The sequence below is a fragment of the Crotalus tigris genome, unplaced genomic scaffold, assembly GCF_016545835.1.
Source record: "Crotalus tigris isolate CLP2741 ecotype Arizona unplaced genomic scaffold, ASM1654583v1 scf7180000023830.6690815, whole genome shotgun sequence".
Classification (NCBI taxonomy): Eukaryota; Metazoa; Chordata; class Lepidosauria; order Squamata; family Viperidae; genus Crotalus; species Crotalus tigris.
The window spans coordinates 1,158,885-1,288,848 of NW_024100214.1; the positions used below are offsets into that span (position 1 = coordinate 1,158,885).

At 40.8% G+C, this 129,964-nt stretch overlaps 4 protein-coding genes across 10 annotated transcripts; 2 read left to right on the plus strand and 2 right to left on the minus strand.

Annotated features, from left to right (window-relative positions):
* Window positions 1-14,423: 14,423 nt before the first annotated feature.
* MBD2 (methyl-CpG binding domain protein 2) lies at window positions 14,424-65,551 on the minus strand. Its single transcript, XM_039322016.1, has 7 exons — window positions 64,742-65,551; window positions 42,783-42,942; window positions 41,682-41,819; window positions 26,924-27,014; window positions 26,108-26,285; window positions 16,374-16,518; window positions 14,424-15,384 (listed from the first exon to the last, which is right to left on the minus strand). Exons 1-6 carry the CDS (start codon window positions 64,855-64,857, stop codon window positions 16,389-16,391), a joined length of 813 nt encoding a protein of 270 aa, XP_039177950.1. The 5' UTR covers window positions 64,858-65,551; the 3' UTR covers window positions 14,424-15,384; window positions 16,374-16,388.
* Window positions 65,552-68,137: 2,586 nt separating this feature from the next.
* POLI (DNA polymerase iota) lies at window positions 68,138-91,037 on the plus strand. 5 transcript variants are annotated; one of them, XM_039321907.1, is made up of 10 exons: window positions 68,138-68,415; window positions 69,578-69,660; window positions 71,963-72,127; window positions 80,915-81,067; window positions 82,153-82,389; window positions 85,795-85,973; window positions 86,736-86,827; window positions 87,661-87,794; window positions 88,805-88,995; window positions 90,086-91,037. In XM_039321907.1, exons 1-10 carry the CDS (start codon window positions 68,231-68,233, stop codon window positions 90,755-90,757), a joined length of 2,091 nt encoding a protein of 696 aa, XP_039177841.1. In that variant the 5' UTR covers window positions 68,138-68,230; the 3' UTR covers window positions 90,758-91,037. The 5 variants fall into 5 exon arrangements, with proteins under 5 accessions (XP_039177841.1, XP_039177842.1, XP_039177846.1 ...); XM_039321908.1 differs by having other exon boundaries at window positions 68,138-68,339; window positions 69,578-69,703; XM_039321912.1 differs by having other exon boundaries at window positions 68,324-68,339.
* Window positions 91,038-91,852: 815 nt separating this feature from the next.
* STARD6 (StAR related lipid transfer domain containing 6) lies at window positions 91,853-102,621 on the minus strand. The gene is made up of 7 exons (XM_039321914.1): window positions 102,594-102,621; window positions 100,098-100,187; window positions 99,411-99,460; window positions 96,799-96,925; window positions 94,610-94,727; window positions 93,426-93,519; window positions 91,853-92,959 (listed from the first exon to the last, which is right to left on the minus strand). The coding sequence occupies exons 2-7, from the start codon at window positions 100,185-100,187 to the stop codon at window positions 92,803-92,805; spliced, it is 636 nt and encodes a 211-aa protein (XP_039177848.1). The 5' UTR covers window positions 102,594-102,621; the 3' UTR covers window positions 91,853-92,802.
* CUNH18orf54 (chromosome unknown C18orf54 homolog) lies at window positions 102,326-121,428 on the plus strand. Of its 3 annotated transcripts, XR_005554041.1 has the most exons (9): window positions 102,329-102,878; window positions 104,939-105,270; window positions 106,419-107,138; window positions 107,688-107,835; window positions 113,576-113,681; window positions 114,964-115,095; window positions 118,877-118,947; window positions 120,224-120,406; window positions 120,953-121,428. XR_005554041.1 is itself a non-coding variant. In XM_039321913.1 (8 exons), the coding sequence occupies exons 2-8, from the start codon at window positions 104,988-104,990 to the stop codon at window positions 120,306-120,308; spliced, it is 1,545 nt and encodes a 514-aa protein (XP_039177847.1). In that variant the 5' UTR covers window positions 102,329-102,878; window positions 104,939-104,987; the 3' UTR covers window positions 120,309-121,428. The 3 variants fall into 3 exon arrangements, 1 of the variants encoding a protein (XP_039177847.1); XR_005554042.1 differs by lacking the exons at window positions 120,224-120,406; window positions 120,953-121,428 and adding an exon at window positions 114,783-114,840 and having other exon boundaries at window positions 102,326-102,878; window positions 118,877-119,123; XM_039321913.1 differs by having other exon boundaries at window positions 120,224-121,428.
* Window positions 121,429-129,964: the final 8,536 nt, after the last annotated feature.

Sequence of the window (129,964 nt, forward strand, 5' to 3'; positions counted from 1 at the left end):
GCTCCTTAAAGAAAGGTAGTACAGAAATGAAAAAAATGAACAAGCATGAGCTGTCCAGTTTGATTTAAAAAGTTAAAGATGTCTCTGAGCACCATGTCTAGGAACAATATGCACTTTCACAAATTAAGTAAAATAAAACATGTGGGTATGGCTCAAAATAATATTTAGATCCCAGCCACTGATTCACCCTAAACTGAAATGTATGGTTTTTCACTTCTTAAGCTCCACTCTTCTTTCAAGTTAAAGCATAGGACAATGAAGTATTGATTCATTTTTTAGATCCACTGTAGAATCTATGTGACCCAGCCTCAAGCAGGATAATTTTAAAGAATTCTATGAATCTTATTCCTTGGCAAAAAAAAAAAAAAGTTATGGTATCATATGGACTTAAAGTATCTATGTTTGATTAGTTGGGGCTGATTATGATTATTTGCCATCCAGTTATTTTTGACGTCTAAAGATTATATAGATAGGAGCCATAGTGGCGCAGTGGTTAGAATGCAGTATTGCAGGCTGACGCTGCCCACTGTCAGGAGTTCGATCCTGACCAGCTCAAGGCTGAGTCAGCCTTTCATCCTTCCGAGGTCAGTAAAATGAGGACCCAGATTGTTGGGGGAAACATGCTGACTCTGTAAACTGTTTAGAGAGGGATGTAAAGCACTATGGAATAGTATATAAGTCTATATGCTATTACTATTGCTAGATAGATCTGCTCCATATGTTCCAAACCTGTCCTTTCAAATCTCGCAATGGTACACTAATGGCCACTGTAACTGAATCCATCCATCTTTTTTGCTGGTCATCCTGTTCTCTTTCCTTCCATCTTCTTTCCTTGGTGGGAATTAGATGCCATTTAATTCCAAGGGACTTCTTGAAATGGCCAAAAGTTGGCAGTAAATCACAGACACCATCAGTTTAATTTAGCTGCTAAATTAGAACTTAGCAGAAGTGTCAGAAACATAGCTCAGCTTAAATGAGAGCCTTTATTTCAAACAAGAATGAAAGCCAGCAATTGTTTACCACCAAACTGAGATTGCAGTCTCCCCCTTATATCCATGATGGTTTCAACCTGTTCCTTGGAGACTTTCTGCAGCAGTCACAGGTGGTAACCATAAGTAAAGAAGATCCAGGAATGAAATTATTTTGTCATGAGGTAAAAAAAAATCTGATCAATTTTCTTGCTCAGGGGTCTTCAAACTTGGCCCTTTTATGACGTGTGGACTTCAACTCCCAGAATTCCTCAGCCAGGCATGTTGGCTGAGGAATTCTGGGAGTTGAAGTCCACACGTCATAAAAGGGCCAAGTTTGAAGGCCCCTGTTCTTGCTGGTAGTGTATGTAACAGTAAAGTTTTTGCTCTAAGGTAATATTATTTTCTCAATTTATCTAAGTGTGGATAAAGGGTGATAGCCATACTTCTTATACTTATTTTCTAATGTGTGGGATCCTGCCCATAGCAAAAGCCATTTTCTTCTTAAACCAAAATTCACCCAAAGAGAAACATTTCCTCTGTGCATGCTTCAACTGTGTACGCATTGCTAAAAACCTTCTGGAAAAGTCCTTTCATGCTTAAATTGCATCATCTTGTAAATGTATAACCTTCTTTCATTCTTTATACCAAGGTGATAAAATAAGTCTTCTGTAGAAGATGACTTCATTGAAATAATTCTACAAGATAATACTTATGAATTAAAAGTATACAGTAAAAGGAGCGGGTGCTTCATGGTCTGGTTAATAAAAATGGGCTGAATTCAATTCATTTAAAGCTTAGTCTTATACTGGGCACCTAGATTCAAGAGGTATATTTTCAATAGGCCATAATATCATTTTCATTGCTGACATTCTCAAAGTATATATGAGTTTGGATTTGCATTGTAATGTATTTATCAATCTCTTTATATGAAATTCGACAAGATAACAGCAGAAAAATCACTATTGATTTAGACAACTGAATATAAAATAGTGAATTTGGGAACAATGATTTATTTCTATGTTTACTTAGACAAAATCAGCAATTGTATCTCTACAGTAATAAATAAATGGGGGCAACCATCAGCACCTGCAAGGATGCCCAACTCAGTTTTGAAACATATGGACCTTAGAAAGCCATATAAGAAAGAACATCCTTAAAAATAAAAGTTAACTACCACTTTTTGGACTCAAACAGTCCTCCTTTGATCAGATCTATCACTGCAGTACAACTCAGGTGCAAATCTGTCCTCTTTCTATCTGAAATCAGTGCTTTTCCTTTAGGTCTCATTCCAGAGGGGAGGATGCAGTTACAGAAAGGAATCCATAAAATATGAGATATTAGACTTTAACATTTGTCAGAAGGCTGACTGGCAAAGCAATTCATAAATACATTTTCCCCCTGATATCTCATATAAAAATATAGGAAGACACTTGCTTCATTATCCCGATATTAAAGAAAAGCCATTTCATATATTCTCTTGATAAAAATGTGGAAAGGCACAAACACACACACACACACACACACACACACACATCCCTGATGAGTTCTGAGGAAAAATATGGCATTACTCATGAAATGTTTTCCTTTCTTTCATTTCAAGAACAGAGGTAAGAGGTAGAACAATCTTTTGTTCTTTAAGAGGTAGAACAAGCTGAAAAGTGAGCCCATCTTAGATTTCTTGTCCAAGTTTTTTTATTTTATTTACTCAGTGTTCCAAATTAAAAGCTAGCAACCACCAGAAGAAAGATTGAGTTCTTTGGCATAGTCTAAATGCAGCAACCCAAAGATCTGCATGGATTGGAAGAATAATTATTCTATGAAGAGAAGAGATAAATAAGAAGAGTATTTGACTGGGTTATATTCACCTATTGTATGCCAGATCCAGTTCAGTCTTTAACAAAAAATGTTGAGAATTGCTATTTAGTTCATACATTGGGCTAAATCATCAGGAGATTTATTTGGCTTTGGCTAAGCATGTATAGACAGAGCAAACTGTGATTTATTCAACAAATCAATACTTTGGAAGTTGGGTTCAAAATCCAGAAGAATCTTGACAAACGTGAACATTGGCCCCTTCCAATAAAATGCAATTAAATAGTGAAGAAAGTAAGGTTTTACCCTTGGGGAACAAAAACAAATGCACAGATATAGAAGAGGTGGCATCTGGCTCAACAGCAGAAACTGTGGGAGGATCTAGGAGTCCTTGTGGGCAATCACTTAAATATGAGCTAGCAGTCAGCTGCCAAAAAAAGCCAGTGCAGATCTAGGCTGCATCAACAGAGGGATAGTATCAAGATCATGTGAGTGTTAATACCACTTTATACTACACTGGTAAGACCACATCTAGAATATTGTGTGTCCAGTTTTCATCAGTATGATACAGTAAAGATGTTGAGACTCTAGAAAGTATGAAAAGAAGAGCAACAAAGATGATTAGGGGACTGGAGGCTAAAGCTTTTGATGAATAGTTGCAGGAATTCATTATGTCTAGTCCAGTGGTTCTCAACCTTTTTAATGCCACAATCCCCAATCAGTCGTAAGTCGAGGAATACTCAACCGGTCATAAGTCGAGGACTACTCAACTGGTGCAGCACCGTTTGCAGAATGGCACTTTTCGTGGGCTCAGCAGGGCAGAGACAGCCTGGACAATTCCTATTGGCTTTTGAAAGCCAATAGAATAGACTCTCTTGAATAGAGTCTAATTCTATTGGCTTTCAAAAGCCAATAGAATAAAAGGGAGTAGCACAGCTAAGGAAAAGGGAGGAAAAATGGCAGATTGCGTTGTTTGGCAACCCCCGTGAAATGGTCGTTCGACCCCAAATGGGGTCCCGACCCACGGGTTGAGAACCACTGGTCGAGTCTAATGAAAAGAACTGGGGTAACATGATAGCAGTCTTCTAATATTTGAGGGGCTGTCACAGAGTGGAGGGGGTCAACCTCTTCTCCAAAACAGCTGAGGGCAAGAAATAACAATTGGAAGGTTATCACAGTGAGATCCAACCTAGAATTGAGAAATTCCTGTCAACAATTAATCAGTGGAACAGCTTGCTTCCAAAAGTTATCTTGAGAAATATTTGAGAGATTGTTTCATGATTTTGTGAACCATCAAATCAGATATACAGTCATTTCTGAAGTGATATCGACATATAATACAAAATAGAGGCAGAGCAATCAAAGTTCATCAATCATGTGTCATTTTTATTAGACCTTTAGAATATAAGTAATCAGAATTTTATACTATTGGTCCATGGACTTGAATCATAATTGTATGTTCCATTTTATTTCCATTTAGCCATAATAATGAAAAAGTTAAGATGATTAGTAAGATATATTTATCATTGCTGTCTTGTCTCTCTCGTTGTTTGTATTTTTAACAAGCTACATTAAGAGGTCAAACATCTTTAGCCCTGATCTTGGGGGAAAATGTGTTTTCACCAAATCTGAAAGTGGGGGTCATAATCGTGTTCAGTTTACCTGCACATGAAAGAGACTGTTATTTATCCTGTATAGATTTCACAGAACGATTCCAAGTTCAAGAGGCACAGTAATTAAAATAAAGACTTTCACTTAGATAATGAACTACTTAGTTAAACAAATTTCAGGGGGAAAATTTGCCTCCCTAAATCTAGTCACTTTTCCAATGCCCTACTTCTTCTAGCTCCCAATTTTTCTTCTGGAGCCCAATTTATTCAGGAAGATATGGTTGGTTAAATTGCGGTCATTTATTCATTTACAGCAGGGGTGTCAAACTCAATTTCATTGAGGGCCGCATCAGCATTGCGGTTGCCCTCAGGGGGCTGGATGGGTTTGGCCAGGATGAGTGTGGCCTACTGGGTGAGTGTGGATGGAATGGGTGTGGCCTACTGGTTGGGTGTGGCCAGCTCTACATCGTTCGCATCAAGGGTGCCTGTGGGGGCCTGGGCAGGAATGGGATATCTGAAGGTCTCTGGCAGAAGGGGGTGGGACCAGGGCAAGTGCCAAGGCATGGTCCACTGGAGGAGCCTCACTGTTCCTCTCAGGCCATGCGGGGTGTGGGGGGGGCTTATGGAGCTAAGATGGCCACCACAAAATTGTACATTGGCTCCTGGCTGGTTGAGCCAGGGCCAAGGCAGAGGGGGCCATTCCCTCACTGTTTCAGGATGGCTTTGCGGGCCACATGAAACCACTTTGTGGGCCGCATCCAGCCCCCAGGCCTTGTGTTTGACATGTCTGATTTACAGTATGTATATTCGTGGATGGGGAGATGTTATAAACAAGGAGTGGAAGATAGCTGTGGTGATAGATGTAGCAGTGCCAAGTGAGAGCAACATCAAGAAGAAGTATGAGAAGCTGGAGAAGTACCAAAGCTTGAAGGAGGAGCTAAAGAGGATGTGAAAAGTCAAGGCCAAAGTGGTCCCAATGGTTGTAGGAGAATTTGGGGCTGTGACTCCCAAGCTGGGAAAGTGACTCCAACAGATCCCAGGAACAACATCAGAGCTCTTGTCCAGAAGATCAGAGTGCTAGGAATATGTTCAAACTCCCAGCCTCTGGTAAAAGATCCAAGATTGAAACAGAAACAGACTACCCCTGGGGAGGAGGAGGAAATTTTACATGCACACAAACCGTACATACATTTACCCCTACATACATTTTCCTGGATGCCACAGCTGTTTGGACATAATGATATTGCTCTAAACCTGAATGTGGAAGCCCTTGTCTCCCAACTTTCAACCATGATGGCCCAGCATACTTACAATGTTCTAAGGTAAACAAAGTGGCCTACATACAATCTTCTAAGTGGTGCAGATATGGTGAGGTTATGTGAAGCCTTCCATATGAAGGGCCCATGGAAAAGAGAAGAGGGATGGTCAAAAAAGCCAAAATAGTAATCGTAAATATACAATCTAACTCTCGTGTCCTTTACATGTGATGTGTGTCGATAAAGAGTTGGGCTTTGTTCATACAGTCACAGCCTTAGTCTTGATATTTTTTTTTTACTCCTTTTCCTCCAAACAGATGCCCTTGTCTGCAACATGCAGATAATTCCTGACAAGCTAAGGAAAGTATAAAGTAAGTGTAGGCTGTAAACAAAAACTACAGGTAGCCCAGGATGTTGAAAACTGGCATGAGACCAGTATCAAGACGTGGGTGACGGTGCGGCAGCGGTGCGGCAAGCAGATCCCCACCTGCCCCTGAATGTCAGGCCCATGGGGCTCGACAACCAGGTTACTTGTGGGCTCATCTTTCCCAGTTACATCTACCCATCTCTTCCTGCCTCTTACCTGACTGTTGTCTAGTCTATGGCTCTTCCTTCTGTCTCCCAAGGTCATTTCCACATGCCATTAATCTGTGTCTGGTTGGGCTTGTTTGTTTGGTTTGGCTGGGTTTAATTTCACCCACTGAGATTAGTTCTCTTGTGCAATACAAGCAGTTAGCTGTGCATAATTGGCTAGCTAGCATTGTCATGTAATCATATTTAGTGTACAATGCCTGATTGGCTATGCTCAGGAAATACCATTGATTGGCTGGGATCGTATAGGGAGAAAATGAAATGGTGTAATGGATATTGCAAATGCAGCCCAGTGGCAAATCAGCAATTATCAACAGTTTGAAGCATCCCTGATAATGCTATTAAAAGTTCCTATCTTATTTTTCAAATAATTGCATTTGAAGAGAAAAACTGCCTGATGTCCATTCACTTTAGCAGTAGTGTACCTTTTCTAAAAAATGGAGAATCTTGGATTCAAATAAAATTGGAGTGAGACATAAGAAAACATTTGCAGGTGTCTTTTGAGGTATGGAAGCTACAAATTAATATGTGTCATGTAAGCTGTCCAAGCAGGGGAAAAAAATACAAGCATCATTTTTGGATGCCCATGTCTAAAATTGCTTTATTGGAAATTAGAGCAAATTTTGATTCCAAATGTTTGAAACTGATATCAAAACAAGGTATGTGTGAAAACCTTGTGAAGGGCATCCATTGATGGCTTGCTCTCATTTAGATAGATGTAGGAAATGCTAACCATATTATCCATGTCATATTTTAAAGGGATGTTTTTAAAAACCATTTACAGAAAAAGTGTAAAATGATTTTATAACAAGGAATTTGGAGGAAATGTTGTTATATTTTTATTAGGAAAAAAAGAAGTAATTCCTAATAGAAATGTTGAATGACCTTGAATTTCAAACCTTGTCTGTCAATAGTAGTAACTGTGAGAGGGACCTCGGAGTCCTAGTAGACAATCACTTAAATATGAGCCAGCAGTGTGCGGCAGCTGCCAAAAAGGCCAACACAGTGCTAGGCTGCATTAACAGAGGGATAGAATCAAGATCACGTGAAGTATTAATACCACTTTACAATGCCTTGGTAAGGCCACACTTGGAATACTGCATCCAGTTTTGGTCACCACGATGTAAAAAAGATGTTGAGACTCTAGAAAGAGTACAGAGAAGAGCAACAAAGATGATTAGGGGACTGGAGGCTAAAACATATAAGGAACGGTTGCGAGAATTGGGTATGTCTAGTTTAACGAAGAGAAGGACAAGGGGGGACATGATAGCAGTATTCCAATATCTCAGGGGCTGCCATAAAGAAGAGGGAATTAAGCTATTTTCCAAAGCACCTGAAGGCAGGACAAGAAGCAACGGGTGGAAACTAATCAAGGAGAGAAGCAACCTAGAACTAAGGAGAAACTTCCTGACAGTGAGAACAATTAATCAGTGGAACAGCCTGCCTCCAGAAGCAGTAAATGCTCCAACACTGGAAGTTTTTAAGAAGAGACTGGACAGCCATTTGTCCGAAATGGTGTAGGGTTTCCTGCCCGAGCAGGGGGTTGGACTAGATGACCTCCAAGGTCCCTTCCAACTTTACTACTATTACTATTACTATTACTAATTAAGTTACAGTGACCTCCAGAGGCATCCCCAGGATTTCAGACTTAAAATATTACAGCATCCAATTTACAAAATGTGTTCACCCCATCCTTTCTGGTTTCATTGGCAAGATAATTTTAAAGTAAGCCTAGATTCAACCATGGGAGCAGATCTATTGGATCCTGCTACATTAGACATTCTTAAAGAATTTGTTGCTTGTGCTTAAGAGTTGGTTCAGGTTGAATCATCTTGGCAAGATTGTTGAATCAGCAAGTGTGACAATAACACAATAACAGAGTTGGAATGGACCTTGGAGGTTTTCTTGTCCAACTCCCTACTCAAGCAGGAAATCCTATACCACTTCAGACAAATGGTTGTCCAATCTTTTCTTTAAAATCTCCAGTGTTGGAGCATTCACAACTTTTTCAGGCAACTTTTCCACTGATTAATTGTTCTAACTCTCAGGAAATTTCTCCTTAGTTCTAGGTTGCTTCTCTCCTTGATTAGTTTCCATTTATTGCTTCAGCATGGTAGTACATATTATTCTCAGTACATGTTGCTTTCTCCATCTAACTCCAGTTCTTTTACCCTGAGCAGAAAACAGTCCCTGAATGCTGATTTCCTACAACAAATATAATTGCTACATTTAAGTCAGGTATGCTGGATATATCTCGCAGATACAGTTTTTAGAGATCAGGTAGCTAAAACTATAAAGAACTCACATCTATTTGTGTACAAGCCAGATATATGTTTATTGATCTGGAAGTGATTTTCCAGAAATAGACCGAACATTGCAAGGATGGATAAAAACTAAAACTGTTTTTATTAAACATACTTGGAACTAACACTGGTCCCAAATTATTTAATAAATTTCTTTTTTGTTGTGTGAATTTTTTTATTATGGAGGGTAACTGGGAATTTGGACTGTATGGAGCTTCAGAATGTGCTGTCTTGGGGTCAATAAGCAATGTTAGAAGGGGGAATTGTCCCAGTTGGTATAAAATCCAAATTTACTACCTAAATCATCTTTGGGTAGAATGAACTGTTGCTTGACTCATCAGGAAATTGGCATGAAAACAAGGTTCCTGTGAAAACTTTGTAAAGGGCTTCCAAAAGTGGTCCATTCTCAATGAGTAGATAGATGTAAGAAATGCTAACCATATTTTCTACTTCATCATTTTAAAGGAATGTTTTTAAAAACATTTATAGAATATAAAGTCCCTATAAAGTTTTCTCAGAGAGGACAGCAGAAAGGTTTGGTCTGGTAAATTATGATAAGACTTCCAATTTCAAATTTAAAAAGAAGGGGAGATAAATAAATGATCCATTAAAAAAAGAAAATTTCCTAGTAGCAATAAATATCCAGGAGTTACTCTACAAAGTCCAAATGTGGACCACTTTATACAGTTCCTTCTTAATGGGCAATTATCTTTCTTTTCCACAGATACATTGTAGCATGCCCATAACTGCAGGCACTACTGCTTTTTGGACCAGTTGTAGTTTCCAGATCATCTTCAAGGGCAGCCCCAATTGCACTAGTCCAATCAAAACCCAAGGCATGAAGGACCAAGTGGAGCAGTCTCATTCAGGATAGGTACACTTGACACACAGATGAATTTGTTCAAAGGCCCTCCTGCCCACAGGACTATCTACTTTTCCAGCAAAAGCTGAGAATTCAACAGGACCCTCAAACTGGGCATCAGTTTTGTCTGGGGGAGTACAGCTCCATTCAAAACGAAAGATAAACAATCTTTGGATATGGTGAGCCCCCGATCCACAAATGTTTGGTCTTGCTAGTCTGTTCTTCCTCATTCAGATTCCCATTCAGTCACTGAAATAACCTTGGTGGCATTCTTAGGTAACTAAGTCAGACCATGCCTCAATCAAGTCCACAGGACCTACATAGTCTAGTGTCAGCCCAGAGAAGATCCAATAAACTTTATCTGAGAGAAGGTCCTGCAGATGTTCCTCAAGTCCTCTATATCTAGGAGGGACCAGGTCATCTAAATAAGGCTGACAATTGGCTGTCAGTGTCCATGAATATGGTAAAAGCAGGAAAGATGTTTGTTTTGCTGCTCTTATCATTAATAGTTATACATATGCTCCATGAAATTCACTCTTTTGAATTCAGTTGATATTTTTGACAAGAATGGGGGGGGGTGTTTGGCGCTCTCTGAGCTTGTTTTCTCACGGACATTTCATTAGCCAAACTAGGTAACATCATCACTTAATATAGATGATGTTACCTAGTTTGGGTAATGAAATGTCTGCAAGAAAACAGCCAAGCTTCAAGGACCCCTCATTTCAACCATGAACTACAAATGGTCTCCTTTATTGGCATGACAAGAATAGGTTGCTCACTTTTCTCTAACGTAGTGTGATGGATAAATAAGGATTTGGATGACAATTGAGAATAAGGTTAGATAGACAAAAGCAGTAACAGTATTCTATTTAGGACCTAGTTTAGATGTGTTTTCATTATAATCAAGGATCTTCCAGGAGTGTAATGTTTGCATGTCCATCTTCATATCTACCCAAAACCTGGAAAGACAGATCACAATCAAACTACCAAAATTTTGTTATTTTACAATGTAGGTTTGGAGGGGGGAGGGGCAAGGCTACAAATGGACTCCTGAAGATCATGGGATGCCCAGCTTGCTTTACTGAATAAATCAGAATTGGTTGCATTCACAGAATACACTAAATGACAAGCCATGGTTTATTCTGGTCTGTAAAGTTTTCAAGTTTTCAAAACTTGCCAAGCTACTTACAAGTTAATTGCCATGGGAACTCAGCTATCAAGACGATGGTAAAAAGCTGAATTCCATCACCAACAGATATTCAGCATATTATTTAAGAAAATATTCTGAATTTTTCCTCTTCTCTGATTCTGTTGCATAATTTAATTGAATTTTCATTTCCTGCGAAAATATAAGACTCCTTTTCTTCAAGAATAGGAGATAATTCAAAGTTGGGGTTTTTTAAATTGAATCAGAATTGTCATTCACACGTAATTAATTTGGGCCATAATTTTTTTTTGAAAATACTGCTGTACTGTTAAGGCATAGTAAATACAACTGCCATCCAGAATGCAGAATTTGTCACACTGATTTAATTTTCATGTGGTAACAAACTCTACGTGAAGGATTGTAATGTTTGCAATTGCCTTGCCCTTTGATTCAGTCCCATCTCACCAAGAGACTTCTTGCAGCTTTTATTAAAACAAATATATCTTATAGCACTTTTACAAAGAAACTGCAGAACAGATTTGTTTGTTGATGCTGGAATTTTCTGTTGGATAGAAAAGATTCTCCAAGATATCCATATATATATCTTGGACAAATCTTACTGCAGATAAATTCTCCTAGCATCAACATGCACAGTGATAGAACTGGTCTGACAGAACAAACATGACAAGGCCAACCTACTAACAATGTGTGGAGACACCCCCCTTGTGTGTTTAAAGCACACCATACTCCCCCACATCGTGCCTAAGCATTTTCACATTGCATTTGTCCTTACACAGAATGTGGAACATAGAACATAGAATCACAAGGCTGGAAGGGACCTCGGAGATCTTCTCTGTGACAGCATCTCAAGTAATGGAAGACAGCTATCATATCACCCCTAAACCTTCTCTTTGCTAGACTAGACATACCTAGCTCCCTCAAACGTTCATCATACAATGTAGCCTCCAGACTTTCTAGGGCAGGGGTCTTCAAACTTGGCCCTTTTATGACTTGTGGACTTCAACTCCCAGAATTCCTCAGCCAGCATGCCTGGCTGAGGAATTCTGGGAGTTAAAGTCCACAAGTCATAAAAGGGCCAAGTTTGAAGACCCTTGTTCTAGGGTTTCAACATCCTTTTTCTATTGTGGTGATGAGAACTGTATGCAATATTCCATATGTGGCCTTACCAAGGTGGGATCATGACATTTATGTATGGCACAAAAATAAAGCTCGGTCATAAACCTAATAACAAGACGATGACTTTATAACATTGGTACAGCTAAGGGTGAAATAAGGCTCCTTAGGATCCACTTAGCCCAACGAGAGGCAGAAGTAGGAAAGATCATAGACAGAACTCGATTAAGTGTTCAGTTTAGACAGTCAAGATAGAAACTGAGTAAATAAAAAATAAGTTGTTCAGTGCACATTATTATAAAGCCATTAAAATTCATTTACATGAGTGTCTTAGAGGCCAAATTTATGAAAAATAATCATGCCCTGCGTGTAGCTTCTCTGTAACCAGGCTCTGAAAATCTCATCAGGTTCCAAGTCTACTAGATGAATGGTTTTTGCTGGACACTGTTCCCAAATCAGCTTTTCCACACAATTTAGCTACCAACAAGCCTGATAATTGGTAGAGATTCCCCAAGCAGACATTATTTGCTAAGGGAGAATGGTACAAACTAGCAACGGAAGACAAGCAGCACTGCAGGGAGTTGAGCATCTCTACCCTCAAAGCAGGAGTAGGAAAGTGTTCTGTCACTTTTACAGCCATTCAGCTGAAAGCATTCTGTCTCACTTCTCTAGTAATGTGCAATTCCTTAAAAAAAAAAAAATCTGTATCTTCAAATCTGTATTTAAATATATATTTGCTAATTTTTCTCCCAATAGGCAATTCTCCATTTTTTTATATACATCTTCAAATGCAGATTATTTTTTTCTTTAAAGCCAAGAAATGGGAAACTTAATAACTGTGCTTTGATCTTACAGAAAACCTAGGGTGAATTCAGGCCCTCTTTGTGTTTGTAAAAGGTTGGCTTTCTCAAACATTCTCACTTCAACAACTAGATTAGCCTTCTCCAATCTGAGATCTCCATTAGTTCTCAGAATTTTCAGCCAATATAGTCAACTTTGTCTAATTTGCAATTAATTAGCTCTCCCCAAGCACTAAATGATGTTGCTGTTTGCAATAAGTTTGTAAGATGGTGGGAAATTCTAATCAAAACAGACATAAAACACAGAGTAATAGTATTGGAAGGGAAGACCTTGGAAGTCTTCTATTCCAACCCTCTGCTCAAGAAGGAAATCCTATACCATTCTGGACAAATATCCAGTGTTGGAGCAACAAGAATTTCTGGAGGGGAGCCGTTCCACTGGTTAATTGTTCTCACTGTCAGGAAATTTCTTCTGAGTTCTAGGTTGCTTCTCTCTTTAATGATCTTCCACCTGCTACTTCTTGTTCTACCCTCAGGTGCTTTGGATAATAGGTCGATCCCCTCTTGTCTATGTTAGCCCCTCAATACTGGAAGATTACTAACATATCACTCCAAGTCCTTCTCTTTGTTAGACTAGACCAGGTAGACCAGGGGTAGGCAACCTTGGCTCTTTTATGACTCGTAATTCTGAGAGTTGAAGTCCACAAGTCATAAAAGAGCCAAGGTTGCCTACCCCTGGACTAGACATACCTATTTTCCTTAATCATTTATCATATGGCTTAATCTCTGGTCCCCTAATCATCATTGTTACTCATTTCTGCACCCTTTTTAGGGTCTCAACTTTTTTTTTGTATCATAGTGACCAGAACTGGACACAGCATGCAGCTTTTCTAAAGTTGTCTGGCTAACATGAGAAGATAAAGTTAAAGTGCATTGCATCTTGAGGAGAAAAAATTCCTCATCCCATTTTATCTGCAACTCTTCCATATCTGCATTTGAACAATGTCCTTGGCCATGTCTGAAGAAACAGGCTCATTTAGGAGTCCAAAGGCATGTTCAGGAGAATCTAGCTTTGTTTTCCACCAGGAATCTACTGACACTCAATGTTATCCATCAGAAGCAAATCCTTAACTTTATCTCATCATAGGAATGGACCTCAAAAGGTTATCTTGCAGTGAAATAGAAACATTACTATTCATTTTCATTATACTCAACATGGTGCCTCTATGAATGTTAAAATTCATGGTCAAGTTGGTTGAGAATTTGAGGAGTTATTGGTTTAAACAGCTGGAGGATGCCAGGCTGGAGATGGATATTCAGTCTTATCTAGACATTTCATTCCCTTTGATTGATTAAATTTATATGCCTTCCATCTCAATAATACAATGATTCTAAGTGACTTATGATATAATAAAAGTTTAAAAGTGCTAAAAAAAATAATTACAATTAGAATAACAAGTTTAAAAAATAAATTAAAAACCAAGATGATGGGCAGCCTGGGTTGAGAATTTTCTCTATCCTGTCAGCCACCCCCAATATAGCAGTTGGAGCCCCAGACCAAGGAGCAGAGCCAGGATTTTAGGCTCTAGAAGGCCAGGAGTATGAGTGTGGATCACACCTCTGATGGGAGAATATTCCAGAAGGTGAGGTCCACAACAGAAAAGGCTCTTCTCTTGGACCCTGCCAGTTGAAATTCTTTAGCTGACAGGATCCAGCGTTTACCTTGTGATATAGACAATTTCCTGTTGTTATTATTGCATGTGATCTGTTCAATGGCTGTATTAAAGAATATCTATCAAATCTATCATCTGTCTAATTACTATCATCTTTTAACTGAAAATGAAATATATAATTTTTCATCCTTGATGAATAAACACCACTGAACTGCAAGACTATCCTACGTCACTTACTGTCATACAAGTAATAATTATCATTCATTTTTTGTGCATCCATGTCTTATTTATTTGGGAAAACCATTTCATTGAAAAAGTACTTTCCATTTTTTGTATTAAGCTCATCCTCACAACAGCCCTGTGAGGTAGGTCATGATTTCCCCATTTTACAAAAAGGAGGATGGAGGCTCCAAATCAGATATAGGAAAACTGCACTCTCATTGAAGTGCTTCCGTAATTGTGTCAGAGTGCAAATAAATTTCCCAATAAACTTAACAAAGGCTGTAGCAGCTTCGACATTCTGTGTTCACTACTCTCACTGAACAATATTATCTCTGCCTAATGCTCAGTAATTGAGATAAGGCCTTGCCTTAAATTATAGTACATTATTCTAAAAATTGTAATAAAAGTATTTATTTCTCTTTAGAGAATGATGATGGGTCAATTTATAGATTTTTTTTCCATTCAGTTCCAGTATAAAAAAATCTTTTATATAATATATGTACAAGAAACCATGACACAATTTTTCTTTGTTTTTTTTTAAATTGGGAAACAATCTGTTTTCCTGATCTATTTTTGCAAAAAACACACACATAAAAAAGAATAAATGCTAATTATTTAGTGCTTACCAGATAGTTGCTACAGGATTGCAACTTGGTACTGAAAGCTCAGCTTCAGTCTTCAGGAATTGTTTGACATCGCCAAACAAATAAAATAAAAATGAGACTTTTGAAGTCGTAAGACACAAAATAAAGAGTAGGGTTTTTTTTCTTTTTTTCTTTTCCTTTTTTCTTTCTTTTCTTAACAAGATATGTACATCAAAAATAGGATAATAAAATAATAATAATAAGAGCCAAAAAAGGGCATTGGTTTTTAATGCTATTAGAAAGCTATATAAATGTGCAGAGGTCCTCTTCTTCTATCACAAAAGACCAACGGAAAACATAAAAGCGCTTCCAATTTCCAGAAATTTTCATCTGGGAGTCTCTTTCTCTTTTTAAAGTACCTGTAAAAAATGGAGAGGAAAGAGAATGAATGAATGATGTTTTAAATGATATATAATTGTTCTTTCAAGTCAAAAGCTATAGCCCAGCATATCCCAGAAAGCCTAACACAAGCTTCCATATACTCCAAAATCTAAAGATGGCTGTAATAATAGTTTAACTGAACTTGCCAAGAGCCTCAATTTTCTACAGAAAATCCACTTCTCATCCTTCTTCTCTTCTTGTTCAGCTGAAAATTAGTCCAACGGAACTCAGTGGATGCGCAAAGAAAGATTGAGCTGTCACTGGCTTAAGTTCCTGTTATTTCTTACAGAAATTGGAAGGAGGCAGGAAAAAAATTGGAAGGGGGTCCCATCTGCCTCTTGTCTGGTGCAAGAAATGAGGTGCTGCCTGCAGATAAATAAGTGAATGAGCAGATAGACTGCGCTGGGGAAGAGCTCAAAGGGAATTCTTCAGAATTGGTAGCCATTGTTACGGACAACAGTGTCTGTAAATACTGGAGGCTTTGGACTAAATAGGAGCTTAGTCAAAGGAATCTGTCTGAGTCCGTCATACATCATAATGTTATTTTTTTCCCCATCCTCTTGAGGCACTACAATAAAGCATTCCCTAAGATCTGTCTCATTTTTAAACTGTTATACAGAGTACAGTTTTAAAAAAATAACTGTTTCTGTCTAGGGTTCCTTTTCAAATGCATTGTTTGCTAAGCATTATGAGGAGGGATTTTTCTAACTCAGAATTTTGCAGTGCCTCAGAAATATGGTTTAATTCCTTGTCCTTCCCCACTATGTGAAATTCAAAATTTGTTGTATGCTACCCAAGAGTCACTTGTTTGTGAGGTGGGTGGCCATATGAGAAATGGAGATCAGAGAGGGAGGAAGGAAGGAAGGAAGGAAGGGAGGGATACATGAAGGAGAGGTATGTATGTGTGTGTGAGAGAGAGAGAGAGAGATCATTTTACTACACTTTTTTCCACAAGCTTGGACTATACCTGATTATTTAATTCTTATGCCTCTTCTCCATTGTCCATTTCAACTTCATCCACATCTGCTGGGTCCATAGTCCGGGACAAGATGTCTGCCATCAATGCCTCCTCCAGTTTTTTCCGTACCTGTTGCACTCGTTCCTCTTGCTTCCTGTTGAATACAGTAATGCAAGAATCTGTAAAGGAAGGGCTTTTGGTTCAAGCTGCACATGGAATGCAAAAATGGTCAGCCAGCCAGCCTCAATATGCTGCTGTGGAAGTACTATGTGCTAAAACACACATCTTTCTTACTTGTCAAATCACACTTAAAGCAATGCTTTACATCACTCTCTGCAGAAACGTTCAGGTAACAGAGAACACTCAACATCAAACAAAATGCCTCTGGTTGCAGCAGCAGTGCGAAAACTACTCCCATGTTTATTTGAAACTAAAATCTACTCTTCCTATCAAAGCAGTTAGAAAGAGCGGAAAAAGAGCAAGAAATGTTGAGTGCAATAGATGCTCTAGCCCAGGGGTCTTCAAACATGGCCCTTTTATGACTTGTGGACTTCAACTCCCAGAGTTCCTTAGCCAGGCATGCTGGCTGAGGAATTCTGGGAGTTGAAGTCCACAACTCATAAAAGGGCCAAGTTTGAAGACCCTTGCTCTAGCCTCATCTTTTCAAGGACCATTTTTTTCTCCTCTTCGCCAGGAAAAAAGACATCATCCTGTAATTGTTTTTCTAGAAGTTAAAAAGCCCATTTGCAATCAGCTGGTATGTTTAAGTTCTGAGAATTCCCAATGCACCCATTTAAGTCTCCACCTTCTACATAGCCTCTGCAACCTTGGGAAGATTTAGCACAGCTGAAGAAAACCACTTTGGAGCTGTGCTACAGGTTTTTTAATAGTAATTTTATTAAAGTTTACAATTGCAAAGATAAAAAACTAATAGAAGCTAAGAAAAATATAAAAGAATAGAATGAGAGAAAGTTAAAAAGTACAAAAAGAAAAAAACATACATACTAAAAAAATGATTATAAACAACGTCCACCCTCATCATAACAAATACAAACAATTGCAATAGCTTATTGTCTTTTCTAATACTACAACAAAAATACGCTTCATCCAAGAAAGGGAGAAAGAAGGTAGAGAAGAAGGAATGTGGATACAGTGAAAGGGGAAATGGGTGAGCAACACCAAAAGTCATGTGTATGTATTTATTTCATTTTATCAAAAGTATCTTATATATGAATGTAAAAAGAATGTATGTTAACATCTGATAAATATCATGGTATATGTATGGGGGAGAGTTTGGAAAAATAAAAAATTATTTTAAAAAAATACACTTCATCCAATGTCTCATCTCATATTTAAACAGATTCTTAAAATCCCACCCTTTAATTCTAATCAAGAAGAATCTATTAACTGTGATTAATATATTTAAGTAGTACAGGTTGCCCTGTATTATATATATTATATATATATATGTAGGTCTTTGGTTATTCGGGTTTTCTCCCACGTAAAATTGGAAGTGTCTTGGCGACGTTTCGACGAAGTCCCATTCATCATCTTCAGGCTGGTGTTTTCAGCTTCGTGCTTCGAGGAGCAATGTGTGGTCTTAGCTGTTTCTTCCTTTTAACCGCCAGTGGGGGTATGAACTGATTGGGTGGGAGCTTGGCTGTGTTCTGATTGGGTGGAGGTGTGTTCTGATTGGTTAGGGGTTTGGCTGTGCTCTGATTGGCTGGGGGGCTGGCTGTGCTCTGATTGGCTGGGGGGTTGGCTGTGCTCTGATTGGCTGGGGGAGTGTTCTGTTTGGGTGGGGGCTTTGTTGTGCTCAGGTTAGTCTGAGTTTCAGGGGGGTTTAAGATGGTTGGCTGCCTTGCTATTTTTTGGCTTCGTGGTCATGCCTCATCTTCATGGTGGGTGTCAGTTTGCTTCATGTATGGATTGGAGGGGTTTAAAGTGGCTAATGATGCAGCTGTGGTCTGGCTTCTGGTTTGTGGTCGTGCCTCATCATCGGTGTGGCTTTGGGTTTGCTTTTTGCATGGATGTGTGGTGGTGATATCCTGTGTGGTTTTTGTGAGTGTGAGTCTGGTGTCATTCTTTGTGTTAGGGAGTCGTTTGTCAATAAGGGTGGGTTTCCAAATGGCTGGTAGGCAGGAGGTATCATCTCGTTTGTTCATGCTGTGTGGGCATTTTTCTATCTCGATGGCTTCTCTGATTATTCTGTTATTAAAATGTTCAGTTTTGGCGATAGTTCTGGTATTTTTAAAGTTAATTGACTTTAAAAGAGTCTAATTCTATTGGCTTTCAAAAGCCAATAGGAATTGTCCAGGCTGTCTCTGCCCTGCTGAGCCCGCCAAAAGTCCCATTCTGCAAACGGTGCTGCACCAGTTGAGTAGTCCTCGACTTACGATCGGTTGAATAGTCCTCGACTTATGACTGGTTGGGGGTCGCGGCATTAAAAAGGTTGAGAACCACTGGACTAGAAGAAGGGAAGGGAAGGGAATTCACTTTTGGAATATATGACAGTCTCACTTAATGATGGCAACCATGACTGCAAGAACTTTGATCACTAAGCACATGGTCACATGATTTCTCAACTTCCAACCATGTTACTTAATGACAGGGTTTCCAATCCCAATTAGAATCATTAACCAAGGGCAACCTGTACTACTTAAAAGGAGCAAAAAAAAAAACCTCTTGGTTTTATTTATAAATTAAAGTTTTGGAGATTAAACTTTAGAGTGGACATCTACGAAAAGAAAGGCATGGAAAGAATCGGATTTAGATGAATCCACACATCTAAATGTTAGTTAATTTAATTCTTTGATGGATGCAAACCATTTCTTTTGTACATTTTTTCATTGGACCAGCTACATACATCGTGACTAATATAACCAAAGCCTTCCCCTTTACACCACTCCTTTAGCCACATATTGAATTCTGCTATACGCTGGCCTTTTCCACTTTGCTCCTTATACACTGGTAAAACCTCTGAAAAAGTAAGCTTATTACTAAGATTTATTTTTCTTGGCTTATTACAAAAACAACAACTTGGATTATTTGTATGCCAAGACTGTAAGTGTAGTTGGTAAAACAAATAAACAAAAAAAATGATTAATAAATATAAGTGCTATACATTGCTGTTTACAGAACTTTTATTTTTATCTTTCCATATGGCATATCACACAGAGGCATATTTTAGTAGTGTTGGGGGGGGCAGAAAGTGTCAAAGCTGATGAATGAGATTTATTTTTAAGCAACATTCAGGCAATGCAAAAATATTTCTATAAAGGACAAAGCTGAGGATCTGGATAAAAAGCTATTCGATGCATGATGTAATTGTCAGGACTGCCATGCTGCTGCAGCGAGGCTTTGCTACATGCCAGTCTGCCATCAAAAATGGGGGGGGGATAAAAGAGGGCTAGCTTCAGGGTAATCAAACCCATTCCTCCTGCCATCCCATGAGAGCCGCCAGCAGTTGCAAAATCATATCATGCAATGCAACACCATCTTGCCCACCAAGCCAGAGACTGTGACCAAAACAATTTGTTTGAAAGTAATTGGACAGCAAAAGATAACTAAAGGGGGAGGGAGGAGAAACAGAAAACTGAACCAGAAGTTTTGGGCGTGAATCTTTAGATTTGGCTTTGCTACGCTGTAACCCATTTGCTCAGTAAGGGATGTTCTTTGTAGCCATGGCCTCAAGAATCTTACTTTGCTAGCTAGCCAAGTTGGGATGGCTGACAATGGGCTGTCTAACTTTGGAGTAAGGGTGTGTTAGAAGTCAGAAGAGGAAGCTAAAGAGAGAAAATGAATGACCACTCCTGACCACCCTCTGAAATGTATAGCCCAAGATTAAAGTTAGTAAATGCAGACAATGCACAGCATAGACAATGCACAACTCTGGATCCAGGCTCCTTTAAGTGATGTTGCTCATTCTCTGCTACCTCTGATCTTAGAGGACCAAACCATAAGCAAACACACAGGATTCCCACCGAGTATGGTCCATTAGAGTCTTTCTGCAGCTGAACATCCAGCAGCATCTTCAGACCAGGAGAACATTGTCTTTTTCCACAGATGCATGGTTAGCTTGATTTCACTTCTCAATCCATCTCTCAATTTTCCTTCCCCATTCATTTCTTCCCTCCAATCTTTTTCCTTGTGCTAAATTTCTCTGGAAAACATCACCAGTCTTTAAGCAACTAGAATGTCAAAGTTCTTTTCAAGGTTCTGCCTTCTAGTGCACAGGTGACAAACTCGATCGCATCACGTGCTGTATCATGACACATCAAGAAGTTTTTTGCCTTTGCGGAGCCGGGGTGGGCATGGCCTGTGCGTGACTCATCCGGCACTCTAGCTGCCAGTTTGACACCCCTGTTCTGATGTAATTGTTAGCTCTTTTTGTGGAAAGGCAGGGATCAGATAAATGGTTATAAGTATCACTAGGCAAACATAGGATAGACCCCGTGTGAGGGGAAGGAGGAAATATCAAATTATTCACAGACACCCCTTTGACCTCCTATGAACAGCGCTTTGAAATATCAGTCTGTTCAACTATTAAATCAAAGTATACCTCCAACTAACCAGATAAGCCATTTTGGCAGTACAGATTTGTCCTTTGAGGTCCAAAGTCTGCAATATCAGCTTAATTGAAGATGCTGAGGCAATCCTTTCCCTTACTGAGGTTATCTCCATTACTTCTGGGCTGGTTTTCTTTTCTGAGGGAATAACTCAACCTCCAAGGTCCCTTCCCTGTTATTCTTTCTTTCTCCTTTTTCTTTCTCTTCTCCTTTTCTGATTCTTCTCCCTCCCATCTTTCTCATTCGCTTCCTTTTCCTTCTCCCAGAAGTTCTTCTGCTGTTGTTTCTTTCTAGATGAAACCCATTTTTTTTCCCATGTCCAAGAGACATTTCAAATAACAAAGGGGTTTTTTTTCTGAAGAGTCCAACAGTTCTGGCTTCAGATTTTGAGAGCTGTGGCAAAATGTGTTTTATAGAAGCACAATGCCCCCATTTAGGCCATTAAATCCCTTTGTTCAAGAATCTAAATTAAAACATCTCTAACAAATGCCGGACAATGCCAGAAAAGGAGAGCCCATCATTTTTCTAGGTTTTAATGTCAGCCCACTTTTTACTATTAAAATATTTTTTTCTGACAGACAACCAGAATTCGCCTCTCTGTAACTCAAAACCCTTGTTTTGTATTCAGCTTTTCAGGATCTTGATTGCTGTTTCTGTGATATCCTTTCAACTGTCTCTTTTCAAGGTTAACCAGTTTGTTCAATCTCTATTCACTCCACTTGTGTTTTCCTATGCTGATAATCCTAGGTTGCATTAACAGGGGGACAGAATCAAGATCACGTGATGTGTTAATACTGCTTTATAAAGCCTTAGTGGCCTTTGAACTATGGTGCTGGAGAAGACTCCTGCAAGTCCCTTGGACTGCAAGGCATCCAAACCGGTCAGTCCTAGAAGAGATCAACCCCGACTGCTCTTTAGAAGGCCAGATCCTGAAGTTGAAACTCAAATACTTTGGCCACCTAATGAGAAGGAAGGACTCACTGGAGAAGGGCCTAATGCTGGGAAAGATTGAGGGCAATAGAAGAAGGGGACGACAGAGAATGAGATGGCTGGATGGAGTCACTGAAGAAGTAGGTGTGAACTTAAATGGACTCCAGAAGATGGTAGAGGACAGGAAGACCTGGAGGAACGTTGTCCATGGGGTCGCGATGGGTCGGACACGATTTCGCAATTAACAACAACAACAAAAACCTTAGTAAGACCACACTTACAATATGCATCCAGTTTTGGTCACCGTATTATAAGAAAGATGTAGAGACTCTGGAAAGAGTGCAGAAAAGAGCAACAAAGATGATTAGGGAGCTGGAGGCTAAAACATATGAAGAACAATTTCAGGAATTGGATTTGTCTGGTCTAGTGAAAAGGACTAGGAATGACATGATAGCAGTGTTCCAATATCTAAGGGGCTACAATAAAGGGGGGATCAACTATTCTCCAAAGCACCTGAAGGCAGGACAAGAACCAATTGATGGAAACTAATCAAGGAGAGAAATAACCTAGAACTAAGGAGAAATTCCCTAACACTGAGAGCAATCAGCTAGTGGAACGGCCTTCAGAAGTTGTGGTGCTCCATCACTGGAGGCTTTTAAGAAGTGACTGAAGAGTCACTTGTATGGAATGGTATAGGATCTCCTGCTTGAGCAGGGGGTTGGACTATGTCCAATGTCCCTTCCAACTCTGTTATTCTGTTATTCCTTGTGCCTTTCTTTACACCCATTTCAGTTTGCCTGAATTAATTTTAAAATGTGACATCCAGAACTTAAAGACAGGGTCAGCAGTGCAGAGGATGGAGATGAAAGGACTATCAATCCAAAGGAACCATATCAGTTTCCTCTGAGTAAGAACAGAGTGGCAGATCTTTTGAGGAAGCATCAAAGGAGGATCCCCACAACAGACATCAGGTTACTTTTCTCTTATAGATTTTATAAGAGTCAGGAATACAACTGTTTAAAAAAAAACCTAGACAGCAGCCATCTTCCACTCAACAAATTACTGTCATGTGAAAAAGCATCATTACAAGTTAAATAAGAGTCCTGCGCCTGAAGCAAATGATTTGTCCATTAAGGTGTTCAGCTTGATTTCCAGTCCTAATTTGCAGAAGCAGAACTGTGTGGGGGAAAAAAGATCCCCCTCTATGCAAATGAATCAACTATTCATGCCGGTATACTTTAAAAAAATGAATATGGTATGGGGGGGGGGCTGGAAATGAGAAGCAGATACGGACTTTCTAAAACAGACAAGTCTTAATAACTAAAAAGGTGGATGAAACAGTATTTTTACTATGGTTTTAGAGTGCCCTCTGCTGGCGAATGCAGGATATGTGAAATGCTTTTTTAAAGAGCTTTTAGAGACTTTATTTTATGAGTCGATAGTCTTCTGCTGGAGGCAAAAATAACAATGGGGGGAAACCCATGCTGTGTTAACTATTACACTTATATTACATTGCTCAGGATATGGTGAAGCTCACACATGCTTAGCCCAAAGTAAGGGGAAATAAAAAGAAGCAGAGAGGGGATGGGATATTGGAGATCATGTAGCTGCGCCCTTTATCTTGAGTTCAAACATTTCCAAAACTGCTCAATATTTAACAAGTTTTTTGTAGCTATCTTACTGAGATTCATTTAACCCAGTGAGGTTCCAATGCTGGCTGGGGAATTCTGGGAGTTGAAGTCCATACCTCTGATTTGACCCACCCAACTTTAATTTGCAAAAATAAATCAGCCAGTTGTTACCAGCTTTGGAAAAATAGCAGCCCATGACTACTAATTCCAGTGTCAGTTGTGTAACTTCACATTGCAGTTGTGGTGCAATGCAGGGCTTCTGATCATTTTTTCCAGGGAGGGAAAAATCACCAAAAATGTATTTTAAAGTCTGAAAGGCTTATTATGATTATTATACTATCACTATGATTATTATACTATCACTATGATTATTTCACAGTGGTCTGAAAAACTGAAACTACCACCTCCAATACAGAAACGAAACCTGGTGTTTCTCTCCTACAACTTGATATCACAAGTACAAAGATAAGAAGAAGACCAAATCTGGAATGTCTCAGCAGCTTAACACTTAATGATAACTTGGTGTGGATTTGAATCATCAACTACTGCAGAGCATCAGTTTTGGCTGAAAAGCAGAGGTCCCTGGAGGAGGAACAAATTAAAAGCTAAAAAAAATTGTGAAGCCAGAAAACCTACTAACAAACTAAGAGAAGTTCATTGTTCCCAGTTGTTCCATTCTTTTGACAGTGTCTCTCCGTAGAACAGTGGTTCTCAACCTGTGGGTCGGGACCCCATTTGGGGTCGAACGACCATTTCACGGGGGTCGCCAAACAACACAATCCGCTATTTTTCCCCCCTTTTTCTTAGCTGTGCTACTCCCTTTTATTCTATTGGCTTTTGAAAGCCAATAGAATAGACTCTCTTGAATAGAGTCTAATTCTATTGGCTTTCAAAAGCCAATAGGAATTGTCCAGGCTGTCTCTGCCCTGCTGAGCCCGCCAAAAGTCCCATTCTGCAAACGGTGCTGCACCAGTTGAGTAGTCGTCGACTTACGACTGGTTGAGTAGTCCTCGACTTACGACCGGTTGGGGGTCGCGGCATTAAAAAGGTTGAGAACCACTGCCATAGAAGATAGAACGAAATGGATGGAAGGGACCTTAGAGGTCTTCTAGCCCAACCCCTGCTCAAGGCAGGAGACCTTATACCATCTCAATCAAATGGCTGTCCAGTCTCTTCTTGAAAACCACCAGTGATGGAGCACCCACAACCTGTTCCATTAATTGTTCTCATTGTCAGAAAATTTCTCCTTACTTCTAAGTTGGATCTCTCCTTAACAAGCTTCCACCCATTAATTTTTGTCCTGCCCTCTGATGCTTTGGAGAATAAGTCAATGCCCTCTTCTCTGTGGCAGCCCCTCAAGGACTGGAAAACAGTTATCATGTGCTTGATCCCCTTCAAATGTTGATAATCTCCAACTCTAACAACAGAAATAAAGTGACACAAGAAAAATATATATGGAATTGCTAGCAAATTCAAGGCCCTGGCATACCTTTAGTTCTCTCTGAGGATTCATGTGTCTGGCTAGGTTCTGTTTCCATAAGATATGCAAACCACAGTTCTGATTGGGTCAATTTTGAGGGTGAATACGGCTGTCTGTTTACTTCCAAAATAATGTTTACCAGAAGTTGACTCTTTCCATATCAGATTGTAATTAATTTTAATAAAACGTCTGAGTGAAAATTTCTATCCTTTTCTTTCTTTGCTATGTATTAAACTCAAAATGTCAAACACTTGGGGGAAGGGGGGTGTTGTATTACTCACTTTTTTTTCCTAATAAGCACTGTGGTTGTTTATCCAAACCCAGCATCTCATAGTTTGGAAACCTCAAAGGCTAGTATTTAAACATGCACTTAAGAGTAATTTCAACACTGAGATTAATAACTATCCAAAGCCTGAGTATCGGTATTTTGAAAATAGAGAAAAACGGAGCTATATAACCTAACCAAATCATAAGCACATTTTTTGCAGCACTTACTATGAGATCAGCAGGAAATCAATCACATATAGCGGTAATAAAAGATGATCTGAATCTTAAAAGCTGGAGGTAAATGGAGCATTTAAAAAGAAAAATGCAAGCATAATCAAGTTGGACTTAGTGGTGCAAGATTGGGAATATGCCCTCTCATAACTCCTACAGCATGCTCAGTTGATTTACTTCTTTATTTATGAGCCATACAAGTGAATGTTGTGTCAGCAAAAGCTGGGAGGGAGGGAGGGAGGGAGGGAGGAAGGGAGGAAGGAAGGAAGGAAGGAAGGAAGGAAGGAAGGAAGGAAGGAAGGAAGTAAGGAAGGAAGGAAGGAAGGAAGGAAGGAAGGAAGGAAGGAAGGAAGGAAGGAAGGGCTTTCTTATTTTGTTAAAAATAGATACCCACAGAAAACAGAGAGCACATTTCTCTGACACTACAAAGGCACCATCCAGACATATTGTGATGCAATTCTCAAGATTTTTGGTGAAGACATCTGGAGGGACACGGATTAGAAAGAACTCGAGAAATGGGCTAACTGGGATGAAACTTGGATTATGAAGTCCACAAGTCTTAAGTTGCCAAGGTTGACTCTGCAGGTCTCCAAACAGCCCAGCATGTTGCAGGAACCCAGTCTGTGAAGTACTCACCTAATATCTTCATCCGTAACGATGAAGGCTTTGCAGAGGGGCTGGGATGTGTTTAACCACACAGCGGGGTTTTTTTCCACGGCAGCAGACAGTTGTCCTGTGATGGGAGCAGAACTTGTGTGCAATGCGCTGGCCACAGCCGACAAGAGGGTGTCATCGTTGTTCCCTGGGCCCACTCCTAGACAGGGAATGCAAAGTTGGCTCATTAAAACTCAGCATATTCAGAGGGATGGATTTGCTATCAAAAATGCCAAATAAGATCTCTGTCCCCAAGACAAAACTTAGCAAATCCTGGATTTACAAGCATAATGACACCCAAAATGCCTGTTGCTAAGTGAGTTTTGCCACATTTTGCGACCTTTCTTGTCACAGTTGTTAAGTGAATCACTGCAAGTGTTAAGTTAGTAACAGGGTTGATAAGTGAATCTGGCCTCCCCGTTGACTTTGCTTACCAGAAAGTCACAAAAGGGGATCACGTGACCCTGGAACCCCACAACTGTCATAAATATGAATCCGTTGCCAAGCGTCTGGATTTTGATCATGTGACCACGGGGATGCTGCAATGGTCGTAAGTGTGGAAAATGGTCGTAAGTGCCATTGTAACTTCGAATGGTCACTAAATGAACTGTCATAAATTGAGGACTACCTGTAGTCTGTCAGCATAGTGTTTTTCAAACCTGGCAACTTTTAAGATGTGTGGACTTCAACTCCCAGCATTCCCCAACCAGGATGTGGGAACAGACTTCCTGCACTTTGGTTCATGGATTACCCCTAAATCCATCCATTCAGAGGGCTCCATTAAAACCTCAAAGTTACCTTGAAGGCCTTTGGGAAGCTCCATGGATTTTATGATTTGCTCACTGACATCTGAGGCACTTAAGCCTTGAAGCCTCTTCTCCCAGAAAAGCTAAAAAAGATTTTAAAAAAAACACACATGATTAATGGACACAGTAATTATGTTACTATTTGTGCACATAACCATACAGGTAGCCCTTGATGTACATCCGGGGTCTTCAAACAAGTCATAAAAGGGCCAAGTTTGAAGATCCCAAATGTACAACTACAATAGGAACTAGAAAATCTGTGAAGGGTTGTGATTGATAAGTGAAGCATCATGTGACCACACCTCTTCGCATGATGCTTTTTGCCACAGACGTTAAGCAAATTGGCAGTGGACGTTAAGCGAAACATCACATGACCATGACTTGTAACTTTCCCTGCCGCTTCCCCATTGGCTTTGTCAGAAGCCGGCGGGGACAAATCACAAATAGCAATCATCTGATCGTGGGGATCACACTCCTATTTATTTATCTGAATTGATTCACATCAAACTGATTTTCATCTCACGGCTCTTCTGCAGCCATTACAAGAAGAGACAAAAGCCCCTCTTTCGAAGACACCAAAGTCTACATTCTGGACAGAGTGGACCACTGGTTTGAAAGAGGGGTCAAAGAGACCATCTATGTCAAAACTGAACAGCCCTCTCTCAATAGAGGGGGAAGAGATATGGCATCATCTATCTCCAGTCTACAACACAGTCCTTTCAACAGTTCCAAGAAGTCTCCACATCTATTTGCACTACTCAGGTGACTCTGAGGACACAGATAAACCTCCAAGTGGCCTCAATGACTCTCTAAAACAGTGGTTCTCAACCTTTTTAATGCCGCGACCCCCAACCGGTCGTAACTCGAGGACTACTCAACCGGTCGTAAGTCAACTGGTGCAGCACCGTTTGCAGAATGGGTTTTTTGGCGGGCTCAGCAGGTCAGAGACAGCCTGGACAATTCCTATTGGCTTTTGAAAGCCAATAGAATTAGACTCTATTCAAGAGAGTCTATTCTATTGGCTTTCAAAAGCCAATAGAATAAAAGGGAGTAGCACAGCTAAGGAAAGGGGGGGGGGGGAAATGGCAGACTGCGTTGTTTGGCGACCCCCATGAAATGGTCATTCGACCCCAAATGGGGTCCCAACTCACAGGTTGAGAACCACTGCTCTAAAAGAATGCAAATGACCAGCTGTCTGCAAGGAGTATAAATCCTTCCATTCCCTACCACTCCAGTCAGAATTGAAGAAGTTTCTTGGGTGAGAAGCGAAACGTCTTCAAAGAAAAACAAGGAAGTCCATTTGCCTCGTGAAAAAGCACCTTCGGGACATTAGCACAAGGAGCTACTTTTGTTTATTTTATACACAGAGGTAGCCCTCTGAGAGCAGTTGAGAGCAGAATTCCTAATGCTAAGCAAAGCCATTGTTAAGCAAGTCGTGTCCAATTTTATGACCTTTTTTTGTCATAGTTGTTAAACAAACCACTGCAGTTGTTGAGTGAATTCTGACAGACATTAAGCGAATCTGGCTTCCTTATTAATTTCGCTTCTCAGAAGCCATCTGGAAAGAACAAAAAACTGCTGCAACCATCATAAGTACCTGCCAGTTGCCAAGCTCCCCAATTCTGATCATGTGACCGTAGGGATGCTTGTGATGGTCATAAGTGTGACAACTGGCAATAAGTCAGTTTTTTTCAGTATCATTGTAACTTCGGTTGCTGAACGAACAGTTGCAATTCGAGGACTACCTGGATATAAAAATACTACAAGTTGCTGTCTCGTGCATACATCCACTGAAGGGAGACCTCTATGAATACCACCAAACCATCTAAAATGTTCCTATTTTTCCATGACGTTCCAGGGAAAAAAAAAAACATTAACAATCCTGTTTGCGAAGGCAGAGAAAGAAATCAAAAAAATGCTCAGCCCTGCCATTTATTATTTAAACAATCCTTTTTCACAGACCTACTTTTTTTTTTCTCTATCTGTCATAATTAATCATCCTCTGTGGTTACTTTCCACCGCCTTTGCACACTCAAGCTACCAGGCACCCTTTTAAAGCAGCCTGAAAAACGCAAAGCAAGATGTAATGGGTAAATGCACATTTGCGTTTTACAGGTGGTTTGAAAAACGTAAGCATTAGCAGCCCAGACAGACCGGGCTAAGAATGGAATCGCAACCAATGTGGGAGAGAGAGCATAAAACCTTCAAAAGATCTTTACCGAAACTGCATGGTAAAAATTTCACATTGCCTCAGTGGACATTTCCACTCCCACTAATAGGAGCTTCAAAGGAAGGATCTTAGAACCAAGCATGGGGAAGAAAGGGTTAACCCGCCCAACACACATAAAGAGCACTTCCTTCCTGCTGCAAAATTTGACATTTAGCAGTCACTTCCAGTCAATGCAAATCATCAGGCTAATTACACAAAGATGCACTTAATGCCCTACAGAGCAGGACCCTGGGGTTTAAACTCTGCAACAGGGCTGTCAGATCAATGCTTGATAAGCCAGATGGGGATTGAAGTCCAGTGAGAGATGAAGGTCGGATAAGAATCTGGGTTTAATGCCCTAAAGCAGGGCTGTCTAACCTTAGCAACTTTAAGACTTGTGGACTTCAAGTCCCAGAATTCCCCTGCCAGTCATGGACATCAAGCACTGTGTACTTTCTTTAGAGAATGGAATGAAGGAGAGGAGAAGAGAGGAGAGGAGAGGAGAGGAGAGGAGAGGAGAGGAGAGGAGAGGAGAGGAGAGGAGAGGAGAGGAGAGGAGAGGAGAGGAGGAGATTATAGAATAGGGAATGGAAAGGAAAGGAATGGAATGGAATGGAATGGAATGGAGAGGAGATTATGGAATAGAGAATGGAATAGGGAATGGAATAGGGAATGGAATGGAATGGAAGAGAGGAGATTATGGAATAGAGAATGGAATAGGGAATGGAATAGAGAATGGAATAGGGAATGGAATAGGGAATGTAATGGAATGGAAGAGAGGAGATTATGGAATAGAGAATGCAATAGGGAATGGAACAGGGAATGGAGGAGAGGAGAGGAGAGGAGGAGATTATGGAATAGAGAATGGAATAGGGAATGGAATGGAATGGAGGAGAGGAGAAGAGATTATAGAAAGGGAATTGAATGGAATGGAATAGCATTATTGGCCAAGTGCGATTGGATACACAAGGAATTTGTCTCCAGTGCATAAGCTCTCAGTGTGGTTCTTTAGTTTGGGCTTAACATATTTGTAGGAACATAGGCATAACTCTATAAACCATGCTTAAATAAGCTATCTGCTACATGAATCCAGCCAAAGGGTGATGCAGAGCAAATCTACCCCAGATCATCCACATCAGTGAGTTCTTATCCTTATAACCTGTTGCTTTTCAAAAGTCCTAGCACATTATCTGGGAGCCCTTCCTCCTGCGGTCGATGGTTTCCCAGTGGAACACAGAAAGGACTTTCATTCTGGAATCTTCACAGCCCACTCTTGTTTCTCCTGGTTCAGATATCACTCTAAAGCACAGAATCTCTCTCCACTATGAAGCCAAAATTGAGGCGAAGCACATCCTGACTTGTATGGCATTAAGAACCCTCATCCCTCTGTTGCCTGGATGACGGGCACAACATAACTAAGGATAGTCCAATTTTTGCACCTATTTTTCCCCCCTTATATAGTGCAAAATATTCTTGGCAGGGTAAAGGTTCTAATGATAGCAACGGATCCCGCACGCAAAAGTGTATCTTTGTGCAGCTCATTGTTTTGAAGACCTGCTTTCCTGAATGACAAAAACATTTAACTACAGGTAGTCTTCGACTTACAACCACAATGAAGCCCAAAATTTATGTTGTTAAGTGAGACACTTCAGAGAGTTTTGCCCCGTTTTACAACCTTTCTTGTCTCAGTTGTTCAGTGAATCACTGCAGTTAGGTTGGTAACCTGGTGATTAAGTGAATCTGGCATCCCCATAGACTTTGCTTGTCAGAAGGTTGCAAAAGGGGATCATGTGATCTTGGGAGACTGCAACCGTCATAAATATGAATCTGAATTTTGATCACGTGATTGTGGGGAGGCTACAAAGGCTGTGACTGTGAAAAGCGGCCATAAGTCACTTTTTTCAGTTCTGTTGTAACTCTGAATGGTCACTAAGTGAACCACTGTAAGTCGAGAACTTACTGTACAATCCCTCTATTTGTGCTTAATTACAAGGCAATCGCTACAGCTACACAATTCAAAAAGGTTTGCAAAGGATTTAAAGGATCATACACAAGAAAGATATATTATTGTATGGAGAAGATGGATAGATTATATTCAGAAGAAGTACGGGACTACAAAGTTTCATTTATTTTATGAGTAAATTTTATAGTAAATGTTGTATAAGAGACTTGTTTATGATGATGTAATTTAGGGGGAGTTAAGGGCTAAGTATGATTTTTTTCCTTTTTTCTTTTTTTTATTGTATATTGTTAATTTTGTTATTAATAACCCTGTACTCTGCTCTGGGAAGTGAGGGGGGGCTGAGGGTGGGTGGTTGGGTGAGTGGGTGGGTAAATAGGTAGAATAGGATAATATAGATATGGTAATTTACGAGAGAGGTGCTGCTTGGGCACTTCCCCTACGCTGTATTCCTGTATTTGAGAGGGATGAGAGGGGAGGAAGGTGAAGGGAGGAAGTAGGATGGTAAGAGGAGAAGGGGAGGGGAAGAGAGTAGGAGGGGAGGAGAGAAAGAGGAGGGAAGTAGGGAAGGTATTAGAGAGGGTGGGTGCAGCTTGGGGGGAAGGAGCAAGTGGCACCTATGGTTATGGTCATGGTTATTTTGTAAAGTGAATTTTGTTGTATATGTTGAATAAATGGAAAATAAAAAAAATTATTAAAAAAAAAAGATTTGCAAAGGGAAATCAAAATCTGCAAGACAGCAGGTGCAGCATTATAGCCAGAGTGCTGCCCCTCCTACAAGAGGATGTGCAGTTAGACACAAAAGACAGAGAGATTCATAGGGGATGCCATGCCTGCGGCCTTACAGATTTTGACACACTCTACCCCATCCTGGTCACAAAAGAAAACCTTTGAACTGTATTGTCAAATATGAAACTTTGGCAGCTACGTGCTTCTGCGTTGCAACTGGCCGTTAGATAAAGGGGGTGGGAGGTGTTATTTTCAAGTGGGTAGATGGAAAAATGAAGCTTCTTTGATTCAGCTGCAGACCATAGGAGCCTGAAGCCTTATCAAGTACACCAGAACAGGTGTGGATTTGAAGCAGAGGGTTCCCATAACAAAGTGGACTTGATATGGATTACGTAAGACGATGGGGGTTTGGCTGGGAAAACTATTGCAAATCTATGAACTGTTGTGAGAACCTCAGAGTAAGTTTTACTTCGACATAACCGCACAGTGTATTCAATACACTTTATTTTTTTCGGAAATGGAATTAATCTGGAGTTTTATTTGGATTCTTGAGCTGGATGTTGACATGTATACAAATTCAGCACCTTTCAATGAGTAATCCTCAACTTACCATATTTTAATGACCATTTTAGTGACCAATACGGCACTGAAAAAAGTGACCACCAGTCCTCACATCCAAAACTACAAGCATCCCCCCAGTCACATGGTCAAAATTCAGGCACTTGGCAACCGGCATGTATTTACAATGGTTGCAGTGTCCTGGGATCATGTGATCACCATTTCCCAGCCAGCTTCCAACAAGCAAGGTCAATGGGGGAAGCAGGATTTGCTTAACAATTTCATGGTTCACTTAACAATTGCAGTGATTTGCTTAACAACCATGCCAAAAAAAAAAAAGGTTGAAAAAATCTGGTAGAATTTGCTTGACAACTGCCTTGTTTATGGATGGAAACTCTGGTCCCAACTGCAGTTATAAGTCAAGGACCACCTGCGTTGTTCATTAAAGTAGCTTCCTTTTTCAGCTAACTACAGAAGCCTGGAAAAAAATGTTGTGGCTGCATTAATGGAATTGATTCCACAGTGCTTAAAACAGCTACACCAGTGGTGGCAAACCTATGGCACGGGTGCCAGAGGGGGCACTCAGAGCCCTCTCTGTGGGCTCATACGCCATCGCCCCAGTCCTAGGCCTTCAGCTGGGTTTTATAAAACCTTTTCGCTTTAGGCCTCTGCTGCCGTGTGCAAAAAAAAAAAAAAAATTCAATCAATCAGTCAATTTCAACTTCTCGTGGGGAAAAAAAAGATCTCGCAAAGTTGGAATTTATTGATTGAACTTTTTAGTCCCATCCAGTCTGCCGTTACCACTGCAGCCACACCCACCCAATGGGCCACACCCACCCGGCACCTGATGATGCATAAGTGGGTTTTGGGTTGCAGTTTGGGCACTCAGTCTTTAAAAGGTTCATCATCACTGAGCTACATGTTTTTTTTTTCTAAGTTTGCTCAGAAGCCAGAAAAACAATAACCAAACTATAAGGAACAGCCAAAGCTCTATATTCCCACAAGAGCTGGTGCCCTTCTTCCAAATTGTTTTGAACTATATACAGCCCTAGTAATTATGCAGCCTACATTAATTGCTCATTAGGAAAAGGACAATAGATTTCTAATCACATTGCATTTAGCCGAAGCAGGAACACTAGTATTTTTATTTGCCATTTGCATGATTACTGAAAGGACTTTATAAAATGCTCTCATTTGTTAGTTATAAATCAATTTAGGATACAATTATGTCAAATGTTATGTGATCCCCAAAGGGCACGCCTGGATTGATAATGTGACGGATGAGATTTGTATGTTAATGTAATTGCTTGGCTGCAATGGTCCCTGTGCAAATCATTAATACTTCATTGTCCAATTAACATCAATTTTAAGTCAATCATGATAGAAACCGCTTGGGTCACGCAGCTTCATTCACTATTTACCCATTTAGGACAACTTAATTATTTTGTTGCTGCATTCCTTTGTCTTAAAGTTCAATTGTTTGCTATTTCAAAAAATGGTACCAGCTGGAAGAGAAAAAACAAATGAGTTGTGTTGATGCACAAGTTAGTTTTTGTAGCAAGATGAATGGCTATGTAGTGGGAATGCCTGAAGTGACCTTATAATAGGTTGAATTGTTGGTTCACAGAGGTTGGTATCTTATAAAAGATAGCATGGGAGATTCTGGCTGAATGCTGAAGTATATATCCTTCCGGTAGTCATTAAGAAGTAATAAAATAATTGAGGGTAGAAGTAGCTCTCCAACTCTTATGAGAAGCCAGACAGGAATTACAAAAAAATACCTTCATTTGGATCCCAGCATTGGGAGCTAACAGGATGGGTTTCCTATTCCTGTGATGTCATCTTGCCTGCCACCAGTTTTCTTTGGTCCTCTTGCCAACCTGGCTCTTTCCAAATCTACTGGACTTTCATTCTCATTACTAGCCAACACACATTAATGAATTAATGAATCAATCAATCAAATATTTGAAGGCGTACACATGATCAGGGGACTGGAGGCTAAAACATATAAGGAACAGTTGCTGGAAGTGGGTATGTCTAGTCTAATGAAGAGAAGGTTGAGGGGGGACATGATAGCAGCCTTCCAATATCTCAGGGGCTGCCCCAAAGAAGAGGGAGTCAAGCTATTCTCCAAAGCGCCTGAAGGCAGGACAAGAAGCAACGGATGGAAACTCATCAAGGAGAGAAGCAACCTAGAACTAAGGAGAAACTTCCTGACAGTTAGAACAATTAACCAGTGAAACAACTTGCCTCCAGAAGCGGTGAATGTTCCAATAGTGGAAGTTTTTAAGAAGAGACTGGACAGCCATTTGTTTGAAATGGTATAGGGTTTCCTGTATGAGCAGGGGGTTGGACTAGACGACCTCCAAGGTCCCTTCCAACTTTATTATTATTATTACTATTATTATTATTATTATTATTATTACTACTACTACTACTACGATTATTATTACTACTACTACATCTGGAGGACAATAGGTTGAGAAGAAATATGTCACACAATCTTTCCCATTTGGTCTTTACTGGAGATATGGTGTGAAAAAAAAGACTCTTAGACTTTCAGCAGACAAAGCATGTGGTCTGCAAAGGAACTATTTAAACCATCTCTCACAGAAATTATGGGAGGTGGAAAAATCTGTCATGCTGCAAGGAGGGAAACTTTGGAGCACATGCCCAGAATCAGGAAGGACAATGAACATGTTTTTCATCCCAGAGGCAAAGAAACTGGGGCTACAACTTTGCTCTTAAAAGGCAGAGCATCTAAAGTCCTGGGGCTGTTGGGAGACTTCAGCGAAGCCTAACCTAACCTGTAGCATTCCCTATCTATACTTTCTTCTCCATCTTTCTACCACCACACTCACAGATAGTCCTCAACTTATGACCACTATTGGGATCAGAACCACCAGGGTGGTTGTTAAGTGAATCATGCCCAATTGTACTATTTTTTTGCCACATTTGTTAAGTGAATCACTGCATTTGTTAAGGGAATCATACGGTCATTAAGCAAATCCGGTTTCCTACATTTATTTTGCCTGTTGGGAAGATTTGCAAATGGCAATCAGAATACAAAATAACAGAGTTGAAGGAGACCTTGGAGGTCTTTTAGTTCAGCGGACCCCACCCTTTTGGCACCAGGGACCGGTTCTGTGGAGAGAGGTTTTTCCGGGGACCAAGGGGGACGTGGTTTTGTGTGCTGTCTGCATTCCGTGGATGGAGTTTTGCTTGTTTGTGCGACCCAGTTTCTGGCATGCTGTGGACCAGTGCCGGTCCACGGAGCGGAAGGTCAGGGACCCCTGTTCTAGCTCAGTTCCTCAGGCAGAAGACCCTATACCAGAGGTCCTCAACCTTGGCTCTGAGGACACAGATAAACCTCCAGGTGGCCTGGATGACAGAGAATCTCCATAGATGTTGTCCAACTTACTTCACTCCTGATTTTTTGTAAAGAAACTTTTCCCAAACTGGGTACCTTCCAGATGTGGGGAATTCAACTCTTAAAATCCTAAACAACAGCCCTGCTAGACAGGAAATTCTGGAGCTGCAGTCCTACGATGGGAAGATACCACTGGCACACACTGGCATCACTCCACTATCACACCTCATCTTTTCCCTGTAGAGGTGGGCCAATCTCTTTTCCATTTGCGGCATCACACACCCCTTTCCTCGAAAACTATCCTCACAAAAAGGATTTTTTTCCCACCACCCCATTTTCACCATCTCTGTCCTGTTACTGCAGTATTGACTTCAACAATATCAGATTTTTTTGCCTCCTTTGCTAACAAACAACTATCAAAAGGACATCCTGCAAAATTAAGAGCTGTTTGATAATGCTGCCCACTGCTTCTCTGAAGAAGAAATGCTATAGTTAAAAATGAACAGATTGGGTTGAACTGACATTCAGCTGCCTACTCTTGATTATAGAATTCATGTTTATGCTGTTCTATTCAAGCTGTATTTAAAAGCAATCATTTTCTTTCTGCAGTTTTAAACACAGGCTTTCCCAAGTGGGCTGGAGTGCTTTCAGATCTCAAGAGGATAAACAGACTAGTTCTAAAGATGTTTTGCATTCCTCTCCTGCTGGTTATCCTCAGAAAAGAGTAGAGCACAAAAGGAAATAAAGAGTTTTCAAATGCCCAGCATGTGCAAATTCAGGGATATCTTTTTATCCTGGTAACAGATTGCTGAGGGATATAATTCTAAATAACTAGGAATCGGCTGAAAATCAAACAACCTCATAGCTAATGTTGGCTGGAAAAATAATGTCCATGTCTCAAAGGTGTCTAATATAGTATTTGCTGATTTGGAAGACTTTGGATATCAACACTTTAAAAATGGACTTTAAAACTTCCTGGCTCTCAGATGACCCACTATCCCTCATGTCCATTCACAAAGACTCAGAAGGACACACATTTAATCTAACCGAGACCACAGTTATAGCTCAGATCAAGGACAGAAAGAGAATATCTTGAAGCTTGGTTTTCTATCAATAATTCAATAAACAGACACATTAACATCGACCTGGTCTACCAACCACTGAGAGTGAAAAAACTACTCGAACCGCAATCCCAAAGGTAGCATTTAAAAATGAACAAACAGGCACCCCACCATGCAGCAACGGAAATCATAACCCTTCACAAGAAATCAGACCACACCTCGGTAACAATAGCTAGCCAACCAAACAATCCAAAACCAGACCATGACTCAGAAGCATCCAAACAAACAACACTAACGCTAATTTGCATTACACAGACGGTACTTAACATCAAAGGTTGCAGCCCAGCAACAACAAACAGCCTGAAATCAGACCATGGCTCAGAAATATTTGAACAAATAACACTCATACCAATTTGCATCACATAAAAAGGTATTTAAAGGCCAGTGCTCTGACAGACGAGCACAATTCAAAGCGCACTGATGACGTCCCTTCGAATGGTGATGAAACATTTGCAACCAAATTGCCAAGCTTGGAGCTCAAAGCAACAGCGCAACTACCAACCTGAGCTACTAATATTCAAACACATTTCAACTTTAAAGCTTCTCCAGAAGCTTCCACAAATCGTAATTCTGATGTATAGAAGAGGTGGGGGGAGGGGGATTTGTTGAATTCATTGTCAAGTATTAGCTAAGATAAAATCTCATTGGAGTCAGACTCAAGGTTTACACCTGCATGGAAACTCCATGCCACAGTATGGAGATGGTTGGCCTTTTTTTTTCTTGAAATGTTTCATTATTTTTTGCCTGGGATATAGGTAATCCTCATTTAAAGACGACAATTGGGGCTGGCAACTAGGTCATTAAGTGAAGTAACAGCTAACTGAAATGGCAACAGTGCTCATGATCTTACTTAAGCATTCCTTCACTTTAGAGACCTGTGAAAGTCATAAAGGTGAACATTGGTTATAATGCTATGTTTTCATCACTGTCGTAACTGTGAATGGTGAATGGAAGGAAGTCACTAACTGAGGTCTACTCGTACTTCTTACTGATTCAGATAGTAACCAGGTCCAATTCTGTGTAACTTTTCAAGTTCAGGTAGGCTTAATTAATTCAATTTCATCTGATAATTTACATCCAAACTAGCTTTTTTTTTTTTCTCCAAGCCTATTATTTGTTTAAATAGTCCAAGGCAGGTTAGTGCAGTCAAAAGCCAATTGCAGTTTCTGGCTTTCTACCCCATGGACTCATAGCGTGGTTAGAAAGACTGCTGTTATTTTTTTTAAAAACTTAAGCATCTTATTTCCTTTAATCTCAATAAAGTTTACTGAATTGCATTCTAAATGGCTTGCAACCGCAAAAAAAAAAAAAAAAAAAAAAAATCCAGGGAAAATTATATCACCCCCTTCCTACTTAGGTTAGCTGTAAATCAATTTTTATCAAAACCGCTATAACCATAAATGAATGCTCGGGATTCTGTTGGCCGTGTGCTGTTGGGTGGTAAAACAGGAAGATGTGTTAATCCAAGTGGTACACATTCATTTGAAAGAATAAATTAAATTTGATGACTGCTTTCAAGAAATGGTCTGAGATCGATTAATTAATTAAAATGGAATTAAAAGATAGTTGAAGCAGAATCTTGGGTGACCAGATGCAAAGAAAATGAAGACCCCCCCTGGAGTTTTTGCAGCCCTGGGCACATCCATCAGGAAATCAGAAGCTCTTGTCCTCATTCCCACCTGCCAATCCCAGATGGGAACACATGAAGAGGAACCAAACTGCATCTCAGTGTGTGCAGGATGTCAATTAACTGAAATCATTTGACTACAATCTGGATGGGAAATGAGTTGCCTTATCCTTTTGTACAATGTACATCCCAATAAATATTTCTAAGTTTGCATTACCGTATGCAAAAGTTATGCACACTGAGATGAAGACATATGGCCTACATCTTTTAAGTACTCAGTAAAGCTTCTTGGAAGGCATTTTCATACTGAACAAAGCTGCCTCATTTCAAAAAAGTATAATTTGAATAATATTGAATATCCAGCCCTCAAGGCTTAGTTCAGGCTTAGCTCTGCTGTGGAAGAACTTCGGGAGAAGAATGGATATTTAAACCAGGCCCTTTCACTCTTCAGAATATTCTTATAATTCAAGGGAGAGCTGTTTAACCTGAACGATGCTTCCTTTTGAACATTTTTGTCCAACTCGTGGCTCCCAGTTCAATGTTCTCTTCATAAACTGGTTTGAAAAGCTACGGCACGCTTCCCAAATGCACCGGCAGCTATAGCTACAGTAATAATGCCTTTATAATTCTAGAACACGTAAAAAATCCATCCTGAATCCTGGTGCGGAGCAATACTTAGACATAAAACAGAAAGGTAGGCATTTACTACACGGAATGACTTCCAGAGAGTCTGTATCATTTTTTTCTTTTAATCATTTATTTCACTTGGCTGCTAAACCAATTTAAACTCTTTACAGGGTTAGTAAAGAGTGAGATGAAATGATATAGAAGTTTATGCCAAGTGGTCTTCTTTTGTGGGTGGAGTAGTCTTCAACACATCTTAATGAATCTATTACAACAGACCTTGCATTTAAGGGCATCAATAAGCCATCCAAACATTTGTCTAGTTGGCTGCACTGACGATAAGAGCTTGTTTTCCAGACTATCATATGAAATTCTTCCAAATGGAAAATTACAGGTACTCTGACATCCAACATTTGGAGATCCAAGGTTGAGAAGCATAGCTTGAACCAGTCCCACATCTGGTTGGCCTCAAAACCACAACAACCTGAATCTCGGGCGGGGGGGGATGTCTATCAACCAACTGGATTCCTCTTGCAGCTCAAAATTACTCTTCATCATATTAAGTTGGAAGAAACCAAATGAATTTTTCAGCAGAATAGCCAATGAGGAGAAGAAGAAGAAAACAAGACTCTAGAAAGAGTACAGAGAAGAGCAACAAAGATGATTAAAGGCCTGGAGGCTAAAACATATAAGGAATGGTTGCTGGAATTGGGTATGTCTAGTTTAATGAAGAGAAGGACGAGGGGGGACATGATAGCAGAGTTCCAATATCTCAGGGGCTGCCACAAAGAAAAGGGAATCAAACTATTCTCCAAAGCACCAGAAGGCAGGACAAGAAGCAACGGATGGAAACTCATCAAGGAGAGAAGCAACCTAGAACTAAGGAGAAACTTCCTGACAGTTAGAACAATTAACCAGTGGAACAACCTGCCTCCAGAAGCAGTGAATGCTCCAACACTGGAAGTTTTTAAGAAGAGATAGGACAGCCATTTGTTTGAAATGGTATAGGGTTTCCTGTATGAGCAGGGGGTTGGACTAGACGACCTCCAAGGTCCCTTCCAACTTTATTATTATTATTATTATTATTATTATTATTATTATTATTATTATTATTATTATTATTGTTGTTGTTATTATTATTATTATTATTATTATCAAATTTGTCAATTTGATAATAATATTATTATTATTATTATTATTACTATTACTATTATTATTACTATTATTATTATTACTATTATTATTATTATTATTAAGCATGCCATAATTCAATTCCATAAGGATACACACACTACTTTGTGTAGTAAGATAAATCACTGAAGGTCCAAGCTTCATCCCTTATTGCAACCACAGTTCATTCTTGGCAAGAATGTAAAAGATGAGCTGAATCCAAATAGGACAGGTATCTCCTTGGGATTCCTCCCAATGTATTAGCCAGCATTTTCAATCTGGGAACCTTCAGCTAACCTGTCTCTTTCATTGTTTCCCTGATAGCATGAAAAACACCCTATTGGGGAAGAATATTTGAGATTCTAATGTGGGACAATTCTAAGAACTTCTGCATGAAAATGAAGCAAACCTATTTTATAATGGCCTAGTCATCCAAAGAACTCAAGCCAACACTTCTGATACTACAGAAATAATCACCTAAGAAAAGTAATTGATTGTTTCACCCAACCTTAATAAATTTAAAAATATGGAATGTTATTCTGAAAAAAGTTACAAGTAGTCCTCTACTTGCAATACTTCATTTAGTGAATGTTTGAAGTTACAACGGTGCTGAAAAAAGTGACTTATGGCCAGTTTTCACAAATGACCGTTGGAGCATTCCCACAGTCATGTGATTTATATTTGGATGCTTGACAACTGGTTCATATTTATGACGATTGTAGAGTCCTGGGATCATGTGATCGCTTTTTGCAACCTTCTGACAAACAAAGTCAATGGGGAACATTCGCATGGCAGCCATTTTACTAATTTAACAACTGCAGGGATTCACTTCAGAATTGTGGCAAGAAAAGTCCTAAAATGGGGCAAAACTCACTTAACAAATTTCTCACTTAAGAACAGTAATTTTGTGCTCCATTGTGGTCGTACGTCAAGGACTACCTGTATTTGATCCGACCTTAGAGATTTAGAAACAACACAGGAAGATAGTTCTGGAAGGTGCCGTCTCCCTGTCAAATTTCGAAGCACAGTTTTGCTGGTGCAACAAATATTGCTTCTCAGCTTACCAACAAACTTGGGGGGGGGAGAGCGTTTTGGAATGCAGACTTCAAAGATTAAGAAGCCATACACCAAACCTAGAGATGCTTTCTCATAACAATATTTTTTCACTTGATGGGCAGCATGACCTGACCCAGAGAGAGAAGGGAGAATTCAATGCTTTTACTATACAGGTTTGGGGGAGGAGGTCTTGCCAGAGTGGGTTTTGCTTTCATTAGTGCCAAAGTGATGGACTTAATAAAGTTTTACATTATGATAAATTTTCAACATTAATCTTCTAGAACACATCAAGAAAAGGAAGTCTATCAGCACCCAACTCACGTTACCTGTCTAGGCTGTTCAATCACTCGTTGTGGATCAGACTTCACTTTATTGTTAGGATGATTGGTAACTTTGGTTACAGGCTGCTTAAAAATAGAAGCTGTTTGTCTGATTGGCAACGTCGTATTTAAATCTGGTTTACCCTGTATTGTAGAGGAAGGAGAGAAAAAAAATTACGTATTACCTTAGGTTGATATACCAGCCAGGTCGATATGAAAAGTCAATATTTGATCAAAATAATAAGATCCTGAACATGAAAATAATAATAATAATAATAATAGTAGTAGTAGTAGTAGTAGTAGTAGTAGTAGTAGTAGTAATAATAATAATAGTAATAAAGTTGGAAGGGACCTTGGAGGTCATCTAGTCCAACCCCCTGCTCAGGCAGGAAACCCTATATCATTTCGGACAAATGGCTGTCCAGTCTCTTCTTAAAAACTTCCAGTGTTGGGGCATTCACCTCTCCTAGAGGCAGGTTGTTCCACTGGTTAATTGTTCTAACTGTCAGGAAGTTTCTCCTTAGTTCTAGGTTGCTTCTCTCCTTGATTAGGTTCCATCCGTTGCTTCTTGTCCTGCCTTCAGGTGCTTTGGAAAATAGCTTGACCCCCTCATCTTTGTGGCAGCCCCTGAGATATTGGAAGACTGCTATCCTGTCATCACTCGTCATTTTTTTCAGTTAGGAACAACTTTTTTTTTCTTCCATTCAATCATGTCCACATTGTCAGAAACTGCTTAGACAAATCTCTGCAGTTTTCTTAGCAAGTTTTCAGAAATGGTTTGCCATTGCCTCCTTCCTATGGTGAGAGAAAGTGACTGAGCCTCACAGTCTCCCAGTTTTTAACTTGATGCTTAACCACTACACAAACTGGCTCTTAAGGAACATGTACTGGTTTCAAATTATTTCCCATATGGTATTTCAGTCTTAAACCTACTTATTTTACCCCTCTCAAATACTGCTTTAAAATCTGCACACTCCTATCACTGATCAAGGTCAACGCAAAGTTATCAAGGGGATTGTTAAAAACAGTAAATAGATGATTCTTTCCCTTTTTTGATTTCTAAGATTTTGCAATGAACATATTTATAAAGCATGCTTGCAAGCAAACCTTATTTTGACTGAGCGAATCATTCCTTAATTTCTGTTTGTTCTTCTGCAATTTACTTGGCATCATCTTCCCTGTCCTGAAGTCGAAACTGCTGAGGTCAACCGTGTTCCCCAAGTATCTGGCCAACTGGGGTTTGCTTCGGAACTTCTTCCCGCTTGGACTGCAAATTTATAGAAGAAAAGAAGAAAATGGTTTATTATTCAAGGGAAGGACTCCTTTTCAGACCACTAAATAAACGGGAAAAGGGAATCACAAGCAACGTTCAAGGTTCTGTTCAAGTGTTGACACAGATAATTTGGGGCTAGGCTAGGGATGAGCAACTGTGGCCCCTTTGTGGCCTGTGGACTTCAACTCTCAGAATTCCTGAGCCAGCCATGGTGGCTGGGGCCATCCAACCTTTTGAATGTTCTTGATCCTGCACTGCATATTTGCACATGTTTCTTATTCTCTTATGTAATGGCCCTTTTTTTATAGTGAACAAACTGTTGAGTTAGACCAGGAGAAATTCAGGGTCAATTCTTACTTCTGCTTAACTAAGGACTTTAGCCAATGGGTTCCAGAAAACCACATGTCTCCATCTAAACTAACAGTTCAGATACATATATCTTCGTATATTCATAAATCAACAAGGTCTCCTTTACTCATGTTTCTACATCACTCACTTTCTTTTTACTCAGTTATGGTGTACTTAAAGGTAGGAACTTCAAGTGGGAACTGATATCTCAAAAACTCAGTTGGGGCAAGAACAATTCAACCTGGCACCACTCCTCAAAACCTCTGCATCACATATAAAGCATCTACCTATTTATTAAACCAATTGATATGACCACCCAACTCTACCAAAAGGAATTCTGACTCACCATATACATTTGTTAAATAAATAAACACTTTATGGCAGTGGTTCTCAACCTTTTTAATGCCGCGACCCCCAACCGGTCGTAAGTCGAGGACTACTCAACCGGTCGTAAGTTGAGGACTACTCAACCGGTCGTAAGTTGAGGACTACTCAACTGGTGCAGCACCGTTTGCAGAATGGGACTTTTGGCGGGCTCAGCAGGGCAGAGACAGCCTGACAATTCCTATTCAAAAGCCAATAGAATAAAAGGGAGTAGCACAGCTAAGGAAAAGGGGGAAAAAAATGGCGGACTGCGTTGTTTGGTGACCCCCGTGAAATGGTCGTTTGACCCCAAATGGGGTCCCGACCCACAGGTTGAGAACCACTGCTTTATGGCATCAAAACAGACTCATGCTTACATGGAACAGCCTAAGGAAACTTTTGGATGGACATTTTCATTTTTAAAAAATCCACTTCTCTAAAACTGTTTCTGAAGTAAGTGCAGGCATCTTAAAAGTTTACAAAAAGTCTTTTTTTAAAGAAACACAATTCAGGAACTCATTCTTAGAAAATATTGTCCAAAGAGCTGGTTGATGATTTTATTTTGAGGGTTCCTCGGTGGTCTCTGAGGTTGGTTGTTTTCTTGCAAATATTTCATTACCTAGTGACCTAGTTTGTGTAATGAAATATCTGCAAGAGAGCAACCAAGCTCAGACAGCACCAAGGACCACTCATTTCAACCCTGAGCTGCACAGTTTATTCTCTTTGGCTGTGGCTCTGGAGCTTTTATAAAGCTATATAAAGTTACCAAATATAGTCAAAATGAAAGTAGTTAGATTTCAGAACAGACATTTTGAAACTAAACTGCACCAGCAAGTTTCGCACACACATCTATATAAATCTAAAACTAACCATACATTCTTTTCCAGACTTCTGACTAAAATAGGATTGTGTTAACAGGTTTCCTGTGGGGTTGTTTTCTTCTTCTTCTCAAAGCACAGAGGCAAAAAAGGGAGACTTTTCTTTGAGTCATGCTTGACTTCTGATGACTTCATCGGCACAGTCTGGAAGTTTTCTTGGCAACCCTACAACCATCTTTCCATCCTCCTCTTCTGCCATTTTCTTCCACTTCCTTTTCTTGTATACAGTCCCTAGAAGTCTTAGCCTCCCATGCACTAATCATTAACCAGGTACAATCCTGTTTAGCTTTTATAGGATCAGCCAGAATCGAATAAATAGATCCTCCTCTTCTGCATTTCCCCATAGGTGCAAGGCCCACTTTTAGGGAGATCAACCAGGTTTGATCCATTCGTTGCAAGAGGGTTTTGGAAGGGATTAAAAGCCTAACTCCATTTCTTCTTAGTTTGCACAATGCCAATTAATTTCCTGCTGTTTTCATAGCCTTTTTGGCTCTGATCAAAACCTACCATGTAGTCTCCAACAGATTTTTCCTGGGTGCAGGAGGGTGTGGAATACAGTGGGGGGTTGAAGTCCACATGTCTTAAAGTTGTCAAGATTCATCTAATCTCATATTAGGAAGAGATACTTTGCAAATTATCATTTGATCTCCTGATTTCAAGAAAGGTTTTGTTGTTTCTAAGATACATTGACAAGCTCATCCAAGTCATGTAGCTACCATTTGTGTCTTCACAATTCAAGCATGCACAAGCTTGTCAAGTTTACTCCAGTGTTTAAAATGTAGATATTGTGAAACCCATCCAGTTTCCATAAAGCGTAAGACGACAATCTGAGCATCTTCTCCTATTTAATCTTTCCTTAGAAGGGGCTTCAGAGGGTGACCTCCAAGGTACAGGAATATTCTCAGTTTTTGTCTCTTATTCCATGAGCTGCTATAATAAAAAGTGCTGTGTAATGCTACCTTTATAAAGGGCTCAGAAAGATCCCTGAGCACAAAATGCACCTCCCAGAAGAAAAAGGGCAATGAATGGAATGGAGTGAAATGGAATGGAGTGGAGTGGCATATGGAGAGAGTGGGGATGGGGTGGGGTGGGGTGGGGTGGGATGGGGTGGAGTGGAGTGGAGTATGGAGAGAGTGGGGTTGGGATGGGTTGGGTTGGGGTGGGGTGGAGTGAAGTAGAATAGAATAGAATAGAATAGAATAGAATAGAATAGAATAGAATAGAATAGAATAGAATAGAATAGAATAGAATAGAATAGAATAGAATAGAATAGAATAGAAAATAGAAAATAGAAAATAGAATAGAAAATAAAATAGAATAGAATTACTTTATTTGGCCAAACGTGATTAGACACACAAGGAATTTGCCTCCAGTGCAGAAGGTTTCAGTGCACATGCAAAGCAACAAAATAATAATAATAATAATAATAATACCACCACCACCAATAGGAGGAGGAGTAAGAAAGCTAATAATAAGGATAAATAATACTATAGTCATACTCTTTGGATAAATAGACATTAGACAGCACTATGAGATTTACATGTTCAGCAGAGTGATGGCCTGAGGGATGCAGTTGTTCCGCCTTCTTGTCACCTACATTGGTTTCTAGCCTGGTTTCAAGGTGCTGATCCACTTGGGAGTAACCAATCCAATGCCCATCAAATGCTTTGGACTTCATCTCCCACCATCCCAAACCAGTGTGGCCAATCGCAAGGAATTGAGGGCACTGTAGCCCCACCATTCATTTAACTTATGAGTTAAATTAAAGGAATGCTTTATGGAACTGCTTTAATTATAAACCACCTTGAGGTTTGTTTGTTTTCTTAAATGGTTAGTGGCATTTAAAAAAAGTTATAACTAAATAAATATGCATGCATCAATCAACCTTTAAGCTCTTTCCCAGGTGCCAATTGTGCTGTTTGCCCCTCCTTAAATAAAAGACAATGTTGAATTAAACAAATAAAATAAACTGCTGTATTGCAGAGCGGGGGGGGGGCAGAATTAGCATCACTTTTATTTGCAAGAATGCATTGTGATATAATAAAAGTCCCACTACAGCAGCCAAGAGAAGGCTAAAATACTTTCTAGTAAATGGAAATTCTGCAATGGGCCAAACCCGCACCCAGAGTAGGACCCTTTCAGGGAGCAGGCAGCACCCCCAAGTAACCATGTTGTTGTTGTTGTTGTGATATAATTTGCTAAATATATAGTTGTCCAACATTTTGTCATTCTGGAAGTTATTAAGGTACTTCACACAAGTTTTCAACTATGTCCCTCATCGCAAAATTCTGCCTATCCCAGACTTAAATTATGCCTTTGCAATCTCATCTCTTTTGACAAGTTTATATAATACAGCGATGGTGAACCTTTTAGAGACTGAGTGCCCAAATTGCAATCCAAAACCCACATGTATCGTCGGGTGCTGGGTGGGCGTGGCCCATTGGGTGGGTATGGCCAATTGGGTCAGCATAGCCCGTTGGGTGGGCGTGGATGTGGTGGTAACGGCAGACTGGGTGGGACTAAAAAGTTCAATCAATTCCAACTTTGCGAGATCTTTTTTTTTCCCGCGAGAACTTGAAATTGATTGATTGAATCTTTTTTTTTTTTTTTTGCACACGATGGCGGAGGCCTAAAGCAAAAAGGTTTCATAAAACCCAGCTGAAGGCCTAGGACTGGGGTGATGGCACACGTGCCCACAGAGAGGGTTCTGCGTGCCACCTGTGGCACGCGTGCCATAGGTTCGCCATCACGGATATAGTACATTGGAAAAAGAAGCCCAGATAAAAGAACACTGCTTTCAGATAGTGCCTTTGTAACCTCAAAAGCACAACTGGGTATCCCAAAACAAAGAGTTGAGAAGGAATTAAGTGTGAAAGAAGGATTGTCAGGAAGGGGGATCCATTTTTCACCCCATTAGCAGTCAAAACACCCACTCACTGTCCTGTAAACCCCTCAGATTACCTTCCCCTACAAAGGAACATACCTCACCCTCAGCTGGGAACAACAGAGAGTTAGTTCAATAGGTTTTAAGAATGCCAAAGAATGCAATATTGTAAACTTCTGCTGAGTCTCAGGAGCTAGGAGTTCTGCCATGTGGCACGGATAGAGTGGCATTAGTGGGCTTTTCTCAAGAGTATATAGAACATAGAATAATATGGTTGAAAGGGACTTTAATCCAATCTGGTCCAATACCGTGCTCAAACCTTATACCATTCTAGCAAAATAGCTGTCCAGTCTCTTCTTGACAACCTTTGGTAATGCAATACCCACAAGTGAAGGCAAGCCATTCCACTGGTTGATTGCTCTCACTGTCAGGAAATTTCTCCTTAATTCTAGATTGGATCTCTCTTCGTTAAGATTCCATCTGCTACTTGTTGTCTTGTCCTCAGGTGCTTTGGAGAATAGGTTAACCCGCTCTTCTTTGTGACAGCCCCTCAAATATTGGAAGACTGCTTTCATGTCACCCTAGTCCAGCGGTTTTCAACCTTGGGAACTTTAAGACTTGTGGACTTCAACTCCCAGAATTCCTCAGCCAGCAAAGCAAAGCTGGCTGAGGAATTCTGGGAGTTGAAGTCCACAAGTCTTAAAGTTCCCAAGGTTGAGAACCCCTGCCCTAATCCTTCTCTTAGTTAGACTGGACATACTTAGTTTCTTCAACTGTTCTTCATATGTTTTAGCCTCCAGCCACCTAATCATCTTTGCTGCTCTTTTCTGCACTCTTTCGAGGGTTTCAACATCTTTTTTTTGTGCCATGGTGACCAGAATTGGATGCAACTATTCCAAGTGGATGCTCACATCCCATAGAAAACGGGAAACACAAGCAAATAGAGCCTCTACAAAGATTTGCAATATAACATTCCATCTGTTTCAACAAGGCAACTTCTACCTGAAGGCTTTGTCTCAACTTGCCACCTCTGTTCTAAGCAATGGGTTTTTGCATGTGCAGAAAACCTGCTTTCATTTATTTATTAAATTTATATGCCACCCATCTAACTATCCAGACTCTCTGGATAATTTACAATGTAAGTGTAGGAAGCCAGCATCTCCACCCCAATGAAATGTTTTGGGGAATATTAAAAGAGGCAGGATAGAATATTTCCGCTAAAGGAGGAATGGAGAAAAAAATCTTAACAAAGACAGAAATAATCCCAGTCTTCCTGCCTCAAGCAGAAACCTGAAGAGGCTAATCTTTAGAAACTGAGATTTTGTAATCCATTCAAGTAGACTGGACCACCCTCTATTCATAAGCAAAACGCCTTCAGCCACAGCTCCCACAGAAGGCTGGAACTGATGGGATTAGACAAAGTCACCTAAAATCTACATTCCCCACCAAGCTCCAAGGACAGGGCAGGACTTCCCAGCCAAAATGGGAGCCAGGCAACAATAATTAGAATACTAAAAGGGCCCACTCAAGCACAGGTCAAAGTACATTTCATAAGGAGCAGGCATCTCAAACACAAAGCCCCAAGGAATGTATAAAAACCCACCTACTCCCAACTCCATTCTGTCAGCTGTCCCAAACTGCATGCTGTTGATGGTTCTGCTCCATCAATAAACAGAAATTTTCTTTCCTAAATAGTCAGCCTCCATTTTGTTTCCAGCATCTTTTCCCGGCTTGGAACTGGACCTGATTTTTCTTCCAACAAAAGCAATGTATGGGGTGGGGGTTCTTTTGAGCAAAGCAATACAGCTCCCCTTCCTTAGATGAGGGGGCTATTTCTCTCCATAAAGATTGATTGATTGAAACTTTATGAAGGCTAAGTGACACTCTGAAACTCGGCATTCCAATCTATTTCTAGCATGCCTAAAAGTCAATCTTCCTTTTCCTCTCACTTCTTGAGAGAAGAGAGATGAGGTCACGGAAGGAAGGGACTGAAGAGATAAAAGGCAGGGTTGAATAAGGAAACTCAGACTCCCAGGCACAGGTGTTCCATAGGTGCTTTTGGGTCAGCCCTTTGCCCACATTCCAACCTATCTCACAGGGCTATTGCTGGAGGAAACAGTATTATATAAGCCACTTTAGGCTCCTATAGGAAATACAAAGTATAAATCTATTAAACTAGATCAGGGGTAGGCAACTTTGGCTCTTTTATGAGTCTTTTATGACTATGTTGACGCAGGAATTCTGGGAGTTGAAGTCCACGAGTCATAAAAGAGCCAAGGTTGCCTATCCCTGAACTAGATCATTCAACACAGAGATCCACAATGTAATTTCTCTGAGTGAGATTAGCTTAGCATGTCATTCAAAACCAATTTTAGTTTATAAAACAAATCATGGCTGAATGCAATACATGAATTTGGCCACTAGGTGGCTTCTTAGTCTCACTTACATTATAGGACAGTTGTTTCTCAATCTTGACAGCTTTAAGATGCATGGACTTCACCTAGCTGGGAAATTCTGAGAGTTGTACAGTAGTCCACACATCGTAAAGATGCTAAGGTTGAGAAACACTGCTGTAGGATTAAGATTACAACTTGATAATGCACATGAAATCTTTGGAATGCTTCCAAGCATTCAACAAATATTGTTCTGGCGATATTACAAACGACTGAACAAGAAAAACCACAATAGAAATTGACATTTATTTTTTATACAATAACTGAGATTCTTTGTAAATATAAATGACTGGTCCCTGTAAGAGGAATTAGAAAATAAAACAGAAGTAAAAAAAAAAAGGGTTCACGTCTTAAGAGCTGTACAATAAGGTGAGCCCCCGTTACTTGCCTGAGGTCCTGCCAACCTAGCCGTTGGAAAGATGCAAATGCAAGTAGATAAATAGATACCACTTTGGTGGGAAGATAACAGTGTGACCATGGGGATGCTGCAGTGGTCATAAGTGTGAGGGCTAGACATAAGTCACTTTTTCAATGCCACTGGCACTCCAAATGGTCACTAAACAAAGACTTGTAAATCAAGGATTACTATAATGTGCTGTGCTATGGGAATCTTGATGAATGCACTCCTTAGATGGGGATGTCCTGGTAAAAATAGTTCTGTCCTTTCCCCCCTACCCCACCCCACCCCCGTCTCTCAATGGCTAAGAATCAGCTTTGCAAGATATATAGAGATATTTTACAAGATCAAAAAACACATCTGTAGAAGAACACATCAAACAAGCCTCAAACTGTCTAGTTGGCACTTTATTTTAGGTTTTTTGGCAGGACACATCATTGCTCAAGGCTCTGAATTGAATATATCCTGAAGGTTTTTTTTTCCCCCATGAGGAATTCCAATATCAGAAGTCATCCTTGTTGCAACTTAAAATACATATTAAGAAATTGATGTATTTTTTTTAAAAAAAAAGATTCCTTCAGTTCAAATGTTCTATCTACCCAGTTTTTTTCCTTCAACCAATATCTTTACAACTTTTTAAGACATAAAATACTGTACTCCTAATCTTCTTCTTCTTCCTCTTCCTCTTCTTTGTGTTTTATCACAAGTGCAGGTATTGCTTTTTTGGATAAAATGAGTATTCACCCATTGGTTGTAACAGAAATTAATTGACCACTTGTAGTTGAGACGGAATGACTTGCCCAAAGTCACCTAGTCAGCTTACATGCCTAAGGAGGAACTAGAACTCACAGTCTCCTGGTGATTGGCCCAAATCAACCAGCCAGCTTTCATGCCTAAGATGAAACTAGAACTCACAGTCTCCTGGTGGTTGGCCCCAAGTATTTCAGCTAGCTGTTCTAATTAAAGCAGGACTAGAACTCACAGTCCTCTGGAAACCTCAGCCAGCCTCAGCCACAAGATCAAACTATCTCTCTTGTAATCCTAAAAACATTGACCCAATTTAACAAAATTTCTTTAACCTTGTTTTGCTAAATAAGTCCCAGCTGGTTGAGGTAATACATTTATGAGCCATAAATCATTAGTTATAACATATAATGGCTGATCTATACAAGCCAGCAGTTTGATCCTGACCAGCTCAAGGTTGACTCAGCCTTCCATCCTTCCGAGGTCGGTAAAATGAGGACCCAGATTGTTGGGGGTAATAGGCTGACTCTATAAACTGCTTAGAGAGGGCTTAAAGCACTGTGAAGTGGTATATAAGTACTATTGCTATTGATATTTTTCTTCACAATGCCCATGTGTCATGGTTCCGACAGATTAAACTCTTCAAAAGAACTTCGAGGCATTGTTTACCTTAAAGGATCTTTCATTCAAGCAGCATAATATTGGAACTACATAATCAAAGCCAAAAACTGAATTCCCCTCCCCTGGGCACATAGTATCAAAGTATAATTTCCGCCTCCAATTAACAGTCATAAATCACATTCCCCAATTAGCTTAAAGCTCAGGCTTCCTCTCCAGCTCCCCAGCCCACCAATTCTGTATCAGCTCTGGGCTCAATAACCTTGATTCTCATGCTTAGTGTTGTTATGTCTAATTGGACTCTCATTCACACACACCCCAGCATCATATAACTCTAAAAGTAAAAGGTGAAAGATGGCTACATTTCCATCTGTTGTCAGTGCAAAAGCATTCGATGCTAGCAGCATTGACACCATGTTTTAGTCCAGTGTTTCTCATCCTCAGCAACTTGAAGGTGCATGGACCTCAATTCCCAGAATTTCCCATGCTGACTGAGGAAGTTTGGGAGTTGAAGTTCATATATCTTCAAGTTGCCTAGTTTGAGAAATACTGCTTTCTGAAGTTAAGGAGACTTAGAGCCAGTGGCTAAGTGCCAAGGATTAACCAGTTATGTGCTGAACTGTGCATTAACATTTTGCCCAGTGCACCTATTAACCAAAAAACTCCACCATGTTTCTTAGTTATTTAAATAAGCAACATTTTGAGAAAGTAAGTGTGCCTTCATTTGCAGCCCTACTGATTTAACCTTTCTCCAGAGTAATACATCCACTGAAGGCTATGCTGACTGATCTGGTTGTTGTTTTCAATATTCTGATTATGTTTTTCTACATAACCAGATGGTGTTACCCCACAAGTGCTTTTTTCCAAAAGGCAACTTTATTTTTCTTTTTTTTTTTTTTTTTGGAAAACATTTCACTTCTCATCCAAGGACCTTCTTCAGTTTGCTTCTTTGATGAGAAGCGAAACATTTTTAAGGAAAAAAAATCAAGGAAGTGCAATTGCCTTGTGGAAAAAAAAACCCCTTTGGGACAGCCGTGACCTGGATGATTGAGAATCCTCACAGACAGAAGAGCAGTACCTGGAAGTGTTCCAAGCTCATGTTTTAACCATTCAGAACTTTATCACTGATTGCCTGAATTATTTGAATGGGTAAAATCAACCAACATTTTATATCTGAAGGATGGGAGATTCTGTTTCTTCTGTGTTACATTGCCTTTTGGCTCCATATATAACCGAACCACGTATATTCATCTAGATCAGTGGTTCTCAACCTTTTTAATGCCGCGACCCCCCCAACCGGTCGTAAGTCGAGGACTACTCAATCGGTCGTAAGTCCAGGACTACTCAACTGGTGCAGCACCGTTTGCAGAGTGGGACTTTTGGTGGGCTCAGCAGGGCAGAGACAGCCTGGACAATTCCTATTGGCTTTGGAAAGCCAATAGAATGAGACTCTATTCAAGAGAGTGTATTCTATTGGCTTTCAAAAGCCAATAGAATAAAAGGGAGTAGCACAGCTAAGGAAAAGGGGGGACAAAATGGCGGACTGTGTTGTTTGGCGACCCCCGTGAAATGGTCGATCGACCCCAAATGGGGTCCCGACCCACAGGTTGAGAACCACTGATCTAGATGAGAAGATTATCTATTTCTAATGGTAAAATTAAGTAATTAAATTAAAATTATCCCGAAAAAGAAGTTCACTGAAGACAACTGCACCATAAAAATTTGGGGAAGCCTGCCCTTATTGTAAACTGTTCCCACATAAGGTTTCTCTCCTAATTGAAAGATTTACAGACCTCCTTCATTTCCATTGCTTATCCCTAAGGCTTCTGAACCTGCAACACCCCCTGTATTTAAAACGTGGCCATCAAGCCCAAACATGTCCTTTTCTGTATTTTTGTGGATTGAATTCCAGGCACCTACAATTGTTGTAATGTTGTTTTTTTTCTTTAGCCCCTTACAAATCAATTTATTTCAACTTTTTTCTGAAACTAAAATAATTGCAACCAGTTACACAATGTTCTTATAAGTATAAACTATGTTTGTGTTTATGCTTCATGCTTAACTCTATTTTACGGAATAAACCACAGGGAACGGAGTTCACAGAACACACTAAAGCCAGAGTAATGAAAAACAATGCTATGATTATAGTTTAAAGATAAAAGTCTGGTTAGGATAATGTCTGGGCCCCAGCAGCCAGCTGAGCCACAAACTATCTCACCTTACTTTAGAATTAAGTATTCTTTAGAACCCAGATTCTGAAATTTAAATCATGGTTTACCTGGCAGAATGGTGGGTTTACACAAAACACCACGTCAAAATCAAACAAACTATATTATAAGTAGGGTTTTTGCATGGCCTCGAGCTGAAATCAAAAGTTCTTAAACTGATACACTTTGTTCATCCACAATTATAAATTAGTAAACTGTATGAATCAAGCCATTATCAGCAGCATTAGAAATAATTTACAAGTCTGCTTCTCCCTTCCCACCATATTTCAGCCCATTTTTAAACATTTATATATTTATTTAGCTAAAAAATCCCACCTTTATTATTTTTTTTTAGAAAACTCAAGGCGGCAAACATAACTACCATAATATTCCTTTTCCCCACAACAACAACAATCCTGTGAGGTGGGTTGGGCTGAGAGAGAATGATTGGTGCAAGGTCACCCAGTTGGTTTTCATGGCTAAGGTGGGATTTGAACTCAGGGTCTACCAGTTTCTAACCTGGTGTCTTAACCACTAGACCAAACTGGCTCTTGTAAACATTACATAACTACAGCCACCCACAAGCTGAGCTCAATTCTTGATGATAACATGAGTATATGGAGTATATGGAGAAGGGGCACACAATCCTAATACGATTTGCCCTTGTCTTCTTCTGGGATTCTTCTGAGTCTATTGCTGGAGGAATTCCTAGTGGTCTCCTATCCTTGATGAGCCAAAGTTGGCTGGGTGCTCCCCGCTGCCTGAGTTTTCAAGCATTGCCTTTACCCTGAATCGGCCACAACACAACTGGATGCTACCATAAATTTAGAGTGACTTCTCACATCAAAAACATCAAAAAATAGGCATACATAGGCCCAGGTAAGTAGCCCTTAATGTTTTCTTATGCAGGAAAGGTCTGAATTGTTTTAATGATGCCAGGAAGTGGTACTGGATCTGATGAAGAAAGGAAATATATAAAACCATGCTCAGTCTGTGGGTGGCTTTAATGTTTGTGATGGTGAAGAGCTGTGTGGGATTTTTCAGCATCCTGTTGCATCTAAAATTTTCCAGAACGTGTGCAACTTTTTTGGGGGGGGGGAGAATTCAAGAATAAGGAATTAAATGAAAGATAGAGAAAGATGGAAAGTATGGAATCCTTGATACTCTCTGAGCTCGCTTTTTTTCTTACAGACATTTTATTATCCAGCTAGGTAACGTCATCAGTTGTAGAAGGGAGTGGGGTTTGCTCTATGTTTATATACCAATGGTCTATCAGTATTGGTGGGAGGGGTCTTGGGGGTTCCTTGATTGGTGTGTTATATACAGTTAGCTTGTTTGTTGTTAGTTCCACGATTAGGACACCGTTGACTTTTCGACTGTTGATCTATTGTTAAACTTGGTGTTAATCTCTGCTCTTACGGTGTTGATGGCTGGTCAGGAGATGGTTTGGAGAGTGAACAAGAACATGCACACACAGCCAATCTCCAAATTAGTATTCCCATAAAGGCACCTAATGAGAAGGAAGGACTCACTGGAAAAGAGCCTAATGTTGGGAAATATTGAGGGCAATAGAACAGTGGTTCTCAACCTTTCTAATGCCGCGACCCCATAATACAGTTCCCCATGTTGTGGTGACCCCCAACCACTTATACATCACCAGGTGCCAGGGGCGTGGCCAAAGAAAAGGGAAAAAAATGGCGGACAGCCTTGTTTGGCGACCCCCGTGAAATGGTCGTTCGACCCCAAATGGGGTCCCGACCCACAGGTTGAGAACCACTGCAATAGAAGAAAGGAATGACAGAGAATGAGATGGCTGGATGGAGTCACTGAAGCAGTAGGAGTGAGCTTAAATGGACTCCAGGAGATGGTAGAGGACAGGAAGGCCTGGAGGAACGTTGTCCATGGGGTTGCGATGGATCGGACACGACTTCGCAACTAACAACAAAAAAAGGCGCAAAGCCACCTCAATCACCCCCCTGGTCAGTCACAACTGAAAGCTGAAATACACCCAGTGAGGAAAGCCTGGTCCCTGAGCTTCATTCAGAAGTGGGTGAGAACTCCAGAGAACCCTCATCCCAACAATATGAAGAGGAGGAACTTCCCCTGCTTCAATTCTCAATGCCCTTGTGATCAGACACACACACACACACACACACACACCAGCAAAGAGTTGGCCTTTGCAGACAGTCAACTTTCCAAACGGACTGCATCACAAGGCCAGGGTGGTGAGATAGTGCCCGAAACTGGCCAATGACAGGCTGGCTCATTTGCATATAACTGGGGACACTGGGGGGGGGGACGACATGACGCCATCTAAAGGCGAAAGTAACCTTGGAGATAATAAGGAAGAGGGGGGTTAGACAGGTTTTGGAGGCCAAGGACACAGTCTTCTATCTCTTCCGACGCCCAGCTCCCTGCCAGCAATCTCTTGACCAGAGGCCAGGATGTGCAGGCATCGTTTTAAACAACTTGATGGTTGACAGAGCAAAAATGGACACAAACATTTATTTTTCTAGGAGAGCAAGTGTGTGTGTGGGTGTGTACATGTCTGTCTCTGTGTGTGTGTGCATACACACGCTGCCAACCGTTGGTGCTAAACAATAGCAAGCGAAGCCTTGGCTGGCGCAGCTGCTTATAAATAGGGGTGCAAAACAATCAGAGAAGTAAAATGCAGATGCTGAACCAAAACTAAAATTCCCAACTGTTTGCAGTTCTATAGTGGTAGATCACAAACTAGGGCAGAGCTCCAGTGAAAATCAGGAGGGTCTGAATGGCTCTGTAAAGAGGGATCTGTTTGCAGCTGGGAGGGGCAGGGATAAAAAAAACATCAATGGTATCATTGAGTTTGGACTGTCCATTAGCACCGTCAAAGTGTTCCCATTGTAGGAGAAGAGACTGTTCCCTAATCAAATTTGTCAGTGCAATACACACCACTAGCTTTCTTGAAATGCAAGCAATATCGCCCACCTATCTACCTACCCATGAAAATGTAAGTTGTGTTACTTTGACTTAAAAAATGGCAGTGTCATCCAATTCACAAAAGTAAATTGGGTCCATCATTCAGCTTCCTCCTCCCAAAGTTTTATTTTTCTTCAATATTCCTATTTTTTCTACAGTTCTCCCTCCTGTGTTTCCATGTCCCATATGTCTGATGATTAGGGGACTGGAGGCTAAAGCATATAAGGAACGGCTGCTGGAATTGGGTACGTCTAGTTTAATGAAGAGAAGGACGAGGGGGGACATGATAGCAGAGTTCCAATATCTCAGGGGCTGCCACAAAGAAAAGGGAGTCAAGCTATTTTCCAAGGCACCTGAAGGCAGGACAAGAAGCAATGGGTGGAAACTAATCAAAGAAAGAAGCAACCTAGAACTAAGGAGAAACTTCCTGACAGTTAGAACAATTAACCAGTGGAACAACCTGCCTCCAGAAGTGGTGAATGCTCCAACACTGGAAGTTTTTAAGAAGAGACTGGACAGCCATTTGTCCGAAATGGTGTAAGGTTTCCTGCCTGAGCAGGGGGTTGGACTTGATGACCTCCAAGGTCCCTTCCAACATTATTATTATTATTATCATCATCATCATCATCATTATCATTATCATTATCATCATCATCATTATTATTATTATTCTCAACCTCAGCAACTTTAAGACACATTTTTTCAACTCCCAGAATTCCCATGCTGCCTGCCAAAGTTGCTGAGGTGGAAGAACAATTTTTCTACTCAGAAAAAGGGTCAATGGGGATTTATCTGCATCCTCTTGAGACTTAGCTGAGAAATGGAAAACAAGGAGGCTGAGAACATCTGAAGAGATGCTTGCATAGGGATAAACAGGTGGCCCCCACACACAGTCTTTAATCAACTTGTATAGTAATCCTCGACTTATGACAACTGAAACCAAAATTTCCACTGCTAAGCAAGGCAGTTGTTAAGTGAGTTGCACCGCAGTTTACAACCTTTTTTTGTAAATCAGTGCATTTGTTAAGTGAATCATGTGCTCGTTAAGTGAATCTGCAGTCATTAAGCGAATCTGGTTTCACCCATTGATTTTGCTTGTTGAAAGCCAAGTTTACAAAAAGTGATCACATGACTCCAGGACAGTGCCATAAATACATGACAGTTAGTTCCTGAATTTTGATCAGGTGACCACGGGGATGCTGCAACCGTTGTATGTGTGAAAACTGTAGTAACTTCAAATGGCCCCTAACTGAATGGTTGTAAGTCAAGGACTACCTGTAACTTAGCCCAAAGCAAGAATACCATTGCCCTCCTCACACCCATCCACACGATTTTCATTCTTCAATTTTGGGAGTGAAAAAAAAAAGATCACTCACTGAACGAAAAGGGTGACAAATAAAACTGAAGAACATCTCAGCCCATCCTATGAGAAGCCAGGCTTTATGCCTTCACATTTGTTGAAATATACATTTTAGAAATGGAAACATGCAGGGAAAGACCAGGCTGACATTATACAGATACCTGGCCCACACAAGTATATTCCATATCTTCAGCATATAAGTTTTACAAACATCTCTCCAGCCCTCTTATTGAGGCTAGAACAGTAGCTGCAGGTAACCCCTCCTGCAATTGGTCAAAGAAATAAGCTTGTCTTCTGGCTGATGATAGCCAAATGGAAGGATTGTGATCTCACACTGAGTGCCTGGATGCTGAATGGGATACATATGGGATGTGCTAAATGCCTAGGCCAGGGGTAGGCAACCTTGGCTCTTTTATGACTTGTGGACTTCAACTCCCAGAATTCCTGAGCCAACATGGTTGGCTCAGAAATTCTGGGAGTTGAAGTCCAGGAGTCATAAAAGAGCCAAGGTTGCCTACCCCTGGCCTAGAACAGGGGTGTCCAACCTTGGTAACTTGAAGACTTGTGGACTTCAACTCCTAGAATTCCCCAGCCAAGCATGAGGTCTGGAGAATTCTGGGAATTGAAGTCCACAAGACTTAAAGTTACCAAAGTTGGATACCCCTGCCATTTCCTATATGGCAGCTTTTCTGTACTTTCTACCAATGGGCCGACAGAGAGAAAACACATGTATTTTTTTGGTTAGAAACTATGTCTCTGGTGAATTACTTTCACAACAGAATCAGAACTGGAGGAAGTAGCTTACGACCAGTCCTTCTACTTACGACCATTGCAGCATTCCCATGGTTACATGATCAAAATTCAGGCCTATTTGCAGCATTCCCAGCTGCCTTCCAACAAAGTCCCACCCCATTGCCGGCAATGGGGAAAATGTCACGAGACGTTGCGCGATGTTACGTGACATCGCGAGTTTGACATGCCTGTTCTAAGTCAGTGGGGAAGCCAGATTCACTTAATAACCATGGTATTAACTTCACAAGTGCAGTGATTGACATAACAATCTTGGCAAAACAAAAAGTTGTAAAATGAGGCAAAACTCACTTAACTAATGTCGCTTAGCAACAGAAATGTTGGGCTCATTTGTGGTTGTAAGTTGAGGATTACCTGTATTGAAAAGTTCCCACCCCCATTTAGTTTCATCAGTTACACTGATGCAGTTACAACAACTCTTTATCCATTCCTGCTGTGTCAGCAATCAGCAGCACCTGACAGATTTTTGTCTGTGCTCGGAAACTAAGCAGACTTGGATCTGGCTGGTAGCTTTCTCAGGGTTGGAAAGTCAACAGGAATGTTGAAAACCATCCCAGAAGGAAACAGTGACATACAGCACTTGTTCTGTTGCCAAGAAAATTCCATCCCTGAGTTCATACAAGTCTCCAGGAATCCAGCTCAACTCAAGGGCTTCTTTGCCTTTAGTTCTTGCTAGCAGTGGAATCCTGGCACTGATCCAATCTAGGTTCAGAATCCTCCCACATTGTTGGAAGATAGGAAAAAGAAAACTAAGAGAGGTGGCCTTGCCTAAGGCTACCGAGAGGCTATCTAGAGAGTTTGGGGCAGAAGGAAAATCTGAACACAATCCTTTGTGATTCATAATTAATAAGAGAGGTCTAAACTTGCCTACTTAAAATAATGTTTCATACATCTGTAGAAATATCTCAAGGGTTGCACTCACTGCACAGCAAAGCAATGAGGTCATTTTTTTCAAAGTGACTACATGGAGAAGATCTCAACTTTGGCCTTGGTGGTGGCAAAACAGTCTTGTTTGATTAAGGAAATGACGATAACTGCATGCATTAATGACTGAAAACCCTTGAACTTTTACTGAAAACAAGAAAAAATGAACTTTGATTTATGGGTTTGATGATCAGAAAGGGTAGAATATGGGGAAAGAGGGAAAGCATGACATAACCTTAGAGAGTATAAAATATGAATGTATTTATAATTGCTGTGAATATGGGAAGAAGCAAAACACAGTCTAAACTCCATTTGTTCTCAAACGTCCAAATAAATATGCCCATTGGGTTAAAAAAAAGAGAGAATTTCTGCTGTAAAATCAAAACAGAGGGGTAAAAAATGAATGTTTTTAAAACACAGATCAGGACTCAAACAACAGCTGGATCCTACATGTAGGTTCTATAATATTTCACACAGTAGCATAGAAAGCAGTTCTGTCCTAAGTACAAGGAATTCTGCATGAAAACCAAAAGACTGGATTTAAACACCCTTGCTTTAGCATAGTTGGATTATTGAATAAATTAGCAACACAAAAAAATGTGAAACAGTGTCAAACTATATTAGTAGACCCATATAGTGCACTAATAATAAAGGGCTAGTTTTATTTTTTACAGTTGCAAATGTCTAAGATGTGGCCTTTTGTAGAATGGCCTTATCGTTAATAAGCTGAGAAATTCTTAGCGCCTTTTTGGTCCTGAATCTGTATCTTGACCCAAAACTTTTAAATAAATCTCCTGTCTGACTCTCCCATTTTTTTTTTAAAAGCTGACTTTTATTCTAGGGATGCAATGAGTTAAATCTTCATCCTATTTCACTTGCTTTTGAGGTGCTTTTTTCTAGGTTGCCCCTAAAATGTTTCTGTTTATCTTAAAAGCCTGGAAAGATTCCATTAGTAGAATGACAGGTAAGTGCCACAAACCCAATCCAACTTAGAAATAAGCAGATTGATTAAAAAATGATAATAAATGTAAGTTGTTGACTGATGCAAAGTGAACTATTAACAGGAAAGGCAGACAATTGTTGGGTGTTTGTCTGCAGCATGCAATGGTTTCTAAACATCCAAGGTGATGTGCATGGATGATGCTCTAAGTCATACACATGTAAATAGGCCAGAAAACCTGTGCATAATATGCCACTTTCCTATTAAACCATGGCTGTCCATCCTTTTTGGCTTGCCTAGGCTGCATTGAGTGAAGAGAAGCTGTTTTGGGCCACATGTAAAATATATAATTCATGTATATAAAATACATAATGTTAAAAGTTAATGATCTTGGGAGGGCACATTAATGGTTGCATGCAGCCTGCGGACAGCGGGTTAGACACGCCTGTTTTAAACCGTTCGGAGCTACTTTTAAGGCCTGCAGTTTCTGTTTCCCCACTTTAAAACAGAAACTTAAATTCAGTGCCATGCTGGGGAAACTCGAGATGATGAGAAACAGAAGTTACAAATCCATGTGTTCCCTTCGGTACTACAAGATGCTCCCCTCCAGTTAATAAGCAAACAATGCTGGTTTCTCAAAAGAGAAGGATAGAATATTTTGCCGGAACAAGTTAGCATCTATACAGTTGTGCTGAAGGTCTGGCTCTCCAGGTGCAGAAGCTGCTGCAGGGTGCCTGGCCTGCTAGCCACAGGAAAGGCAGCTGCTACAACCTCAAAAGTGTGCAGGCAACATGACAGATAAAGAGGACCATCACCTGCCTTCCTGCCTTCCTTCAAAAAAAAAAAGCAGTTACAGTTTTATAAGTCTATCCTCAACAGAGTTCATGGTTTCTTTGTTTTTCTCCCATGTTTACAAAGGACACAGGTGCAAAAATCCAATAAAAGCTTGGTATACTAAGAATGACACTAAATAGTGTATCTCAGATTAGTGCACACAGTTTGACAAGAACATTCCCCCAACCTATAGAACTGACTAGAACAGCAATTAATATAAAGAGGTTTTTTTTCTGCTTCAAACATTCCAGAAATGCAACATTTGAACCAAATTCATACAGGGTTCTCTTTTTACCTAATCAATCAGAGAATATCACAAGAAAGCCAACAACCTGAATTAACCTATATCACATCTCTGCCACTAATTCACTGTGTGACCTCAGATAAGGCACTTTTTTTTTTCTGTGTTCCATTTTAAATACACACTCACACCCAAATACACGCAGTTGCATATAAAGAGAAAAAAAAACAAGGAGCAGTAAAGTTGCGAGTAGAGAAGGAAAGCTATTTAGCTATTTCTTTTCCAGCTATTCCTTCAGTAAATATTACCTGCAGGAAATGTCTCCTACGATAAAGAAAAAAGAAAAGAAAAGATGGGTTTTGGAAGATAGGGGTAAAATAAGGTTTAAGTAGGTATCCGCCCCTCCCAAAAAACCTGGGTTTTTGTACTCAACTGAGCACCCAGTTCCTATTTATTTATTTGATTGATTCAGTGAGTAAGTGAGTGAGTGATTGAAATAATCTGGACTATTGAGGGAGATCTATGTCAATCTGTGATAGCAAAAAATTCAGGAAGAGTCTGATAGCACCTAACACATTTTAGTAAAAGGCTGAAGCTCCTAAAACCTTAGACCTTTTAATAAAACCTGTTCATCAGAAAATATGCTGGTAGACTCTTTTGGAAAATGATGTGAGATTTTCAAGAATTTGCTTCTCAATGGCAAAGTCTGGCTGGGGAATTCTGGGAGTTGAAGGCCACACCTTTTCAAGTTGCCAAGTTAGGTAAATGCTGGGTAAAGGATTTGTAACCACCTCGTTAAAGTGTTAACCCACACTTTGTAAACTATTAGTAAAGATAGAACACACAGAAATGCCACTACTCTCAGCCACAGTAACAGGTGAGGATGGAGCTTTTTTTTAGTTAGAAAGTGATGGAGAAAAGATCAAGCTGAAAATCAAAGTAGAAGGCCCAGTGAAGATCAGATGTCAAGGTGTTCTTGTGCCGTGCTCTCCAGCAGATAATAAAAATGAAGGAACACCCAACCTTGGATTCCAGCCCACAAGAGCGAAGAATGGAATCATGGGAATATTACACAGGATTCACTTCAAGCAGAAACAAGAATGCCAGGTTGCTTTATCCAGAAGATTTTTTTTTTTAATGTACCACCCAAAATTGGGGAGTGTCAGTTCAAACCCTCAAGAGTGGCTCACCAAGGCTGATGTTACTGCCTTGGGCTGCATAAGCAGGGCTGCCTTTTACTATCAAACTGGATTCCAGCAGGACACTTTCCTCATTTATAATAATCCATTGAATCGTAAACTAACCAAACAGGCTGAGTTTGCACAGCTTGCTAAGCCACCAACCCCTGCCAACCACAGAGAAATCAACCAAGTGTGGCAAGCTGTTAGGTTTTAACTGTCTTGGTTAGACAGGGTGAGTGAGTGCAGAGTTTTCATACAGGTCACCAAGCACTTGTCGTTCCAGTAAAACCTCCCATTAACCCCAACACAGAGATCTAGCACCCTGAATTTCTTCAAGCACATTATTGGGAAAGAGGCTGAGGGAATGGACAAGAGGCCACGAGCAAGACGGGCGTCTCCCCCGAGGTCTCTTTCCTAACTCAACCTAGAAGAGCCACATGGCCTGGACTTCACTCCACAAACTTTGCCAAGTTCACCTTATCAGGCACAAACAGCTCAGTTTTTCGTAGGAAAAGGTCGCTGTCTTCCACAGCAGGCTCTCAGAGCTATAAATGGATCCATCCAAATAAACAGAGCCCTTTTTTATTTGTTTCTGAGTAGCCATTAACTCAGGAGCTATGGTACAAACACATGAACCAAACTGAAAGAAATGAAATTGAAAGCAGCTTCTGCTTCACTGCTGTTTCCCTTGATGGATTAAAATGTTCAAAATGTGCAGTTCACCCAACCAGCCAAGTGAGTTGGAAAGTCCAGTCTAACACACCTGAAGGGCACCAGGCTGAGGAAGGAGGCTTCATTCTTGCCCGCCTGCCCCTCCACGTACCAGCTTTTAAAAGCCAGGTTCCTACAGTTGGCAAGCAGAACAGTAGCCCAGAAATGTTCTCCAGGGGAGGGGAGGGAGGAAAGCTTCTTTGCCATTCAGAGTTTGGAAAGAAAAGCTGGAGTATCTGAAGAGGCCACCTGTGGTCTGATATGATGCAGAGCCCGGCTAAATCTGTCAGATGGCCATTGCAGCCAAAGGCTCGGAGGTAGAAAAGGGTCTATTTTCACAAGGCAGGAAGATGAAACTTCAAGGAAGAATGGGATGGGGGGGGTGAAGTAAAAGAAGGGAAAGAAGTGGTACCCGAGGGGAGGAAATGTGAAATCAGTCCAAGAGGATGGAAAGGAGAAACAGACCTACTTTCTACCCTTTGCACAAATCTTAGGCGCTAGGCGCCCCCTCCCAGTGGTAACAGTTAAGTTCTAAAATTAGGAATTTCAAATTGTCTGCTTTCCCGAAAGTTACGACTCTAAACTTTCCTTCCCGATCTAAACGCCCCCCCCCACGTGTCTGAAATGCGAAGTTGCCCAGAACTGAGATGAACCGCTTCTTCACACGTTCAAAAGCACCGCCTCCAAAAGTTGTACCTCTCCGGGAGCGGGCCCCCTCTCTAGACATGCTCAGAGGCACAGCCGCCTCTCGGCTCGCAAGCGAGAACCGGAGCATTACGAAACCGCCGCCAGGGTTACGCCCTGACTCAACCCCGGCAGCTCGCAGTTTCCTACGCAGGCTGGAGGCCAGGTCTCGGGGGAGGCGGGCTCCGGCTTTTCCCGACCTCCGGGTCCCTTCTTCGCCCTCAGGACCCTCGGCCTTTTCCCCTCCGGCCGGCTCACCTGAAGTAGTAGACATCGCTTTTGCCGGCGCTCAGCCCCGATTTGCGGATGACCTCCTCCTTCTTCCAGCCGGGAGGTAACGCCGGACAGTCCACTCTCTTGCCCCGCTTCTCCATCCGGGGTCCTCGGCGGTGACCCTCAGCCGGAGCCGGGGAAAGTGGGGCGCTCCCTGGCCGAGGCCTGCTGGCCAGCAAACCGACCCCTTCGGCAGGGGCGGAGGCGAGAGGTCGGTGGGGCGCCCTGCCGGGCAGGCGCGAAGAGCGGCACTGGGACTCTCTGGCCCGGGCGCGTCGGAGCGGCAGTGGCGACGGCGGCGGTAGCAATACCCACTCCGGCCGCTTCCTTCTTCGCGTCCCCTGCTGCCGCCGTCGAGCCCTCTTGGCCAGTGCCGGGAGGAAGAGTCGGGGCTGCGCGCGCAGGGCTTCCCTTCGGCCAGGTGGCGGCGGAGCAGGAGAAGGAGGCAGCGGCGGCGGCGGCGACAGCGGGGGGAGCGGCTGCTGCTGCTGCTGCTGCTTCCGTAACTGAGCCTCGGAATCCGTGTCATCGGCGCTCGGAACCTCGGGGTCATAGAGCCCGCACGGCACAGCCAAGGGAGGGAGGAGGGTGGGAAGGATGACGGCGCGCCAGCCAGCCAGCCAGCCAGCGAGCCGCCGCGCCCACGCCCGCCCCAGCGGTCCCGGCCTCGGCCCCGGCTAGGCAAGCAGGCATTCCCGGCTCCCTAAGACCGCCCCTTTCCTCGATCCCGCCCCGTTCCAGACTGGAGCGGCGCGGTGCAATCCTGCCCGGTTGCTTCCAAGTCGACGCTTTCCTTGCGCGGGCTCCAAAGGACAGCCCGCGCTCGGCTTGCGCGCCTTAGGGCGGGGGTAAGTCGCGCCTTTACGCGCCCTCGAGTGGCTGGTCGGAAATCCTGGAATTCCTTTTTACCGGGATTGAGACTTAAGGTTTGCAATCGGAAAAGCAGGTGTTGTGCAGGGCCATGTGCAGAGTTCTTTTCGCCTTAGATCCCAGAACGCTTAAGAGTCCATATCTTTGGAAATGAGCGGAGGATGACAAAGATGGAGTTGTAACTTTTAGTCCGGACTTTTGAGCCAGAGTAGCTCTTTCTTCCATTATCACTAAGGCCAATAGATTTCACATATCTAAACTAAAATGAAACTTTTAAGCAGACCTTATGAGTATCATCGGAGTGGTTTTTTTACTCAGGGACACCTCTGAGGCTAAGAGTCGGGGAGAAAAATGCTGAACTGGATCTATTAATTAATCAGTGGAACAACCTGCCTCCAGAAGTTGCGGATCTTCCAACACTGGAAGTTTTTAAAAAGAGACTGGACAGCCATTTGTCTGAAATGGTGTAGGGTTTCCTGCCTGAGGAGGGGGTTAGACTAGAAGACTTCCAAGATCCCTTCAAACTCTTGTTATTTATTCTATTCTAGTGGATGCAATGGTACGACCTCAAGAACAATAATTTTCAGGAGCCCAGATTTCTAAAGTAGAAACGAAATACCGTGTGGGTGGGCCGAACCCGCCGAATTTTAGCCGGGAGCTGCTACGCAGGATCTCAAAGGCGCGGGAAGCCCGCGAGAACTTTGAAGTTTTACGAGCTTCCTCTTCGCGAAGTCTCTGGGCGTGAAAATTGCTCTCGGATCCTTCAGCAGTGAGAGATGCGGAGGTCATTCGGGGACGTAGTGAGCTCTTTTGCTGGTCGCGGAGGCGCGGGAAGAGAGAACTTAAGAGAGCTGGGTGTTTAGGTTTGTGGAAAGGATGATGGAACCCCTTCTCCCCACATCCACTCTCCTCCCCGATTTTCAAGAACCAGATAAAGGCCTGTAGAAATTGCAGAAGTTCGTCTCCTTGCAATTGAATGTCATCTAATGCTTCTATGTAGTTCAAAATGAGCTTTAAAGAAGGTTGGAAGGACGAAAGCCACTTAAAGAGAAGAGAAGCAATCGGAGAAATTACGTGGGATTTTCAAAAAGGCGCTTGCTCGGCAAACTTTCCCCTAACTTGGCGCCCTCTGATGTGTATTGACTCCAGTGAAAATCAAACGCAGTTGGCTTCACAGGCTGCTATTATTATACAGTAGCTTAATCCCGGGGGTAAAGACCTACTTACCTGTTGCATTTCACCTGTTAAGTCAGGAAAGAGCTTTATGAAGTTGTGGTATGAATCCAGTTCCTTGGTAACTTCGTGTTCCGTATTGTACAACCCAAAAAATGTTCCAAACGTACTTTTTTCCATAAGGGAACTGCGTTTTCTTGTTTTTTCCTTTGAAAACCTTTCACTTCTCATTCAAGAACTATTGATACGTTTTCAAAGAAAAAAATCAGGAAAGTCCAGTTGTGTTTTGGAAAAAGCACCTTTGGACAACCATGACCTGGATGATTGAGAATTTCCATAGACAACTCAGAAAATGGGTTAGTTAATTCAATAACCAGATTAAACTGGTTGTGTGAACACCATAGTTAGTCATAGTCATATATATATTAACCATGTTTTAGCCCTAGTGTATTGTTCAGATCCAAAGCATAAAGTTAACTTCTGGTTCATCATATTCTCCAAACTCAAAACATCCTTCAATGAAATTGGCGAGGTCCCTATAATAAACTAACCCAGGATTTAACATGAACAAACCACATTGGTTGGATACCCACCACACACTACGTTTTGGGTTGGTGTGCAGTGTGAACCCAAATCCTGAAATTCTGATTCAGATTCGTTTGTAAAAAAAAAAAATCTATGTTCTTTTCTAATCAAAAGGGTACAATTTTGTTCTTTTTGTTTCTATTCCCGAAAAGAAAGTTTGTTACTAACTTCTCCAACTACAGTTCAACTTTCTGTTTCGTTGTGAAACGGATATTTCCTAATATCATAAAGGAAGTGGGATTCTCCCTCTTTCGGGGAAATTAGTAAGCTTTATTCACCACAGTATATTCTAACACTGTAGCACATCAACGAGCCACTAGGGACCCTGCCCCTCTCGGATGCCCCTTTTCAGACATGGTTATCTCTCGTTAAGAGATGGCTTAATCCCTTTCACTTTCTTAGAAAAGCGAGCTTAACCAGCGGGGCAACGGAAGTGTCTAAAGACTTTCATTTGGCGCTCAAGCCTTGCAAGGAAGCACTTGACTTGTTCTTAGGACACTCTGAACCCTCAGCTAATCCTAAGGGATGAGTTCCCACAACCACTGAGCGAAACCGATCCTGGCTAATTGCTGGATGAAGGTAAACGCGCCCAGAGCGAAACTCCAGTTGCCGGCTAAAGCAAGAAGTTCAAGGGTCTAAGAGCAAAGCCGGCCGATCGACTCATGACCAGCCCCGCATTCTCATTGGCGGGCGCGAAAAGAACGGAAGGATGATTGGACGGCGTGCTCCTAGCTCCTCCTCCTTCCAGGCGGGGCATCTGAGTTCGGTCTTGGGCCCCTGCTCCGGACGGAGGTGGAGCGTGTTGGCTGGTCTGCTTGCGCCGCCGCTGCGCAAACGTCGCTCGAAATGGAGGACTCGGAAGGCGAAGGGGAGGAGACTGAGGCCGAGTGGCTCTTGCCGGGACCCAGCCGTGGGCTCTCGAGAGATTCCCTTTCTGCCGTAGAAGGAGTCTTGTGTAAAGTCCTGGGAAATCTTCCACCGACCGCCGCGGGATCTAGGCAGCCTGGGTCCTGTGGACTGGGAATAGGGCAGTGCGTACTCGAGGAGAAAGCACGGGAGCTAAGACGGGGCTGGGGTGGGGGTACGATCCGAATTAAGTGCTTTAAAAAAGAATTATTTCGAAACTCTGTCCCGTGCTCATTCTTAAAGGCCGCGTTCACACTACTAGTGGGCCCTAATCTAGTCTGATTTTCACCTGTGAGCCTAGCCCAAGTGGTTTACGGTTCAGTGGGGTGGAAATTCAGTATAAAGTTATGAAGGTAATCTTGTCTCTGTGCCTCCCACTTTTGTAGTTGATATCAGTGGTTCACTGGAGCTGATGGAATATTTTCCTTTGGCAAAAGGTTAGGGTTCAAGGTCAGAGTTAGGAAAAGGACATTGATGGAGTTCCCTGCTTGTCCAAATGGGAAACAAACCTGGATGCTTTGCAAAAAGGGATTAATCTTGGCTTGGATTGGGAGACTATCTTTACCCTTAAAGAACCTTTACTTCCTGGAATTTTGCCCTCTCCTTCTGGGAAAGAGCAGGATCCTAAGTGTTGTTTTTAACTAATGTGTAATTGACATTTAATTTTCTGCATCCAGTCAACACTTTGAAGCAGACACTACTAGTATTGGCTAGGTTTCCACAGTACTCTTGGCCAAAATGTGGTTGGCTTCATTGTAATTCCTTGTGCTGTGGAAATGCAGAGATTAAAATTATTCTACAGGTTGCAGCCTGCACCTCCTTGGGAAGGAGTAATACTTTTCTCCAGATGCAAAAGTGATCATCTGTTTGTCTTTATAGAGCTTGTTAATCAGAATGGTTTGCTTAAGTAACCCAGTTGCTGGGATCAGTTCACACTGAACAATATCCTACAATTGGATCACAAACCAGCCATCTCTATTTGCAAACTTGCATATGAGCTAGCAAGATGCTGATAAAAAGAAAATGACATGTAAACTATGGAGTGATGTTTTAAACTGAAAACTGTTTATCAATAAGCTGTTAAAACAAGGGAGGGTTTTATTTGCCCAATAATGTATTACTGTTAGAAAATCACAGGTGATAAAAAGCAGTCTAAAATTCAGCATCCTGGTTTGGAAGGCCCAAAACAGAAGTGATTGTGGCCATTCTGAGTGATGTGTTAAGGAGGCTGGATGACCACAGAGGCAATAGGAAACAAATTGTTCTGTATGTCAAATTGGCTTGCAGGTCATCATGGCCAAGCTGTGCCAAAAGAAAATGGTTGGAACCGAATCATTGTGCATCTGGACTTGGACTGTTTTTATGCCCAGGTAGAAATGATCTGCAATCCTGAATTAAGAAGCAAACCTTTAGGTAATTTTAGAATTTTGGTGGTGAATGCTATTCCATAGGATTTGGTAGAAGGTCTCTATGCCTGTACTCCTAAGGAAACAAGCAATATATATTTTGTTTTTTGTCATAATCAAGATAACAGTGCTTGTTGTGGTGATTCAGCGGTTCTCATTGGCTGAATTAACCATTGGGATAGGGTTCACACATAATGTGGTTTATTTGGTTCTGGTTTCATATATCACTCAGTCAACAGCCTAGGACAGTGATGTCAAACCTTTTAGAGACCGAGTGCCCAAATGCAACCCAAAACCCACTTATTTATTGCCGGGTGCCAGGTGGGCATGGCTGTGGTGGTCATGGCAGATTGGGTGGGAGTGGCCAAGGTGGGCATGATCACCTTGATGTTGCTCGTGGGGAGGGACGCCTGTGGGGGCCGGGCAGGGTTGGGGGAGATCCAGGGGGTCTCTGCCAGGTGTGGCGGTGGGCAAGAGGCTTGTCCTGCGGGGTAAGGCGAGGCAGGGTGGGGGTGCCATTGTCACAGGGCAAGTTGTGGCAGCAGCGGCTGCTGCCTGACACCATCGACCTCTGCACACAGAGGCCAGTGAGCGGATGGGTGCTGGGATGCATCCGGCCATGTGGGACCTCGGCGAGTTAGTGGGCATCTGGTTGAAGAGGGACGGTTGCCATCTCCAGGGCATGGCCTCTGTGCCCACAGAGAGGACTCTGAGTGCCGCCTCTTGCACGCGTGCCATAGGTTCGCCACCACTGGCCTAGGATTTAGTGTGAATGTAGTCCCCTGTTGCTTATTTAGTAAAAATCTGGCTAATATATTAATAGAGTATGTTGTGTGAATGAAGTGTTGGCTATAATGCAACTCACTTACTTGATTCAGAATGTCAACTAGATTCAGAAAACCAAGTCAACCCAATCAGATGTTTCAAACCAATTTGGTGGGGGGGGGGAGGCCGAGTTTTCAGTCTGATTCAGAAAAGGGATTCAGTTCTGAAATCCAGTCAAAATGAAACTGTGTTTTCAATTTCAGTCATATTATGGACAGCTATCAGAGCAGGGTTGTCCCTGTCAGTGTGGGATGGCTTCTGAACACTGAGAATAGTCTGTTTCGGGCTTGAAATGATACAAATGTTTTCTGCCCCCCCCCCCCACACACACACACTATTTGAGAGCCAGGTTGAGTAGCGTGGTGGCCCAGTGGTGAAGATGCTCGCCTGTCGCTCAGAAGGTTGAGAGTTCAATCCTAGGTAGCGGCAGATGTTTCTCTCCCAGGGCGCAAAGAAAAAAAATATCTGTTGCAAACTTTGGATGGCATTAGGAAGGGCATCTGCTCAATAAACACTCAGCTCCATAAGGTTGCCTGGACTCTACCTCAAATTGATTTCAGGGTCATAAAAAGAGAGTTTTAAAAAGGTTGGTATAATGGTTAAGGCATTGCAGTAGGAGGGCAACACTGCTTTAGGTCTGGAAATCACTCTTTCTCAGCCCTAGTAATAAGATTATGACAAACCGCTTGTGAAAATGTTGAAAATTTAATGAGCTTGTTGGGAGTGAAGACTAACTGAAAGGCACATAGATACACTCCCAATAGATCTATTGGCAGCAGCCCATGTATCTGTACACTAGCTAAGTAGTATAACTTTATGAGGTTTCTTTTATTTAGAAGTGCTTAGTTAGAAGTCTAAATGTATATGCTACCTGCAAGATAAATTTGCTTAGAAATTTTCTATACTCGAAATACCTGCAGTTATTCTTGCTGCATAAGCAGTCAGTGATCTCCTAGACTAGGGGTCTTCAAACTTGGCCCTTTTATGACTTGCGAACTTCAACTCCCAGAATTCCTCAGCCAGGCAGACTGGCTGAGGAATTCTGGGAGTTGAAGTCCAGGAGTCATAAAAGGAATTTGAAGACCCCTGTCCTAGAACTTCTTACCTATACTAATTAGCATTTGGCCAGGGCTAAGTCTTTGATTATGTATTAGTTCAATCCTTTGACACAGAAATGGGCAAATTGGACCCTCAATGACATATATGATAGTATCTAATGTGGAGACATATGAAGTCAGCTAGTTTGAAGGTGCTAATCCTGCAGCCCTAAATGTGTCATAAAATCATCTCCTTTGAAAAGATGGAATTGTAGCTGAGAGTAAATTTACAGAAAGTTGCATTGCAAGCTTTGGAAATAAAAGCTCCATTGTACAAATTATTGAAAGGCATTTGGCATGAAGCCACTGCAATTCTTAACTGCTACGTTTGTACCTACTTTCAGGTGTGCAGCAAAAATACCTGGTAGTCACCTGCAATTATGAAGCCAGGAATCTTGGTGTAAAAAAACTCATGGGTGTGAAAGAAGCAAAAGAAAAGTGTCCAAATCTGGTGCTGGTTAACGGAGAGGATCTGACTAAATACAGGGAATTCTCTTACAGGGTTACAGGTACTGCTTTAATTTTATCCTTGTAACACTGGAAAATGTTTCTTCAGCGGATTTGGTTGCAATATGTTCCCCGCCTAGAGCAGGGGTAGGTAACCTTGGCTCTTTTATGACTCAGAATTCTGGGAGTTGAAGTCCATGAGTCATAAAAGAGCCAAGGTTGCCTACCCCGGCCTAGAGACTGTAAGTAGTCTCTAGTAGTAACTTGTAATAAGTTACAACCACAATCATGTCTGGAAACTCGGTCGCTAAGCAGTGTGGTTCTTAAGTGAGTCATTACTCAACCATGCTTGATTTTATAAACTTTTGTGTCATAGTCATTAAGCGAATCCGCCTTTGCCCACTAATTTTGCCTGTCAGAAGTCAGCTGGGAAGATCACATGACAATCACTTTACTCCAATGACTCTTGACTCCAATACTGCAACTATTGTAAATATATGCCAGTTGCCAAGCACCCAACTTGTGATCACATGACCTTGGGGAATGTTGTGATGGTCATAAGTGTGAGGATTGATCATAAGTCACTTTTTTTAGTGCCATTGTAACTTCAAACAGTCACTAAATTAATGGTTGTAAGCCAATCTGTATTACTTCCTCCTTCCTTATTTTGATCATACCTAGTGCTAACTCATAAAGCATGATTTATAAGCCACAATGGCTGGATAGACATCCCATATTAAATCCAAACAAAAAAAACCTTGTGCTATAGTTTAACATATTTAAACCTAGCCATTAAGGATGTAATCCATAAATTATAGTTTAACAAATCATGTGAATCCAGCCAAGTAAAGCTTATTTATATCATACTCTGAATCAGCACATGTGAATCCAGTCTATGAATCTTGTGATCTTGTCCCTTCAAACATTTTTATCAAATTTCTAGCAAGCTTGATGTTGCCATTCATGAGAGGTTTATCAACAAACAAGTAGATGTGGAAAGACTCCAGGGGTTCCTCTTTATACCCCCACTTCTGTTAGCTTTGTGCAATCAAGCCAGGAGACAGTAGTTGAGGATCTTTCTTAAGGAATTTACTCTGTAGGAATGATGTCATAGAACTGTGTTCTGAATCGTTGTCTCCTAAGCTCAACTGGGTTTCTCAGCAAGGAGCTATTCTGTTCAGAGCAGGTTCTGCAGGTGGCCAACTTCGCAGGCATATTTCCTACCTTGTTTATTGTTGATTTCAGCAGTGCTTGTTCCTTTTAAACCCAGGACTGAAGCCCCATATCAGATTTGCTTAAACCAGAAATCAATTCCATTTTGGGATCCTATCTAAAATGATTCATTCAAGGTGGATGCCCATGAGATGTAAACTGAGGAAAGAGGCACAGGGTCATCTCACAATACCATTTGTGTGAGGTCAAAAGAATCTTCTCATTCTCAAGTATCTCAACAATTTTGAGTGTTGCTTCATTGTGTTAGCTATAGAGAGAGGGGGAGAGCATAAGAGAGAGATGAAAGTTGTATCTCCAGCTTTCCAAAGTAAAAGTGAAACTGAGGATGACTCAACTAGAGGTTAAACATTACAAAATCGTAAAACATGGTAAACCTGTACAGTGAGAGAGAACATTGGGCTTATCAAATGTTTGCTAGAACACATTGTTAAAGTAAAACAGAACTGAAGAAATGTTTCTAAATCGGATCGCTGAGGGTGAAGAAGTTCTGTAATCACCATTAGACGGGGAATTGGATAAAATTGAAAAGGCTAGTACATCCTCTCGACTACATTTGCACACCGGGCTGACCCATGGTTAACTTATCCATAATTTGTTCAACTCATTTTTCTGGATTTGCACAATACTGATAGTCCTCGACTTACGAACTCAATTGAGCCCAACATTTCTGTTGCTAAGAGAGATTTGTTAGGTGACTTTTGCCCCAATGGTAAGGACTCTTTTGCCACAGCTGTTAAGTGAATCACTGCAGTTGTTAAGTTAGTAACACGATTGTTAAGTGAATCTGCTTCCCCATTGACTTTTGCTTGTCAGAAAGTCACAAAAGGTGATCCCGTGACCCCGGGACACTGCGACCATCATCAAAATGAGTCAGTTGTCAAGCGTCTGAATGTAAATCACATGAGCATGGGGATGCTGGAATGGTCATAAGTGTCAAAAACGGTCAGGGATGCTGCAAGGGTCATAAGTGTGAAAACTGGTCACAAGTCACTTTTTTAAATCCCGTTGTAATTTTGAACAGTCACTAAATGAACTGTTGTAAGTTGAAGACTGAAGTATAAACTAACTATTCAAGTTTTAAAAATCAATACTAGATTAAAATATGTCCATCTAGTTTGTGGCCCATGTTTTTTGGTGTGTGTGATTAAGGCGACATCTATCTACAGGTATTGACAACAACCTGATGGCACACAATCAGTGTTTTGTAAACCAAGTCATTGTATTAAGTCAAGTTTTCCAAGTCACAAGGACTAGATTTACACATCAGGCTAATTCACAAACTGATTACTGATTTGAAAACAGTACCTACCTAGAATCTTTTTAGATAGAAGTGGTCTGTACATAGTATACATTAATAAAATTATGTGCTATGACTTCTGAAGGGGGGGGGAGACTTCTTTAATGCAGATCTCCTGAAACTGTCCAAAACAAGGCTGCCATCTTCAGAAAGCATCTCTTAGTTATTCTCCAGGATGTTCTTTATAACAGGGGTCTGCAACCTTGACAACTTTAAGACTTGTGGACTTCAGCTCCCAGAATTCCTCAGCCAGCTATGCTGAAGTCCACAAGTCTTAAAGTTGTCAAGATTGTAGACCCATGCTTTATAATGTTGGTCTGTATCTCATATGATTAGATCTATAGCAGTGGTGGTGAACCTATGGCACGGGTGCCAGAGGCAGCACTCAGAGCCCTCTGTGGGCATGCACGCCGTGCCCCGGAGATGGCAACCATCCCTCTTCAACCAGCCACCCGCTAGCTCGCCGAGGTCACACATAGCCGGATGCATCCCAGCACCCATGCACTCTCTGGCCTCTGTGTGCAAGGGCCGATGGTGTCAGACAGCAACCACCCTGGCCCCTGCCTCACCTTGCCCTACGACAATGGCACCCTTGCCCTGCCTTGCCTTGCCTCACCTCACCCTGCAGGACGAGCCTCCTGCCCACCGCCCCACCTGCCAGAGACCCCCTGGATCTCCCCCAACCCTGCCCGGCCTCCACAGACATCCCTCCCCACAAGCAACATTGAGGTGATCACGCCCACCTTGGCCACACCCACCCAATCTGCCATGACCATCACAGCCATGCCCACCCAGTGGACCATGCCCACCTGGTACCCAGTGATAAATAAATGGGCTTTGGGTTGCACTTTGGGCACTAAGTCTCTAAAAGGTTCGCCATCACTGATCTATAGAGTTTGACCTCCCAGGGACTAGGATTCATTTATCTGATTGTATCTTTATGTGTGAACCATGCTAATGCTTACTAACCACTGTTGAGCCTAATATAATCACATTTCCAGTTTAAATTTTTTGAAATCAGATCTGAGCAATAATAATCTTTTCTGTAGACCTGGGCAAGGAAGACATTGTCAATTGATTTGCCTCCATAGGATGCTAGAAGGTCCCAGTTCTTAAAGAGCCAATATCTAATCCAGTCTTTCCAATAGATGCCTCTAGCACAGTGGTTCTCAACCTTTTTAATGCCGCGACCCCCAACCGGTCGTAAGTTGAGGACTGCTCAACCAGTCGTAAGTCGAGGACTACTCAACTGGTGCAGCACCATTTGCAGAATGGGACTTTTGGCGGGCTCAGCAGGGCAGAGACAGCCTGGACAATTCCTATTGGCTTTTGGAAGCCAATAGAATTAGACTCTATTCAAGAGAGTCTATTCTATTGGCTTTCAAAAGCCAATAGAATAAAAGGGAATAGCACAGCTAAGGAAAAGGGGGAAAAAAATAGTGGACTGCGTTGTTTGGCAACCCCCGTGAAATGGTCGTTCGACCCCAAATGGGGTCCCGACCCACAGGTTGAGAACCACTGCTCTAGCAAGCATCTAAGCATCTTTTGGCTCCTGAATATTGGACAAGCCCTGAATCAAAACAAACTAATGTAACAGATTTGCATTAAAAAAAAAAAAGCAGATGGAAAGTGTTAGTTTGCAAAATTCCATTCAAGGCTGGCTTCACACAAGCCATTATTGTAGCAATAATGCTGAAATCCCTTCAAAGTTTTGCACAGCCCTCCTTTTAAAGTCTAGAAGAATGTGATATTAAAGCATACGAGGATGATCCTGTAGTCTTATGTAATATAGGTAGTCCTCGACTTACAGCCACAATTGAACCCAAAATTTCTGTTGTTATCTGAGACATTTGTGAGCTTTGCCCCATTTTATGACCTTTCTTGCCTCGGTTGTTAAGTGAGTCTGGCTTCCCCATTGACTTTGCTTGTCAGAAGGTCGCAAAAGGGGATTACGTGATCTTGGGGCACTGCAACATTCATAAATCGGAACCAGTTGCCAAGTATCTGAATTTTGATCACATGATCACGGGAATGCTGCAAAGGTGGGAACTGAAAAACGGTCATAAATCACTTTTTTAATTGCCATTATAACTTTGAATGGTCACTAAACAAACTGTTGTTAGTCAAGGATTACCTGTACATTTAGTTAATCATGCCTCCTATATGTGCATATGGATCAGTACATTAAAGATTTGCATGGAACAACTATACACAAGGACAGTTTTTTCCCCTGTGCCATTATTCTGTTAAACAACCAATTCTTACAACACTATCAAACTACTTAGTAAGGCTGTATAATAATAATAATAATAATAATAATAATAATAATAATAATAATAATAATAGTAATACAACAAGGATGCGGCTTGGTTAAAAGAGGTGGATGCAAATAAAACAGAAGTTGAAATGAAAGAACTAGTAATAACAACAAAAATGGTAGAAAAAAGAGCAAAGAAAATCAAAATTGTCAGCACCAGGTCAGATGACTGCATGGGTTTTTGGGGTTGAAACATCTAACATGTTATACACCCACTCATTGCAAGCATGTTCAACATAACTAACAGGTAGGAGAAATGAAAAAGTGGCTAACAACTGGGAAAACCTACCTAATAATGAAATCCAGCACAAGGGCAACCACCAGGTAACTACGGCCAATTACCTGCTTACCACACAACTTTCAAATTACTAACTGGTGTGGTAGCTGATGCAGTACACCACAGCTAGTTGAAAAATCTCTTTCCACCTGAGCATCAAAGGAAACCGCCCCAATAGCAGAGGAACACAGATCAACTCCTAATGAAGAAAAAAAACAAAATGATCGTGGAACTGCAAGAGAGAAAACCATACTGAATGTGGCATGCTTGACTACAAAAGGCATTTGACTCTCTGCCACAGAATAAAAACAAAATATATGATTGGATAATAAAGTGCCTAGAAATAACAGGAGTCAGTAGAAACATCAGAAAATTTGTGCAAAAATCGATGGCACAATGGAAGACACAGTTGCAGATCAATGGTGAGAAGCTGGGAGAGGTTAATATCAGAGAGGAATATTTCAAGGAGATTCATTATCACCATTACTATTTGTTATTGCACTGTTTCCTCTGTCAACAATACTGAATAACTCAGGACATGGCTATCAAACATCCAAAACATCTGCTAGACTATCCCACCTCCTTTACATGGATGATCTGCGCTGTCGGGAAAAACATCATCTGAAATAGAATCACTGCTCAACACTGTCCGTATATATAGCCAAGATATTGTAATGGAGTTTGGCTTGGACAAATGTGCCACACTTACTATCAAACAAGGAAAAATAGTGAAAACTGAAGGAATCAAGATGCCCCACGAAATAACATTAAGAGTCTGGATGAGGAAGAGTACTACAAATACTTGGGTATCCTTCAAGCTGACAATATCAAGCACACTGAAGTCAAGAAAAAGATTAGAGTTGAATACATCAAGAGAGTGAAGAAGATCTTAAAGTCCAAACTCAATGGAGGAAATACCATAAGGGCAATCAACACCTGGCAATCCCCAGTCATTAGGTACACAGCTGGTAGTGGACTGACTCAAGCAGAACTAAAGCAATGGATAAGGCAGACAGAAAATAATGACAATGAATCATGCCCTTCATCCACGCAGTGACAGTGACAGACTTTATCTACCAAGGCAAATAGGTGGGCGTGAAATGCTACAAGTACATCAGATGGTTGAAGAAGAAAAAATGGCTTTGAAAGAATATCTGAAGAACAATGATGAAGATGCACTGAAATTAGTATATCAGGAAGGCTTACTGACTAATGGAGAGACCAAACTGGCCTACAAGAAAGACCAACTGAAGAACAGAATAGAGGCATGGGAAGACAAAGCACTACATGGCCAATACATGAAAAAAATAGCTGGGAAAGCAGATAATAATAAAACCTGGCAAGGGCTAAGAGCAGGAAAATTGAAGAAAGAGACCGAGGGACTAATTCTGGCTGCACAAGACCAAGCCTTAAGGACAAAGGCATACAAAGTCAAAATTGAGAAGACAGCAACAGACAGTAAGTGCCGCCTATGCAAAGAAGCTGAAGAAACAGTGGACCACCTGGTAAGCTGTTGCAAGAAGAGTGCACAGACTGACTACAAGCAGCGGCATGACAAAGTAGCAACAATGGTGCATTGGAAGATCTGCAAAAAATATCCTTTGCCTGTAAGCAAAAACTGGTGGGATCATAAAATAAAGAGAAAAGTCAATAGAAATGAGTAAAATTAAAACTGGCTCTGGACTTCAGATTCTAAACAGACAAGCACCTAGCAACATAACCCAACCAGACTTAACAATTGTCATAAGAATGCAAAACGATTCTGATAGTGGACGTGGCCGTGCCTGCGACTCAGAATAGAAGAGAAGAACTGGGATAGAGAAATAACAAATTCAAAGAACCTACAAATAGTAATAGAACAGCCTGTGGCAAAAGCCGCAAGGGTAGTAACCAATAGTCATAGGCGCCTTGGGGTGCAATACCCCAAAACAACTGGAGCACCACTTGAACACCACTGGCATTGACAAATTCGTTATTAGTCAATTGCAAAAGGCAGCCTTACTAGGAACTGCTTCCATCCTGCGACGATATCTGTAATACCTCAAACATCCACATCTGCCTATCCCAGGTCCTGGGTAAGGACTCGATAGGTAGACAAAATGCCAAATCCAGTCTGAACATCTGCTGACTGTGCGATGATCAATAATAATAATAATAATAATAATAATACTACTCCCACCAAGTGAAGACAGAATAGAGGCATGGCAGACAAAAGCACTACATGGCCAGTACATTAAAAAAAACATAGCTGGGAAAGCAGATAATAACAGACCAAGACCTGGCAATGCTAAGAGGCAGGAAATAAAAACAAAAAAAAACATGAAGAAAGAGACCGAGGACTACTTCTGGCTGCACAACTATAGCTTTAGGAGAATGCATATAAAGTCAATTGAGGAGGAGCACCAGACATTAGTGCCTTGCCTATTCAAAGAGCTGAAGAAATGGGGGGACCACGCTGGTAAGCTGCTGCAAGAAGATTGCACAGACTGACTACAAGCGGCGGCTGACAAAGTAGCAACTATGGTGTCATTGGTAATATCTGCAAGAAATAATCCTTTGCCTGTAAGCAGAATGGTGGGATCATAAATCGTAGACAAGTTATATGAAAAATGGATCACGTTTAAACTGCTCTGGGACTTCAGAATTCAAACAGACAAGCACCTGCAACAGAACACCCCAGACTTAACAATTGTCGATAAGAAAGACAAAAAAGTCTGGATAGTGGACGTGGCAGTGCCTGGAGATAGCAGAATAGAAGAGAACGAACTGGAGACGATAACAAAATACAAAGACCTACAAATAGAAATAGAAAGACTGTGGCAAAAGCAAGCAAGGGTAGTACCAATAGTCATAGGCGCCTTGTGTGCAATCCCAAAACAACTGGAGCACCACTTGAACACCATTGGCATTGACAAATTCGCTATTAGTCAATTGCAAAAGGCGGCCTTACTAGGAAATGCTTCCATCCTGCGACGATATCTGTAATACCATCAAACATCCACATCTGCCTATCCCAGGTCCTGGGTAAGGACTCAATAGGTAGACAAAATGCCAAATCCAGTCTGAACATCTGGCTGACTGTGTGATGATCAATAATAATAATAATAATAATAATAATAATAATAATAATAATATAAAGTTATTATTATTCTCATCTTTCCTATCTCCTTCTTATGATTATAACGTTTTGCTTGTATCTTACAATTCATATTGTCTTTTTAGTATCCTAGTATGAATTATGTTGTTTGCTTATTTAGTATCCTATGACTATCACTAAGTGTTGTATCTTATGATTTATGATGAATGTTTTTTTATGTTGATTATGATCATGATATATCACTGTTGCTTATATGTACACTGAGAGCTTATGCACCAGAGACAGATTCCTTGTGTGTCCAACCACATGGCCAGTAAAATAAAGAATTCTAATACTTTGTACAATGCTAAACTAGAATATAGTTTGCTTGGATGAGAGTTCGGCATTTATGTGAATTCATCTACTTCAGTTTGTAACCAATAGCCTGTGTTGTGTGAATTCAGTCAATTGTGGCCCTTAATAACCTTTGTTTATTAACGTGTGTGGGGTTTACATATTTAATAACTTGGTTGCATAATTTCCATATTTAATTGGAAGAATAATATGGACATTTTCTATATTTAAAAGGTTAGCCCTCTTCACCCAGTACTACATATTAACAATTATATTTTTTTTTTAACATTTACAGAATTGTTAAAAACATTTACGCCACTGGTGGAAAGGCTCGGATTTGATGAAAATTTTGTGGACATCACGGAATTAGTAGAAAAGAGACTGATAGAGTGGAAAAAAGCAACACTTCCTAAAATCTCTGTTTCTGGTCATGTATATAATAATCAGAGTAAGTCCTTTTTGTTTTTAACCACAATGTCATATTTGCACTCCAGTTCCCATCATAATGCTATGTTGACAACACAAAGGACATTTATAGCACAGAATGACATTCAAGCTTGACATACAATTATACAGGTAGTCCTTGACTTACAACTCTAATCCCTAAAGTGATCCAAAAGTGAACTTCATAGAAGTTGGAAGGGACCTTGGTGGTCATCTAGTCCAACTCCCTGCTCAAGCAGGAGAATCTAAACCATTCAGACAAATGGCCACCCAGTCTCTTCTTGAAATCCTCCAGTGATGGGGCACCCACAACTTCTGAAGGCCCAGAAGTAACATAGAATGGTTGTTATTTCACTTAGGAGAAACTTTCCTTAACTTACCTTAAGGCTCCGTATCGGGAAAATGTTAGCCCTGCTTTTAACAGCCCTGGAAAATCATACCTGTTTTAGAAAGCAGGGCCCAGCCACAAAAAACAATACCTATTCATTTCTATTTCATAATGCATTTGGATAGCCCTTGATTAGTACAGCTAGTCCTTGACTTACGACCACAATTGAGCCCAAAATTAATGTTGTTATGTGAGAAATGTGCTAAATGAATTTTGCCCTATTTTACAACTTTTCTTGCCACATTTATTAAGTGAATCACTGCAGTTATTAAGTTAGCAGCATGGTTGTTAAGTAAATCTGGCTTTGCTTGTCAGAAGGTCACAAAAGGGGATCACATGGCTTTGGGACACAGCAACCGTCATAAGTATGAAACAGTTGCCAAGCATATGAATGTAAATTACATTATGATGGGGATGCTACGATGGTCATAAGTGTGAACAATGGTCTTAAGTCACTTTTTTCAATGTTGTTGTAACTTTGAACCGTCACTAAATGAACTGTTGTAAGTCAAGGACTGCCTGTATTTGTAAGCATGCCACTTGTATTGTCCATTTCCCATAGTTGGTATCCTGGCAAAGCAAAAGGTTTTTCTTTAACAGGCAGTGTCTTGGGGTTGGGGGGGGGGGGGGCTCCATAAGAAGGATAAATCTGTCAGGTGATCTCTTGAGAATTTTTTTTTTCCTGTCTCTTTTCTTCACAGCTGTTGATTTTCAGGACCCAATACATGTAAGGCTCGCTGTGGGATCTCAGATTGCAGAGGAGATGAGAGATGCCATGTGCAGCAGGCTAGGACTCACGGGCTGTGCGGGAGTAGCCACAAATAAGGTCCTCTCCAAGCTGGTCTCTGGGACCTTTAAACCAAATCAGCAGACAGTTCTTTTGCCTGAGAATCGGCCGAACCTGATGGCCAGCCTGGATCACATAAGGAAAATACCAGGTAGATTGACTTTGAGGGGTTTTGGGGTTTTTTTGCAATTTTAATTTTTATTTAATATATATAAAATACAAAGAAAAATAGAAACAGGAAATTAAGGGACAGAAAAGGAGAGGGGAAGAGAAGGTGTGAGGTACAATGAAAAAGAAAAATAAAGGTGTTGACTTCCGATTCTTTTTAGCACAATGCAAGATAAAAATACTACAGCCTCGACTTTTTGTTTTTGCACATTAATATATAACTAGCCATTTCTGTAATGACAAATCTATCTAATCGACAAAACCAAAGTCAAAGTTTCATTTTTTTTTTTCATCACAAGCACAAAATCCAGAAGTGGTATCCAAATGAAAAACATACTCAAATATATTCTCCTCTTTGAATAGAATGCTCAATTTAACTATCCCTGTTTTATGTTTAGGTGTGTGTCATGTATGTGTTTCACTTTGAGAGCGGGCAACTAAATTTCACTTTTTATGTGTGCCGTTGTGCCCACAGTAAAAAATGACAATAAAGGTTATCTTATCTTATCATCTTATCTTATCATCTTATCTTATCATCTCCATCTCATCTCATCTCTCATAAGAAGAGACTGGACAGCCATTTGTCCGAGATGTTATAGGGTTTCCTACCTGAGCAGGGGGTTGGACTAAATGACCTCCAAGGTCCCTTCCAACTTTATTATTATTACTATTACTATTATTATTATTATCATCATCATCATCATCTCACCTCATCTTCCTTTCTGTGGGAATAGTATGTATTTCTATTTGCATCTAATGACCTTTGTACACCATTTTTATTAACCAAGTTAATTATATACTTTCAAATTCTTCAACTTTACTGGGAAAAATACTTCTTTTTCTTTGTAAACTTTATTCAAATGCTTTTCTAAAATCAAAACTTTTTAATGCATCTTTTTCTTTAACTTCTTAACAAAGTTGACTTTGAGTTTTGACAATTAGATTGGACTTGAGAAATACTGTAGCTTTTTAAATATAGGCTTATTTATATTTAATATGTTACTATCTTCTAGATGAAATTAAGATAAGAACATTTAATGAATACTGGGCTTTTACCATGAGCATTTTAAGGTATTTTATGGATTGGTGTGATTTCTTTAAACTTGGAGAGAGGTAATTGCATTGTTAATATCTCTGTGCTAAAAGAAACTCAGAGGTCACTTTTGTTATATTTACTTGATGTATTTTGTTCACTTGTTTTGTCATTCCATTTCCCTTTGTGCTAGTTTGTATTTAAATGTCTGATGTCTTAAAACCTAATAAAGATATTATAATAAAAAAAGGAAAATACTTGTTTTGGCATTGATGCATGCATATAGGTAAAAGAAGAGAGCAGGCATCTTGCAGCCTCTAAATGAACTTCATTTTAGCTCCTGTGAGTGGGATTTGTCTGGTAAAGTGCTATGCAAAAAGAAGAGAGAATGAGAGAAGTGAATGTTAGAGAAGATTAACAAAAGGATATTTTGCCAATTTGATTTAGTTGTTAAGGCATCAGGCTAGTAACAAGACCCTGTGAGTTCTAGTCCCACCTTAGACATAAAAGCTGGCTGGTGACTTTGGACTACCGTGTTTCCCTGAAAACAAAACCAGGTCTTATATTATTTTTTGCTCCAAAAGATGCATTAGCGCTTATTTTCTGGTTAGGTTTTATGTGCAGGGAAATTCGGTACTAAATGCATCCATCTAGCTGACAGTCTTAATTGGAGCTTATTGTTGGGGTGGGGCTTATATTACAAGCATCCTGAAAAATCATGCTAGGATTTATTTTCTAGTTGGGTCTTATTTTGGGGGAAACACAGTAATCACCAGGAGAGGTGAGTTCTAGTTCTGCCTAAGGCATGGAAGCTAGCTAAGTGACTTTTGGCTATTCACCAGGAGATGGTGAGTTCAAGTCCTGCCTGACTTTCAGCTGCTCTCACTCTAAGCCCAGCCCATCTCACAAGGTTGTCATTGTGAGGAAAATAGGAGGAAGGAAAGAGTACTATGTATGTTCATTGCATTGAGTTACTTGCAATGTAAAAATGGGATTGAAATCTAATACATACCATATATGCCGGCGTATTAGGCGACCCGGCGTATAAGACGACCCCCGTCTTTATAGCCGGGCCGCATTCCTAGAACGTCGTCTTATACGCCGGAAACTACCAGTATTTCCGGCGTATAAGACGACTCGGCGTATAAGACGACCCCCGTCTTTGGCGCCGATTTCAGCGCTCGCAGAAGTCATCTTATATGCCGGCATTTACGGTAAATAAACAAAACTATTTTCTAGAGCTGAATGAATCTTCCAAGGGCAGTTTGCTTTGATGAGGGCACACAGACAGCAGCCACATTGTTTTGCCTCCTTCTGCAATTCTTAGAGCCACTGAAAACAGTCTTTTAGAAGTATTTGCACAGATACCTCTTTTGATTTTTGTAGGAGTAAAAGACCATCAGCCACCCGCAAGATGGTGCAAAACTTTTAGCCCGAGCAATTAAACCTGCCTTGCCCAGATCTAATAGTGGAAAGGAAATATCAACAAAGTGTTTGGGAGAAAAGGGGTCGTCTTGGGTCCTTTGGATTCCAACTGCCACCAATTAGCCTGTATCTCCTCTCCAGTGTAGCCTCTTAATGCCCCTTTGCTGTAAGGAAAGAAACAGTAAGAAATGGAAAGGGAGGTGTTTCCGTTTCCTTTCTCAGTAGGTGATCAAGCCTCAGTCATAAGCAGGGTCAGCCCTCCTTAATGCTTGGATGGGAGATTTTTCGGGAAATTCCAGGGCTGTAGACTTGACAGGGGGCTTGGGCCGATCTCATAAAAAAGCAGTAACTTCTTACGAGTATGCATCACTTCTGCCGAGTTGCCAGGAAAGCTATATCACAATGTCTATGAAGTTACTAGGCATTAGCAAGACTTTAATATGGTCTTCTGTAGCTGTGAGTTGATTGCTTTCCTACACATTTTCCAGCTCAAGTCCATTCTTCTGCCTCACTAGGAAACTTGGATTCCTTGGCATATAGCAGTGGTTCTCAACCTGTGGGTCAGGACCCCATTTGGGGTCGAACGACCATTTCACGGGGGTCGCCAAACAACGCAGTCCACCATTTTTTCCCCCCTTTTTCTTAGCTGTGCTACTCCTTTTTATTCTATTGGCTTTTGAAAGCCAATAGAATAGACTCTCTTGAATAGAGTCTAATTCTATTGGCTTTCAAAAGCCAATAGGAATTATCCAGGCTGTCTCTGTCCTGCTGAGCCCGCCAAAAGTCCCATTCTGCAAATGGTGCTGCACCAGTTGAGTAGTCCTCGACTTATGACTGGTTGAATAGTCCTCGACTTACGACCGGTTGGGGGTCGCGGCATTAAAAAGGTTGAGAACCACTGGCATATAGCAAATTATCTTTCTTGTGCAGGGATTGGCTTTAAAATGTCAAAGCGCCTCCTACATCTTGGGCTCTGCACTGTGCAAGATCTCCAAGCCTGTTCAGTTGAGATTCTGGAAAAAGAACTGGGAATTCCAGCTGCACATCTCATCCAGAAGCTCAGCTGGGGAGAAGACCATTCTCTGGTCGTCCCATCAGGAGCTCCTCAGGTAAAACTGAAAACAGTATTTAAAGACAAGAATTGCCCTATCCCTATGTCTGAGAATTCTAGGCAAACTGGAGTTTCCCAGATGTGAAGACTACAGCTTCTTGATTTCTCACTCAGCAAAGAGTATACATCAGACTTCAGGGAACTGGTGATTCCAATGCATCTGGAGAACTATCTTGAGAAATTTCGTCCCATATAATTGAATGAACAATTGCATTCCTCAGGAAGATCCTACATGCCCACATATTGGACTAAACAATTGTGGTTTGCTTAGTTTGGATTGAGTGGTTGCATAAACAAAGCTATTGTGGTTTATAAGCCATAGTTTGTGGCAATGCAGGAGGGTATGCGTATTTTTAACATTTGAAAGTTCCATTGATATTTTTAAAGACCTGCCTTCATCTAGGATCTAGTATAGTGGGAAGGCAGCTATGGTTTATTCAATAAACTATAATTAAACCACAGCTTAACATAAAACAGATCATTTTTTTTAAATACATAGATGCTTCTCCTACACCTCCTTGCTATTTCAATAAGAACAGAGGATTAATCAGAAAAAAATAGGTTTGATGAATCCAATTCACTGTTTGAAATACTGAAATATAATTTTATGGCATGATACTCTGAATTCTTGAAAAGGAAATTTGGGGGGCAGAAAAATCAACTGAATTTACAAATACACGAATGTCTGCTTTTTATTTGACTTGTGCATTTACTGTTCTAAATTATTATATCCGTTGTTTTATTTTTAACTATACTACAGTCTCTCAGTGATGAGGACTCCTTTAAAAAGTGCTGTTCTGAAGCAGAAGTTAAGAAGAAAATTGAAGAATTGCTTACTAACCTTCTAGACAGGTGATTTTAACTTAAATAGTTCCACAATATTTGTGGTCTGAGCAAGATTTTGAAACTGGGGGCTGTATTGTGTATGTGTGAATATATAAAGTGTGTGGAACAATGGCACAATGAGATCACAAGTAAATGTCCAGTCCTTTTTTTAGTTATTTGCATACTAAACACTTCAGATTTTCAGATTTACACACTTTCCTTACCAGTGGTTACTTCTGTGGGATAGTAGTCCTTGACCTAATTTGGCCTGGCAGGAACATGCAAAAGGATCACCTGCAAATCCTCAAAACAATGTAGACATCTGTTTTGCAGGGTCTTCATATTTCTTGAGCTACAGCACAGACCACAATGGCAGGGAATTATAGCCCGGCGTGTACCAGTTCAAGGAAGCCAGAATTAAGCAATAGCAATAGCACTTAGACTTATATATCTCTTCACAGTGCTTTATAGCCCTCTCCAAGCAGTTTACAGAATCAGCCTATTGCCCCCAACAATCTGGGTCCTCATTTTACCAAACATGGAAGAATGGAAGGCTGAGTCAAGCTTGAGCTGATCAGATCGAAGAAATCTGACTCCTGTCAATGTGAGCAGAATTAGTCGTTCTAACCACCATGCCATCACAGTTCATTCACCGCTTCTCAATTTACGATCCTCCTTACTGCTCTCTTTGTTCTACAAATTGCTCATTTAAGAGATTATGCTTGTTGGTGAATTGCCAATTTGCGTAAGTGCTTGACATAGATTAACTTTCTAGGTAATACGTCTCTGTTGAGTCAGGCCAGACTGAAATGTAGAAATGGTGGACACGTTGGTTGTTGATGGCTCCATGTTTTCAACAGGTTGTACAAAGATGGCAGAAAGCCCCATACCATCAGATTAACCATCCGTCAGTATTCTGCTACCAATAAATGGTTTAATCGAGAGAGCCGTCAATGTCCAGTTCCATCTCACTTGGTCAAGAGGATAGGTTCAGGTAATTGTGCCTCAAGGGCCTTAATTTCTTCCTATGACTTGATGTCCTAGAGCAGGGGTAGGCAACCTTGGCTCTTTTATGACTCATGGTTGCCTACCCCTATCTTAGAGAGTTCATGAATATATTATTTTTCCCCCCACTATCTTTCTTATTCACATTACACGCAGCACTGGACTAAGTATATCAATTTTTCTAACTGGCCCCCTTCAATTTCTTAGGATTGCAACTCCCAACTTTGCTAAGACCCTAATGTCTTCGAATTCTGGGAGTTGTAGTTCCATCATATCTAATGGGTTGTAGATTGCCCATTAAACAAATCTCCATTTGAAGCAGATCTCCATGTTACTCATGTGTGCATCTCCCCAGATCCTCAGCTGGAGCTCCAAGACAAGAGTGAGATACTGCTTCGGGAAGTCCATTCCCTTATTTTATGAAGCCTTGTCCCAAATCCTCATTGTTGTCCTGGCCTTATCAGCCTCTTTCCTCTCAAGTTCACTGTCTCTTTGTATGTAAACATCGTTCAATGTCTTCTCCATCTTTTTAATCCCAGCCGACCTGAACGCTTTCCTTCACAGAAACTAGATCAGCCTGCTTGCTTGTTAGGGAATGTCATTTCTTAAGCTCCTTAAGCTTGGAGAACAAGAATTCAGTTTGTCAAGTGCCAGCAAGTTCCCAGTCATTTTGAGCTTCCCGGCTATTTCTTGTTTTTTAATGTCACCAGTGAGGGTCTTTGGTGGACTCTGAGCCTGGTTGGTCTCTTAAGCTTACAGACATTTCATTACCCAAACTATGTAACATAATCAGTGCACTAGCAAGAAAACAACCAAGTTCAGAGGGCACTCATTTGAACTCTGAGCTACAAATATTCTTTATTGGTAATTTCATCAATGCCTTAAAAAAAAAAACCAATTTCTGCATTTCTCCATTCCTTTGTTATCTAGAATTGGATTTTTTTTCTTCTTGAGTAAGAGTCTGCTTACATGATTTTTCCCTCCATAATTTATTTCCAGGTGACACCAGTGTAAAGGCTCACCTCATTTCCATTCTTATGAAACTGTTTCGAAAGATGATCAATGTGGAGGTTCCATTTCATCTGACCTTACTGAACATCTGCTTTTCCAATCTTAAGGACCCACCAGCTTCTTCCAAGGAGTCTATTCAATTTTATTTGGGTCAGTCATCACCTTGTTTCAACTCCAATGTAAGTTCTACACTTTTAATATACATAGAATCCTTGACTTCCTACCCTTCATTTAGCAACCTTTCAATGTTACAACACTGAAAATAGTGATTTACGACAGGTCCTCAAACTTATGACTGTTGCAGCATCCTCCTCAGATATTGAGCACTTGGCAACCAGCATGTATTTATGGCAGTTCTCAGTCAGCTTCTGATAAGCAAAATCAGTGAGGAAACCAGATTCACTTATCAGCTGCGTGATTCCCTGAACAACTGCAGTCTTTTGCTTAACTATCATGGCAAAAGAGGTAATAAAATCAGGCGTGATTCATTTAACAGCCACCTTGCTTAGTAATAGAAATTCCGGTCCCAGTTGTGATTGTAACTCAAAGGTTACTCTAGATATTACAGAGCCTACCATCTGTGGAATGAGGTTCCCCCGAGAACAAAATGGCCTCCATCTTGCTGGTGTGGCAGAGGGCCCTTCACCCAGATTGGAGTGCCTTCTGGGTAGTTCTGCTGTTTGTGTTGCCCAGTTCTTGCCATCTTTTGTTCCTCATTTTTACTACAGGTAATCATTGGCTTATGTCCACAATTGAGCCCAAAGTTTATGTTGCTAAGTTGTTAAGTGAAATTTGCCCTACTTTATGACCTTCGTTGCCACAGTTATTAAATGAATCACCGCAGTTGTTAAGTTACCAATATAGTTGTTAACTGAATCTGGCTTCTCCATTGACTTTGTTTGTCAGAAGATTGCAAAAGTTGATCCATTGCGGTGATAGCTATCATGACAGCTCATTATGTAATAACTGGATAAACTGTATTAAAAACGTCTGATTATCAGGCTTGTTTGTCTATCTGTCTCCACCCAGAATTAATTCAGGTGGATGGATAGGTTTGCTCCTAGCCCATGACACTTTTACAGATGTCCATATCTGTTCCTTCTCACTTTTGGATTAATGTGCATTAAAAATACAAGAGTATTTGAATACATATATTTAAACATACAGATGCTTTATGAGGGGTCTCCAATTTATCAGGCATATCATATGATTGTAGAACAATGATTCTTTTTTGTAAATAGTTTAAAAGAATTCTCATTTGCTATGTAGACAAGAGAAGACAGAAACTCAGAAAACACAAAGATGGAGCATCAAGGGGAAAACAGTGATGTTTTATCCAGAGAGAGAAACACAAGATGTGTACAATTGCAGCTGCACAGCCCTTGTCTGCCAACTGCAAGTGATCTTGAATGCCCAAGTCCACTACTTCCTGCTGGAATAGATTACGATGTGTTCAACCAGCTTCCAAATGACATTAAGGAGGAAATAATCTCTAGCCAAAAGAAAGTTAGAGATTCCATAGAGACTTTGTGGAGCCATGGAGGATCTGAACTGGGGGGGAAATCACCATGTCACCCAAAAGCCAAAATAAGCTCCGTTTCCCTGCATTCTGGAGACCTTTGTCAAAGTACTAGGACTCTGGCATTTTCTGATATTGCATCCACAAAGGAAGAACTAGAAAGGCAAAGCCCCCATGAAGAAGGCTCTTCCCCAAATAATTCAAGACAAGGATCACAAGTGTCCCTTCCTCCTTCTGTAGATCCCAAAACATTTTCTGAGCTGCCTGCAGAGATGCAGAAGGAACTGTTGACAGAATGGAAGAGCCAAAAGTGTGTTTCTAAAATGCACGTCAGCAAAGTTGTGACACTTAAAGGAACAAAGAAGGGGCAGATGTCACCTCCAGGATCAAATAGTTTACTACGCTATTTCAAGCCAAGATGACTCCAAGGTATATTTGGTCTAGAGATCCAAGAGCCTTCCTTCAAACAAAGGTGTCTTAAGGCGATACTGTTTAAAAGAATGGGGGAAATTTCTTTTTAATGCATCTGTATAACCTGCTCTCCAGATATTATATTTTCAAAGAATACCTATCCAGTTTGGGTGGGAATTTTGAGAACTGTCCCTCCAAATATATTGAAAATGTTATCAGGTTGGGAAAGTAAAGTTCATATGTGCACATATTTGTAAATGAAACATACCTCCCATACAATTTTGATACTTATGTTCCTGAGCATGAAAATGATTTATCACCTAAAATAACTTAAAATTTGAAGAATGGGTAGAGGTAAGGGAAAAGATGTTGAAATACAAAGCAGTTATATTAATTTTTCTCCATTTCCTTAGTCATAGATGCTAGAAGCTAGGGCATTATCCTAGTCTACTTTGATTTGTGTAGACTTCTAACTCCTAGCATTCTTAGCAATGGCCATACTGGATTGAGAATTCTGGGAGTTGGAAGTCCAGACACCTTAAAATTGCCCAGGTTGAGAAATACTGCTACAGGATTACTTATTCTTGCCAATGGAAGAACAAGCAGAATGAGACCATAGACTTGAAAATACATGTAATCCTCCAGATTAGAGAGAGATGACATTTAGCAAAACTTTTTTTTTTGGTTCCACCTCCCAAATTTTTTGTGCCACTTCTAGAAACATTTTAGAAAGCAAATGTCAGGCTGAGAAGCTGGTTAAAAGTATTTGGGGGAAAACCACAGAAGTGGCAGTTAGGTCAGTCTTCAGAAAGTCTAGATAATATTCTCCGTGGTTTGGTTGATCAGTAAATCTGCTTCTAGCTGCATTTCAGGACCAGCAGCCAGGAAAGAACACAGTGTCTAGAAATATAAAATAGGAATGGTGGACACAAGCAAATTAGAGAGAATCTAGTGAAGATTAAAAAAAGGGGAAGAGACCTTTCCCACTGCCAATACTAAGCTCTTGATCACTTCCCCAGGTTAAAACACAGCCTTAGACATGGAAAATGGTTCCATGTTTCTCACATAAGTGAGAATTTGAATTAAGGAAGGCATTTGGTTTGGGGTTTTTTTTGTCCTGGGCACTCGGAAGAGTAGAAACGTGCAGCAAATCTGTTTCCTTTCTGTTCTAGTGTAGAGTAAGCTTATCAGATCCTCACCTTCAATTTATGCTCATTAGGTAACCTTGAATCAAGGAGAAATTTTAGTCGCATCTACTACTGTTTGTGATTTTTGGCTATCTGAAAAGCCAGAGCGGGTGGAGAGTGTCTTATCTGAATGCTGTTGGCCCTGAATTTGGATGTCACCCTAAGTGGTCCTCAACTTATGGTCGTGGTTAAGCCCACAATTTCAGTTGTAAGACGTGATGCTTGTTAAGCGGGTCACCACATGGCCATGCCCAATTTTACAACCTTTTCTGCAACTGTCATTATGTGAACACAGCAGTTGTAAAGCGAACACTGTGGTCATTAAGTGAATCCATTGTTTACTCTGTTTTGCCAGAAATCAGAAGTAAATGCCTGATTAGCTTAATGGCCACTGGGTTCACACACCGTCACAAGAAAGGTTGCAAAATCAGTCAGGGTCACATGGTGACTACTTAACCCTAAGTTCAAGTTCAATTACGGTCATAAATCAAGGACTACTTGTAGTGCCTTTAGTCCTTTATATCAGGAATTGGCCATCTGAAATTGCATGAAATGCCCATCCTTTTTTGTTGGCCTCTGAAGCGTCTTCTGACCACAACTGCTGAAAACCAGCTGAATGACTCCCTGCTATGTTGAGATTGGAAACATTACAAACTGACAATATTCTTTCCCCCAAATTGACAATATCCTTTTCTCCAAAGATGGAAGGAAGGGGATGGGAAAAAAAAAAAAAACCCAAAATCCCCGTCCCCAAATGTTGAGTGAAGTTCTCAACCCCAAGAAGCTCGCCTATCTCTTCTTGACATTAGACCAAACGTGGACCTGCTGTGTATTGAAGAAAAGCTTTCTTGTACCCTCTGGCAAGGTTTTTATGTCTCCGTTTCTCTTAACATCTTAAATCCAGCCTTGCAATCGGTCACAAAGTTTATGAGGCTCATGGGCATAACGTGATCGATCACTGAAGGCATTAGAAAGCCTCCCAAATCCACCTGGATGATAATCTGAAGTTTGGTGTGCTCTGGGTTCCTGAAAGAGAAGAATGGGGTTTTATCAATAAGCGTTCTGAGAAGCTTCCCTCCCCATCTTCTTTGAATCCAGTGTGACGTAATCAATTGATGGATTTCAACCTCTGCCAAGTACAGGAATCAGTTTGGCCTTCTCCTGCTTCTCTTCCCCAGAAGGTGATCGATAGATTCTGCTGGTTCCCTCCCTCCAAACTTCTCCATCAGACCCATCTCATCACAGTTTAAGCTTGGCTTGCAGCACTCAAATAAACTTTGGGTTTGCAAGTCTCTGCTTTCTCCCAGAAGCTCTTTAAAGATGAGTGTAGAAAGAGTTACACACACACATTCAGGTAGTAATATCAAGTCATCATTTGGCACTTCTGTAAAATCAACAGAGTCAGGTCCATTTAGAGTGCTTCCAGCTTTCAGGTTAAATGTTTTTTTCCAGAAATAAAACCTTCTGCAATTAAGCAGCTCAAAATCCTTACTCTGGTAGTGGAAGACAGGCATAGCCGGAAGAGAAAGTAGTGCCCCGACTATAAGCTGGAGTTGCAGGTAAATCGGGATAAGCCACACTGATAGCTACAAAAGGGAACAAAGCAAATGTTGAATGCTGTTTAAACAGCCAAGCCATCTGAATCTGAAAGCCATCTAAATATGAAATCAGATTTTATTAAACCACAGACCATGCAGTTTATTGAAGTAGAAGGAAAAGGTAGTTTATGTATGCATACATGGGAGTTTTGGTAGCTTTTTCTGGCAGCCTGACACCAAGAAGTATAGGGCCTTTCTAACTACTTTCTGAATAAATGGAACAAATTAAAACAGGGGTGTCAAACTGCTGGCCCGAGGGCTGGAGGCCTCTTGCTGAAACTGCACTCACTCCAGCTCCGGCAATGGGAAAAAAGTTGTGATACGTCACATGACATGGTGAGTTTGACACCGCTGAATTAAAAGGTGAAATTGACTTCTTAAAGAATTTACCATTCAGAACAGTGTTTCTCAGCCTTAGCACAAGTTTAAGATGTGTGGATTTTAACTTCCAGAATTCTAGTTGGGGAATTCTGGGAATTGAAGTCCATATATTTTCAAGTTGCTAAGGTTGAGAAACACTACTTTAGAATCTTGAAACACTGGGGAAGTGGAGCTGTTCCATAAGACTTAGGGTACCCAGTTTATCACTTAAAGCACCATCAATCTCACCAAAGTAATAAAAAACAGCAAAATTGAGGGACTTGCCACTCAGATCACTATCAACTGCAGTCCACTAGCAAGAAATAGAGATATAAGTTTGAAGGGGCATTGTTTTACTGGGACAAAGGAATTAAGAGTTGTTTTCGGGTACAAAGAATTGGGGCCATACCTTTAAGTTGCAGTCAAAAAGATCTATTGCTCAAGCCTATAAACAAGAATCTAGTCAACTACTGTTCAATGCTAAACTGGCAGTAGATAAGGGTCAACAGAATTCAAGAGGGGATGGACTTCGGCCATTTGTGGGAATGTAACAACTCTAGGCTGATGACTCACTTAACTCTGTCCCCCAATTCTGCCTGTTCTTCTCCTATAGTTGTTAAACTAATTGCATAGATCTTCTCTTTCCTGAATATTTGTACCTGCACACACATTTATCACTTAAATACCATAATTCTTCTCCTAGTAAACAATTACTTACAGTTTGTTGTCATTAAATTTCCATCATAGGTTTTTACGTGCAGCAGGTAGACAAAATCTCTTGGCGAAACCATTCCAAAGCCATAACTGTGGGTAATACTGCGATAAATGAAAGTGTCCTATGATTTAATTAAAAAAATGTCCACAAATGAAAATCCTGCCTAGCAAATTAAAACAGGTAGTCTGTCAGCTTAGGGGAAAAAAAGTATAACTCAAACTATCCAATTTTTTTAGCCTGAGATATTTTTTATTGCCTATCAGTGGACCTTACTTAAAAACTAGGCTTGTAAAGCTATTTTTATGTATGATCTACCAGGGAGTGACTTAAACACTATTCACTGTAATTCTTCACTGAATAAACTAAGGCACTACATATAATTGACAGAGAACAAATATTCTTTATGTGCCTATAAAGAATACGACCTGCTATAAATTTACACTTTACATTTCTACATCCTGTTTGTCACTAATCAGCAAATCTGTTATGCAGAAGACAAATACTGTTTAATGATGCCAAACATTAGATGGCCCTAAAGTAGAATAGCTGAGTGCCAGAACTCGGTTTTTAGATATGGTTGGTTCTTTTAGCAAAGGTTTCCATGATTCGTTAAAATAACTTTTCTTGTATTTTTAGAAGCAATTCTACCTTTGGACCAAATCCATTAGCTATGTGCACACATGTCTAACTTGATTATTGAATTAATCCATATTTACATAGGTATTTACATAAAACACTAAAGCATAAAGTAACAAATCGGCTAGGTTTCCTAACAGTGAGAATAATTAACCAGTGGAATAGCTTGCCTACATAAGTCATGGGCGCTTCATCATTAAAGACTTTTAAGAAGAGACTGGACAGCCATTTGGCTGAAATTGTATAGAGCAGGGGTCTTCAAACTTGGCCCTTTTATGACTTGTGGACTTCAACTCCCAGAATTCCTCAGCCAGGCTGAGGAATTCTGGGAGTTGAAGTCCACAAGTCATAAAAGGGCCAAGTTTGAAGACTTCTGATATAGAGTCTTCTGCCTGAACAGGTGGTTGGACTAGAAGACCTCCAAGGTCTCTTCCAATTCTTATTCTGTATTCTGTCACTCATTATACTAACATTGGCAAATTTAAAATGTGTGAACTTCAACTCTCAGAATTCCCCAGCTAATATGCTAGCTGGGAAATTCTGGAAGTTGGAAGTCCACACATCTTAGATTGCCAGGGTTGGAAAACACTGCACCATACTCCCAAAATGGAGAAGGAGCAGGATCATAGGGATAGGTCTATGCAGATACTAGATTTAAACAGACTCTGCATATTGTGCGAACCTAGGCAAATTGTGTTTTTTTCATGTAACATGATGATTTTAATGAAAGAGCCATCCAATTACACCCTCGGGTCTCTAAAAGGTTCGCCATCACTAGCCTAGAGTGAACCTTTTCCTAGTTTTCCAGACAATAAAGGATATCTTTTATGACTTTTATGACTTGTGGACTTCAACTCCCAGAATTCCTGAGCCAGCCATACTGGTTCAGGAATTCTGGGAGTTGAAGTTCACAGTTGAAGTCTGTGCAAGAAAAATAAGCATTGTAGGATAAAGTGGTGGCTCAGGAATTTTGGGAGTTGAAGTTCACAAGCCATAAAGGGGCCAGATTTCCCCACCCCTGATCTATATCCTCAAATAACACCCCAGTCAAAGTCTGCTAATTGGTGTGTTATGTTCTCTTAGAAACAGCTATTCTATGAAAAAGACATACAGCTAAATTGCAGCATGCAGCCGCCCTTCCTTATCTCACTGAATCACCTGGTCCAGTGGTGGCGAACCTATGGCACGGGTGCCAGAGGTGGCACTCAAAACCCTCTCTGTGGGCATGCATGCCATCGTCCCAGTCCTAGGCCTTCAACTGGGTTTTATAAAACCTTTTCGCTTTAGGCCTCCGCTGCCATGTGCAAAAAAAAAAAAAAAAAGGTTCAATCAAGTCAATTTCAACTTCTTGCAGGAAAAAAAAGATCTTGCAAAAGTTAGAATTGATTGATTGAACTTTTTAGTCCCACCCAGCCTGCCGTTACCACCACAACCACGCCCACTCAATGGGCCACACCCACCCAATGGGCCACGCCCACCTGGCACTCGACGATGCATAAGTGAGTTTTGGGTTGCAGTTTGGGCACTCAGTCTCTAAAAGATTCGCCATCACTGACCTGGTCAATTGTTTCTACCAGTTTATACGACTGCAACGTTTTGTCCCATTTGCTGCGATATTCAGGCAGGTAAACAAAGGGGAATAATTTGTCAGAGGGTATCTCCAGAGACACTTCAGTCCGGTATCTGGAAACAAATATTTCAGTGTTAATTGAACTGGTGAGGATTGCAATGCGTCTATGAGGAAAGGTCTTTCTAAATATAGGGATAAATTGTAGTGGGGAAGAAAATGTTTTGGGGATTTTGTATACTCCTTCTGTTAGACTGAGGGTTGCTAAGAGTTGGGAGGCATATGCGCTTGATAAATAAATGTATTATTTTGTGGTTGATTGCACAGTCAGCTAGATGCTTTAAACCAGAGATCCTCCAACATTTTCGGCTTTGGGGACCCCCAGGTGAGAGGGAGGGAGAGGGAATGGTTACACAAAAGTAGTGGGCAAGCGAGTGCATGCAGCTCCATTTGCACGAGCAGCAGGCCCACAAGTCCACCGCTCACATAAATGGAGCTTTGCGCACGCGCTCACCCACTGCTCTCACAAGTTATGACCACAATTGAGCCCAAAATCTATGTTGCCAAGTGTAATATTTGTTAAGTGAGTTTGCCCCACTTTACGATTTGTCTTGCCACAGTTGTTAAGTGAATCATTGCATGTGTTAAGTTGGTAACATGGTTGTTAAGTGAATCTGGATTCCCCATTGACTTTGCTTGAAAAAGGTGATCACATGACCTTGGGACACTGCAACTGTCATAAATAGGAACCACCTGCCAAGCATCAGAATGGGAATGCTGCAACAGTCGTTAAGTGTGAAAAATCACTGCTTTCGGTGCTGTAGTAACTTTGAGCAATCACTAAATGAACTGTTTTAAGTCAAGGATTATCTGTAGAGCTGGATGTGCGAGGATGCTCATCTTTGCAGCGTGGTTCTGAGCGGATCACGGTGCAGTAGTGGGCCACGGCCCAGGGATTGGGGACCCCTGTTTTAGATCGGATTTGGCATTTTTTGTCCCTCTATCAAGTCCTTCTCAAGGTCTTGAGTTCTGTACTTGTTACCAAGAAGAAAGGAACAAGGAAAAATAATTTTTTGAGGGTGGAAAGAAAGAACAACTGTTTTCTAAGCCTAAATAGGATAAATGATGGAAAGCAACATTGTTGTATTTTTTCTTCTTCCCACAACCAATCTTTTCTTTCCTGGACACCAAAAAGAAGGAAGCTAAATATACCAGCTCCAAAATATTAGCCCTTACATGTAGCCCTCAACTTATGACAATTCAATCCCAAATTTCTGTTGCTTAGCAAGACAGTTCTTAAGTGAGTTTTGCTCCATTTTACAACCTTTCTTGCCACGGTTGTTAAGTGAATCACTGCAGCTAGTCATGTGATTAAATTTTGGGTGGGTGAGCTTTATGACTTGTTACGGTGTTCCACGGTCATGTGACCACAATTCATGATATATTTTTTTGCCATTTCTGGCAAATAAACAAAAACTTCATTCAAATGAATGGATTCACTGCAGTATCTGCTTAAAGCCCACTGTATTTGCTTAGCGATTGTAGCGTTTGCTTAGTGACCATCACAGAAAAGGTCAGAAGATTACTTTCATTTACGTGAGAGCCTCAACTTAGAATTACAACTTATGACCACAATTATGGTCTCAATTACAGTATGGTGGTAAGTTGAGGACTACATGAATCATGAGCCTGGTAGTTCTGCTATAAATATTTCAAAACCTCCTCCCAGAGGGGAGCAACAGGCCATGAAGTAGTTGTGTGGGGTCTCTAACAATGCTTGGAGCTCTAAGCACATAGTGCTTATAAGCAGTATCCTGAATAATGGGAAGCGAACTTCCTATGATCTTCTTGGCTGTCCTTATTATTCTCTGTATGGGCCTTCTGTCGGAGGCACCACCAAACCAAACAGTGATGCAGTTTTTTAAAACGCTCTCAATCATGCCTCTTTAAAAAGCAGCCAGGACAGAAAGAGAAAGATGTGCTCTCCTCATCTGATACAAGAAATGCAAACTACATATTCCAAAGATGCTTTTTCATGAGGCAACTGGACTTTTTTTGTTTTTCTTGAAGACATTTTGCTTCTCCTCCAAGAAGCTTCTTCAGTTCTGAAACTATGTACTCCAAAACTATGTACTCCACTCACCGGCCATCAACATATCAATCAGCCAATAGGAAGGCACCACATAGAATAGTCTAAAGCACACATTCTGGTAGAGAGAAATTCCCTCAGGATGGGCTCCAGCATGAGTCCAAAAGCTCAGAAGACTAAACCTTTGATCCCGGTGACCGGCCCAGATTGGATCTTGCAACGTTAGCAACTGTCTTGCTTAGCAATAGAAATCTGGGACTGAATTGTGGTTGTAAATCAAAGACTATCTGTACTTAGTTTCATGAGATATTTGACGCCTCAACTGACGAATATGTCAAACCAGGACTCCTTGATTACTACACGTGGAATCCTATTATTATTCTGTGTCTGGTTGTTAATGCAGCCTTCTTTTGCTGTTCTTAGAATGGAGAAACCTCTTTCAGAGTTTCCTGCTTGCTGATGCTTCTTTTCCATAGCTCTGGTGGGTAACCAAAAGCAAAACTGATACTTACAGGACTCCTGGAAATTCTGTTGAAGGTTTGGCCAGGACATCCATATGTTTCTCAAATAGAGAAGAAAGAGAACAGGAATTAACCATCTGTCTGTCTGCAATATCCATATAATTTTAACTGCATAAAATATTATTTTATTCCTACTAGCAAAACTGCATACACTGCAGGGAAGCTTATTCCTAAATAAATACATACGCTGAATAAAAGGAATCAATGTTATTTCAGAAACTGAATTACAAGTCTAAGTATCTTAATTTCAATTGCCTGTTTGCCCCAATAATTAATTGAACAAAGCTTTCTGTATTTTCTTATAATTAACTACGTATCACCCTGCCTAGGAGTGTCTTTGAAGATTCTCAGTCATCCAGGTCATGGTTGTCCCAAAGGTGTTTTTTCAAAAGGCAACTGGACTTTGTTTTTCCTTGAAGGTATTTCACTTCTCATCCAAGGAGCTTCCTCAGTTCTGGAGAACTGAAGAAACCAAAGGAAGTTCTTGGATGAGAACTGAAGAAGCTTCTTGGATGAGAAGCGAAATGTCTTCAAGGAAAACAAAGTCCAGTTGCCTTTTGAAAAAGCACCTTTGGGACATCTTGCCTAGGAGGATATTTCTGTGCTCTAACATCTTTTTTATTTTATTTGCACAGGGACAACTAGTTCAAATAAGACAAACATAGATCATTTTCTTACCGTAGATTTTACCACTTTCCATCCTTCTGTATCATGGAGATAGAAAAAAACTTTTGCGGAGACGTCTTCAGCATTTTTCATATAATCCATCTAACTGGGAAGATATCAAAGCAATGCGTATATTAATGGCATGGGATATCCCAACAGCAAGAGAAAAATAAGAGATTTTCTCTCCTGTGTTCCTTCAAAAGACTTCTATTCAAAGTATTTAAGCAAAAGTGTACAATAGCGCGCACACACACACACACACACACACAAATGTTGAACCAGGGTAGGCTTCTCCAGCTTGATGCCCTCTAGAGTCTAGAGCAGTGGTGGCGAACCTATGGCACGGGTGCCAGAGGCGGCACTCAGAGCCTTCTCTGTGGGCATGCACGCCGTCGCCCCAGTCCTAAGCCTTCAGCTGAGTTTTATAAAACCTTTTCGCTTTAGGGCTCTGCCGCCATGTGCAAAAAAAAAAAGATTCAATCAGTCAATTTTTTAGTCCTACCCAGTCTGCCGTTACCACCACAGCCATGCCCACCCAATGGGCCATGCCCACCCAATGGGCCACACCCACCCAATGGACCACACCCACCCAATGGGCCACGCCCACCCGGCACCCGACGATACATAAGTGGGTTTTGGGTTGCAGTTTGGGCACACGGTCTCTAAAACAGTGGTTCTCAACCTTTTTAATGCTGCGACCCCCAACCGGTCATAAGTCAAGGACTACTCAACTGGTCGTAAGTCGAGGACTACTCAACCGGTGCAGCACCGTTTGCAGAATGGGACTTTTGGCGGGCTTAGCAGGGCAGAGACAGCCTGGACAATTCCTATTGGCTTTTGAAAGCCAATAGAATTAGACTCTATTCAAGAGAATCTATTCTATTGGCTTTCAAAAGCCAATAGAATAAAAGGGAATAGCACAGCTAAGGAAAAGGGGAAAAAAATGGCGGACTGCGTTGCTTGGCGACCCCCGTGAAATGGTCGTTCGACCCCAAATGGGGTCCCAACTCACAGGTTGAGAACCACTGCTCTGAAAGGTTTGCCATCACTGGTCTAGAGGGAACTGGGGCAGCAGTTCCCAGAATTTTCCAATCAAGATGACCAGTCTGGGAATTCTGGCAGTTGTAGACACAACACAGCTGAAGTATGCCAGTTTGGGGACTATTGCGAACTCATCCAAAAATTGCTTCCTAATATTTTTATCACGTTTCCACATGATTGTATCCTACTTTCAGGAAATGCTTGTAATCTAGAGTATTTCAGATCTCTGTTGGCTTTGAAATCTGTGAATATCTCGGTGAGTCAAGCTGTAACAATCCCTCGAAAGATTAGTTCCCTCCTGAGTCCTATATTATATTGCAGTGATGGCGAATCTTTTAGAGACCGAGTGCCCAAACTGCAACCCCAAACCCACTTATTTATTGCTAGGTGCCAGGTGGGCGTGGCCCACTGGGTGGGCATGGCTATGGGGTCACTGGTGGGTGGGATGGTGGGCAGGAGGCTCGTCCTGCGGGGTGAGGGGAGGTGAGGCAGGGTGGGGATGCCATTGTTACGGGGCAAGGCGAGGCAGGGGCCAGGGTGGCTGCTGCCTGACACCATCAGCTCCCACACACAGAGGCCAGTGAGCACATGGGGGCTGACAGTGTCCATCAGCAGCCAGAGTCTACCAGCCCCTCGACTGGCACACTCTGGGGCTTCGCAGCCCACTGCCAGCAGTTCAGAGAAGCCACCTCTAAGCTTGACGGCCGGCCGACAGTTGAGGTTGTGATGCAGTGGGTTGTGCCTGGGAAAAGGAGAGCACGCGAGGCCAGGAGGGACAGGACAGGACTGAGGGGGAGGGAAACCAGCCATACTGGGATTCATCTGGCCACATGGGACCTCAGCGAGTTAGCGGGCGGCCGCTTGAAGAGGGACAGTTGCCATCTCTGGGGCATGGCGCGCGTGCCCACAGAGAGGGCTCTGAGTGCCGCCTCTGGCACGCGTGCCATAGGTTCGCCACCACTGTTATATTGTTTTCTTGACTGCAGCATGAAGTGGTTTGCTATTGACTTCTCCCAGAAAGTTCCTTTGATCCTCCAGTCCAGGCTCCTGGGATTTTCTTAAACCCCAGCTCAGTTTTTTTTTTAAAAGCAGGACATACTAATACTTGAGTAGGGTCAGAATAGATGGGAGACCACCAGGAAGCCCTAAGACAGTGCCATCAAACTCTAAGGATACCTGAGATCAGGGAAAGAGTTTTCCAGGACAAACTGCCATCAAATGTTTTTTTTTTCCAGGACAAACTGCCATCAAACCGTGCTGGCAATTTTATTTCTTTGAAAGAAGTGCAAACTGTCTTGTGCGAGTTTCTTGACGCTGCTGCTTTCCAAATGCGCCGGGCAGCTGTGATCCTCCCAGTCTCTCGAGGTCCCCGCTTGGCTTGGACGAAAGGGACCGAAGGCAACCCGCTCCTGGCATTAAAGTCCCATACCCGGACATAACTACAATGCCCATGGCACCCGCCCTCACCTCCGAGCATCCTTCACCGCCTCCGCCTCCCCGGCTGCCAGCTGTAACTGCGAAATCGCAGCAGGAGAGGGCGGTGTGGCTGGCCGGCATTGTGATGCCTTCGGCCCCGATGCCTCCTGGGAATTGTGGTTCCAAGCTCTTCGCTGCCTCGCGTGAGCCAATGAACGCGCGGCAGGGACGGAGCATGCGTCTTCGAGTCCAGCCGGCGCCATTGGCGTAGGTGGGAGGTGATGCGTTTTCAAAACCGGCGGGCGGGAGACGGAGGAAATTCCGCCGGTGATGCAGGTCAGGTCAAGGGGGGAGAGTGGTTGTATTTTTATTTTTTTTTTACGCGGCCGGAGGATCCCTGACAGAATTAGGCTGACCTCTGAAACTGCTAAAAATCCCTCTCAGATCTAAAAACAGCAAAGCTTGTGAGACTAAAAAAACCTCTGTATATGTTCTGAGATATATCTTCATGTGGCTTCTGGATCTAGTAGCCCAGGCACCCCTGCATAGGGTTACGGTTTTAGGTTATTTTCTCGTAAAGGGAACTAAATTGATGGTTTAAGCATGGAGTTAATCTTAGGAGCATGTAAGAAATATATAATTGACTATGAACAGTTGAGTAAGTCTATTATCTCAAGGATTCTTGTTCAGGATTTGATTCAGCAGTTGAATTTGATGGATGTACAGATCTGCATAATATTGGACTGTTGTGAGATTTACTTACAATTGCAAAAAGCAGCTTTGCTTGGAACAGCTGACATCCTGCTACTATATCTCTAACACCATCAAATATCAACATCTGGGAAGGACTTGATAGGTGGAAGAAAATGCCAAATTCAGTCTGAACATGTGGCTGATTGTATGATGAACCATAAGAATAGAACAGAATAGAATAGAATAACGTTATTATCACTTTAAATGTAACTAATCGGCATACATTAAAATGAAATTTTGTTACATATAGCTCTGAAAGGATCACCACCTCCAATATACACTACATAAATATGATCAAAAAAAAGAAAAAAATTGCATATACACACATATATTCTATGACACGGAAACAACACAATCTATTTCGAATGTATACATGTACATGCAAGAAAAATGAATCTTGGGAGTTTACCAGACAGATGGCATAGGGAACAAAGTTGTTACAGAATCTGGTAATCCATAATATTTTTATTTTAATAAGTGCCATGGATGCATTCCAAAAACAACTGGAGCACCACTTGAACATTATTGGCATTAAAAGCAGTACCTTTAACATTATCAAATAACAGCATCTGCCTATCCAAGGTCCTGGAAAGGACTTGATCGCTGGATAAAAATACCAAATCCGGTCTAAACATTTGGCTAATTATGCAACCAACCATAATGATATTTTTAATTATCAATTTAATTAATTAAATTTATTTTAAATAATAATTTGGATTATTATTAATAGTGTTAATTGAAATAATTTAAAATAGGACCAAAAAAGCAAAGATGGTACCAATAATAATAGATGCCTTGGGTGCAATCTCAAAATATTTACAGCACCTCTTGAACATCTGCATTCACAAAATCCCCATCAGTCAATTGCAAGAGGCAGCTTTACTTGTAACAACTTACATCTTGTGATAATATCTTTAACACCATCAAACAACAAACAACTATCTCAGGTTTTGGGGAAGAATTCAGGTGAATAAAAATGTCAAAACCAGTCTATCTGGCTGATTGAACAATAATAAGAGATGTCTGGTTTGAGGTGTTAATTATAGCTGCTTTATGAAATAAATCACAATTGACTGGGTTCACACAATATAGTAAGCCATATATTATATTTTGCAAGCCATATTGCCTGGATAAATACAAAATGCTAAAGTAGCAAACTTTCCATACTTAGAACAGCCAACAGTGAATTGCTGGCAATTGTTCTTCCTCTGCTTCATTCACTATATATTCCTCTTCTTATAAAATGTTAAGTATAAAATCAGCATAGCATCTTCTTGATTTTTTTTTTAAGAAATCTGTAATTTATCATAATTCTCACAAGCCAGTGAGCACCATGGGACAAAATAGGTGTATCTAACTATAGTTTAATTTCTAACTCAGGACTATGATTTAATTTGACAAGAAAATACTTTTTGCTGTCCAATTTAGTAAAAATATCATTCTGGTTTTCTGTCATTAACTGTACAGGATATCTACAGCACTATAAAACTACTACAGTCAATATAAACTATAAATGAAATAATTTAAACAAAATACCTTCTCTTTGGGGGGAGTGTTAAATGTGAAAATCATGGCAGATTTGAAAATATATTACTGTGTCTCAGAGTGACTCTCAAAATCTATATTTTCTTGCTTAATGACAGTTCTTGAAAGCTTCAGGAGAAGTTGCAGAAGGCCCCTGAGTGAAAAGTAATGTCCTGTTTGGTTAAGAAAAGTAATATCTGTTCTCCGGAAACAACTGTGTCATCTCTTCTAGCAAGTGGTAACTTTCAGAGTGACCATGTCTCCTTGAGTCACAGTTCAGTCCAATACAAGGACAAACTGTATAGTTCTGCCTCTCAAGCTTTAGAGGCCTATATTAAAGATTTCAATCTCAGTCTTTCATCGCCTGACGTCAGACCTGGAAAAATTGAAATTCTTCCAAGGGCTCCTGAAAACTTCAAATCCTCAAAAGATGATTTTGAGCCCAAATGTGGTATGTGTGTGTGTGTTTTCCTTTTCAGTAAAGTACGTGGGGAGTAATCTTTACCTCTACTAGAGGTCACTTTGAAAATAGCATCCAAATGTCAGGCTAACATGTATTTCTTATTTATTCATTTATTTATTACATTTATTTATTAAATTTTTATGTTATCCATCTCCCTATATCCAACTCACACACTTTCTTACGTCCCTTAAACAATTTTGGTGTTATTTGTATTTCCTTTGTTATGTATATTTGTGGTTCTTTTAATATGAATTGGTGATGCAGTTCATAGAGAATATAAGTGAAAGCTAAGCCATGTAGCTGATGACTTCCTCTTCCTCCGCCTCCTCTTCATCTTCTTCATCGGCTTGATTTTGTAAAAGTATCTAAATTTATTTGGATTCTTTATTTTGTAGTGCATTTGTGTTTTTTAATATGGGTTGGTGATACGTTCTATGGAAATTATAACTAAAAGCTAACCCATGTAGTTGATATAATGAGGATCAATTCATATTCTTATTGTTAGCGATTATTATTATTACATTCATATATTGCCTGTTTTTTGTAGACATGAAAGCAATGTACATTATGCCTCAGCTTCTTTTTTCTGCAAGAAACAACCCCATGAGAATGGTTGGGCTAAGAATGAGCCGCTGTCTCAAAGTCATCTAACCAGTAATATAACTTGAAATGTTGGACACTAATTTGTGGTATTATTTTGTCTTTGCACATTTATGTTATGTTATACTTACGTGATGAAACAGTGAAAATAGTGTATTTGCATTCAGGTAGGAAAGGTAGAAGTATTTGACAAAAAGTGTATGTTTTTCAAGAAAATGTAGGGCTTCCGTTAGCAGCGAATCTCCCAAGATTTCAGCATTGTCCTATGAAATTTTAATTTGAAATAACTAAAATCTTCAAAATTTCAGACTTTAAAGAATATGGTGCCCAGACCATCATTTGATATCACCCATGATCTGAGCAGGCGGAGAGGGGGCAATGGGCGGTTTTTGGGCACTCGGTTTCTAAAAGGTTCACCATCACTGGCATAGAATGTTCTGTTGGCTGGCTGACAGGAATGATTGCAAGTACCTTTTGAAATATTTCCTTGCTTGGAACCTGTAGTTTAAGTCAAATTACGTCTCTTCTTGTTTTAGAAAATGTCAAGCAGCATACACGTCTGAGAAAAAGAATTGTTTATGAGCCAGATATAGTCAGTCTGACTACAGATGATCTTTTAGCATTTCCTGCAGATGGTTCCCTCTCTTTCAAGATTTCTAGGTCATTAGCTCAGAGAGGTAATGTGAACAGGAGGTCATGGAGAACATCTGCTTCTTGTTCTCATCACTGGACTTCGTCCTCCAATGATAAAGAAAAAGAAGATTCTTTGAAAAATTCCTTGCTTCCCTCCTCATACTGTGAAGCTAGCAGAAAAAAGGGTACACAATATAAATTTCACAGACATGATTCTTTGTTACCTGGGAATGACCAGCTTGCCAACCGAGAGACTGTGTTTCATAAGAATTATCCAAGATGGCTGACAAACTATAAAACTGAGTTGAGCATTTCAGACATAAGTAGTATTCCTGAATCCAAATATCCCATCTGGCTGAAGAATCATAATCTCTTATTGGATTCAAGTAATGAAAATTCTACGCAGACCTCACATCTGGAAAGTGAGCATCTGTCTTTGCAAAATAATGAGGAGCTGATGGAGTTTCAATATTTTAATAGATTAAGCTCTCCTGAGTGCTCAAGACATAATGATGTGGGGAGCCTGAAGCACGAGTGTGATACTCAAACAAATTGCCAAAAAGATTGTCCAAGTGCCTGTTTTCTACTACAGGGCTTAAGGGAGCAAAAGGATCCACTTATAGGTAACATATAATAGCATTTATTTTGGTGTCAGATTTTGTCAACTTTTGGGAATGTGGCATAATAGTGATTGGGTTTAGATACTGTGAAGAAGCATGGTTTATTTAGAAGTAGTTTAATAAATAAAGTGCAATTGTCGATTTCAACTCCTAGAATTCTTCTTGGGTTGGGCCTGATTAGGGATTTCTGGGAGCTGAAATCCACCGGTCTTAAAATTGCTAAGGCTGATTATAGCAATAGCACTTATATACTGCCCCACAGTGCTTTACAGCACTCTCTGGATAGTTTACAATGTCAGCATATTGCCCCCAACAATCTGGGTCCTCATTTTAGCGATTTCAGGAGGATGGAAGGCTAAGTCAACCTTGAGCCCCATTAGGATCAAACTCCAGGCTATGGGCAGAATTAGCCTGAAATACTGTATTCTAACCACTGTTCCCCGAGGGCTCCTAAACCTGCTTTAGACACTCGTATTTATTTGAAATAATATGCAATATGTATCAGCCATGATATGTGACATTTTTTAATTGTGACATTTATAATTATTTTAGATGACACAGAAAAACTAATTCAGAAAGCAAGGAGGGCACTGGAACCTTTGGTTGAGGAATCAACTAGTCTCCTGAAAAATGATGGCAGTCCTTGTACAATGGATATACTAGAAGCAGAAAGATTGTGGGATAATGTTCCAATTGGTTTGTGAGTATATGAGAACCCCATTAAGTTTTTTTATGGATACACAGAGTGGGACTCTTCAGCAATAGCCTGACTAATATCAGCTTCTTCAACCTACCTGAATGTGATAAAAAGATGGTGCTTGTACAAGAAATCTAAGAAGACCACTGCTGGATCCTGTTGTCATAATGGTGAAGCCAGATTCTTCATGAGTTTGTCCACTCCCCCTTTGAAAGTCACCTCTTTCACAAGTGCATTTGTAGCTTAACCATATGCTCTATCTTTCCTGACTCCTCAGCCATTTAGCTCCATTCGTTGTCTCCAGTTCATTGTATTAAGACAGGAACAAAGAGTTCCAGATTCACTTCTTAGTAGCTTGAGAAGCTAGCCAATTGCAAGTGGCGTCCACAGAACTCTTCGCTGCTATTATAACCAACCAGTCCCTGTTACCCACACAGTTAACATTGGCTCAGTATTTCTCAATGGACCAATAATTTCCTTGAAGATTTGTGTCCATTTTCTCTGTGTCAGGAGCCAAGCCTCCTTATGTATTCATAAACTGGTTATTCCTTTTGTGCTTACTACATTCTCAGGATTTCTGTTACAGGACCGTACAATGCTTTTTGAAGGTCAAGAGTGACACGAGTAATGGCCAGGAACTGTGTCAAGCTTGTGGGCAGGGCTGTGTTTGAGAAAGACTTCTGTGTTATTTCTTTGAACATGTGATTTGTTTACTTTAGGAACCTATACTCTAGTTTCCACATTTAATGCCGTGGGAAAGAGCTGTCAATATTCAAGGTCAGAGGACAACAAAAAAAAGAGTTGAGAAATGCAGAGTTACTTCCCCATCCACCCCCACCCCCCTCCAGTTTGTTAGCCATTGACACTGAAAACAGAGGCCTGTGGCCGTTTTTCACACTTGCAACCGTTGCAGCATCCCCTTGGTCATAGGATCAAAATTCGGACACTTGATTACTGGCTTGTATTTATGACAGTTGCAGTATCCCAGGGTCACGTGGTCACCTTTTGCAACCTGAGAAGCAGAGTTAATCGGGAAGCCAGATTCACTAACTTAATAACTGCACTGATTCACTTAACAATTGTGGCAGGGAAGGTTGAAAATGGGGAAAACTCACTTAACTGTCTTGCTTAGCAATATAACTTTTGGAGTCAAATATACACATATTCACATGCACACATAACTTATTACACCACCCAGTTTGGAGATACAAAGGTAACAGATAAGATACTAGAATGTGGATGTAATGGAAATAGTGCTTTTTTATTTATTTCCCAATCTCTTTGTGATTGGATAGGTGTGATAAACTCTTTTGAGTTACATTCAACTCCGGGTGGCTTCATGGACATATCCATATAGTTTTCTCTTTTAACATGACAGAAGTTGTTTGATACTGCCTTATTCCAGGGAAGTTTTTCCCACTTCCCTTGTGGCCTCCCATGAAAATAGTAAGCAGTTGGGTTTCATGTCACTGTTGCTTGTTGTGATTCCAGTATGTGAATTCCAGTGTGCAATTAACCAGTGGAACATCTTTCCATGAGCAGTTGTAGATGCTTCATCATTGGAGGTTTTTAAGAAGAGATTGGACAGTCACTTGTCTGAAATGATATAGCGTCTCCTGCCTGAGGAGGGGGTTGGTCTAGAACGGGTAGGCAACCTTGGCTCTTTTATGACTCGTGGACTTCAACTCCCAGAATCCCTGAGCCAGCAAGAGCCAAGGTTGCCTACCCCTGGTCTAGAAGACCTCAAAGGTCCTTCCAGCTCTATTCTGATTGAATGTTTTCACCATTATGAGAGGCATAACTACCTAGTGAGGAATGCAATGCAAGTGGCACCTTCTCTGTGTACTCTATGTCTGTGCAGATCCATTCAGCATCTTTCAAGTAAGCTCAGTAAATTTTTCGAAGCAACCTGGGCTGTAAGAGAGTAACTGAAAGCACCAGCATTGCTCATATAAACAAAGTCTTCTTGAAGAGACAAAAAATAAGGAGGAGCATAGTTAGGATCCTGGAAGGAACTTTGTAAAGTAAGATATTTTCTTGGCAGGTTTTGAGCATACAGGTAGCCCTCAGACTTCCATCATTAAATGTTGTTACTTAACAAGTCATCAGGTGACTGTGCCTCGTTTTATGACCTTTTTCCCACAGTCATTACACCAATCGCATGGTCAAATGAATTGTGTGGTTGTTAAGCAAAACCTGCTCAAGTCCCCCCTTGAGTTTCCATATGGAAGCTGGCTGGGAAGGTCACCAGCAGTGATCACATGACTCTGGGATGCTGCAACTATTGTAAATGCATGGCCAGTTGTCGAAGTGCCCAAATTGCAATTATATATATGACTGTGGGTATGTTGCAGTGATTGTAAGGCTGAGGACCGAGCATAACTCACTTTTTTCAGCCCCGTCGTAACTGCAAGCAGACACTAAACAAATATAGGTAGTTCTCCACTTTCAACCACAATTAATGCCCAAAATTTATGTTGCTAAGTGAGACAGTTGTTAAGCGGGTTTTGCCCCATTTTACGACTTTTCTCACCACAGTTGTTAAGTGAATCACTGCAGTCGTTAAATTAATAACACAGCTGTTAAGCAAATTGGGCTTACACATTGACTTCGCTTGTCAGAAAGTTGCAAAATGTGATCGCATGATCCTGGAACACTCATAAATATGAGTCGATTGCCAAGCATCTGAATGTAAATCATGTGACCAAGGGTCACAAGTGTGAAAAATGGTCATAAGTCACTTTTTTTCAGAGCCATTGTAACTTCAAATGGTCACTAGGTGAACTGTTGTAAGTCGAGGATTACCTGTAGTCAGCCAGATTATGGCCAGACTTTGTTATTTATTTGTATCCCACCTTTATTATTATTTTTTTTCAAATAAGGCAGCAATATACCTTCTGTCAACGCTGCTAACATCGGATGTTTTGCATTGACAACAGATGGAAATGTAGCCATCTTTTTCCCTTTCGCTTTTAGAGTTAGATGATGCCGGGAGGAAGGGGTGTGTGAATGAGAGTCTAGCTCAGGGGTAGGCAACCCAAAACACTCAAAGAGCCACTTGGACCCGTTTCCCACCAAAAACAAAACACTGGGAGCCGCAAAAACCTTTTTATATCTAAAATGAAGATAACACTGCATATATCCTTTTTTACCTTTATTATAGGTGTGTGTATGTGTGTGTGTGTTTGTGTGTGTGTGTATATATATATATATACACACACACACACACAGAGAGAGAGAGAGACAGACACACACACACATATACACATTAAAAATAAAAGTAAAAATATGACTCTTGGGAATATCCATACTAGTAAAACAATGATCACCAAGAGAATGCTTTAAGAGAATAAAATTACATACACACACAGGTAAAAAAAGGATATATGCAGTGTTATCTTCATTTTAGATGTCAAAAGGGTCTCTCTCTCCCTCCCTCTCTATCTGCCCTTGGTCTGCCACTCCTCTTCCCCCACTCTCTCTCCCTCTCTCTCTCTTTCTCTCTCTCCTTTCTCTCTCTCTCTTTCTCTCCCCCCCCTCCTATCTGCTGCTCACCTGGCAAGCTTCAAGCTGTTGCCCAACAACATCCGGGGTAGGCAACCTCATCTCTTTTATGACTCATGGACTTCAACTCCCAGAATTCCTGAGTCAGCCTAGCTGGGCTAGCTAGCTCTCTCCTGCCCTTCCTGCTTCCTTCAGAGATGCAGCAAAGGGAGGAGCTCCGCCCAGAAAGCTTTTCAGCTCCTCGGAGAACACTGTGAGTGCACTCTCTTTTACACATACACACACACACACACACAGAGAGAGAGAGAGAGAGAATCAGGGAAGTGCAATTGCCTCTCTCTGTCTCTGTCTCTCTCTGCAAAGGCAGAGGAGGCTGGGAGCCACAGGGGGAAGCTCAAAGAGCCGCATGCGGCTCCGGAGCCGCAGGTTGCCGACCTGTGGTCTAGCTAGACATAATAACACTAAACTTAGCGTGAGAATCAAGGTTATTGAGCCCAGAGCTGATAAGGAATTGGTGGGCTGGAGAACTGAAGAGGAAGGCTTCAAACTAATTGGGGAATGTGATTTATGACGGTTAATTGGAGGAGGGAATTGTGCTTTGATACTATGTGCCCAGGGGAGGGGAATTCAGTTTTTGGCTTCAATTATGCAGTGCCGATATTATACTACTCGAATAAAAGATTCTTTAAGGTAAACAATGCCTCGAAGTTCTTTTGAAGAGTTTCATCTGTCAGAACCATAATACCTTCCTCCTCTTATTTTCCTCACAACATAATGAACGCGTGCTGTATTCATCAGCCTACCTCAGCAGTTTGCGGTACTTAACAAAAGGCAGGAGAGAAAAATAATTTTTTATGGCCTGGAGACCCTTTCCATGAGATCCTCCTTTCCCTGAACTCCACTCCAAAACCTTTTTGCTTCTCCCTGAAACCCACACCACGAATAAGCACTCCTGCTTAGTCAACAAGGTGACAAGTGGCCTGCAGCCATTTGCCCAGCAACAAAGCCACAGGATAAAATGCACGTCAGTAATTCTTTGTTCATTTTGACATCTGTTTATTTTGCTCCCTCTCCTAGGAAATTCTGCTAAGAACTGAGTTGCATTTTTAAAGTATAATTTTTTTCAAAGAGGATAGTAAAGCTGAGACAGACTCTTTAGAAGAATTGGGGAGTTGGGGAAATGGCAGCTGAGAATCTGCCTGTGCGGTTTTAATACTTTCTAGCCATTCTGGCCTTGTGCATTTCATTGTCCATCAAGTGGCACCAAAAAACAAGCAATTACAATAGCACATCGAAGTAGCTAATGATTAAAGCTTTAGCTGCTAGAACTATCTCTGATTCCTGAGTCCTTCTGATAGGGTGGGATCATCTGGTCCCTCATCAATGACCAGAATGGCACTTCATAGTGAGTCTAATACCATTCTTAGTGTTGAAGGATGGAACTGACACAAGAAATGGGTATTGTATAGCAGGAAGGCAAATTCACCTATTTTCTAATGAACTTAGATGATTTGGCTCTTCCCCACATTTCAAATGCCTCTTACTATTGCATTTGGAAGTAGAACTGTTAATGTAGCTGCTCCCCCGAGGGTAGAAGTTGTGATGCCATATCTTGCTGGTTGTGTATATGAAAGCAATGCATTCTCTGACCCACTAGTTGAGGATGGATATCTTCCTGGTTTTCTTGCTCTATTGGGGACAAATAATCCTTTATCCCTCTGGCCCTCAATGTTACATCTCTGGTATTAATAACCTGCAGACATTTATCTGGTGCCATTTTATCAGATGGGTAGGTCTGGAAGAAATTGGGAAGCTCAGTCTCGTGGGCTCAATGGAATCTGAGAGTGACCTTGGTGACAAAAAGGATCCAGGCGTAGCATCGCCTTGTTTTGATGGAATTTGCATGGATGCCTTCATACCGAGAAAGCCCCTAGTTGTCCAAGGCTCCTAGTTGAGATTAAAGCTACCAAAAAGGATGTCTTTTAGGTGAGGGTGTTAATGAGGGTCTATCTGATCAGTTTGAAAGGAACAGTAGTTAGAGCTCTCAAAGCCAATAACAATGAAAGAGCTAAAAATTGAAGGGAAAAACAGAATGATTAGAATTTATGAATATATTTATGCATTGGGCTATTCTTGGATTGTAAAGATTTTTTTTCCAGTTACTGTACAGTGTATAAACATAATGCAGAAAAAAGTGCTTCTTACTTCAGGATCCTAACTTCTACATTTCTATGTACAGAAAATCTCCGGTACCTATATCCTATATGGAGGAGAATTCTCCACCAAACCCCAGGGCCAGCATGGTCAATAATTTTTTAGAAGACTGTTTGCAGAATGGTCAACAGGTAAATAAAACATGATGAACATTAATATTAAGCTTGCATTAGTTAAAGCAGGGCTTTCCAAAGAGTTTGCACAATTGTCAGTACTAGCTAGGTATGTGGGTGAATGCTGTCAATTTCATTGAGGCAACAATAAAGCCAGGAATGCTGACATAAGAATTAGATATACGTACATACCTATCACACTGTTTTCTTTCAAGATAAGAAGTGCTAGGCAGAGTGCAAAAGGAAAGTAAACAGTAAGCAAAATCAATTAAAGGCAAAATATAAAAGTAAAGGAAATTTAAATCTAGATTTCCTCAACTTCTGCATAATTTTATTCCGTTCCTCATTTTTACTTTGTCCATACACCTATTATTTTTGTGGATTTTTTTTTGTACTTTAATCATCTCATCTCCCTTGGATCTGTCATCAACTCATCCAATCACAACTTTTCAGTCTATCCTTTCTTCCTTCCTACATGTTTGCATTTCTTTCATTCTTTCCGTATAACCAATAAATAAATAAATTCAGAATACTTATTTTATACTGGTCATTCACTCTGGCATTCAGTTCGTATTCATTCATCGTGCACTCTTTCCTGATCATACTTTTAGCCACACAATTCTTAAATATCTCATTACTACCATGGACAGCTTGCTTTTATCTTTTGCCTGACATAACCCACTCTTGCTTCCATATAACTATAGGAAAAACAAGCTCTTATACTAAGGCATTTTTCCATTTATTGCAACAAACATTAAATCCTCATAACAGACAGAATATTGTCCGTTATCTTTCTCTCAGCATTTGTACATCTTAAAATGTCTCTTCATTTTTTTTCATCTTTACTAAATATTTTGTAAAAAATATACAGGTTAATCTGTTTGTTCCAATTGTTTACCATTAGCATATAACCTGCAATCATTTGTGCTGTTTCCCTCAACTACCTTGATGTACCTTTAATTCCAGAAAAGCTCATATTCTGGAGGGATTCATGGTACCATACTTCTGTTTTAAGTACCAATGTTGTCCAAATGCCCAGGGCTTAAAGAGAATGTCTTGGTTAGACATCTTAACTTCTAGGCTTCAAATATATGATTGAATATAATATTTCTATCTTAGGACAGAGCAAAGGCTAAAGAAGAGATTTCCTACAGAGACTGCAGAAGGTTCTTTATAGGTAATAGGAAGTAAATCTAAGGGGAAAATTCACTTTGATATCACAGTCCAAAACTCTCATTTGGGAAAGATAACTTTTTCAGGTTTGTTTTGATAGGCAGAGTCTTTCTTTCTTTGATTCCAGGAGAACACATTTTCGGGTGGAAATCATCATGGTCCTGTAGAAGCTTTGAAACTCATGCTGTTTAACCTTCAAGCAGTTCAGCATAGCTTTCACAAAAACAAATCCGACAGACCAAATGAAGAATCCCCAAAAGTAAGCAGCTCTGTGTAAGATTCTCTGTATTGTATGCTTATCTGCATCTGGCTCTGCGCTATTAGTTCCTGACTGCAGGTCTGAGTTCCTAGATTTATTCTTGGGTGGTGAGGCTTTGACATTTTCTCCCAAAGGTGACAGACAGATCAATGGATGGCTATGTCCAAGCACCCATGCAGGAAAAATCCACGTGTGCTTCTGTCTTTACACTATATAGTACAGTTCTGTGGAGAAAAAAAAATCACTTTCTTTTAGCTTCTCTGAATATTTTGCATATCTTTGCCAGTGAGTCCTACTGATAAATTATTGGAACCAGAGTGCAATAGTTACCTTATAGTTTGGTGCTTTTTTTTTTTCATTCTATCACCTGATGTAGCCCTACAGCTCTGCCTTTTAGAAGATAAAAGCATCTCCTTTAAGGTCCATTTTGAGACAATAACAACGTCATATTGCACTTCCACCCACCCCACAAACATAAAAGAGTGACAGAAAGGGGGAAAGAAAAAAGGCAGAAGATGAAACAAAATCAAGTATGCTAATGCAATACATGGTAGGCAAAGTGTAGGTGGAAAAATATATACGACCCAAGAGGGAGATCAAAATAAGGATCCATGGGAGGGCCTTTTTTCGGTGATGGAAACATCTGAAACCAGTTGGAAAACATGAGATCCAGAGCCCCAAGTGATGGTATGCCAGGAGATTCCTTATCCATTTTCACCATCCTTTTTCTCCTCATGGAAGAACCAAAGAGAGGAGGTCTACAGGTTGACAAGTGTCAAGGAAAAAAAGCAGGAGTTTGGGCAGGGCGCATGTAGGTAGCATGAGTATATAGGGCAGGGAAGTCAAACTCGCCACGTCACATGACGTGTCACGATATATTGCGACGTTTTTCCCATTGCCAGAGCTGGGGTGGGCGTGGTTTCGGCATGACACATCCGGCCCACGGGCCAGCAGTTTGACGCCCCTGATGTAGGGGATGAGCTACCAGCATCTTTTTTCCCCCAAATAGGCAACCTGTCTCAAGCTGCTTTCAGCCTTAAGGACCATAGTTAGGCCAGGCAGCACTAACAATGATGGCCTTCCATTTCAAACCCAGAAAACTGGATGGGCCAGCAGTCCTTGAGTATGAAAAGAGGGGGCAGGCAATAACAACTTGTCCCTCATCCTCCTCTAAGCTCCAGGAGACATAAAAGTCTCCCTGTCTTATGTGGCAGCATCTATGAGTAATATTCCATCAGAGTTAAGGCAAATCTTTGCAAAGTGGTTTGTCTTCAGGATTCTTCCTCCTACTGTGGAAGGAGCCAGATAATGAAAATGGTGGTAAGTATGACAAGCATAGGGGAAAGGACCTCAGGAGATGAGAAAAGATGCTACAAGGGGACCTCTCACCCCATTTTCTTAGCCTCCCGAGTTCTGACTTTCTCACTGTTTAAGACAATGGTTAAACTCATCTCTGTTCCCAAACTTTTAATTGTTAATGATATGAGTGCTTGATTGGATGTTCATTTTATACGTATTCATTGAATTTTATTTTATTATTGTAAGCTACCTTGAGAATAGAAATAAACAGAAATGCAGGGATGCACTGAATAATCAAAACAAAGAAAAATAACATACCTGTTTGATCAATTTAGTTAACGAGATAATTATGGCCACTGAACAATTAGATATGATTTGAGCCAACCCTGCCCTGTAATCAAAACAAACTTCAACTATTTTCTCACATCTCTGTAAAGTTCTCACTATAATTAAAGAGGCAGGTCATGCCTGGCTCACAGACAATTGCTAACACTTCAGTTTAACAACAACAACAATAAAAACCCCAAGGCCTGTTATACAGAAAAAAGTTAGAGAAATGGAACTTGTAGGGTTCTGTGGGTGTTATGCCAGAAGGAAACAAAACCCTACATTCCCCAATACAGGTAATCCTCATCTTACAACCATAATTGACCCCAAAATTTCTGTGGCTAAGCAAGACAATTGTTAAATGAGTTTTGCCCCATTTTATGACCTTACTTGCTACAGTTGTTAAGTGAATCACTGCAGTTGTTAGTAACCCAAATACTAAGTGAATCTGGATTCCCCATTGACTTTTGTTTGTCAGAAGGTTGCAAAAGGTGATCATAAGGACAATGCAACCGTCATAAGTACATGCCAGTTGCCAAGCATCTGAATTTTGATCACGTGACCATGGGGATGCTGCAGTGGTTGTGTGAGAAGCGGTCATAAGTCACTTTTTTCAGCGTCATTATAACTTCAAACAGACACTAAACAAATTGTTATAAGTTGAGGACTACCTGTACAGGTAGTCTTCGCCTTACAACTGGTTGCTTTGTAACTGTTCGAAGTTACAACAGACCTGCCCAATGGTACTTAGCCCAGATCTGAAATTCCAACAGCTCTCCCCAACCTATAAGGTTGCCACAAAGAAGAGGGGGTTAAGCTATTCTCCAAAGCACCTGAAGGCAGGACAAGAAGCAACGAATGGAAACTAACCAAAGAGAGAAGCAACCTAGAAGTAAGGAGAAATTTTCGGACAGTTAGAACAATTAATCAGTGGAACAACCTGCCTCCAGAAGCGGTGAATGCTCCAACACTGGAAGTTTTTAAGAAGAGACTGGACAGCCATGTGTCCAAAATGGAATAGGGTTTCCTGCCAGAGCAGGGGGTTGGACTTGATGACCTCCAAGGTCCCTTCCAATATCATCATCATCATTATCACCATCATTATTATTATTATTATTAATCCTTCAATCGCGCGGCTGCATCTCAAATGCTCAGTAACCAGGACACATTTACAGCCATTTGCAGCATTGCAACATTTTTGCCCCAAGCCTGCATTTACTTCCAGTTTTTAGCAAACCTAGCCCATAGCGAAAGTTGATTCCCTTAACGGCCACTGTGAAACAGGCCAGGTAGGGCATGCGGCTGGCCCACTTTAAGCCCATCACAACTTACAACTATAATGGGCATGTTCCATTGTGGTTGTAAGTCAGAGACTACCTTTAAGAGTCTCATAACCAGTTGTCAAGCATGGTAGAAGTATTTGCATCCTCTGGAGGACCTGCGCAATAGATCATTATTGAAGAAAGCAGGACTTCAGCCTACCAGGCAATGGTAAAGGGGACCGTCAAGCCATGTGGTTTACCACTGACACTGGCTCAGGCAAACAGCGTTCCCAAACACAGAAACACTGTGTTTCACAATGCCTAAGTCAGAGAAGTGTTGTGGCAGGCTTTGAAATGAGCTGTTCGTGCTAGAAAACCCTCAAGAGGTTACTGAACTGAAGCAGTTTTCCAGGCAAAATGATGTGAAAAACTGATCGTCAGTTACAGGAAATATTAACAGCTAAAAGATTGGGCAACCGATGATTAAATCTAGATTAGATGTTCACACAGGCATGTTGCAGTTTGAGAAGCTTTCTTTAGGAAATAATTGAAACAGGCACCGTCCTTTACTGTTACTTATTTGCTTAGACTTCCTTGTATCTTCTCATCCATCAGGATTTAAATGAATCATTGATAACATTCAGTGCCAAAGACACCTTTCAGAAATCCGAAAGGAGGCAAATACTTTTTCATGGGATTCATGGCTCCAAATATTTAAATTTGAGTAAGCTAAACAATGAAGCATCCTTATTTGTCAATACATTGGAAAGTCAAATGGCTTTTTAAACTTGACTTTGGATTTTCCCTACAGGAGAAATGATAATTTTAAAAAATCCCAATGTTGGATTATGCTATTGAGCAAAGTTTCCTCCTTTTTTCTTTTCTTTTTTTAGGTTTCAAGTAAAGATGAAGACTTCAAGTTGGGCGATTGTGATATGATCCCTGTGGCCCAATCTCTTCAGAGGTAAGAAGTGCTGACATTCAGAGGCTGAGATTCCCAACTGCCTTGGTTGCAGTTGATGCTTGGAAGCAATCTTCTCCCGGTGCCATAATCTAGGACAAGGGTCTTCAAACTTGGCGACTTTAAGACTTGTGGACTTCAACTCCCAGAATTCTTCAGCCAACCAGGGCTGGCTAAGGAATTCTGGGAGTTGAAGTCCACAAGTCTTAAAGTTGCCAAGTTTGAAGATCCCTGACCTGGAGTTTTAGGTTTCATGCCAGTAACCCAGCCTAAGATGACCTCATGTGCATTATTTCCATTTTCCATGTGCGTGCCTGGCTGAGGAATTCTGTGAGTTGAAGTCCACAAGTCATAAAAGGGCCAAGTTTGAAGACCCCTGCACTAGATGAATACTTGTAAGTTGAGGATTACTTGTACTTTGTAATGGGTCCTATTAAAATGGCGAGATTTTTTTTTTAAAAAAACTATCACTGGGCTCTCCTAAATTACACAACAAACCAATGTATAATTATTTATTATGTTATTTTTAAACCTGGATTGTATGGGGAGGAAGTTGTTTGTTAAATCTTAAATTGGATTTCTTAGCCCTTTGATGAGGCACTTAAAATTTCCCTTTAGTTATCCAACTGGCCACGATGGGAAGCATGTTACTGAACTAAAGGACGCCTAGAAGCAAATTCTTTGATGCTTGGTGAAAATTAATCTTTGGGGCCCTTTTTGTTGTAACCTATGCATATGCTACTCTCCTGTCATTTCATCATCATCGTTGGTTCCTTTCACGCAAAGCGCTTAGAGCAGCAAGATTCTTCCAGTGAATCCTCTCTACAGCAGCATACTCTAAAAATATGCATGTGGAGAGAGGCTTAAAAAATGCAATTATGTTTTTTTTTTCATTCCATGGTGTGTCTGAGTAAGAGCAATCATCCTTCAACTTGAACAGAAATGCCCCAAAGCCACATTAAATGATGCTTTTAGAGATACATAATCTGCATTACGAGGAACATGTAGTAGCATTGACTTGGTCTGTTAGGAGCTGAATTCTTGGAATTCAGTAGTCTGGTTCACACCTAATAATGGGTAACAAAGTTTTGTTTCAGGATCAGCATAATGTATGATACCTCCTTTATTGTTTGAACCAGGATTTGATAGATTGCGCAATAAATCACGAATTTCTAGCTTGACCAATTGTGTGAATACTATTGTTGTGGGATTAGTCTGTCCATTAGCTTTATATTTTTGTATATTTACATTGCAAGCAAAATATTTTTTTTTCTCATAGAGCTTTGCATCATTTATCTCGACTTAAAGGATTGGTTGATGATACAAATGATAAAGAAGAATCAACAGGATCGCTCAAGACATGAAGCGTTGATCATAAATATGTCTACAAAATCAATATAATGTAAAGCAACAGCTAAATGCAGGGGCGTGTTCTAAGATGCTCATGAACTTCAGAACTCAGGTTTTTTTCCAAATCTTGTATTTCTGTAAATATAAATGTATTAACTAGAGTCTTCAAAAGCATGTTATCTTTTGCAGAACTTTGCCAGATCCTAAAGAAATGCTTGAATTATAGAAAAGGGTTGCCCTACTTTGAGATTTTTTCTTCCTTAATAGATGTGTCCATCCTAGCTGAATAGAAATAGTGTGAGCAGGACAGTCACCTAAAGAAAAAAGCATGTCTTTAAGCTCCGAAAACTAATTTTATATATATTTATTATATATATATTACTATTCCTGACAACAGAGGCCAAAATACAAATGACTATTATAAAATCAGATGTAGTATGGTCAAAAATAATAATTATATAAAGGGATAAGGATAATCCAGATGATAAAATTAAGTGTTACGGCAATATTATTGCAGAAATGTGAGCCATTTTAAGAGGCTTGCATAGATATAACTTACTTTTAAATACATGATTGGTCTATTGGAATTGAAAATACTAATGTCTCCAAAGATGGACTCTTATTTCAGTATTTTTATTCCTCTTCCCCTAAACCACAGATTGGAGTTTAGCCTAACAGATATTTTGGATATACACAGAATGACATCACAGTTCTCTGGAAAACCATCAAAGTCAAACTACATTGTGTAGTGGCTACTACTGAACTGTGCTAGCATTGGATCTCTTCATTGGGGTACACTATTATTGATCCAGTCAGTTGTTTTTGAGAAGACAAAAACACAGAAGGCACATACATTTATTTTTCACTCTAAAATTTGTCGGAGCCTGTGGTTCTAGTCAATCTAAATAAAAGTCTGATTCAGAATTTCAAACCAATTTGATCTCTGAATTAGATCATCACTTAGACAATCTAATTTAGGAAACTGATTTGTTTGGGGGAAAACCCTTTTTAGACATGTGAATTTACCAACTCATTGATCAGAACTGCATATGGCTGTTTTAACAAATGCTTTACATTGTCAATGTATTTATAGTGGTATATAAATGTAATTAAAGGAAACCATTGCTTTTTCAATGCTATTTTTCAGTAATATACTCTAGCCCAATGTTAGAAATGTACTAACTCAATCAGATTATGTAGGACAGCACTGTTTAAGTTTAGTCTGCAGATGTACTGTATAAATGTTGGTAATGAGCACAGGCAAAAGATTTAGGTAAGCCTTACGTGAGTTTTTATAGAAAACCAATATCTCCTGATGAAAGTTAGCCCAGAGAAGAAATATTAAAAAGGGCAGAAAAATATATTTTTCCTCAAAAGGACTTTTTAAAACCAAACCTGGCCCCAAATCTATCTCTCTGCCCCAAGCAAGACTTTAGCCCTATACAAATGCAGATGTAAAACCATCAGAAAGTTGAAGCCAGAGCAATCAAGAAGACAAAAGAGAAGATCTGCATACCCCACCCAAACTCTAGGAGTCAGCCCCATCACCTGGGAAGCAGGATATGATAATAGAATTAAAACCACAGATATCAAGGCCTAGACAAACACTCAGAAACAGCCTCAAGGTTCATGCCACAGGAACAGGAAACTATTCCAAGCAAGGCTAGAGGGGGTATAAAAGCCTACTGCCCCATGTGCTCAGCGCTTCTCTTCTCTCCTCTGTACTTTCCTGAAGACCATCTTTCTGCAATAAACTGTAACCTTCTTCCCAAAGCAGTCGCCATGTTTGCTTATTTATTCCCGGCTTGGATGAACCAGGATGAAGACCTTACTTCTAACAATTTGGCACCCCGAGATGGGACTCCAAGCTAACCTCTCCAATGGACTGAGACTGGTAAGCCCCATCTTGCCGGCAGCAGACCCCCTTGTGTCTGTGGATGGGTTTCCCAGGCCTTGCCCATGTGGAGCTAGGGTAGCAAAGGGAGTTTTGAGAGTTTGAGCTCAAGGGCTGCTTTGGAAAGAAGATGAAGGTGAGTACCTCTAAATTTTAAGTTTAAAGCCCAGGGGAACAAAGAAAACATGTGTATTTCTGTTTGGGTGAGTGAGAAGATCTTTTTTTTCCCAATCACAGTTGGATTTTGCTGCTTCTGGTCTTTCCTAGCCGCAGAAAGGATCTGTTTAATTGGCAGAACCTGGAAAGCATGGGGGTTGGTCAGAGCACAGAACCTTTTGTTAGGGAAAAGGGAGAGGCTGTGTGAAAATGAAATGGAATGAGTGAATGAAAGAATTGGATTTGGGCAACTAGCTGGTAAGGCCCTGTAAGCAAAGCAAAGTTAGGAAATTAAGCCTCAGGAAGGGAGCGACCACCTACCTCCGAGAGCAAGTGGAGGTGCCCACGGACATTAGAGGTGTCCGTAAACGGTGGGGTAAAGCCGGCCGGTGGAAGAGTAGCCCGTACCTTCTGAGGGAAACTGGAAGGTCTCTGCAGACCCCTTTTTGGTCTGAAAACGTGGAGGATCCCTCGGAGGAGCCCACGAACTCTGAGAGGGATCCAGAGAAGCTCCGTGAGTCCCCTTTTTTTGGACTCACAAAATCGTGATAGTAGGAAGAAGTCTCACAAGGAGACTTCTGACGGATCGTGCCCTTTAGTGGTAGGGAAATCCCATTATAGAAACATGGAAAGTTCTAATTCAAGGGCGGAAGTAGGTTTCCCGGTTGAGAGCTTGCTCGTGGCCTGGGACAGGAACCAGTTACCTGTCCAGGCCGGAATGGAAAAGAGGTAGGTAAAGAAACTATATGGGGGAAAAGAAAAAAAATACAGACTTTGCTTAGGGCCTTGCTGGGAAACCAATTTGGCTAAATAAAGGTACTTAAAAGGGAAAATAAGAAATAGTGGTTCTCTCTCTATCTCTCTCTTCTCTATGCAATCACGTGGTATGTTTAAAATGTGTGCCTTCCCTAACTTGAGTTATCTGAAATTTATGGTGGGAATGACTAGGATGTGTAAAACTAAGACTTCTGTTCTCTTGTCTTTGTGTATATATATGTTTGTCAAAGTCTGCGTGAGAGGTAAATGGGACTATTAACTGTTTCAAATCCAAAGGAAAAAGAATTTTAAATTCTGCTAGAAATTCTGCTTAAAATAAGCCACAAAAAGGAAAAACCTCACTCTGTTTGTCTGGCCAACAGAGTGAAGAAAAAGAATTGTGTTTGTTTGTTTGTTTGTTTTCCTCTTTCTCTCTGTGTACTCTCAAGAACAACCTTAAGTTACCAGGAGGAATTGTTTTAAGTTTATCTGTTGGAAAAGTTTCACTTGCATTTACTGTATGTGTTTTATCTATCCTTTTCCTGAAAAATGTGTGTCTATCTACAAGAGCCTTTTGAAACTCAAGTCTGCTTGTGTGGGGAAATAATTTTTTAAAGTTACTTTTCTTATCCTATCACTTACTGGTGAAACTACTATGAAACTTTCTGAAACATAAGCATTTTCCAATCTCTAAAATAATGTGATCTATTTTAGAATAAATGTTAAAGGCAGATTCTCCTACCCTTGGCAAGTTGCACATCTTAAAATATTAGGCTTTTAAAATTATTTGGAGTTTTCAGCATTTTCAAACTGCCTGCAAGCTACCCCCCTTCCAATTCTTTTCCTGCCCTTTGTTCTCCATACCTTTTGTCTGCCTCTCCTGGTAGAGTCCACCCAGAAAGCGGGGGGGGGGGAGACCTTGTTCTTGTATCTTTCAGCCCTGAAACCCTCTCCCAAGCCTTTGGAAGCAGAACACACAGACCCAGATGCTGCCTCCATCCATTTGAGCCATGGAATTGAGTTTTGAATCCAGCCATCCACTAAAAAGCCACCATGCAATCTGAGTGGGGAACATCTTCCCAAGTCCTACCATTTACCCAGATGCCTGTGAGAGCTGCAGAAGGAAGGTGGTGCCATGTGAAGCCTCAGAAGAGAAAATTAGACTGTGGGGGGAGGGTGGAAACTCATTTGTATTGTAACAAGCCAGTTGAATATATTAATGGAGAGATGGCATTTGGGAATAGGTGGCAGAACAAGTACTGAACACCTTGGACTTCTATCTGGTGGGAGGGAAAATTGATCCAGAATGTTTGTATTGACTATTTTGTAAAAGTAGCTGCACATACATGCACACACACACACACACCATTCAGAATTACACTTGAGTCTATCCCCTCCACTTACCTTTAGTAAAGTTCCCCAGGCTGATTTTTGCTCTATTGCACCAAAGCTTTGTGGGACCAACTACTAACAGATTCCAAGGGGGAGGGAACCAAGCCCCCTCAGGTGATTTGCAATTCATATGCCCTGACTAAGGAAGCAACAGGAAAAGAGATCCCAAACTTCAGCCCTGAATATCTTGCACTGTTGGGCTCAGATTGGGATTCCTAGAGCTCATTATGTGCAATTTAAAGAAAAATTTAATAGCCTGGCATACTGGCTAACCTCAATTGGGCATTACAAACCTGGATGCACTGAATTAAGAGCTAAGGCAGGAAACAACCCTTGAAATTGGGCAGCCAGTGATCATGTACTAAGGAAAACCATGGCTGTGAAGAATTTTGGGGGGTATGCAAACCTGACTGGAAGCTAAAGGTGATATCCAACATTTGAAAATGATTGGCACAGAATATTGGACACTATAAATTTCTTTTCCACCTAACAAAATTTTGCCCTGACTTTTAGAACTTTATGGGTGCAAGCTCCCCTTTTGGGAGCCACTAAAGGGATCTTTTTCTGCTGCCTCCATTAATGTCTTATTATTATTATTATTATTATTATTATTATTATTATTATTATTATTATTATTATTATTATTATTATTTTGCTTAACAGTTTAAAACCTTGTCTACCAAGGCTCCCTGACCAGATCAATTTTAATGTTGTGCCAATAAGTGTGTCATAAATTCACACTTAAGGCACAAAGCGAGGATTGATGAAAGTTAGCCCAGAGAAGAAATATTAAAAAGGGCAGAAAAATATATTTTTCCTCAAAAGGACTTTTTAAAACCAAACCTGGCCCCAAATCTATCTCTCTGCCCCAAGCAAGACTTTAGCCCTATACAAATGCAGATGTAAAACCATCAGAAAGTTGAAGCCAGAGCAATCAAGAAGACAAAAGAGAAGATCTGCATACCCCACCCAAACTCTAGGAGTCAGCCCCATCACCTGGGAAGCAGGATATGATAATAGAATTAAACCACAGATATCAAGGCCTAGACAAACACTCAGAAACAGCCTCAAGGTTCATGCCACAGGAACAGGAAACTATTCCAAACAAGGCTAGAGGGGTATAAAAGCCTACTGCCCCATCTGTGCTCTCTCTTCTTCTCTCCTCTGTACTTTCCTGAAGACCATCTTTCTGCAATAAACTGTAACCTTCTTCCCAAAGCAGTCGCCCTGTTTGCTTATTTATTCCCGGCTTGGATGAACCAGGATGAAGACCTTACTTCTAACACTCCCTTTATAATCTGATCAGCAAACCTGGTTTAGTTTGAGATGTCCCTTTTTTCTCAAATGAAACAACCAAACACTAGAAAGGGTTAAGGTTTACGTTTATTTGTAAAAGAACAATGATCATTGAAAACTTCTCCCTAATGGGCAACAGCCAGTAGGATAAAGAGAAGAACAAAATCTATACACATAGTTTTTTTTATGAAAAAAATCCCAGTAGGCATATTTAACTAATATGCATATACTTAATAAAGAATAAATAAGATTACATCATGTCATCTGCAAGTTGCTCGTTCATCAGAGTAGCTGCTTCATGTATAGACATAATTTACTTGCAAATAAGGATTCATTCTGATTAGCTTATGATTAAAGTGATTTGCCAACTCATGAGGTTATTTCAGAAGTTTTCTTGAAGGCTATCTAGTTACCACTACTCTCTACATAATCTATTTACTTCATATATTTATTAACCAAGCTCTCTCCTCACCTGAAAGATGCTATGTGTCAGACTGGTTAAGCATGGACTTAGTGCCATATCTTAGATTAAACCATACTGAACATCTGTTCAGCAATGAGTCCTCATGAAACTGGAGAGAGATGTCAAATGGACTACCATAGAATTCAGTCCTGAGCCCAAAATTGTCCTTCAGGACTTGGATGAAGAGATGGAGGGAATGCTTCTCAGATCGATGGATAAAGAAGGGAAATATGGATGATGTTCATTTATTAATTTATTACCTGTAAATACTAGCCTGGAGGAAATTCTTATAACCTCAAGAGGAAAATGTAGTCCAGAGGAAAGGACTGTCCAAGAAGATCTGCCTCTGAGTCTATGGACTCATCCTTTATGGGGTGGCAACCACAGCCACCTCTCTCAGCCAGTGTATATTAGATGGGCAGATTCTACTTGAAGTAGATGGTTCTGAAGACAACGAAGACTGGGAGTATAATGAGTTTTTACAGGCGATAATAACCACTTGGATCCAGCAGCCAACCAGCAGCTGATGCCACTTGGAATACTGCATCCAGAGGCCACATTTGGAATACCCCATCTAGTTTTGGTTACCACAATGTAAAAAAGATGTTGAGACTCTAGAAAGAGTGCAGAGAAGAGCAACAAAGATGAACGGGACTGGATGCTAAAACATAAAGAACAGTTGCTGGAATTCGGTATGTCTAGTTTAATGTAAAGAAGGACTAATGACACTATAGCAGTGTTCCACAAAAAAGAGGGAGTCAAGGTATTCTCCAAAGCACCTGAAGGCAGGACAAGAATAATTAGAAACTAATTAAGGAGAGAAGCAACCTAGAACTAAGGAGAAATTTCCTGACAGAACAATTAATCGGTGGAACCACTTGCCTCCAGAAGTTGTGGATGCTGCAACCCTGGAAGTTTTTAAGAAGAGATTGGACAACCATTTGTCTGAAATGGTAAGGGTTTCCTGCCTGAGCAGGGGATTGGACTAGAAGACCTCCAAGGTCCCTTCCAACTCTACTATTCTATTCTATTCTATTCTATTAATCTGTCAATTCTGTACTAGCTACCACCTATCAGCAAACAAACTGCCCTACTAGCCAGATTTGAGATCTTTTCAAGGATGTCGTCTGGTAGATCATATGAAATGGAGTACTTTTGCTCTGCTAGCTGACCCAGAAAAGGTGGCAATTAGCATAACAGGTGGCACTGACAAAGGTGGGCCCTTGCTATGGTCTTCACCTGCTGTACTAGCATCTGCTGTAAGACCAAGAGGATATCTAAAAGACAGAAGCAAAAATTGTTTCAAGAGATTAGAGAACTGGATTTAAAACAGAATGAAATTTAACTCAGACATGCAAATTTTTTAATTGAGAAAAATATCAAATGCCACAATACAGAATGGAGAATATGTGGCTTGTTAAGAGCAGTCTTTTGCAAACTGAATATGAGTCAGCAATGTGGGATGACTGCTGAAAAAGGAAAGAGCTGTATCAACAGAAGGATAATTTCCAAATTGTGGGAAATAATAGTTCCTCTAAATTCTTTATTGGTTAGGCTGTCTTCAGAAAACTGAACAAGCACAGAGATATGCAATGAAGAGTTCTGGGAGTTGGGAATTTGTTTTGATAACATTCAATAGCAAAATTATTTTAAAATTTAGAAAAGCTAAAAGGGGCACATACCTTACAAGGAAACTAAAAGTCTTTCATGGAAAGACTGAAGGAACTGGGCATGTCTAGCTTTGAGAAAAGATAACAAGGGAAATGTCCAGAGAGACTACACATAGAATAAAATTAAGAGTTGTATCATCTCCAAATGGCAGACATGAGTGGCCCTTATTTAACAACCAATCCTCAACGATTTCAACTTAACAACAGCGCTGAAAGAGTTCTAGCTATTGTAGTGTTCCCATGGTCACATGGTTGTGATCCATGTATCTGGATATTTGCTTGCGATGACGATATCACAGCATCATGTGATCAGATGGCTGCCCTTTGTGATTTTTCACTGTCACCTTCCAACAAAGAAAGTCAATGGACAAAGCCAGCAAGAAGAAGAAAACGTCAGTCATGGGACATTGTATATAACTACGAGTTGTAGTTTTGACCTTTAAAGCCCTACCTGGCATGGGGACATATATTTGAGGGGCTGCCTCTCCCAATACATCCCACCAAATCCAGCAGAGGTCCTGCTATGGGTCCCATGGGCAAGGCAACTGCAATTGTTGTGCCATAGGAGGTGGGCCTCCTCTGCTGTGTCATCCAATCTATGGAATGTCCTTCCCCTAATGTAAGGCTTGTTTCATCACTTTGACTTTCTGAAGGTTTCGTAAACCCTAATTGTGCCATCAGGCCTGGGAACCCCAGCCGACTGGAGAGTAACTAAGAGGGATTCAATATTGGCAACATCTCATTGTGCAATATTCCTTCTTTTTTAGGGTTTTTTTTTTGTAAAATTAAGAATTATAATATTGATTGTTTAGTATTTATTGACTACCTGACAGCCAAAGTCTTTTGTTGTAAGATAGGCGGTTACATAAATTTGATAAAATAAGTTGATTGATGTTTTGTAACAAAAAGCTCCCTGGGGAAACAGAGAAGATGGGAGGTTTCTAAATTTTAAATATAAATACATAAAAATAAATAAGGGTAGAAATAGTCCAACTGTTGCCAGTCTATACTGTTTCCCCATAGACACCCCAGACCCCAATAGTCTCTTCAGATTGATTCATTTAAGGAATTATAAGAATTTAAGATGTATTAGCTTGCATAGAAAAAAGGATAGGATAGAAGGAATAAGTAGGTTTTTAAAAATAGGTAACTAGAATGAAGCAGCTGTTTGTTTTTAATCAAGGATTTTCCGCTTGGCTATCATTGATACTCCTATCATAACTTTATTCAGTTACATAGATTATTACTCATAGACCACAGTCTCCACATTCACAGTCTCAATATTCATGCCCAAGACTCAGTCTGTACCACAATTTCTTGCCTTTCACACACAAAACAATCAAAATCATTCACACCCAGTCACAGTCAGTCATACCATACCCAACCAGAAACACAGCTGTCCCACATAGACAGCTATGCTCCACGGTGAGAAATGTCTTCACACTCTGAAGATGTTATGGCTAGTTCCCTTCCTGCCTTCAGCAATGTGCTTTCTTTGCCAAACAGGCAGATAAGAAGCAATGGATGGAAACTAATCGAAGAGAGAACCAACTCAGAATTAAGATAAAATTTTCTGACAGCGAGAACAATTAACCAGTGGAAAAGCTTGCCTCCAGAAGTGGTGGGTGCTCCAACAATGGAGGTTTTGAAGAACAGATGGACAACCTTTTGTCTGAAATGATACAGTGCAGACATATCAAACACAAGGCCCGGGGCCCGGATGCGGCCCGTGAAGTGGTTTCATGTGGCCCGCGAAGCCATCCTGGAAAAAGTGAGGGAACAGCCCCTGCTGCCTTGGCCCTGGCCCAGGCCGGCTGAGAGCCAATGTACAATTTTGTGGTGGCCATCTATACTGAAACACATTCAGTCTTAGCTCCACAAGACTGTCTGGAAACAGCAAAGAACCAGGCTCTGCCGCGTCGGCCCCAACCCCTGTGTGCATTCTGGGGAGGTGTCACCCTTTGTGAGGAATGAAGAAATGCACCATTGCCTGGAAGTGGCCAGCAATCGGCCCTTGTCTACTTCACCTATCCAGCTTTATGG

Coding starts and splice junctions, on each gene's coding strand:
- CUNH18orf54 (XM_039321913.1), top strand. CDS start 104,988: ATGTCCTGTTTGGTTAAGAAAAGTAATATCTGTTCTCCGGAAACAACT. Junction 115,096..118,876: donor CAAATGAAGAATCCCCAAAA/GTAAGCAGCTCT, acceptor TTCTTTTTTTAG/GTTTCAAGTAAAGATGAAGA. Junction 118,948..120,223: donor GTGGCCCAATCTCTTCAGAG/GTAAGAAGTGCT, acceptor TTTTTCTCATAG/AGCTTTGCATCATTTATCTC.
- MBD2 (XM_039322016.1), bottom strand. CDS start 64,857: ATGGAGAAGCGGGGCAAGAGAGTGGACTGTCCGGCGTTACCTCCCGGC. Junction 27,015..41,681: donor TGATTGAACAGCCTAGACAG/GTAACGTGAGTT, acceptor AATCTTTTTTAG/CTTTTCTGGGAGAAGAGGCT. Junction 16,519..26,107: donor GTTACGGATGAAGATATTAG/GTGAGTACTTCA, acceptor TGTATTCAACAG/GAAGCAAGAGGAACGAGTGC.
- STARD6 (XM_039321914.1), bottom strand. CDS start 100,187: ATGGATTATATGAAAAATGCTGAAGACGTCTCCGCAAAAGTTTTTTTC. Junction 96,926..99,410: donor ACAGAATTTCCAGGAGTCCT/GTAAGTATCAGT, acceptor ATTTGTTTCCAG/ATACCGGACTGAAGTGTCTC. Junction 94,728..96,798: donor TGGTAGAAACAATTGACCAG/GTCAGTGATGGC, acceptor ATTAAATCATAG/GACACTTTCATTTATCGCAG.
- POLI (XM_039321907.1), top strand. CDS start 68,231: ATGGAGGACTCGGAAGGCGAAGGGGAGGAGACTGAGGCCGAGTGGCTC. Junction 68,416..69,577: donor TGTGGACTGGGAATAGGGCA/GTGCGTACTCGA, acceptor ATTGGCTTGCAG/GTCATCATGGCCAAGCTGTG. Junction 88,996..90,085: donor CACCTTGTTTCAACTCCAAT/GTAAGTTCTACA, acceptor TTTGCTATGTAG/ACAAGAGAAGACAGAAACTC.